This window comes from Mustela erminea, chromosome 21 (genome assembly GCF_009829155.1).
Source record: "Mustela erminea isolate mMusErm1 chromosome 21, mMusErm1.Pri, whole genome shotgun sequence".
In the NCBI taxonomy this organism is placed as follows: Eukaryota; Metazoa; Chordata; class Mammalia; order Carnivora; family Mustelidae; genus Mustela; species Mustela erminea.
Window position 1 is genome coordinate 32,473,019 of NC_045634.1, and position 119,272 is coordinate 32,592,290.

Here is a 119,272-nt window from a genome sequence, read left to right on the forward strand (position 1 = left end):
GCAACTTATTTCAAGATATGTCTCCAAAGGCAAAGGAAACAAAAGCAAAAATGAACTTTTGGGAGTTCATGAAGACAAAAAGCTTCTGCACAGCAAAGGAAACAGTCAACAAAACAAAGAGGAAACCCACGGAATGGGAGAAGATACTCAAAGTGACAGTTCAGACAAAGGGCTGATATCCAATATCTATAAAAAAAACTCCTTAAACTCAACATCCAAAAATCAGATAATCATGTCAAAAAATGGGCAGAGGATTGAACAGATACTTCTCCAAAGAATATATACAAATAGCTAACAGACACAAGAATATCCATTCTTTTCAAGTGCACATTGAATATTTAGCGAGTCAGATCATATTCCTAGCAAGGAAAAAAGACTTAATAAATTTTAAAAGATTCAAGCTATATAAACTACATTCTCTGATCACAATAAAATGAGAAATAACAGAAAAATCTCTGAGAGACCTGAAAGTATTTAGAACTTACATGACACAATTATAAATAACCTATAAGTCAAAGAACAAAATCGAAAGGCAAGTTAGAAAATATTTTTCCTTGAATGAAAATAAAAGTACATGTATCAAAATTTATGGCATACTGTTGAAAAAGTACTTAGAAATTTGTAACACTAAAGTTAATCATAAAAGACAAAAAAAGTCTTTTAGCTCAGAAACTCTGAAAAAATACATTAATCTCAATTTAAGCATAAGAAAATAATAAAGAGTAAAATGAATGAAATAGAAAACAAAAATTGAGAGAGATCAATGAAATAAAAAGTTGGTTCTTTGAGGACATCAATGAAATTGGTTAGCTTTTATCCAGACTGATCAGGAAAGAGAGGGAGACAGAGAGAGAAAGAGGATATAAACCACGAATATCGAGAACAAGAGAAGTAACATCGTGACAGATACTATACATAATACATACTCAAAGGAAAATGGAAATGTGAAAAATTTTATACAACTTAAGTAAAATGAAAAAAATCCTTGAAAGGTAAAACTACCAAAGCTCTTCCAAGAATAAGTCAATAATCTAAATAGATATATATCTATGGAAGAAACTGAATTCACAGTTAAAAATCTACCATAAAGAACACTCAAGGTCTAGATGGCTTCAACTATGAATTCTACCAAACATTTAAAAAGTAAATAATATCTTTTCTCATTTGTTTTGTTTCTTAAATTCCACATATATATTGTACACCTGAAACTAATAGAATATTCTATGTTAACTATACTGGCATTAAAATTTAAAAAGTAATAATAAATAAATAAGAAAAAATACCAACTCTATACAAACTCTTGGAATTATTCCAGCAAAAAAAAAAAAAAAAGTTGGTTTATATACTTGAAAAGCAATCAGTGTAATTCACCATATTAAGCAGCTAAAAATGATAAAACATTATGATCACCTCATGAAAGCTTTTATCCTTTTGTCACATACACTTTGTTGTAAGAATATTCATACAAACTTTGTTCATAATGACCAAAACCTGGAACAATGTAAATGCTCATCAACAGATGAATGGATAAACAAATTATGGTATTTCATCTATACAATGGGATACTAATCAGCAACAAAAAGGAATGAACCTGTCATGTAGTTGACAACATGGGTGAATTTAAAAATAATAATACTGTGGGGCGCCTGGGTGGCTCAGTGGGTTAAGCCCTCTGTCTTTGGCTCGGGTCATGATCTCAGGGTCCTGGGATGGAGCCCCGTATCAGGCTCCCTGCTCAGCAGGGAGCCTGCTTCCTCCCCTCTGCCTGCCTCTCTGCCTACTTGTGATCTCTGTCGCCAAATAAATAAATAAAATCTTTTAAAAAATAAAATAAAATAAATTTAAAAAATAAAAAAATAATAATAATGGATAATAGAGATCAGACTCAGAAAAGTACGTATCATATGGTTTCAGTTTTACAAAATAACAGAAAATGTAAACTTATCTGTATGACAGAAAACAGTTCATTGGCTGCCTGGACATGGGGGAGCAGAAGTTGGTGGCTTGAGAAAACCTTTGAGAGTGATAGATACAGTCGCAATCTTGATCATGGTGATTATTTTATGGATGTACACTTAAGTCAAAATTCATCAAATTCCATATTTTAGGCATGTGCAGTTTACTGTATGTCAGTTACATCTTTTAAAAGCAGTTATAATAAAAAATGAGTAAGTTTTTGTCTCAAATTCCTCGCTCACTTTTAATTACATTCAACAAACTCTTGTACTAGATGCCACAATAGACACTGATGAGTGAGATCCAGTCCCTACAAAGAAGCTGGTTACCGTTAAACATGGGAGCTAAGACAGCGGCAAATATGATTTTTATGGATTGTGATTTGGAGAAGGTTGGGAAGGAAGAATGGGAAGGAGGAAGAGAAGAAGGAAAGAAGAATGAGCAGGAGAAGAAGAAAGATCTGTGCTTTGGTCAACCCAAGAAACAAGAGATTCCCTCACTGTTCAAGCATAAACTAGGTATTTATAAGATTCCAGGCACCATGATCATCACTGAGAAAATACTTTTAGTAAGTAAGCATATGATGAGATAAAACATACATTTAGATCATGAAATACACAAAAATAATAAAGCATGAGGGAGGAAAGAATTCATTCTGATGGATTAAAAAGGAATGTTTGACCATGACCATGACAGTAAGGAAATAAATAAAAATAAAAATATTTCGAACATCAAGACTGGAAAGAATTGCTCCTCCTAAGGGGTGGTATGAAAAATGTGCATCAGTGTGGCTGAGGAACAAAAACTCCTCTGTCAGGGTCAGCAAATAGGACATATAATGGAAAAGTAATGGGGAATTAAGCGAGAAAGGTGGGTCTGTCATAATATTGTGAAAGAAACCACACCCCATAGTAAGCAGTGTGGAATCAATTCTGTAAACACATGGATGTTTTAAATTTTTTTAAGATTCATTTATTTATTTATTTGACAGAGAGAAACAAGGAGGAGGAGGGGGAGGGGCAGGCAGAGGGAGAAGCCAATTCCCCACTGAGGAGGGAGTCAGATGCAGGACTTGATCCCAGGACCCTGGGACCATGACCTGAGCCCAGGGTAGACGCTTAACCGAGTGAGCCACCCACATGTCCCAGCACATGGATTTTTTAAAACAACAGTATGATTACCGGTTGTGTGATTAGTTGAGATGGCTCACAAATTATGTTAATTATAATGATGATACCACTCATGTTTGTAAATTATGCAGTTTAAAAACTTGATTTTTCCTTTTAATACATCATACTTGGTAACTGGCTTTCCAATATTCTTTTTTTTTTTTTTTTTTACGATTTTATTTTTAAGTAATCTCTATATCCAACATGGGGCTCGAACTCAAAACCCTGAGATCAAGAGTTGCATTCTCTACAGACTGAGCCTGTCAGGTTCCCCTCCGACATTCTTTCTTAAGCTTGAGGGCTGGATGTGCAATCAAAATTGGTGAGCAGTAGAATTTCATGAATCCCTGTAATAATCACAGGAAAGTGTCAAAATAGTGAATTATGTGAACATGTACATTATGGCAGAAAAGTTACATATGTAAATATACATAGGGAGAAAGAAGAATCATCGATATCAACAAGGGGGATAAGATCCAAATCAAGGAAAAAATTTTAGGATCCATTAAAAAAGGATAAGCAGACGGAATGGAAAACAATAAAAGTTAACACATGAAAATAAAGGTTAAATGTCAACATCTGTATATAAGACATGCTAGAAAAATATAAAGGGCAAACAGCTTTTATAAAATAGGACCCATTATTTTACAGAAATTACACACACAAACACACACATACGCACAAACATGAACTCAGATAGAAAAAATCCAAAGCATGCCAAAGAAGTTACAAATAAACCACTATGGATATTTACAGGAAAATTCAGTAACAGCAAAGACAAAGGGAACATTCTAAAATTTTCTAGCAAGAATTGGCAGATCACATATGAGTGAAACTGTATGATAATTGTCTATCTCTGTTTGACTTACTTCACTTAACATAATCCCCTCCAGTTCCATCCATGTGGATGCAAGTGGTAGGTATTCATCCTTTCTGATGGCTGAGTAATATTCCTTTGTGTATATGGACCACATCTTCTTTAGCCAATCGACTGTTGAAGGGCTTCTTGGCTCCTTCTCCAGTTTGGCTAATGTGGACACAGCTGCTCGGAACATAAGCAGCAGCATGGAGGACCACAGGGGAAGGGAGGGTAAGCCAAAGGGGGAGAAATCAGAGAGAGAGATGAACCACGAGAGACTACAGCCTCCGAGAAACAATCTGGGAGTTTCAGAGAGGAAGAGGGTTGGGGGAGGGAGTAGCGGGGTGATGGGTATTGAGGAGGGCACGTGTTGTGATGAGCACTGGGTGTTATACTTAACCAACAAATCACTGAACACGGCATCAGTGACTAATTATGTACTATAGAGTGGCTAACTGAACATAATAAAAACAATTTACAGAAAAAAAAGAATTGGCAGATCATCTAATGAGGGAAAGCATTACAGCGATATTTGAAATGAAGCAGTAAAGAGGGCCAATACCCACACTCCCGGGCTGGAGCCCACCAGCTTTGCATCCAGGGGCTGCCAAACACGAGCACTAGCTAACATTAAACAGGATAGTTAACTTCTCTGTCGCTCAGTTTTCTCATTTATACAATACAGATCGTAATAATTTCCATGTCATAAGATTGTTGGGGGTTCTAAACACATTACAATAGAAAAAACCCATAAATATATAGCCAAATACATAATAGACATTATACGGCTATAAACTGTTATTGTTTTCAGATTTCTCGGTAGCAGTATTTGATGGAGGAATTCAAAGAAATAACATTTTCAAAATGCTCAAGAAAAGACAGTGTGAGAATTTTATATTTGCTTGAACAAATATTCGATTATAAGGGTGAATAACAGAAAAATTATAATAAATGTAAGGAAGGAATAAAAATTAATATATTGACATATTAATAGCATATAATTAAAAATTAATTCATAATTATTAGTCATTCTTTATCCAAAATTCATTCAGAGTGTTAAATGTCAAGTATTATTTTCAGTTTTTACATATATTAACTAATTTAATATTCACATAAACCTCATGATGGGGCACCTGGGTGGCTCAGTGGGTTAAGCCTCTGCCTTCAGCCCAGGTCATGATCTCAGGGTCCTGGGATGACGCCCCACATCGGGCTCTCTGCTCAGCAGGGAGCCTGCTTCCGCCCCCCACAACCCCGCCCCGCTCTCTCTGCCTGCCTCTCTGCCTCCTTGTAATCTCTTTCTCTCTGTCAAGTAAATAAATAAAATCTTTAAAAAAAAAATAAAATCTTTTAAAAAAGAAACATAAACCTCATGAGGTGAAGAGAGGTTCACCAAAGGTCAGTCGGGGTAGGACTGATAGGCAATCAAGAGTATCTCCATACTAAGCCTTCTTTGTAAGGTCTGCAAATGTGAGACAGATCTTAAATACAAACCATCTGTTCTTTGTTCCCTTTCTGAGTCTTTCCTCCATGAAAGCTTGTTTACAGACGTTATCTCTCAGAAATGGTCCTTGAGTGTGGTTTCTGTGGAGGCAGAAACCTCTCTTTTGAAGGAGTTTGGATTTTGGTTACCTGTCCTGTTGTGTTCTCTTCCACATAAAAGGCCAATTTGTGGTTGAGTCCAATTGTGGATGAAACCAAATATTTCAGAACAAAGGATTGGCACTAGCCAGTTGGCACTCATATGCAAATGTGTACCAAACACAGAGCTCTATTGCTTTTTTTGGATAAATCATGCACACATTTCTCCCAGTTTTTGAGTCACAGCAAGGAATGACTAAGGACAGAGAAAGCAGTATTAAAGTTAGAGACCTTGACTTTTCTATGGTTAAGAAATATGTCCTGGGATAGTTACTAGAGAACTTTCTACTAGAGAAATTTCTATGGTTAAGAAATTGTTGGTTACCTACCCAGCACCTTAAGCCTACAATCATGACAGAAAATTGCTAAGAGGGAAAAGAAAAAAAAAAAAATTCAGATTCAAGCATGGTCCCAGGCATCTAAATCTGGTTCTTTAGGTCTCTGGCCGTGTCCTGCGGTTGCCATCTTGCCGTGTTGGCACAAAGTTCTGTTGTGTAAGTTCTCTCCACTCAAAGACCAAATGCTTCTAAAGAATTCTTAAGAATTCCTAATTTTAAGTTTTCTAAAGGAAAATCAATCCTGTTGTCAGTGGGTTAAATCCTTTTTTTTTTTTTTTTTTTTAAGCTGGGACACATGAATCTCAGTATTTACTTTCTCAAGTTTAACCGCCGTCTAGTGATCAATAATTACTGAAGAGTTCCCACCCATTGTGGATCCTCCGCACTTTTTATGGTGTCTTCCAGCTGACAAAGTCTGTGCTTTTTAGGTCATGTAGAGGCCACTTGAGAGAAGATGAAGGAAATGTAACTCATCCTGTTAGTACTAAGACTGATTAGATTGCCGAGTCTCTTGTTTAAGTGTTTTGCCACATCTGCCCAAAGCAAAGTGGAGCCAGAATTGGGGTAGAAATGTGAACCCTGAAAGGGCACTTGTGATGTGTTCTTATGGTAAGCGTTAGTGAGTGCTCATGTGAGTTTAAAAATACCACTTACCTTCTCTGTTTTTTGTGAGGATTGAGAATAATATGAACAATAAAATTTCTGAGGGAACATTAAGGCTTTGGAAAGTTCTCTAGTAACTATCCCAGGACATCGAGTGCCTCAGTTACTGGAAAAAGAAGTTGGAATTCCTCAGATTGAAAACACAAGGTCAAGTAATTTTTTTTGCTTCTATAAGAACCTTTCCACCAATTGAAAGTTTCGTTCCCCCTTGAAAATCAGCAAATATTAACTAGGGAATTCAAACTCCATCACAAGCTGCAATTGTATGAACTCATTTGTGAGTGTTCAAGGGTGCCCTAAAATTTGAGTTCTTGCACATTCCATCTTTATAGTTTTACCAAGACTAATGTGATGCAGATGAGACACGAAACCAGAGACATCCTCAGCAACCTTAATAACATTTTCTCACCACTGCTGATAAAAGGTCAGTGATCAATTTGTCCTCCTTGGAGTGGGTAATTTCTTTTAAATGTTTGCAAGTTTCCAGTGGAAGGTTTCTGAAGATACCCAGCGGCCAAAGTGACAGAGATTATCCCCATGTGTTTGTCCCCGCCCCCCCGGGCCAAAATATCGTCGTACTCTAAAACAGGTATTATGTCACAAAAAATATTCCTCAGTAAAAATCTTTGGGAGTTTAAGGGAAAATGAGAAATTGAGTGCATGACCGTCCTTTGTGGCAGCCTCACTGATTTCATACTTCCTTTTTTCCCTTTGGTTTCACTCAGCAAGGGCTTAGAGATCCAGCAAAAGGACCATTCTTCCATTCCAGTTTTTGGTTGCATATGAAAGCCCCTAGTTCTGACTTAAGGCCACTCAGTGAGGAAACAGCTGTAGTCCTATCTGCTCCAAGAGCTACACCTAAATGTTTTCCAAAGGGGTTTAAGGGCCTATTCCTAAGGTCTCCAGTGTATTCATCTGTTTGTGGGCCTGGTCTCCAAAATCTTTGTCTAATATTTATAGTTTTTCTAAGTTCCTTTGATTTTATTGTGGGATTTGAGGTCTTTTAAGCCACAATCAAAAAATTCACAGTAACTTTTCTATTGAATTTTATCACCTATGAGGTTCCTAATAATATATAAATCAATAGATAGTGAATTAAGCATTCTTATAACCACTGCAAATTGCTCTGTAAATTTCCGCCTGTCCTGCACAGGCTTTGGAAAGCCTTTGAAAATCACTCTCAGCTCAAACCACAATCAGGGCTTAAGTTCCACCGTGAGGGGCTTGTTCTGATCTGGTTAACTTTAAGGGACAATTCAGCTTTCGGAGTGGCTAGCTGGCCAGCGGGAGAGGAGAGCTGGTCAGAGTGGTAGAGGAACAGGGTAACTGAGGGCCACAGGACCGAACAAGAGTACGATCAAAACTTTTAGGTTCAAGTTGTGGTTTGAGCAGATCTAGAAAAGAGATAGTCTTTCACATTTTTCATTGGTTTCCTTCACCAGAATATTTAGAGAGGCAACAGTGGAAGCTGAATTCTCTTGCAAGCTTTTGCATACCAATAAAAAAAAATACAGGTCACTGAACGTTCGCCGTTTTACTCTTACAATTCTAAACCACTTCTCAAAAAGGAGGAATTTTGTTCCAATGAAAGGTTTCCCAAAATGGCTACCGAAGTTAAACTACTGTTGGTAAATTTATGCCATTTAGGAAGCAACTCACATGTATTAGTTACAATATAAATACGTGCAAAACACCTTCAGAAGACACACACTCGCATTCAGGCTGAGAGGAACACATGACAGTCTGGCAATGGTCAGTCAAATCAGTGATTTGTTGACCTTATGTCCTGGGCACACAAACTAATGGCTAGGCAGCTTCCAGTAGCCAACCTGACAGGTCTGGGAGACATAATGTTCGGAAATGAACTTCCTACTAACCATGAACAACAGAAAATAAAGAAAAGAGTAGTGACAAAAAGTAACGTTGCTAGTAATGAGGCAGCTTTCTCCCAGGGATGTACATCTACAAATCTCATGAAATAATCAAAGAATTCCTGAAAGGCGATCTTCCAGGACAAAATACACTTACCATTTGATAGTTTGATGACGAGAAGCTGGAATTGAGATCTAATGCAAGACTTACCTCATCACTGGCCTCAGTGGCCCCCCATTTCTGAGAGGGACTAGGCTTTGGCACAAAGGAGGTTTTCAGTAGGATCTTGGTGGCACTTCCAGGTAGTTGAACTCCTCAAAACATCACCAGATAACCCTTCAATAAACAAAAGTCACATTTAGTAGAACTTACTGCAATAAGGGACACAGCAATGTCTCAGAAGAGATAAGTCAGAAGTAGAATAATTATAGGACTTTGGGGACTAGACTCAAGTAAGTTAAGGGGGTCTTTCAAAGTGGAGAGTTGAGTAGGATTGAGCAAAGCTGTGATGTCACAGTTTAGGACTGGTTGACACATCTAGGTGAGGGTCCCGAGTAAACTGTTACAATAAGAAGGCTACTTGCCAGTGTGCAGTTATTGTCTTGACTCTACTGATTTGTGGGCATTTCTGGAAGCAAACAGTGGATTTAATTACTAGTTTGTAATCATCTTTCCTAGGTTAAAGTTTCCTAGAAGGAATAACTAAATCACTTTGCTATAAGTGGGTTTATGGTTGCCTACAAGTCATGTTCACAGACGGTCTCAGTTCTCGAAGACTCTGATTTTAATACCTATAAAAGTAGAATTTCAAGTAAAAACATCAGATGTTACAAAAATGGGTATATATCAGTAAACGAAAATTTTGATTAACAAAATAAGAAGAAGAAAACATGATGGGGTTGCCTGGGTGGCTCAGCAGGTTAAGCATCTGCCTTCAGGTCAGGTCAGGATCCAGGAGTCCTGGGATCCAGCCAGGCCCAGCATCAGGCTTCCTGCTTAGCAGGGAGCCTGCTTCTCCCTCTCCCGCTGCCCCTCCCCCACTCCTCCTCTCTCTAGTTCATTTTGCTCTCAAATAAATACACTCTTAAAAAAAGTAAAAATAAATTTTAAAAGATCAAGAACACTTCATTGTAAAATTCACTGTCAAGGGGCACCTGGGTGGCTCAGCCAGTTAAGTATCTGCCTTTGGCTCAGGTCACAATCCCACGATCCTGGGATCAAGTCCCACACCAGGCTCCCCGCTCTGTGGGGAGACTACATCTCCCTCCACCTCTGCCTAGCTGTCTCTCTGTCTCTCATGAATAAATAAACAAAATCAAATTAATTCATTAATTAACTTAAAAATTCATTCTCAAGACTTAAATATTACAGTAAGCTCAAACTTGGAACTATCCAACAGAAAGAGCACATACAGAAGTGGTTCCAAAACTAACCGTGTACAAAGTCACCAAGAAAGTCTCAGCGCAGCTCTAAACCCAACATCGTCTATAGCACAACTAAGTCTAATAAAATTAAAAACTATTAGAAAAAAAAAAACATAATCTTTTCCAACAGCAACAAAAAAAAATTGTCTCAAAGAAAAAAAGTCCTAAGTAAATTAAGATAAATTTACAACTGCTCTTCAAGAAAGGCACAATAACCAAAAGTGGCAGATAAAGGTAGAGCAGAGAAAGTGGCCCTTTTTACAGCGAACACACTCCAACAGCCAAACCAGGCCGGTCTTCTGAGACCGCCGTCTTTTTTTTTTTTTTTTTCTCTCAAGTATACTTTTTGCCAGCATTTCCTTTACTTAAAATAATAAGTGGTAAAATGATAACATTTTTGAGAGGAAAAAAAAAAAAAGCCTGTATGTGCTTACAGCTAAACAAAATCAGTTAACATGACGCCTTTTGATACATTTTGATTGATACATTTGATTGACAGTCTTCACTCTATGCCAGGCCCTAGGAGTGCTGCAAGTGCCTGAGATTCCCAGTGTGGCTGCCTATGGGGGTCCAAAGCACACATGTCACCCTGGGGCCAATTGAAGGAGTCTCTGATGGTGCACTTGAGCACGTGTTTTTTTGAAATTTCCCTTCGGTATTCTACGTGCAAAGCTGAGAATAGCTACAATAGCGAACAGTTCAAAAGAAGCTCCGACTTCGACTTCAGCCCTACTAGTCTGGCTTCGGCTCTTCCCTTCTCACAGCTCTATTGGTATCTGAGGACAAATATGGCAAACTGATGAAATACGAGTAGAAGGACAGCAAGAAGCATGACAGACCCAGAGGGCTAGTATCCCCCCAAACATCTCAGTATGCTGTGATCTTGGGCCGACTCACTGAGTGGACAGAACTTAATAAAGAAAAAAATTACAGAGCTCAAATCTTGGGCACAGTAAGCCAACTTGACAAACGCAGGGCAACGTACATGGGACTGAACAGCAATACACACGAAAAATTCTTGAGGCATTTAGCTGATTTTAAGCATTGCGTGAGTCAACACTCATTTGGCTGCCAGACAAGAAACTCCATTCGAGGCTGTATCAACACATGCGCAACGGCTGGACGAGAAGACCCTTTCTACGCTTGTAGAGCGCTTTCAGCTCTGAAGCTCGTCCTGAGCGGTATCCTTTACCAAGAACATGGAAAATTAGATTACATTTGATGAGGGAATGTGGAGCTGTCGTTTTCCTAAAAAAGGATATTTATCTGGAAGGAAAGCTAGCATAGGGAGAACATGACAGATGTTTTCAAAATAGTCGAAGAACTCACATGTGGAAGTTAGATTAGATTTATTGTGTAAAGTCCAGAAGTCGAAAGCAATGGATACGTGGAAGGAAATGCTTTTTGGCAATGTTGATTTTCAAAAGGCAGAGGACTCCCTGTCCTGAAGATATTTGAGCCTTCTAGTATGTAATGGGGTGGGGGGTGCGGGTTCAGAACTTGGAGAGTTGAATCAGGTAACGAAGTCTCTTCTCTGTCCAAGACTTTTTGATCAGTGTATTTAAAAGTAGCTCGGGAAACCCAGCATCTGGGTCACCGGCGACTCGTCCAGACAGCCCCAAAGAGGGAGACAGCCCATGGGATCGGCGCCACATCGTGACTTTCCAATGGGGGAAATGCAGTGACTTTTCTGCAGATGTCACTTTCCACGCTGTGAACAGCACACGTGTCTCTTAATCACTCCCTTTCTCCCTGAAACCCAACTTCCCTGCAGAAACTGACAGTGCGTGTCTTTCCTCTCCTTGAAGACTGAGGCTCTACGTTCCCCACCCGCCAAAAGTCCGGGATCCGAGGGGCTCCTCAGCACTCACCCCGATAGCCCGCCCTGCCCTCTGAGCTCTCCCGGGGTGCACGGCGGCACACGAAGCGACCCAGAGGCAGGGAAAGAGGGGCCCGCGGCGGGGTCCCCGCCATTGTGAGGACTTGCCCTCGGACCTCCTGAAACTCCGGGACGGCTGGCGAACCTCGAGCGGGGGCGCCGGGGGCGCCGGGGGCGAGGCGCGCCGGGCGCGGGGCAGGAGCCGGGCGGCGGCCGAGGACAAAGGGTCGGCCGGCCTTCCCCGGGACGCCGACCCAGGCGCGCTCCGCCCGGCCCCGCGCCGCCCGCCGGCCCCCGCCGAACTTGCCCCCCGGGCCGCGCTCCCGGGAGGGGGAGGGGAGAGGGGAGGGGACGCGGGGCGCCGGGGCGGAGGCGCGGGCCGCGGGGCGCGCGAGGAGCGCTTCCGAGGGAAAGTGAGAGGGGAGGGCGGCCGGGCTCGGCACGCTCCCTCCCTCGGCCGCTTTCTCTCACATAAGCGCAGGCAGAGGGCGCGTCAGCCATGCCCTGCCCCTGCGCCCGCCGCCGCCGCCGCTCGCCCCGCGCTCCGGAGCCGCCCGCGCCGCCGAGCTCCCCGGCCTGGCCGCGCGGCGCCCCGCCGCCCTCCTCCCGGCCGCCGCTCGCTGCACCGGGGAAGGGGAGGGGAGGGAGGAGGGGGCCGCGGGCTCGGGGGGGTCGGAGGGGCCGAGCAGCGCCGAGGGGGTCGGCTTTGCCCCCCTCGTGCCAGAAAGCGAAAACAGAAAGGCGAACCGAGGAGCCGTCCCCGCTCGCCCTCGCCCTCGCCTCACCTCGCCGGCCCCGAATGCGGGGAGCTCGGACGTCCGGTTTCCTGTGAGGCTTTTACCTGACCGCGCGCCCCTCCCCGGCACTGGCCGGGACCGCGCCGCGCCGCGTGGGGAGCGCCGAGCCGCGGACCGCTGCCGCCGCCTCCGGCCGCCCTCGGGGGTCGCCGGCGGCTCCGCGCGGAGGGAGCGCAGCGTCGCGGGGGCGCCGCGCGCCCCCCCCGCCCCCACCGCGGCCCGGCCGCCGCGCTCCGGGTCCTTCCACCATGCACTTGCTGGGCTTCTTCTCTCTGGCGTGTTCCCTGCTCGCCGCTGCGCTGCTCCCGGGTCCGCGCGACGCGCCCGCCGCCGCCGCCGCCGCCGCCTTCGAATCGGGACTCGGCTACTCCGACGCGGAGCCGGACGCGGACGAGGCCCAGGTAGGTGCGGGGCCGCGCGCGCCGGGGCCGGCCTGGGGGCGAGTGCGGGGGGCGCTGCGGTGTTGGGGGTCCCGGGACCCGGGAGCCGCGCCGAGCGTGGGGCGCTGTTCCACCTTCTGGGCGTTGCATCCAGATTTAACCGAGCTGCCCGCACGCTTCCTCGGAGAAAAGTTTTCTTCTCCTGGTTTTTTTGCAGTGGAGTTGTTGCTAAGTCGGGAAGCAAAGTCCGGAGAAAGCGGCGGCCGCAGAGGCGGCGGCTGGTGCAGATCGCAACCTGCTGGGAGCGGTCCCCGCGGTGCACCCGGCGGGCTGGAGCCCTCGCGGGGCGCGCGGCTCGGGGGAGCCCGGGTTCGTCCGGTCCGGACGGCTCGTCTCTTCCCGCATCAGATCAGTGGGCGCCCACGCAGCTCCGGGGGCTGGGGCGACGGGTCGGCCGAGGTTTGTTTTCCCGGAGCGTTGCTCTTACTCGGAGCACCGGGCGTTTTTAGGGAAAGTGTAAAAGGAATGTAGTCACCGGCTTGGGATCAAGACTTGAGATTCCCCTGGAGAAGCTGGGCAAAGGTGGGCTGCAGCACGATCGCTTGTAGACCACAGTCAGGCAAGACTTTACAGCTTCATAAACTCTGCGTTTCTGAAATGCGCTAAAGTACTGAAAAGTAAGGTGGATAGTTTTATTAAGTAAAAGAGGGTTTAACCCTTTGCCAGAAAATGTTGCCACGGTACTTTTGAGATATTCTGATTTTCAAACAGGAGTGACTGTATTTGTTCTTGCTTGTGCTCTTCCAAAATGTGTATGTAAAACGTTCAGCTCTGACATAAGGATGGATAGTGCGCTGAACGGAGTTTGGGAACTCCTGGAGAAGTTTTGTATTCCACATACTGTGGAACGCCTCCTTTCAAAGGCCTGCAGAGCCCCTGACTGGGTCGTGCAGAGCCCCTGGCTGGGTCCAGAATGCAGTGCTTTATTTCACCCCTTGGCCAGGGGTGTGTGACTGTCAGCTGGGAGGTGACTTGATGAACATATGTTGAATGTGTAGGAATTGAATTGCCTCCACAGTTATATTTTGAAATAACGTTTTACGATGCAGAAGACTAATTTAAAAAAAAATCAAACTACCTTTAAACTTTAAATTTGGGGGACAAATTATTTAAAAAAAACAACAACACAATTTGTAATTATATATGGGTCCAGGGAAAGAAAACCTTGGGAGGAAAAAAAAATGTCAAATTACAGAAGAGTGTATTATGTGATTTGTAAAATAATTTTCAACACAGATACTTAAGGTTGGTAGAACTATTATCATGAGAATGTCTCCCTGTGTTTAAATGCCACGAAAAACGTAACATTAGACCCACTTACACTTCCTGTAATTTGAATGCCTTGGGTTTCATGTTATCTGTTCAATTTCTGTCTCTGCAAAGTCAAATTAAAAGTATGACTTAGTAAGGCAACACTTCAAGAGAGGTGGCTGGTGAAAGAGATCAGGGAACCTCTTGAGAGCAGGTTATTACCTGTGGTAACTTACTTGAGTTTGCAGGAGGAAAGGGTGAAGAAGGAAGTAAAATGAGAAGTCTTTCCTGATAAGCCAAAAGCCTGTGTGGGAGTCACTCACTGCTGGGTCAGTCTTGAAGGACTGGGCCCATGTGTGCACATGCATGTTTGTTTTGTGTGGGTGTGCGTTTGGAGGTGAAAGTTATTTTTCATCTTCAAAATCATCTTCTTTGGTGATGTAATCAAATCTTTCTTTGGCTGTAAAAATCTTCACGTGCTTTTATTTGCTGTTCGTATTTAGCCGTCTTTTATATGCCGTATGGTGAATGTGAGTTGATATTCTGTATGTGACAGGGACTCTCTTCCACTCGAAACATCATTTTAAGTCTCTGAGTTCTGCAGCCCCTAAGACAGTATATTATTTCTGCACCAAAATGTTCCTCATTGGTTGAGTCGAAGCTTGACGGGGCAGCGTCATTAATGCCTTTCGTGAAGTTGCTGGTTCCTTGCCATGAGATTCCCAAGAGACATGGTCCAGAGACTCCATGTCTCTCCCTAGTGGCCTAAACAAGTGGCTCATGAGGAGGTAAAGCTGGGAGAGGAACTGATTGTTAACATCCTATGTGGTACAGAAACCCGACCCCAAGAAGAGATTTCAGAAGGTAGATAAGAGACACTAAATATACAAAATCTTCGATAAATGCAGAGTTTGGGTAATTGACACTTAGGAAGTATTTTTATAGTGCTTTAAAAAAAATACAAAACAGCTCACAAACTATAAACCGAGCTTAGCCATCAAGTCTTTCACCACACTTCCCCCAAACCCATACAAAAAATGGGAGGTAAAATCGCAGACGTGAACAAGCGTGTACAAACATATATATCATATACATCCAAGCGCATATGAACAAGACTCCCTTGTCCCTTGACTTATATTTATATTTATCAGGTTCCTCTTTTCCTGGTTATGTGACTTACTAACAGATCCCAGAATGTTTCCCCGAAGGATATTAGTACAAGCAAGCCAACATGAGAAAAGTATGGCAGGCAAAGTACTGCCTATTATATAATTAAAATTATATAATTAAAGTATTATAACATTATAATATTATATATTATATGATTAAAATTAAGAGGAACTATTTAAAATTATCGTCTAACTCAAAAACCTGCAAAACCTGGCAAGACCACTAGATTGCTAAATACAATTGCTAGATTTGCCAACATGAGATTGTGTAGCATTCACTCTGATTGGTTGGAGTTGAGGAGTTTTTATTTTAAAAGAAAAAAAATTATTTATCATGAAAAAAGAATTACAAGTACTATACTTTTATTCCAAAAAGGGGTTAGCAGGGAGTATAAATACTTAGGTCTTTATATATTTTAGAGCAATGAATTCAAGGAGAACATGTCTTATGTTGCACATGCCTGTGTTAAAGATCAAAATCCACAAAAGAAGCCTTAAAGGTTTATAATGTCTCAATTAAGGGAATAATCTAGATCAAGTATGATTGAATAAGCAAATATAACTTATTTTGTTTTATATAAATAACTTTAAATAACCCTACTTTACAATTTAAATGCAAAAAAAGATTATTTTAATCTTAACACTAATTGCTTTAATGAGAATAGCTGTTTTAAATTAAAATAGTAAAAGAACTTATGGTTTATGCTTACTATCACAAAAAACTTCCTAATAATGGTAACCAGTTTACAACATGCCAGATTTTCTTTCTCCACTGTTTATAATTCTCCATACTTTTGTACTTGTTTTATTTGTGTTTACTGTTTCAAATTAATCAGTGATGATGTTTTTCAACAAAACATGTGTGGGTTAACTATATTAGAATTCCCTAGAGGTCTTTAAATTTTTTCCCCTTGCCTGAGACCAACCAAATCTCTAGGTTTGGCCCTTGGAATATACATTTATACTAACATCCTAAGTCATTCTCATGCATAATGACAGTTTTAGAATCACTGAACTACGGTATGTAACAATGACTAATTTCATGGGTTTTGCCATCTTCGTTATGTAACTGTTGAGTTTGCAGGGTAATCTGTTAGGCAGGGGGTATCTTAAAAGACGTAAGCCATTTTTCCTCTTTTCGGGGAGCATACAGCTCAGATAGAAAAAATAAAGACTTAAGCACAAAAAATACTGTGAGGTATTGAAGGAATAGTCCCAGAGCATCGTCTGTGTCCTGAAGTTTGCACAAGAGAGTCATCCATGTGGCCTGGAGTGCCTTGGCAAGAGGCAGAACTTGGGCTGTAACTTGGGTGAGAATTTCCAGCACATGACTAGACTATGTCAAGCATGGGGATCCCATTTGGGTCGTGGATGGGGTGAGAAGGTGAGAAGTCAAGGGGTTATATAGAATAACAGTGAAGAATCTTAACTATGAGTAAGTTTTTAGAAATGGTTGTGGTCACGTCACGTATGACCTAAGACACTTAAAGGTGAGTTATGGAGGGTGATTCATGCTCTGAGCACCTGAAAGACACAGGTAATAAGAGAAGTTTTGAAATCATTCTGGGACTGATTACAAGTCATAAAGACTTGCTGGGGACATGGTCTAGTGAAGAAGCAACAACAGTATTCTAGAAGGGAAGTGATATGTAGAGCAGAATTGAGGCAGCAGGAGCAGAGTCAAAGCTGTCACAGAGAAAGAACCCAGAGATTTGTGGACTCATTCACAAGAAAGATGAGGGAGTAGAAGAAACGAACCTTGGCATCAATACTTTAATCGTAGGGCAGCGTGGGTCCTTGCAGGTTTAGGGCACTGCGGAGAAGAGCAGAGACCGGTTTTTAGGAATCCATGATGGCTGATGACAGCATGATTCTGTAAATCGCTTAAGATTTTACTAGTCTAAAAACTCTTCGGAGAAGCAAAATAAGCTTTACAAATTAACATCCCATTGGAGGAAAATCATTGCCTTGGATCAACAGGACTTAAACTGTGTAATATCCTTAAAGTATGTGAGCATTTGACAAGTACTATTACAATCCTGAAAGGAAAATGAACAGTCTGCATATCCTACCGCTCTGCATTGAAAATGGAGGGGTAAATTTTACTCCACTGAATTATTAGGCTGTAAGCGCGACTATAATACATAGTCACTGACTTGCGGCCTTCTCTGTGCTTCATGTCGCAGGACCCGTGACATTTCTCGGATGTTCTGCAGATGTCCGTACTCTCTGGCAGCAGTCTTTAGAAAGGGGATCAATAGTAGGGAAATATGAAATGTCTGTGAAAGCGGAAACCCATGAACTTTCTTGTCTTCACTTCACTCCACATCGATTTATGTCGGAGGCCCAGAGTTTCACTCCCTAAGAGCAGCCCCTTTCTGAGGAGGGCAAAGGATTACATAATGGAAGGACTGGGGTTTTGTCCCCTTTTCCCAAGCATCTACGCTTCAATGGCACGTCTACAGTTTTTACGATTATGAATTGCCTTAGAGTGTACGATTAAGTGTTTTGTCTGAGGCTCTGAGTGATGCTGGTTATCTATGGTTTGGGACATAAAAGAGCTCAGTTCCTCTTTGATTTGGGTTTCACTTCTTGGAATTTGTTCTTCTGAATTCAGGACACCTGATGAACAGTCATTTGTTCAAGAATTGATTATCATCAACTTTGCTTTGTAGGAAGCACTTCTTGGTATGAGTCGCACAGCTTTAGGGCTGGTGGGTCTCTTTTCTGGTCTGTCCAAGTTGACCTGAGACAGTGGAGGGTGGTAGACTGGGGAGACTGCTTTCTGCCCTTTCGGGTCAGCGGCTCTTGAGGTGAAGGTCTTGGCCTCCTGACCAACATGGCACCAACCAGGAGTTCTGTCTCACAGCTCTTTCTAGGATGTTTTGGGACTCAGAGGCTGGTGGGAGAGTACGGAAGGTTGCTGTGCCCCTGGCCCTGCTGTTTTTGGCAGCTATCGGGGTATTCACAGGTTCAGATCACTCCCCGGGGACCGTGCAGACGTCTGTATATTGAGTAGGCATTCACATGATCATTAGGTCTTCTCTGTAACATCCTCAGTATCTCTCTGTGCCCTGCACTATGCCAAGAGCTGTTCAAGTTCAGTTTGTTTTTCATTACGTCTTTCTGAGATGGATGTTATTTTATTTCATTAAAGATAATAAGCCCAAGACTCGAATGACTTAGCCGGGAGCGAGGATAGGGCTTTCTTTCTTTAGTTTCTCTTTTTAAAAAAAGCTTTTGCAGCACTTATTTTAGAAAAGTGTGACCATGGGTTTGGGCCTTCTGGATCTGTGAAAGGCCCATGACCATAGATAGTCTTTTCTTCCTGCAAGTAGTAGCTGTGCACAAGAAGGCAGAGAGAAGAGGGACTCTGCGCATGGGGCCTAATCTGGTTCCATTTATTTGAGTCCCAGTTCCCTTACAATTGGACAACTCTGAAATAAACTTGTACTTTCCTCCAAGCCTTACCATATGGTGCCCCCTCCAATGAAAAGGTGGTCATACATGACCTGAGTCCCTAGTAGCCTTGCAAGAATGCGTGCATAACAAGAATTCTAACCAGAATTCCTATCACACAGTTTTTCTAAGTTGCACTAATACAACTTCGGTGGAAAGATTATGGTTTTACCTATGCCCAGTGACCTTTCAGGAATAACTGGGTTTGGAAAGAACGAACTGTGGTTGGTAGAAGCATTCAGGTCCTTGGGCTCCCAGGCATGCGTTGTTGCATCTTGTGCCAGCTACATTATTTCCGGTCGGTGTTCATTCTGTAAATACTCCCTAGTCCTACAGTTATTGCAGAAGGCACATTTGTGAGTTCAGCTCTGTATAAATTGTGAATTAAGGTATCATTGATTTTTCACGTTAGAAAAAGACATGATTGGGGCGCCTGGGTGGCTCAGTGGTTTAAGCCTCTGCCTTCAGCTCAGGTCATGATCTCAGGGTCCTGGGATCGAGCCCCACATCGGGCTCTCCGCTTGGCGGGGAGCCTGCTTCCCCCTCTCTCTCTGCCTGCCTCTCTGCCTACTTGTGATCTCTGTCTATCAAATAAATAAATAAAAATCTTAACAAAAAAAAAAAAAAGAAAAAGACATGATAGTTCATTGAATGATGATAGTTCATTGAACTTACAATGTCATTCAAAAATTTACAGTAAATATTATAAATTAGTCAGTTTAATTGTTTCTTCTGAAATTCCCTCATGTAAATTATTCAGATCATTAGTCGACTCACGCTTTTTCAGAGTTTGTAGTTTAACTGTAAGAGAAAGAAGACTTTGTCTTTATTACTGGGCATCCATCATGAAGTCAATCAAATGGATGCCTTGAGATGCCTATCACTGGTACATTCTTGCTGTGTCCTGGTACTGATCGTGCACCAGTGGCTTTCAAATGTGAGGGGGCATTGGTGCAGTTCTGAAATCCAAAAGCTCATTTTCATAAATTACTTGGTGCTGTAACCCTGATCTGCTCTAACAAAAAGTTCTTTATAGTATTTATCGTCTAAATTTGCATATTTCTAATTTCATTAAAGACATAGTAATGTATTTACTGATGAGATCAGCCTTGCCAGGAGTTGGTTGTATGTTGGTTACGTATAAAATGTATACGCGGGCACTGAGTTTCCTGAAGGATTCTGTGATCTGAAGTCAGCGCGGCCCCCAGGCGGGGGTACGGGTTTGGATAGAAGAGCAGTTCTTTCTCAAAGGCTTCCCCCACTCCCCTGATCATGTCAGTGACCACCCGGAGGGGAAACTGAGGGACTCGGGAAGGATGCCATGGTGATAGGCTAGCTCCACATGAGATTTGTGGATTTCTGACTCCAAATTCTCCTACTCGAATCTACGACAGTTCAGGAGCATTTTAATGAATTCTCACCCACAGCAGCTTTGACCCTAAGCAGGAAATGACAATGCGGTGAGTGAGGCATACAGTGCGGGACGATTCCTGTCTGTAACAAGCATGTGATCCTTCGTGAGGAACGAGAAGCTTACTCACTTAAAATACCAAAAATGGGCTACACCGTAAATGCAGACAGTGTCAGAGCTGTTGTAAGCAAGTCTCCTGATTTACCAGAAATTGTTGGGGAAGCCCCTGGCGGCTGCATGGACAAGCATGGAAAGGTTGGACTGGCATTCTGTCAGCGGCAGAAAACAAGTGGATGCGGGTTACAGAAACAAAGGAGGGGGGCATCTGGGGTATCGAGAGCAAAGCAGAGAGGCAGGAAGGCCAGTGCAGTCAAGAGGGGTTTGGGGAGGTGAGCGGGGAGTGGACCGCTTTGGCTGAGGAGTCCAGAGCTATAAGGGAAACCAAGGGGAATCTTGTAGAAGGTGTAAGAAACCAAGGAGCAGGACCTAACTTTGGAACTTGGCTGAAAGCAGTAGGACCACTGCCGATTCTTGTGTGATAGGCTGAAATGGTGTCTTAAGGAGCTTATTTGGGTATCATTGTGCAGAAGTGTCTAAAAAAGAGAAGTAGAAGCTGGCCACAAGCTTCCCCGGAGCCATTTTCCACTGCAGCCTTCCTTGAAGCCTCTGTCCCTGCCTAGCTCTTTTCACTCCATGGCCACCCGTATACGGCATCTGAGCGCCAGTATATGCTCCTGCTTATGTCTCATGGAGAGTGAAGACCACTGCGGACTTATGTAAGCACCATCGCTGCACTATCTGGAAACATTTGTAAAATATATTAATAGCAGACACTTTTTCTATTATGGCTCACATTCCAAACAGAGCAAGCAGTGTAAACAGTGGTCATGATTAGTTACACACACATACACACACACACACACATTCTGCCCCCCTTTCTCCGCTCCCCCCCCAAACTTAGTCACACTTCAGACTGCCAGCCGTGGCTTATGTATTCTTTCTCACCTAGCTAATTATTTTTGGACATCCACTGAAAGAGAATAAAAAAATAAGTCAGAATATATGATATTATATTCCCTATAGCCTATACACTGATTTGGAGTTCAGCTAGCAATTAAAGAACTAGAAAGTGAGGGTGGGAGAGAGATTGATAACCTTGAGATGTCCTAGCAGTCTAGCAGTTCCCCTTTTTTTTTTTTTTAAAGAAGCCTCTATCCCCAGTGTGGGGCTTGAACTCAAGACCCTGAGATCAAGAATCATGCTCCATCAACTGAGCCAGCCAGGCACCCCAGCAATTCTTTTTAAAAAATCTGCTTGCAAATATTCCTACCAACAGTAAGACTAGGCAGGGGAGAAGCAGAAATGAGGTATCAAATTCTGTAAATTTTTGTTAAATAGATAGGTTTCATCATCAAAAAAAATCACAGACCTAAGTACTGTGGTCCTAGACATTTGAAGTAACTGTGATAGTCTTCAGAGTGATTCTCCAGCACCTTCCACCTAATTTATTACATTTGTACTATAAGCTTACTGACAATTTTCCTGATTTCCTAAATATGGAAAGGGGAGGTAATATTGATATTTGGTTTGGAGAAAGTTGGGGAAAATCCACGGTGTTAAATCCCTCAGTGTATGGAGGCTACGTGTTGTAGATTGGCTTAGAATGTGTTTCCACATCTCCCGTGTGCCTGGGTTTGTGTCTTTCCGTGAGTGTGACAGCTCTGGTAGGTGGTGATGGTCATCCCCTGAAGTGCCCTGTACTTAAGTCATAGCTGAAAAGGATTCTGGTCCACACAGGAGTGTTATAATACCATATAATTTCATATCACCTCATCCTGAATACTTCAAAGCTTTAATGCTTTATGTTTTTTTTAAGGTTTTCTTTATGTACTTAAGAGAGAAAGATCGAGAGAGAGAGCGTGAGCGAGCATGAGCCTGGGGAGAGGGAGAAGCAGACCCCCTGCTGAGCAGGGGACCCAGAGTCCCCGATGCAGGGCTCCATTCCAGGACCGCAGGATCATGAGCTGAGCTGAAGGCAGACGCTTGACAGACTGAGCCACCCAGGCGCCCCAAAGCTTACATACTCTAAAATTTACATCTCTATTAAAGAAACAGACTGATGTTGCTACTTCAGTGTGTAAACCTCTCAAGTCTGTATATTATTAATTGGCATAAGAGAAATAAAAATATACATTCTAAATTTACAGGGAAACCATTCCAGAAGATCTAAAATATTAAAAATACCATTTCAACAAAGAAAATATAATGGTAGGATGTTAAACACAAGAGGTAAACTTGTGTAGATTTGTTTAGAAAAACGTAATTGTCCTGCTTCTTTGGGGCATTCTTCCAGAATGGGAACCAGCAAAGTCTGTGCCATCGTTGAGATGAATCATGGAGTAGATACTTTACTTCTTGGGCATGTTTGATTTACTTGAGTGCCCTCGTGTGTCATAGGAGTTGATTTTGTTTGACGGTTCTGTTTACTGGTTCACCAGACGGTCAGTAAACACTGTGACTTTCTTGTGCAGAAACTGGATGGTGACGGGAGTGGGCAGTGTAGGAGGTGGCGAGCAGCCAAGGAAGAGGAAATTCAAAATGAGTCGTATAGACAGATTCTGGCGCTTCAAGAGCTAACGATATGTTATTTCTTCAATAACATCTTGAAAGTTTACTTCCTTAGCTTCAAATACAGATGTTAGTCAAAGTATTTTAGGAACTTTTGGTCAGAAACCATAGTTCTAAACTGAAAATGCATTTCTGACTCAATCTAGACCAAAAGATAAGGCAGACACTAGATTTTCAGCCTATTTGTAAATGAATAAAGAATTAGATAATACATCATCTATACAAATCCATACATATCCATGTGGATTATCTATACAAATCTATCTGCAGATATTGCTGTCATCTTGTTTTAAACTAATTTTCCGTATCTTTATTATAGGACTAGAACTGTATGCCGTGATATAAAATGCACTTTATATTTTAAGTTCCACTCTATTTTCAAATTTAAAGTGTAATGTAATTTTCTCTTCACAGTCATTTTTATTCTCATGCTAGGTTTTTTTTTTTTTCTGTTAAAAGTACCATACTTGTGTTTTTTGGTCAGAAACAAGATTAAAATAACATCGCATATTTAATATTCCTTTCTGTGTTGAGGAAACATTCGTGAAATTAATAAGACTTCCAACGTGAAGTACTTGAAATAGATGAAAAGTTTCTAAAAGGAAAGAACACGTTTGACATTGTGGTTGTTCTGGAAGCTTCTCACATATATGAATGGGTGCCCCTGGGAAAAGGGCCACACTCCTGGGAACTGGCCGGGAGTTATCCGGACTGCTTATCCCTTTCTCAGCCAACTAGTGTTCAAAGGTTTAATGCCTTTTTTTTTTTCTGATGGCACAAATAGTTATCTTACTAAGAGATGTGTTGGTAAGAGCACCCTATAAGCTTTCCTCAAGATAATAGTTCATTTTCTTCTCTTTACGTTTTTGCACGGCGTCTTTTCTTCTGATGCCCCCTTCCCTCCCCTCAAAACCAATTGGGGATAAACTTGACAAATAGGAAAATGGCCGCGATTCCCTTTAACCCGAGCGACCACACAGCTGCCTTTAATCTTTGGGTGGAATTCCTATAATCTGGAAAGGGCGACTGTTACTTCCTCTCACTCAGATTCCTTGGAAGTAGCCGGTTAATCTCCAATACCAGACGTGAGGCCATCCCAAACCACCGTGGTTTACTTTACTACAGTATCCTTGCCTGCGTGGAATATTTTTAATTCTTTCTTTTTGTTTGCATCTGTTGTGTGTATTTAGTTATTTTGCCCATCTTAATGCCCTCTTCTGAGTCTATGTTTTGAAACATGGAATACTGATTTAGATCCGTGTTTGCTTATGCGTCATGACACTTACGACTTCCCTAAAAAACAAACTAATCCTTTTGTCTCAGAGCCACATTTAAATTTGGGGACAATCGTGAATCATTGTTTGTTCTCTTTGAATCCTAGGGCTTTAAAAAAAAAAAAAAAATTGGTGGCCATCCATGCCGAATTAGAGTTTTACTAAGGCCAGAATTACTCATGAGTCATGACCATCACACTTAAAATTGGGTAATTTGAAGCTGCTTTAGATACACAGATTAAGCAAATAATGATGTTATACCATTTTGTGCAAATTATTTTTTTCCTCCTAGACATTCATAGCAGCAGAGCGTGGTCTTTTGGAGACCCATTCTGTTTTACTTTAGAAAAACGCACCCTTGTGTCATGGCCCCGGGAGCACAACATAATTCTATTACCGTACTGTAGCATATGGAGACACCTACCCTAGTGAAGGAGAGATGAAAATATTTAAAATCAGTGTTAACTTTCTCTGCCATGCTTATTTGACCATGCAAGCCCTTCTGCATTCTTAAACTGGGGGTGATGTTAGTGTGACTGCCTCAAGCTTTCTCTAGCAGAAAATATCTAAACTTTTGCCTTCATATGCCAAGTTTTTTCTTTTTTTAACTTGATTTTAACTTTATTACACCTCTGTAAAGTGTCTGCAGTATGGCAGGAAGGAGAGCAAGCATGCCTGATTTGCCTTCACTAATAGCTCTGCCCCTCTCAGGGCTAACTGTGGGTTTTCTCCCCACCAGGGCTGTTGCAGACCAATATAAATTTGACTTTCTGCCCCGAAATTAAAGTGGTTAACTTAAACACTAAGATATTTATGTATGAGATTAAATCTGTGATATTCAGACGAACTGTAGGCTATGCCATATGCACTGTGTGTGGCACGTTAAGTATTAAATGCTTGCTTTGGGTGCCTGGGTGGCTCAGCTGGTTAAGCCTCTGCCTTCAACTCAGGTCATGGTCCCGGAGTCCTGGGATCAAGTCCAGCATCAGGCTCCCTGCTCAGCAGGGAGTCCGCTTCACCCTCTGACCCTCCCCCGCTTGTGCACACGTGCTCTCTCTCTCAAATAAATAAATATTAAAAAAAGAAAGTAAATGCTTGAGTAGCAAATGGGTTATAAATGAGTTTTAACAGATATGTCTGTGAAGTGCCAAACAGTTGCTATTCATCTGAACTTTAAGAGTTCCAGTTAAACATTTATGTTTAAAACCTTTCAATTTTTCACAAAATGTCACAACCTAGCATAAACATGGATTTCAATATCTGTTACTATAGGTGTCATTTAGACTGACCGGTACATGACTCTCCTATGTTGCATGATTTCAGGAGCAGTACAGTGAACATTGTTTTCCATACTTATGTGTAGTCTTTTCCAGACAATTTCTAGTTTTCTAAGTCTAAGCTGAAACTCTTACCATTTTAGTTAGTTAAATGCGTTTTTTTTTTTTCCCGTCTGGGTGCTTTGCTTTCCCCCTGACATGAGTAGGTCTGTCCTACGTGCAGTAATTCCAGGATCATGGTCTCTTTTGAAAGTTACCGAAACTCCCGGTTAAGGATTAATATTTCAGTCCAGTGCAAATTACCTCCCTTGATAATGTGCTCTTGGGTGCCGATAGATACGGTAACATTCTTTTATGAACCAAAATTTCAGAAACGTGACACATACTCTTTCTGATAAATTATACAATCTTTCCCTATAGTCCATCTTTCTACTCTAGTGGAATATTTTGCAGTTAAATATTTTTAAACACTTTAGATAACTTTTTGCTCATTACAAAATAACTACATCTGCCACTTGCCAAGAGTTTTTCATTGTTTACACCACCTCGTACTACAGTATATAAATGGTATAAAAATGGCATTCTGTGACGATTGTTAACATTTTTAGTGACAGTAGATTTTCTTAGAGTAAATTTAAATTTGAACTTCAGTGTTTTGGAAGAGCAGGTTCCAGGTTCCGCTGTCTTTGCCCCTCTGTACATCTTCCCGCTATTTTGATGCAGAAGTGATGCTGTTACATCGCAGTCACTTCAATTTTCATGTACCATTAACTGTTTGTGGCTTGGAAAACTTAGTACCTATTCTGCGTCCATAAATACACATGTATAAACAGCATGTCAATGGTATGTGCATTTAGAGTGAAGAACCAGAATTTTTTCCAGACTTTCGGTGCCTTTTTTTTTTTTTTTTTTTGGTGGCAACGTGTATATATTTATCATAGTTTTGTTAAGCCGATTTATGCTCTTGCTGCAATTTGAAATCAGAAAATTTTCGAGGCTCTGTCTACGATTTATAACGACAACAAGAATATTTGAAATTGAGACACTCGGGAAATTGAGGAGGTAAGTTCCTACACATGTGGAATGCGGGTGTTTTGGATCAGACCAGATGTTTTGCAGCAGGAGTTGGAGCTGAAATATAACTGGGTCATGTTTGGTTATCAAAAGTTGGCTTAAATGAGACTGGTAATTAAAGAGGAGTATAGTTTACATTAGCCTTTGTAACGCTTTAGTTGTCAGCAAAATAACTTGCTGTTAGGGCCAGGTGCTTTCGTCAAAATTATTTAATTGGGTAGTTCCTACTTGAATCAACATCTGATTATAATAGATGTCATAGCACTAAATACTGGCTTAATGATTGCTGGAGGAAAAATGCTTGTTTCCTTTGATTTAGGTCATCTTAAGGAATAGTTTTCCCTCTGGTAGCATTCCTTTCTAGAAGAAGTTCCTGTTCACTTGCTTTCTTCGTGTCTGTCTGCGTGTGTGTAGGTATGTGGCATTTTCTTTGTCACTTCCAATTATAATTGTAAACAAATATCAATAGAAATTCTTTGTAACCCAGCATGGTTTGGTCATCAGACTCACCAGCAAATATGTCTAGTGTGAGAAAACAGCATCGGCCACAGCTAAATCACCAGCATGTAAAGTCATACTGTCCTCTGCTCCCCACTTTTTTTTTTTTTTGTATGTACTATTCTGGTTAAAGTTCAATATTTCAATAATTTTGGGCAGAATAAAAATGTATGTCATTTTGAACTGCACACAGAAAAGACATCAAGTTCTTAGATTTGAAGAATTATTTAGAATTACTGCTTCAAGCAGAGTTAACTCAAAGAACTAGATGTCTAGGCACATTCTGCCTATAAATGGACACCTTATGTATACCGAGAGTAACTTTTAGATCTGTATCTGTCTCTTTATGAAATTGATTAATTGGTTCACCAAGTAGTTAATCACCTTCCATGCATCAGTATTTAAGGTATTAAGTAATATCTGAGGGAAACAATGCTAAAAAATTCTAAGACGTAAGCTTTTATATGCTCAAAGTTGTTGTATATAATAGTGACTCATTTTTTTATGGGACAGTTTTCTTGTACTCAGTTAAGATTTATAAACTTACTTCGTAGCTTTCTTTGGAGATAGCATTGCCATAGGATAGTTCTGGCCAATGAAATATAAGACAGACTCTAGTAAAGATTTATGGAGAAACTTTTATGGTAAGTTTTCTGATAAGACACTTTTCTGATAAGACACTGCTTTTCTTCCTGCTTTGCTTTCTTCCCTGGGAATATGAAAATATCGCTTATAATTAAAAAAATACTTTATACTTATCAAAAGAACACTTTTAGACTTCTGTGGACTAAAATTTTTATAATTATTAATGTAAGCATGTGGCCATGGAGTGACTTTCTAAATTTGCACGATGTCTTCCATCTGTTGCCCCTAGAGTTAAAATAATTTGTATCTTTATTTCCAACATTTTTTGCATGGCTGATGGATTCTCTTAAAATGTTATTTATGTTCATATTTTGTAAATACTTTAAGAAACCACATTGAAAATAAATAAAAATTTTGTCTATGGAGAAAGTCTATATGTGTTGTCCCTTCTCACCATTAGAAGTGTTACTAGCTTGGGAGTGACTCCTAACCAACTCTCAGTGTTTGGAAGGTGTTAGCTAGGGAGAAGAGAGAGAGAAAATTCTCCCGGGACTTAGAGAGAGAGAGAGAGTGTGTGTTTTGAATGTGAAGTCTCACAAGTGACAGGGAAAAAATGTGCAAACAAGAAAATATTTTCATATCTTCATTCAGATTAATGAATAATTAAATACCTGGACTGTGCAAAAATTGTGTTTGATTCCAGGCCTTTACAAGCCTGAATTTGTTATCATTGCATCAAGATGGGAAATTAGGAAAGCATGCTAATTTAAATTTAAAGCAGCTGGAAATATAATACATGGCATTGAGGCCCATCTTCTCATCTGTCAACAAGTGCTTACAGATGCCACATGGACGGTTTTAACCGCAATTATAAAACTCAGTGGAATGTTTAGAGGTGATTCCAAGAATGTGATTGGCCAGCACACAGGGCACTCATTCTTAAGGAAAGCTCTGTCCAACACAAATTTTAAATGTATACAGTCCCTTCTAGATGGATGAAGAGTTTCAGCTTAACATTTGCGAGGGAGAATACCATCAAATAATATTAGTTGTAGAACCTCAGTTTACTTTTTCTTATAATGGTGTATTTTTAAACACAATACATGTCTCTTTCAGTTAGAGTTGTGGGTTTTCTTGTTTGTTTTGTTTTTTTGTTTTTCCCTTAGCTATAAAATTATGGAGCTGGAGCCCCCAGGCCAAACTGTAGTAATCTGAAATGATTAAAGATTTTATACTTGACAGGCCTTCTCCCTGAAGGTTACTGGCTTCCCCTTGAAGCTGTGGATTTATTATCCTCCACTCCAGGGTGGGTAAATGTCTTAAATTCACTCTACCACGTTATGGGCCATCTGGGGGATTGCTGGGCATTGAGTTAGCCGCATTCATACAGTGGACTGCCTATCTATGCTCAAGGCACTCTGACCATATCTGGTCATTAAATTGTGGCTCTACTCTGAGGCTGAACCGACTGATATCTAAGATATTCTTACCTGACAGTCTAGAGGCTACGAATCAAGACCTGTCATTTGCAGGAAGCAACATTAAATAAAGTATGTGTTGTAATGTATTCCTTCAAGACTTCATTTGGACCATGAAGTGTATTTTTACTTACCAAGCTTCTATTGGGATTATTTTAATTTCTAGAATTGGTCATATTTTCCATTTCTTGCTTCTTTGATATTTAAATTTTCAGTTTCATATTCTTTTATTTTACATGGTGTAGCCATTTTATATCAGGATAATTGTTTGCCAGAAGAATAGTTTGACATGCCTCACATATGTAGACTACTGGCATAACTAGATATAGTTACTGAGTCTCAAGCAAAAGTGATTCTTCAATTTTAGTTTCTGAAGTTATTAACTACGTATTACCTGCTGGCATATTTAAAACCTAACACTTATAAAGTTTATTTTCACAATTATTAGTGAATTCAAATAATTCATAATATCAACCAAAATTCACATTTAACATTCAGCTTCATCCTATTAAACATCATTTGATTAATTATATATTAAGTAGTCCTATGCTATAAATTATTCAAGAATTACAACTATTTGCATGTCATAAATCAACTGTATATTATGCATGTACTGGCTTTATTTTTATTTTCTTTTTTCCTAGCAACGTGCTGGGAGCAAGTAAATTCCACAAGCAGAGTGTACATACTTATCAGTTACCCAGTATTGTAAAGAAATGAGGTTGTCTTTGTTTTAAGTGAATTTTCTGCACTCCTGTAAATAGCCCTTTTGAGTATAATACCTCATATTTACATCTGCTGAGTAAAGCAGATTAAACATAACCTCATTTTAATAATTTGGCTACAAAATAAGAATTAAGGTTACTTCCCATTCGTCCATTGCTTACCACTTCTATTTGCAGTGGCCTGTGCACTTTTTTAAAAAATTTGCTTTTATACTTGTCTTTTGTTTCCTTCTCCTAATGCTTCTGTACTTTTGGTCTTTGCTAAGGAGGTATTTTTTGTTTTTCAAATTTCTATATTTTTTTTATTGCTATGGCCACACCTTAAAAGAATTTTATTTCGGCCTCTGGTGATCTCAGCAGCTACTTTAAGAGTATCTGTTAAAGTAGGATTTGGCTGTATGTAACAACAACAACAAAAAAAATCTGTTTAGGCTGCAGTGGCTTAAAGAAACTAGAGTTTATTTTTCCCCCAATGGGCTGTTAAGGACTCCTGCAGCATGGAGCTCCATTATGCTGTCAAAGCGACCAACTCCTCTATTTTTCTTCACTCATATATGCAACCAAGCTGCTTCCTCTCCAGCACCCTGTCTGACGTCAGGAAAGGAAGAATAAGGAGGCAGGAAGTGGGTGCCTTAACAGAAAAGCAGTAGCTTTCTCAGAAATCCCTAGTACATTTGCACTCACACTTACTAGAACTCCTTTGGCCATGTCCAGCTTCAGGAGAGGCTGAGAAATAAGGCACATGCGACTTCAAACAACAGTAGAACTCTTGAAGGAAGAAAAGTATGGATTTTGAGTAGCGGTGTTTGTGACACCGTGTCAATATGATTTTCAGTACCCCTCCCCAAATTTCTCACTCTTCCCTTCATGCCCGCAGTGTTGCTGTGTCCTTTACATACTTATCCGAAAGGTTAACGTTATCTGAAGTGCTGATTTTTAAGTAATATGAATGTATCATGTAAGAACTTCGACTCTTCCAAAGGTTTAAAAATCTAGTTTGGAGAGATGGTGCTTATAGGAAACATTTATAGAACGTGAGCACTTAAAGTTGCTAATTGCATTGGGTCAAAAGTAGGTGCAGTAGCAGAGAAGGGGAAAACTTGGAGAAGCTAATGTTCTTGAAAGATACCCAAGTAAGGTCGATTTCAGCGACGACAATAATGGATTCATCTCCCCTGCTTGATGCAAAGACTTACTGTGCTCTTGTTTCCTCTCCGTGCGGCTGTATTTGTGAGGCAGTTTGGTATTGATGGAGATTTCCAGTCTTCCTTTCCCTCACAGAGATCTGTCTGAAGAGTGGAGAACAGCTGTTGCCAGATGACAGGCCGCTCTGATAAGAGAGAATACCATAATCCCGATTAGACTGTGTTGATTTGCAGATAGCACACAACGAGATAAGGATAAAAAACTAACCCTAGGACAGAGATGGGTGATTCAGATGGCTTCCCGCCACGGGTAAAACAAGTGGTACAGACCCAGCTGCATGGTCCTCACAGAAGACAGATGGAGGGGGCAGAGCCTCACTACCAGATACGAGCATCTTCTCATATGTTCTACAGTGCTGCTCTGTGGATGGCAGAGGAGCAGTGGGAAGGTGCTCATCATATGGGGCAAAAAACAAAAACAAAAAACAAAAAAAACCCAAGATTATGTAACAGGCCTCCATGTGTACCACCTTCAGTGGAATGCCCATAGCTTTTAGTTGAACTCTGTATCCTACTCAACGAACTCAAGAATGTTGCTAAAGTAGGAGCCCAGTGATTTTTCAGGGGCAGTGGTCCAGAGGACACTACGTGAGGATTAGATCATTTCAAAGCTGACAACATATTAGATGCATTCTTATTCTCTGTTTGGAAAGTCTGCACTGAAACTTGATGCCATTCTGCTTTCTCAGGGAAATACCCTATTCAGGTCAGTGGAAATAACAAGTCAAGTTTGAAAAGAGACTTCATATGTAGCCAAACAAACCTGCTAAATATATTTAGAAAATCATCCTAGTGACTAATATATTAAACATTTTCCACAATAATAATGTTGGTAATATTAGGATTTACCCTTTTTCATTGGAAATGACTTGTCATGTTTGGAAAGAGACTTTGTTGGTAGCTGAATATACTCGCTAAATGTGTTTAGAAAAGATTTTTACAAACAAAGCTTAACAAAAACAGCCTGTGGATTTTAAGCAATAATACTCATTGAAGTCTTTAGGTAGCTGGTTTTTTCTTAGTTTAACTTCTCTAAATATTTTCAATGTAACAGGAAAAGAGGAATAAAATCAGTTGTAATTGGAATTTTGAATGTTAAAGTTAGTTGAATTTTGTACTTCAGAATTACTTTTCAAGATCATGTATAATTATCAGCTTTTTTAAAGTTGCCTGAAAACTTCTAATTAAGTAGATTTCTTCCCAAGCCTTGTAGGAATATGTTTTATGGAAATTTTTTTTTTTTTTTTTAAGCATAGGTTGCCAGGAAATAGTATTTTGGGGAAGTACAGGGACCCAGATTTGATTCTCAGATAATTTAAGTGTGCATTCTGTAATCATTTTATTTTGTTATTTTGTTGGAGGGCATAGTGGAGTATAACAGTTTGGACTTTCAGATCAGAATTGAATTTGAATTTAGCACTGCCCTAGTAGCTGTAGGATCTTAACACGTCTGGGTCAGGTTCTCCACTAAAAATTGGGGAAACGGTGTGCACCTTACGCACTGGAGGAGAGCTCATTTAAAGCACTGTGCTGCGTTAACTGCAAATACTGGTTCCCTCTCTAGGGCCTGTGAAAGTCTTTACCTGCAGCACTGTAATTCACACTCTTGCCTTCAGGGCCCTTAACTAAGGTTTTGTCACCAAAGGCCCACAAATAGAATAAAGTTCATCTAAATATCTGTTTATTGGGCCACCTGGGTGGCTCAGTGGGTTAAAGCCTCTGCCTTTGGCTCAGGTCATGATCCCAGGGTCCTGGGATCGAGCCCCGCATTGGGCTCTCTGCTCAGCGGGGAGCCTGCTTCCTCCTCTCTCTCTGCCTACCTCTCTACCTACTTGTGATCTTTGTCTGTCAAATAAATAAAATCTTTTAAAAAATCTGTTTATTGATGTAGTATCTACTGGCTAAATACATACTAATTAAATATAAACAATGCATTGCTGTTTTCAAGGTAGCAGTGACCTCCATGCTGCTAATGCACAGTTATTAGATGCACAATGCACAATTATTAGAACTTTTTGTTCTGTGTGCCTTTCTGTGGTAGTCAGTCAGATACGGCAACAAGAGGAGTCACAAGGGAAACACAATCAAACAAAGTCTGTTCCACTGAGAGGAGGAGGTCGTGGCATGCCATGCTTGGCCTTACGGGAAGATTTTGGTGAGAAGCCCGGAAGCAGGAGTGAGGGGAAAGCAGGACTAAGACCCTTTATTGGAATTTCCAAAGGAAAGCCATGACGGGGCAGGGGAGACAGGATGGGATTGGCTGGTCTTAAAAATCTCAGGGGGTCTAAACTGGAAGGCTGGTGCCTGGCTGCCTGGTAACCAGCCTTGGGATGTTAAGACAAAGGAGCAGTGCCTGGGGAGTGAAAGTGCCAGATAGAGGAGGTTTGGGTCTGGACTTGTTAGTTTGCATATCAAAACGGTGCTCCTCACTGTGCTCTTTGAAGCTCTAAGAAATGGCCAGTGGCGAGGGACACTCCTTCCCACCAGCCTGTGAGCAAGTGCAGAGCAGAGAACTGGTAACTTCCAGCCATGCTTCTTCCTGCATTTTTTTTTCATCTTCTTCCAGAACTTTTTATACTGACGTGCCCACGGCTCCACCTCATGCCCTGTGTTCTGCTCTCTACTCACTCTCTCGGTGACCCAGTCCGGTCCCATGGTCCCAGATACCCCAAGTTACGTCTTTAGTCCAGTTCGCTCTTTTGAACTTCAGAACATAACGGACTCTCTTTTCAGCTCCCTCTCTGACATTTCCGTTCAGATGGGTGAGAGCCGGTCCACATTTCGCATATTCCAAGACTGAACTAATGCTCTCCCTCAACTCACGTCCCAGTGCTCTATCCGCAGCTTTCCCGTACTCCGTCAGTGGCAACAAAGTGCTTTAAGTGGGACAAGTCAAAATCCAGTGGGTCCGCCCTGACTTCTTTCCCAAGTATATTTGGGAATGGCATCTGCTTGGCTGAGCCTTCAAACTATATCCAGAATCTAACCACCGTGTCCTTCCTGTCCTGATCGGAGCCACCACCGGGTCTCACAGGGATTACAGGAGGGATCTGTTCACTGGTCTCTCGGATCCCGCCCTTCACGCCCTCATAAGAGTGTTTTCAACAGAGAAGTAAAAATAATCCTTTTAGAAAGCAAGTCCCACCACAGCCCCCTTCTACTGAAGGCCCAACAGACTTGTTCCCTATGTTGCGCAGAGTAGAAACCAAATTCTCTGCAGAGGAATAGCAATGAGATTCTGGAGATGTTCTCATCTCAAAGAGTTTAGTGACTGGTCCCTTTTAAGGAGGTGTGGAAATTCATGAAACACGCAGGGACTTCGCGATGGTGGGGAAGGCCTGACCCCCTCAGTGCCGCAGGGGCAGGGTGAGGGAATGGTGTTATCAGTCCTGGAGGCTGCTGGCACCCTGACAGAGGGGCTGCCCGGCAGGATGTGGAGTGTGGAAGGGGCACACTTACCTCTCTGTGCTGAGGCAATGAAGGGAGTGAAGAGAATAAATGTCCCGCCCCTTTTTTTGTTCATATCCCAGTCAAATACTTGATATTATCAGCCTTTTCCATTTTAGCCATTCTGGTCGTTATGTAATGGTATTTCACTGTGGTTTTATTTTGCCTTTCCATGGTGACTATAATGAAGTTGGACTCATTTTTATAAGTTTTTTGCCCATTTGGATAACCTCTTTGTAAAATGCCTGCTCAAATATTTTGCTCGTTTTTCTTTTTGGCTGTATATCTTTTCTTTAATTGATTTTTAGAATCTCTTTATATGATTTGGATACCAGACTTTTATAAGATATAAATTGCAAGTATTTCCTTCCACCTACGGCTGGCCTTTTTTCTTTTATTTAATGGCTACGGTTTCTAAATGTTAATGTAGAATGACTTTTCTTTTTTTCTTCTTTTATGGTTAATGCTTTTGTCCTGAGCACACTGTGAAGGCGCACACATGGCTTGTGTCTTTCCACGGTGGCAGCTCTAGTCGGCCATGAAGCCAAGTTAATCACCATTCTACGCAGGTTCAGGACAACAAACTCAAGGACATGTCACCACGTGACTGAAGCTGGCTTCTTACCCAGCACGCAGAGCAGGACAGAAGACAACCCACACAACACACAAGCAGACAGGAGGGTGTAGGGAGTTCAGGAACCAAACATGCCGTCGGTCTGCGGGCACACAGCTGAGACACGGCCTGGGTCTGGTCTGGTCCGGATCTGGTCTCAGCACCTGCTGCTTGTTTTGTCGGAGCGGATCTGCTCGGAGATCCACCGGCAGAGCCTTCCCAGGCTGCCACCCTTTCTAAGTGGTCAGACAAGAAGGTCCTGTCTGAGGAGTCTGACAGCTGGCTGCCCAAATACTCACCCTTTTAAAGGGATTTAATCGGTCGCGGACCCCTGTGGACCTCCTCTGTTCCTGCTTGTTACCAGTTCTGGGGTGTCCGCGGATGCTGGACCCCGGAATACGTCCTAGCTGCCGCACCTTTAAGTGCTTGGTCATTGCTTGTCACGGGCTCCTGGGGGCAGGAGGGACTCCATGATGCTCTCTGCAGCTTTTTATATCTCGTTTAAGAAATCTTTGCCCGGTGTCATAAAAGTAGTCTTCAAGAAGCTTTATTGTTTTACCTTTCACAGATTTATAATCAACCTGAAATCGATATTGTATAGCAAGAGGGGTATGCATCAGGATAAATATTTTCTATTTAGATATCTAATTTTGTATTATGTTTTATCACTGCTCCTGGGTGTTAAACCTTGCTGTAAATGTTCTCTCTATGCATACGCAGTTCCTTCCTGAGTTGTCTGTTTTATTATTTTACTCTGTCCAGTGCCAGTGTTAACATTTTCCTAAATTGTGTAGTTTCATGGAAAGACTTGATACATGGCTCAAATACTTCTGGTTTGTTTTCTAATATTGTCCGGGCTACATATGCTGGGATTGCATTGAATCCGAAGATTGACATAAGGAAAACTGGCATATACAGCCTTCTATTTTGGTCTTTTAAACTTTATTTCAGTTATTTAAAAACTTTTTTTTTTTTTTTTTTTTTTTTTTGTGGAGAGCTCTTGCACATCTTCCTTATTGGTGCCCAGATAGTTGACAAGGTTGATGCCATCGCAAAGGATGTTTGCCTTGCATTTCATCGTCTTTTTTCTGGGAACAGTACTCTAGGTTGGCATTTATTTTCTTTCCATATTTTAAAGATTTTTTTTCCCCCACCTTGTCCTGATTTTCATCATTTCCAATGTCAATCTTATTCCTTCAAACAAGAAATGATTTTCCTTGTTGGCTTTTCAGGTTTTCTGTCTTTGGATTTCAGTAGTCCTATTACACTCTTAGGGTAGCTTCCTTTGGGTTTAATATGCTTCAAGTTCATGGCAGTTCTTCAATCTATAGCTTGATTTCTTTTTTAATTATTTCAGAAAATTCTAGATTCTCCCTTCAGATATTCCTTTGGCCAGTAGTCTCCCTTCTCCAGCTGAACGTATGTTAGACCTCCTCACTGTCTCCTCTGTCTCCACATCACATCTCTGTATTGTCTGTGTCTGTTACGCTTTTCTTCTCATTTCCTCTGGATGGATGTTGTCTACTGATGTTTTCCAGTGTACCAGTCCTCGCTTTGTCCTAATACCATTAATCCAGTCTACTGAGATCTCTGTTTTCAGTTACTATGTTTTGCAGTTCTCCAATTTCTGCGTGGTTTTCTTTTAATAAATTCCATTTCCCTGATAACATTCTTCACCTTGTCTTCTGTTTTCTTAAACATACTAGTCGCAGCACATTACAATACCCATTTCAATATCTGGCTTATCTGTGGTTTATCTCTATCGTCTACTTTGTCTGTGTTTTTGTTTTGTTAGTTTCATTTGTAAGTATGGTTGAAGATTGTTGACGAAGTGCTTGACATGATATATGAGGAATTATAACTGAATCAGGCTCGTTCTTTCAGAGAGGGTTTACTTTGTCCTCTGGTAGTCCGCTAAAATGGGGACAGGTCACTGCAGTGCAGGGACAGTGTGTCATGCCAAGTGGCTTGTCTGCAGTCTGGGTGTGGCCCAGGCTGCTCTGGTTCACCCGTGTTCCAGTGGAGTTGACTAAGGAGAGTCATTGGAGCGTGGTCCTACCTCCTTGGTAGATCCTCACCTCCAACAGTGCTTTGCTACTGCTGAAAACATCCTGTTCTTTTCATATTTTTCGCTTGGCTGCTTTGCTTCTTGCCCTGGACCAGTTTGAAAATTTAGCAAGTACAAGAGGAAAGCTGTAAATGTCAGACCGCTTCCCTTATCTTACCTTCTTTCAGGATCTGGGTCCCTCAAACCCTGACTTCCCCCACAGTGCCAAACCTCAGGGTTTCATCTTTCCAACCCAACAGAACAGGTTGGAAAGACCTAGAACTCTCCACTTTTAATCTCTTTTTGGCCTGGACACCAGTCAAGGACTGGTATATACGTCCAAGAGTAGCATCAGCCCACCTCTTGGAGTTTTTTCTATCCAAGATCTTGGCACCCAAAGCCTTGGCTGCCTCTACAGTTAGATATTCAAATAGGTGTTTGCTGTTTTATGTTTTATCTCATGTGTTTTAGTTCTGGGCAGAAGCACTGTTTTGTCACAGTTGCTCCAACATGGTTGGAAGTGCCATTCACTAAATAAACCATCTTAATAATTATCTGGTTAGGATGGCTTAGGGATTAAGGGAACAAAGTTTTGGATAGGCTTGTGATTTGAATTCCACTTACTCTATTTGAAACACTTCTCTGTTGAAAGCTCAGTTTTATCATCTGTAATTAGAAAATCAGACCCTTTTCTTAATTCCCTTTCTGTCAAGTCTCTCTAGGTCATGTTAATATTCTGTAGGTCATGTTAATATTTTGTAACTGTGTACCTGTAGTTCCTTGATCCCCCCTCATTTTTCAGTGTAATGAGATTGTGTTACCAAAATATGCCCCAAATATGTATTTTCCCATGGATGGAAATATGTTTTCTGATCTTTCACTTAGGGCTCTTTTCTTCTTCTTCTTTTTTTTTTTTTTGGAGACTTATTGAAGTGAGTTGAGGTTCTTTAGAGCAGATTTTTGTTAGGAACCTCCAGACACCATAAATACAGACCACGTTCAAAGGTAGTTTTGGTTAAAAGCTCCTTGAACTGCACAGGTGTATTATTTTTGAACACAGACCAGGATGAGGACTTTTTTGTGACTATCTCACAAGAAAGAGATTTCTTCCCCTCTTACACACAGAACAAATGGTGAGGTGGCAATTCCTGCTGTCTCTGTGGACATAAACTTTTTTCCCAGTTTGTCCTTGTATTGAAAGGACAATGTAGACTTTGGGGCTTCTAGCTTAATATGGATTTTCTCTTAGATTCCCAACACTGGAAGAATTCTGGGCTCTGTCTCCTGTCACACAGTCAATTTCAAAGCCCAAGTTCATCAGCCAAACCTGTTCCCAAAGTAAATAAATATGACTTGAGTGCTTGCTTAGTCTGTGGATTTCCCTCTTTCATTTTTGGCTTCCTAGAAATCTTTACTTTCTTACTTGATTATCACTCTATATGGAGATGCTCACACATACACACACACATACACACACGTCCACACACATGTGCAGTTTTATATGTGTGGAGGTAGGTAGGTAGGTAGTGAATAAATTTACTATTCTAAATAAAACTAATTGCATAGGTAAGAGACAGTTGGACTTTCCTTTTTTCTCATTTTCTTACCTTTCTCTCTCTGACCAGATTTTCTTCTTGGGCTGATGATTTCTTCCAGCTCTGCATTCTTATACTTCCTGTCATCCCATTTATACTCTCTGTGTTTCTCCCTTTGATCCTTCCATCTGCATATGATGAGCCCACACGCACTTCCTCTCTGTCATTTCTGTGTGCCATTAGATATAGTTAACATACGTGCTAAGTATATGTTTCTTTCTCTAGTGTTACATAGGCATGTATATAATGTGCACGGGGAAGCTGTCTGACAAAGGCAGAGGCCATACACACACACACACACACACACACACTAATCTATTGTTGTCCCTGATGCAGTATTCAACATTACACATTCCTATAATCTTACTATGTGACACAGTTGTTTACGGTCTAAGGATCACCTATAAAAACTATTTGTTCCCCCATATATGTTCACATATACATGTGTATATAGGCACCACAAATGATATCAGCTGTCTTTACATTCACTGATACGAGGTTAAAGATACTTATATTAGAATGTTCATGAATATTTGAGGGAAAATATATAGCAAGAGGAGGTAAATACATTTCCTTCTCATTTGTGTTATTTAATTTCATAGCAATTTTAGGACAATTCCATAAAATATCTGTTATTATACACTAGTTTTTTGTGGGTTTTTGTTTTTGTTATCAGAAATTGTCACTTGCTTTTATTAGTTTGATAGCGGGAAAATACAAGACTTTCATCTTAGGGAACAGATAACTTCCTGGAAGCTGTAGTCTTGCTAACTGGGCCAGACCTGCAGTGTGCCAGTCTTGTTTATGCTGACTTTGAGTGATTTTACCGTCGGTGAAACAACAATTGCAGGTACTGTGAGTTGTAATAAGCTTAGACAACATCCTAACCGAGATTGATGCCATTTGGAGCTGCCTCAATGTGGTGTTTGTTCAATTCTTTAAAAAATAATTCTTTGTTTTGGAATCAGTAGATCATTAATGAATGGCAAATTTCTGGGGAATAAATAGAATTTTTCAAACCCTAGGCATGGGAAAAAAATTGGCCAGAGAAAACTGGCCAGAGAAAATGAAATTCTTTCATGCCTTGTTTCTCAGAGGACTTGAGGTTGTATGGGAAAAGTGCTGGAGTAGACTTCTGAGGGGGAGTGTGGGCTAAGAAAAGGAAACAGTAAAAGCTTGTTACAGAGTAGAATGCTTATATCATTTCCTCTTTACCTGCTGCTCTGGAAAGTCTTAAGTCAGTAGGCTGATAAATATTTATTACAAGTATGTAGAGAGTAGTGCCTAAAAACATCTGAAGACATTTTAGCCTGTTGTAATTGAATCTGCTTAAACCCACCAACCACTAAAATAGTTTTGCTTGGAGAATTTTTTTTTTAATTCCTTGGGAACCATTATAAAAGGAAAGACTATTGCTTAGTGAGCTACTTGAAATGTATGCATAAAATTAAATTAAAAATAATCTTATATTTTGAATTGTTTCTATAAATATATATTAGATCTTTGTAGGTAATTTTTATAAATCAGAAATATATTAAAATGACTATCTGTAATAGTGCTTACCGTACTTCACTTTATATTTTCCCAAGCTGTATTTGGAAAAAATAAAACCATGCTTCAAATATGATTTCATAACTTAATTTTAAAACATAATCTCTATTTTTCCTATCAGAAGCTATTCCATAAGAATATGATTTTAATGACTGCATTACATCATTTTTTGTTTTGGTCCCTCCTTGCTGTTAACTGTTTCCACTTTCTGTGTGATAAATAAACAAATACACAAGTACCTTTTCACCCTACTCTCCTAAATGAATTGGCTTCCCCCAAGAAATACCACATCTCAGACGTGTTTTCAAAGGGGGAAGCCTATTAGATTTAATTTCTAAATATAAATGAAGAAAATTTTATCCTGCCAATTCTAAATTTCAGGATTTAGTTTCACAGTTACTGAGTTTTTACGTTGTTCAGATGCTATTTTAGCTTCTCGTTTATTTATGAATTTTTACAATTCATTTGTGACATTCTACTGATTCTCTTTTTGAAAGGTAGCTCATTTTCATGATAGTGAAAATTGTCCTCCTAGAAAGTTTCTTATCAAGAGTCTCCTGGTTCTCTCAATAGGAAGCTCGTCTAGTATATTTAAAATGTAATTCAAGAGCAATGAACTGGAAGACCAGTGATCGTGGCTCTGCTCTCCCAGGGTGTGGATGCAGAGTCATGATCTCAGGAAGGTTGGGATAGCACCGAGCAAGTGCCAGTCAGGACCAAATACATGAAGAAACCACGGGTCTGTTCTAGGAATGGCCATGTGAGACTGTAAGTGCAGAAGAGTTAGAACCTGAGCACCTAAGGAGAAAAGAGACTGGCAGCTTGGGTATAACTAAAGTCTGGTATTTGAGCACGGTATGGGGCATGAGGCGGATGTCATTGAAAGCTTTCAGATTTTGGATACGAGAATTCAGATACACTGTACTACTGATAACCAGGGTTTGAGGGCGTCCATTTTCTGGGGACAAGTTACACAGAGCAAGAAAAAGCAGAAAGTCCAGAATGGTGTCCATTTGGGAAGCTACTTAGTGATGTGCCATATATCCTCCCTGACATGGATCAAGTCCACGTGTAATTCAACTTCAGTCAGCAAGAAGGAGGTTTTCCCAGCGATCAAACAGATGTGCATGTGTTAGCGCTACGAAGTGTCTGGTATGACTGATGCTTGATACTTTCCATCTCAATATGAAAGTCCTACTGGGAAATAGATTTAACTTCAGGATACTCCATCAGTATTTCAGATCAGCATGGTAACTAAAGTGTGGCATCTCAGAATGATGAGGAATAAACCTTAGTGAGAAAAATGGAAGCAACTACACTTATCTGTCCTCTAAAAATGTGACCCCAGCTATATAATGGGTTTTATTTGCTGCTGGTAACCAGTCTTTCCTTCCTTCTTCTAATGGCTGTTATATGAGAATATTTTTATTTCTCACCCTAAGAGGACCATGCCTAAATCACCTGTTTCCCTCTTAGAGTTTAAAAACAAAGACTTTTTGCACATAATCGAGTGGTCAACAAATGTATATTATTGAATAAATGAGTAAGAAACTTACAAGAGATAGCACTAAGACATAGAACACATAATACAGAAAATGTCCAGTGAAATTATGCTTTCACTTTTATGGAAATCTAGGAAAATGCAATATATTGAATATAATAAGTTAATATTTCCTAAAATGATACTGAACCTATAATTAGGTTAATTTTCAGAGAACTCAAAGAGGCTTGTTGCTCTTTATACACAGGAGTAATTATACAAGAATAAGATGTATGAGAAAAGAATTGAAACCTGCTGAAAATACTGAAGAGCTGGTGGGATGTATGTTCAACTAGAAGAAAGAAATTAAAAATTGAACTCACGTGATGACTAATCATAAGAAATATTAATAAAGAGCATAAAATATGAAGTAGTACATGAGAAATTTTTTGTTTGCTTGATATTCCATCAAGTCCTTTGGTCTTGGTAATACATACCTTAGAATTTACATTAGACTGTAATTATCTGTGATTTATTAAAAGTGATATTAAATAAAAATTTAATCATGTTCTCATAAAAAAAGAATGTAATTCTCTGTGATTTAATTCAGAGAACAGTGTGAGTCTTACTTTCTATTATCGTCTATTTAAAGTAGTTGTTAACACAGGGTACCTGGGTAGCCTGGTCAGTGAAGCATCTCACTTTTTTATTTTGGCTCAAGTCATGATTTTAGGGTCCCAGGATCGAGCTCTGCACTGCACTCCATGCTCCTGCATGAGGTTTTCTCTCTCTCTCCTTCTGCCCCTCCCTCAGTTTGCTCTTTCTCTCTCTCTCTAAAATAAATAAATAAAAAATCTTAAAAGAAATTAATAAGTTGTTAACAGATCAAGCTGACCATTAATTACAGTCGAATTTCTTGTGCATGGCATTGAAGGACTTAGATTAGAAGTAGATAATGTTATTTCTCTATTGAAATTCTGAATTTATGTCACAGATCCAGAAATCCTCTGTCTTCTGAACGCCTCTGTGGCCATCACTGCCTATTCCGTTCATCCAGCATTTAATATATATTAACATTAAGACTGGTACCATATGCATGTCTGTTTACAACTCGTAACACTCAGTATCCAGTTATGTATGGGTGGATTATAAGTGGTGCCCATAAAAAAATGTTTATTGTTAATGAATAATTATTCTATACATATACTTATTTCTGCTGCGTGTTAACATATTCTTTCCATTTATATTCCTCATTTTACTGGTCTACATTTAAATTATCTTGTCTATCCATCAAGCCTTATCGTGTAGCCACCATTTACTGAGGGCTCAGTATGTTCTAGGCATCTAGCAAAGCTCTTTATGCCTAGCTGACATAATGAATCTGGGAAACATCCCAGATGTTTCATTTTACCTCATCGCCTAACCCTGCAGCCATCCAGCGGCAGCTCAAGGCTTCTCTTCCCCTAATGTCCGTCCCCAGTCCATTGATTGCTCTGTGCTTCAGCCTCCATCCTGCAACGTACGCCGTCATTATCCCTTGCTTAGATGATTGCAATAGAACCCAATTGTCCTGTGTCCACTCTTTACGCTCTTTAAATCCAATCCACCCTTGGCTGCTAGGGAGTTTTTAAAATTGTAAATGGGATAATATCACTCCTACATCTCAACCCACCAGTGGCTTCTTTGCATCACATCCAGACTAAAATCTAAACTCCCTACCTTGGACTGTAAGTAAGATATGACCCCTGACTACCGGTTCACCTTCACCCTTGCTACATCCCTTTTCAAAAGACTATATCCCCACCCCCCACCCTTTTTTTTATCTACCATGTAAACACATTCTTTCCAGAGAGCCTGGAAGATTCTTCTCTGAAGAAGTATGGCTGGCTCTTTTGTTGTGGTTGAGGTTTCAGCTTCAATACCAATTCTTTAGGAGCCTTCCGTCCTGGTTTTTATCATGACCCTCAGTTTACTGTCATCACCATTCACTCTCCTTTGTATTTATTGCTTCATTTCTTGATTGATTCTCTCTCCCTACTGGAAACTCTAAGGGCTTTGGAGTGTTTTGTTTACAGTCAAATGCCTGGAACCCAGAATAATGTCTGGCATTCAAAAAGTGTTTATAAGCATCGAGTACATTCTATTAAATAAGAAAATATAATCTCACACAACTCTGAGATCCTTATAAGTTTAATGCTATGACTGTCTTTAAAGTTTTTTAAAAAAACAAAGATTTAAGAGGTAAGTGTCTTGCCCCCAACCATCCAGTAGGTTCAGTGGCAGAGGCAGAATTTGAACTTGGCTCTGTCAGACATTAGAACTTTACTGGTGTTCTTCAATCTCTGTGCCATGTTACACCCTTGTGCCAAGTTATTTTATTATGTTACAATATCAAAGGATGTATCTACAAAATAATCTTTGGCATAGGGATATAGGCCTTATACAACAAATCATGCATGAATTAACTAGATACCTATCAAGTAAACCTATCTGTTTACTTGAATTACCAAACTAAAAATAGCAGACTGGCCTTACAATGATGCAGTAATATGTTCATGATAAAGATAGCAACTCACGGACTGGGAATTCACAGTTATAGGACTATGAATATGTGTGTAATCAATGAGATCATTAATTGGGTTTCCCTGGAAGCAGACATTGAGATGGGGGATTTGAGGCAAGGAGTTTAATTAGCAGATGATTCCAGGGTACACTTACAAGGAAGTGATAAGATGAGACAGGATGGGAGAGGCGCCAATGAATAATACTTTCTCAAGCATGCTACAGCTATGGGCATCTGGAGTTTCATTCCACTGTGGCACTCTGGGAATCAGTGTCGAACATGAACCTCAGCATTAGCCCTGCCAAGGAGCAAGGGAACTGGGGTATTTATATTTGTACACAACTTCTTGTTAATCTTTGGTTGAGGACTTCTCTGCGGAGCACACTTCCCAGTATATCCTAACTGCCCTCCGTGGGCAGAATGAGTTCTGGCAGTAGAAACAAGCACGGAGCAGTAAAATGCAGATGCAGATGAAGTAGGACAGGGATTTTTTGAAATAGTGAGGGCATGGACCTATAGGCAAGGTATTAACAGGGTCTTCTGAACTACCCATATGCATATGGCGATTTCTGTGCATCGTGCATGTATGTGTCGGTATGAATTGGGACCAACAGAAGAAGAGTGAATGAAAACTAAAATATCAGAGAGACTTAGATGTAATTGCAAAGATAGAATATACAGATAATACTTTTATAAACTGGTTTCTCTCAATGAATATGCTGATGCAAACCATGTAACAGTCTGTGTTTTAGGAATTGTTGGTTTATTTCAGAAAGTTACATATTTATTTAATATAGAGCAGTCCTCTTTAGAATAAGGTATCAGCAGGTGACCTAACAAACTTGTCAGTACTTCTCCCTATAGTTATCCACCCCCAAGCCCACTGGTATAAATACATAGTTTTTTGATGACTCAGACCTAGCTGTGACCAGCAGAATAATGGCTTCCAAAGATGCCCACAGGCTAATCCCTGGAATTTTGCTTTCCATGGCAGAGGGGACTTTGCAGATTTGGTGAAATTAAGGAACCTGAGATGGGAAGATTATTATACTGGGTTATCTCAGTGGGTCCAATGTAATCTTAAGAGTCCTCGTAAGTAAAAGGAGCATCAGGAGAGTCAGGTTCAGAGTGAGGGGGTATGAAAGACTCTGCTGAGCACTGCTGTCTTTGAAGGAGGAATGGGGACATAAGCCAAGGGATGTGGGCAGCTTCTAGAAGCTGGAAAAGGCAACACAATGAGTTCCCTTTTAGAGCCTCTTAAAAATAACCACAGCCCTTGATTGTAGCTCAGTGAGAGCCACTTTGGACTTCCTATCTCCAAAACTGTAAAATAATGCAGTTGCACTGTGTCACGTGATTTACTCCAGCAGCTGTGGGAAACTAATAGGCTACCTAATCAAACATAAACATAGGGTCACCTAGAGTAAGGAAAAATGTTGACCAAATGTGTTTTGTAAATCATAGCAATATTCATTCAGGTAGATAGATAGATGAATACGGTCAACAATGCTGGGCTTTCAGTAAAGAAGATCAGGTATGAGTTGAAATAGGAGCAAGATGGGTCTTCCATACATTTTAGTGTATATTTCAGTAAAAGTATGAAAAGACAAAATCTACCTAATAACTTTTTTCTGTTGTATTAAAAATTGTGATCTCCCTCTCCCTTTGCCACTGCCCCCTGCTCATGCTCTCTCTCAAATAAGTAAATAAATACATCTTCTAAAAAAAAGTTTTAAAAAATAAGTAAAAAGTATTTTATTCTTTTTTTCAGCTGTAAGAGCAAATAGTATTTCAATCAGCAATTGCTTTGGGGTGGTAGGTTGGTGTTTTGTGTAGTGAGGATGTCTCCCCTTTTGGGGTCTCCTCTCCTGTCAACTCTAGCTTCCATCGCATAAATCTTGCTTCTAGGACTCAGAATACCACACTCATTTCACCCCTCGCTGTAGAGGTGAGAGTGGCTTCCTGCTCTCGCCAACACTGGAGTTAAACATTCCGTTTGTCTTCATGACTGTTCCATAGTTTTTGTCATCAAGGGCCACAGATTTAATCCCTTCCATGGAAACCATCTAGAATAGATTCTGTTTTTGTGACAGGATCCTGACTCATATGGTGACTTTTTGCATCTTAAGGCTGGCTCAGTCAGTAGAGCATATGACTCTTGATCTCGGGTTTATGAGTTCAAGCCCCATGTTGGGTGTGGAGCTTACTTAAAAAAATAAATAAATGAATGAGTAAAATTAAAGGCAAAAAAGAAAAAAAAGAATGCTGTGCTTTGAACACTGGAAAGAATTTGGAATTTGAAAAAAAAGAATTGTCTTGGAATTCTGCCTCATTATTGTCTGTTTCAGTTAACATTTCATTTCTCTTAGCTTTAAGTTTGTCCTCTGGAATGTAGGGACAGTATTAACATTCTTGCTTCTTTCAGGAGTTTACTGAAAGTTCAGTGTAGATAATCCATGTAAAAGTACTTTCTAGACTCCGAGATGGTATAGGCAGTCTCACTTGGCTTTGTTAGGAAGTGCTAGTGCAAAAGATTTAATCTCAGAAATCAAGAACTCAAAAGGTACAAATTAAGCCACATATTTCTGGTCCAATGAGAGATTCTTTAGTGTTTCTGAATCAAATGAAGAAGTATTGTAATAGATTTACAATCAACAAGTCCTAAGTCTGTATTACATGATTGGATGTTTACTGAGAGTGACAACGTCATTGTTACTTTTCTGTCCTACATTTTAAGTTGCATTTTTCTGTCCCTCAATTAGACGTGTTTTTAAACAGCTCACTTATATGGGAATAAAACATTTAGATGGGCTCTTAGGTACTGAACTCTGCCTCATCTGCTTCAGCATGGCTTATAAAACTGTGTTCTTGTTCGAGCTTTTCCGAAACATTGGCAAAAGAGCATTCTGAGTCTTCCTTTGCCTCTGTCTTAATATTAGCAAAGATTCCTTGGGGGCACAAGGACGAACCGGCTCTGATGAAAGGGTCATCCTCACTGTAGCCAGACCAGCCGCCTGCCAAGCAGGACGCCAGGCTGCCCTGGGCTGGCGGGGGAGGAACACTCACAGCTAATGAATTCCGTAAGGCGGGTCGCAGGCTTCTCTCTTCTTAAGCCCTAGAGGTGAGGCACTGGTGTGCGGATTTTTTAATTCTGTGGCCCATACATCATTCTTTGACACGCCCTGCCTTTTCATGCCCCTACCAAAAATAAGCTCAGAGCAAAACAATAATAAACAATTTGCTGTTTGATTACAGATGGCACAGCCATCAAACAACCCTTAAGAATGTCACAGCTGCAGCCTGTCAGTGCTTCAGCAGGATCAGCCCGGCGATGGAGAAGAGAGGCAGGGGGCCCCCCCGAGTATGTCGGAGTGTCTCTTAGGGATTTCAGGTCTTTGCTGTCCCTGCCAGCTTCTTTTGGACCTGATTCCCTGCACTTAGTTCCTGCCGTCCATCAGTAAATCGTAATGTGCCCCATTCGTTGAATAAGCCATATGCTGTCAACTGTCGTTCTGGTCGTTAAATTCACATCAGACCATCGGTATTCATGTCTTCACTTTACAAATGAGGAAGCTGAGAGGCCCAAGCCACCCATCCAGCTGGTGAGGAGCCCAGCCCACGGGCTTGGAGGCCCAAGTTCCCTGGCCACACGGCCTCGCTTCTTACTGGCCACGTTCCAGCTCTCCTGTGGGAAAGTCGTGCTTCCGAGTTTTGTGTGAGAAGCACCGTTCCTGGTGAAATTGTTTGTGCACAGTCCATGTTACCTGGAAAACGTTCATGAGAGGATGTGCCCGTCTCTGTGAAACAACTGAACTGCCAAAAGACGAAATTTCCATTTTAGTAGGGAGTAGAAGGAATGATTCTTTCTGCATTTCATCCCTTCGTATCTAAGTGCCTCTGTGCTGTCCTAAAGTGGCAGAGTGGAGGGGAAGGTGATTTTGGTGGTGGTGGTGGTGCTGGTGGGTGGTGTCGTTTAGTGTCTTCACAGCCGGAAGATCTCTCTTTCGCACTCAGGTTATGGAAAGTCAGGAGGTCATTCCAGGGGCCGGAATGAGTGACATAGAAACCACACCAGCACCAGAAGAGGACTTACTCTTCACGCCTCGTTTCTCCATATAAATTGTGCCCCGTATTTTCCTGGCAACTTACAGCAAAGATCCAGTTCAAAAGTTTTAACACAATTTAATGAAAGTTTTCAAAAAATAACATTTTTATATTTAATAATCACTTCTGTATCAAACGTTATAGAGGGTAATAGGGCTTATCTTGTTAGTCTATTTTATAGATAAGGAAACTAAAACAGACAGAATTAACATGAAATGTGCAGGTGTTCATCTAATTGCTCTTTCTTTCAGTCTATACTCATACCACTTATCTCATACCTACACGTCCAGTCACTGTACTCATTTTTACATTTGATTCACAAAACAGCCAAATATGTGGAAAATACTGTTCTTATTTTGTAACTGAAGAAATGGAGACTTAATGAAGTTAGTAAACGTCAAATATAGATTTTATAGCCCTAACCTCATAAAGCTCAGACTTGGGTTCGGATATGTGTTTGTTCCAGAACCATGCTCTAACTTCTATGTTGATTTGCCTTGTGTGTTTTTTTATACTAAAGTAATAATTCATCACCTCAACAATTATCTATGAGCTGTTACTAAGACACACAAAAAATTTCTCTTAGTTTAAAATGAATTTTACCTATGGAATCATAAGGTAACCCATCACATCATAAAGGGATCCAGGGGCTCCTGGGTGGCTCAGTGGGTTAAAACCTCTGTCTTCGGCTCAGGGCATGATCTCAGGGTCCTGGGATCGAGCCCCTCATTGGGCTCTCTGCTCAGTGGAGAGCCTGCTTCTTCCTCTCACTCTGCCTGCCTCTCTGCCTACTTGTGATCTCTGTCAAATAAATAAATAAATTCTTAAAAAAAAAAAATAAAGGGATCCAATTCAAAATCAATCTGGTGTATTCCTACTATAATTTAAAATTCCAGGATTTTTGGTTCACATATTAAATGCCCCAATACATATTTAAAAAGCCTTTGGCAATCCCAAAGGAATTGTTTTTAATATTTTTATAGAAATGAAGTTAAATTCATGGCAGATCAAAGCCAAGTAAATAATGCTTGGCCTAAGCCACCTTCTCCCGTCCTCCTGGCCCTCGTGTCGTCTTCCTGTGTCCTAAGCTGTTTCATAAAGCTTTACTGTAAGCTTTGCATGGTGTGCTTGTCCAGTTTCTGCTTCTGCCCCAGACTTTGCAATCACATTCACTATAGTTCTGAATGACTACTGACTGTGATATTCCCCTTAAAAATAGTGGAGCTTTTTTATGTACTCTAGCTCTGCCTTTATTTTTACTATTCAGAAAAAAGACTGGCATCATCATTTGTGTATACATAATTCAAATCAGTGTATTTTAATACAGCACCCTAAAAGAAGAACATAATCAGTTCGTAACTTCAATTGGTTTCCATCTTGATTGGTTTTTAAGTGCATCTCATTTGCCTTTGCTTCCGTTTTCGAAGCTTATAGAACTGCGCTGTTAGGTTTTATACGCAAAGTCACAGGATACAATCCCATCACATATTTTCATGATATCAGATCTTTGGATTATGGAATGGGACCAGAAGGGTGCCGCTCGTTGTTTATGTACGGTCACACGCCATGCTGTACAGAGGAAGCTTTTTGTCTCCCTGTCTGCATATTCCTAAAGTGCATGTCTCGAGTCCCAAGCACTCGAGCAATAAGTAAATTTCTGCATCTGGTTAATAAATTAACCAAACAAGAGTTTATCAACATCTGGCATCTGCCTTACTTTAGTGGTTTTCTATGAATAACTGATGCCTGGTGACCTTTGATCATTTTTGCGCTTGGAATTTCAATAGTGGCTTAATGTTGTGTGTGTTATTGTGAATGTTCCTATCGTAACCAACTTCCTCTTGGTTGCTTTACACTTCCCAGACATCACAGAATCGACCAACCAATGTCTCTGTAGCCTTCAGTGTTATCCCCTGTACCTTAACTTGAAGAATCTTACAAAATACAGCATCAAGAGAAAAAAACAACAAACATAATATTTAGGAATTCTATTTTATGAGGGAGGGCGAGATGTTCAAAAGTGGGCTTTTAGCAAGTAAGACACTGACTCCTACCAACTGCTGATTTAAAAGGGATTTCTTTTTCCTTAAAAAAAAGATACAGTTTTAGTGCAGAGTACCAAGACTGCATAGCCAAGACTTTGGAAGTTTCCTGACCGGTCCTGGATCTCAGCAATAAAATCTCACACCTTTCTCTCAGACATATTTACATTCACATGTCCGGCTCCAAAGGCCATCTCTCTCTGTATTTGTTGACTTTGGAACAGAAGAGTGAACACTGTTGGCCTAGCATGGGTTACTGTTCTCTAGGCACAGAGCAGAAGAGTAGCACAGACTTTAGTGAGGGACACTAATTCTGGGAGTTAGAGACACACTACTTGTCTGTTCATATAGATGGTGGGGGGGGGTGCAGGGGGGCCAGTGACTGCTGAATCGAAAATACCCTCCAGTCTCTCCTGGTATAAGTTCTCCAGCGCACTCTGGCCAAGAACCATCCCTCACAAGTTTCTTTGCTTCTGCTGGGTGTTGACCTCTGTACTTTACACTACGGGAAAGCTCTAGATCTTAGAAAATTATTTCTTAAGATGAACCATAAATTTGCCTTTGCACACTGGTTCTAGCTCTGTTCCCTGGGTAAAGAAAATGTCTTCCAAATCTGAACACATAAGTTGGTGGTAAAAGAGCTATTTTCCTTTGAATTTATATTTTCTCACCCAGTTCATCTCTAGTGCTCCTAACAGTCCCTTCATTGGCCTGGCTTTCAGAGTGCTAACTGTCCCCACCGTCCCCATCTGGATCATCATCCTGCATCTTGGAACGAGGGGCGCAGGTGGAAACAGTGCTCCAGCTGCCATCTGTGACCAAGCAGGCTTCCGTGCCACTTGAGTGCGACATCATAGTTCTAATGTTGGATGAACTTAGGAATACCTGAAACACTCAGACTTTCCCACATGAGCTATTAGGCCAGGCCGTTTGCAATATTATTTGAGAGGTGGTCTAGCAGCATAGCTCCTGGGACCAGATCTGGCTTCCGTGGGCAGTGGAGAAGTCAGACAGCCCCAGGGTTCCTGGCTGGGTCAGACTAGCCACACTGCAGGGCCGGCTGTGGGAAGAGTAGGCCAGAGATCTGACCCACACACAGTGAGGCCCAGTGATAAAGAACAAATCAGTTGGTATCTATAGGAAACAGGCTGAGGAACTTATATTTTTAACACAAAGAAATATATATATTTGTAGAGTTGCACATTCATTAGCAAAAGCTTTGGAATCACTGGTAGACTGAGGGGGTGGGCAGTGGGCGTTTGAGCTACGGTACCCAAGCAACGGGCTGACGGCGGGGAATCGAGAAGCTGCCCAGAGCACTCAAGGAAAAGGCGGCATTCAGAAGTCTGCATGAAAAGTGGCTGGTGTCCGACGCAGGACTGTCTGTCTTTAAAACCTTGGTCCTTGTTACTGACGCTTACCAAGTCAGTTATGTCTTTCACCAGCAGGACTGGAGAAAAGTTGGTTGTCAGGGGAAGGATTGAAACAGAAAGGGTAAGACACACGCCCAGTTCCCAATGTGCGCTGCTACTGGCGAGTATAAAATTATACAGTTTACAGATTTATGGAATGACATAGAAATACTGAACTACAGTGCAAATAGTACAGGCTGTGACATCATGGGAATATGGATTTGAATCTTATCTCCCTGCTTCCTGGCAGCATACCCTGGGCAAGTTATTTACCTTCTCTGAACTTCAGTTCACAGCTATAAAATAAGGTTAATATTCTCTACCTTGTAGAGAAGTACCGATATGGGAGAAGCAATAATGTATCTTTTAAACAACTAGCACCGATTCTAGTCATTAACAATAAGAATTTTTAATAATTACTGCTATTATAATAATCTTATACAAGTTGATTGTCCTTCTTCCCATCAACACCTCTATATCATGACACGAGGATTGCCAAAATATTGGGGCAGACATGCTGAAATCATTCCTGCTGAACATCGTACTTAATCCTAAGGCCTTAAAGAAAGAGGTAACATCTTCCTGAGCTCTGTCCCTGTGGGCCTCTCACATACAGACCTTATGCTGTGAAGGGAATGGAAAGCTACCTTTTCATTTAGAAAAGGACCTTGATAATTCAGAAGGAAATGTTTGCCATGGCCCTTCTGGCGTTCTGAGAAAATAAAGTATTTCTGTCTGCTTCCATTGTGTATGCTGCCCTGAATTCTCTTGATGTTCTGAGCATTCTCTTTATTCCGGTTCAGAACCTCACTCATCTCAGATTCCATTCACACCAATCGTATTTATAAAATAAAGGCTGGTATCATACACCTTAGCTCACTGCAATAATTACGTAACCAATGACTTGATGGCAAGACAATGTCCCTGAATCCATAGGAATGAGGATCCAGGATTAATCGCTGACAAACATTTTCAACCTAAAGTGATTTTTCTTTCTTAGGATGGGGATTCCTACTACATTCAAGTTTCATTAATGCTGTAAGCAGGAAAAGTTTTGAGTTACATAATGGCTTTAAGAAAAGATAGCTCAAGTTAAAATGGAAGGACAAAGGTTTCTTGAAACTGTGGCAAATTTTTCCTTTTAGGATGGTGACGGCATTTTCGGAAATGAAAATTTTGTTAAGTTTATGTGGCCTGAAGCCCAGGGTGGAGATGTGGAGTCGTTGGTCAGAAACAGTACTTGTTGTACGCTTACACTGTTGCTATGTTATGTTTAGAAAGTTGCTGTTACTTAGCTTGCCGAGTAAATGTTTTAAATTCACTGAGTAATATATACTATTAAATGCCTACATGCATTTGTCATTCATATGACTAAAACAGAAGAAAGAGAATAAGGGGGCACCTGGGTGGCTCAGTGAGTTAAGCATCTACCTTCAGCTCAGGTTATGATACCAGGGTCCTGGAGTCAAGTCCCACACTGGGCACCCTGCTCAGTGCGGAGCCTCCTTCTCCCTCTGTGCTCTCCCTCTCAAATAAATAAAATCTTAAAAAAAAAAAAGAAATATAAAATAATATTCCATTGCTACTGGAAAGCCCTTACTAAGTATCCTCAACCCTGGAGAAATATATATATATATATAATATATATAATATATATTATATATATATAATATATATATACGATAACTATATTAAATATTATTTGTATGTCATTGTAATATATTTTACCTTATATATTATACATATTATATACTTATACATATGTGATGACTACATAATTGTGCATGCTACATACTATTTCTAGTCTCTTTCAGAGAAGGCTTTTAATCATTTATCCTCACTTTATGATTCTGTTGTGTGATTTTTTTTAATTGGGTATCATTTTCATTTATTTATTTTTTAAAAATATTTTATTTATTTATTTGACAGAGACACTGCAAAAGAGGGAACACAAGCAGGGGGGAGTGGGAGAGGGAGAAGCAGGCTTCCTGCCAAGCAGGGAGCCCAATGTGGGGCTCTATCCCAGGACCCTGGGATCATGACCTGAGCTGAAGGCAGACTCTGAATGACCAAGCCACCCAGCTGCACTTCATTTATTTAAATAAGCAGAGCATATCAAGTAGCTACATACAAAATTTATTAGATTTTCTTGTCCCAAATATTTTCAACATTTATATTCTGTATGAATATAAATAAAAATAAATAAATGAATAATAATGAGATAAGATAAATGGAAATAAATACTTTGAAAACAAGCTCTGTCTGCTCTGTCCAGAGGACTTGGAGTTCACAGGACCTTTCCAGGGCCAGGAAGGGAGAGACTGTATGACCAGAATGGGAGGCAGTGCTCAACAAGGGGGTTTGCCCCATGGCTCATGTCTACCTTTTGACTTCCTTCTTGAGTTCCCTCTTAATCTTCTCATTCCCCTGGTTGCTAGCCCTTCCTTGAATATATCTGGCCTTCAGTGTCTGATTCTTCCTCTTTCCTCAATCCAACACCCAAATGGGCTCTCTTGTGTGGCTAGCTGACTGTGGATGCTTTGATGGGAGCATCACTGCCATCTCAAGTTAGGAGACATTTTCCACCTGCCCTCCTAGCACCTGGCCCATTTCTTGCCAAGTAAATATTTTTGGGGGGATAAATTTTAATTGCTGATCTTTCACATCATTATGGGCAAGACTAAACCACCAATCACAGAAGAATTTGAACAGAATTCATTAAGAATAGAGTTGCTTTCAGAATTTTACAGCTTAAAAATTAGTGCCCCCCCCAAAAAATGCATGAAGATGAACACATTGAGTATTTTAATCTTCAGGATGACCGAAAGATAGTTATTATGAAATACAGCTAAATGTAATAAAATTGAGACTCAGAATTATTACAAATAATTATTTGAAGGTAAGTGAAAAAGTTAATAGAAGAACTAGGATTGGAACCAAGGTCTCTCTGGTCCCAAACTCATGACCTTCCCCTAAACCATGAGCTTGAACTGTATGAAGAAAGAGAAGAACAACATTCAACTAAATAAGGGAATTAATTAAATACTATATCAGTTATGGTTTTTCTTCTTAAATGTGGTAACTGCCAAGAAAAAGCATAATAACTCTCATGCCCCTTTCCTTTCCCTACTGTAGATCTTGGGTGTAGTCCAGAATATTTTTTCTTAATGAACAGTACAATCAATAACAGCTGTATGGAACAGCTCAATTTTAAAATACCCATTAAATGGTTTTTCAACTGAAGGTTACACTTTATCTTTTTTTATCATTCACAGCAGAGTGTTTTAGGATGTATGGGACACTATGTACTCTCTTAGCTTAAAATTAGGAACTAGAGGTCCAAGACATCACATACACAGCATAATTCAGTAGCAATCTGGCAGTTTCCCAACTGCTGTGATCCTAAAGATAAAGAACCGTACCAGATAAATCAGGCCCCAAAGTAGATGCTGGACTGGATTTCTCACATTTTAAAGAGCCTGCAGGACGTCCCACTGTAATCTCCATCAATGTTGATTGTCCAGCTGGCACAGCCCTGAGTACACACATGACTTACATAAAACAAGTCATTATTCCAACAATTAAACCAGCTGGAATGAACATATTCTCTTTTCTGTGTGTGTTTCTTCTATTAAGAATGCTTTCATGCTACAAAGTTAGGATTCAAGTGAAACAACCACAAAACTTCCTGTTCTTTAACTTCCCGATTTACTCTAAGATGATGATTTTCCATAAAGACAAACTCATCAGAATGGAGCTTTCGCTTTAAAACTGAGCTCCACGTGGCACACACACAAAGAGATCCAATCCCTGAGTGACGCTGGACAGTGACATGGGCAAATTAAGAATGTAAAACGAAATAGTTATTGCTTGGGTTTCTTTGTTGTTTTATCTCTGATTCAGGGAGTTCTCGTTGGCCTCATTAATTAATGGATTACCAACTTTACGCAACAAACATTTGTTGAGTACTTGCTGTCTGTTTCAATCAGTAAGTATTACCTGAGGTCATACTCTATGTAAAGAACTGTTTGAGGTGCAATGGAAAAAAAAAATTACCTGAACTTGGGACAGAGGAGAACTTTGCTTAAGACATTTTTGAAATACTGACTTTTGAAAATGTCTCCATATCCTTCAAAATGATCTAAATAATTCCAAATATAATAACAGCCCAAATCGTTTGAGGCCAAGTTCTATAAATAATGTGAATTATTCCAATTGTTAGGGAAGGCTGGTTGTGATCAGACTATCTGTGTACTTTAAAAAGGTGACGGGAGTGTGTGTGTGTGTGTGTGTGTGTTCTGAAAACCATTTCAAATCTGAAACCTATGGTTTTGGCACATTCCTAACCCTTTTTAACAGCCTCTAAACACAAAAGCAGCTAACAAGCAGAGAAACACAGATCCCAGCTGAAGACCCCCTTAAATTTTCCTGCACTTGCTTAATTAGCCTTGAGGTTGATTTCTTTGAGGGCCAGCACTACATCATCAAACTGCAAAAATTTGGTTAATACCAACAATCAGTATGGAAATTACCAAGTCACCAAGACATTTAAATGTGGTATTTACCAAAAGTCTCGTGTCTGATTTGTTTTTATAAGGCAGTCCACAAAGTGACATTAACCTCCTGAAGTCTGATTTCAGCGGCGTGCTAGGACTGTCTGGCCCACACTCAGACTTCACGCACAATCTCCCCTGGGTTACCTGTCCCTCTAAAGTTACTGAAATTCCACAACATAACCTCACTTTGGCCTGGCATCTCAATTTAAAAGCTTCAATCCGTGACTTACCTTGTTTTATTTCCTAAAAAAATGTCAAGCCCTTTCTCTCTGAATTTCCAGCTGCAGTTTCTTTCCATGTTTTGCCCAGATCAAGCATTTTATTCCGTCAAGTTGATAGTAGAAAGATTTTCTTCACTTTATTGTCATACCACAAATCAATACATTTTTATTCATCAACTGAAAATATGAAGAAAAGTATCTCTCAGAATTTCCAAAACATATTCTGCTCATTTTGTGCTTTCTGTCTCTGCAGCTTATAGATCTGAAATAATTTATTATGGGAATTATGTATTGTATTTAAGTAGCCACTAAGGAATAAAATATCATAAATTATGAAGAGTTGATGTAATTTTTCCAAGGAGAATTTAATGGGAAAAAAGCAAAGTTATGCTGTAAAAGTTTTATAACTGGACTATATGATATGATTATTCTGTTTAGAACACTATATCGTTATTTGGGGCATTTTTTATAAAGTGAAGGAAAGTATTTCTCCTTTTCAAATAATTTTTAGCTATGTGCATTACATGAACTATATGAACACTGAAAGACAAAATTTTTTTAGAAACATTGAATAAATTCTGCATTAACCTTTTTTAGAATATTTTCAAACAAACATAATAATTCCTTCCTTCCTCCTTTAATTAATGAGTTTTTATGGTAGTTTACATTTCTTTTTCAGTGTTGGTTTACATTTTATTTTAGGGTGTTTATTAGTTAATACAACAAAGTGGGTGGTTTCTTAATTAATATTACCACTCTGGTTTACAAATAGTGCATGTTTTATATGACCATTTGAAATTTATACACTGATACATAAGATATTTTGTTTAAGAGTGGTTTTTAAAAAAACAGTTATCATTTGTTGAACTAGAAAGATCACATTTTTAAATGCATCCTTAAAAATAAAATTAGGAGCGCCTGGGTGGCTCCGTGAGTTAAGGCCTCTGCTTTCGGCTCAGGTCATGATCCCAGGGTCCTGGGATCGAGCCCCACATTGGACTCTCTGCTCAGCAGGGAGCCTGCTTCCTCCTCTCAGTCTCTGCCTGCCTCTCTGCCTACTTGTAATCTCTGTCTGTCAAATAAATAAATAAATAAATAAATAAAATATTTTAAAAATAGAACTAAATTAATTATGTTCCTTGTGTAGCTCATTGATAAATATTTACTCTGTAGTTTTCCTCTATCTGTACATGTTTAGCTAAGAATTGTTTTTAATTTGGTTTATAGAAATATGAAAAATGTTGAAACAATTGGGAGTTACTTAACAAGTCCATAAAAGAAGAAACATTTTAAAAATCACTACAAGAGATGTTCTCATTGAAATGAATGTATAGATCCAAGATGGAGTCTTTCATTCCTTACATGTTATTAAATTTAACTTTAACAGGCACATTTTCTTGGAGCCTCAGAGAAAATAGTTTCACACTATGTGGTGTTCATTATGTATACCAAGAATTAAACTGAATTCTATACACATATCATCTCTTATTTTTTATTTGAGTATGGGTAGCACAATGTTACATTAGTTTCAGATGTAAGGCATAGTAATCAGACAAGTTTATGCATTATGCTGTGTTCACCGCAAGTGTAACCACCTTCTGTCCTAACACATTGTTTTTACAACATCATAAACTATATTCCTTATTCTGCGCCTCTAATTCCCATGACTTACTCATCTTAGAATGGAAGCCTGTTTTCCCTCTCCCCTTCATTCATTTTGCCCAACTCTGTAGCTCCCTTCCCCTCTGGCAACCATCAGTTTGGTTTCTGTATTTGTAAGTTTAGTTCTGCTTTTTATTTGTTCCTTGATTTGTTTTTAGATCCCACTTATGAATGAAATCCTAGGGTCCTGGGATCGAGCCCCACATCAGGCTCCTAGCGGGGAATCTGCTTCTCCTTCTCCCTTTGCCTGCTGCTCTGCCTACTTGTGCACATGCTCTCTCTCTCTCTCTGCCAAATAATAAATAAAATCTTTAAAAAAAGAAAAGAAAAGAAAATGATCCAAATGGGAGGCACCCCTCTGAAGCTTTGTGATGCTATTTGGTCAAGTGTTTCCTTGCACTTAAAGGTCAATGTTAGGTCCTCCAAGATTAAATTTTGCATCGTTCTGTTCAAAGTGTCACCATTCAGAAACGTGCATTTGCAAGCTCTTGAATATGATTTTTTACAATCTCTTACTCCATCGAATTCTTCCTACACAAACAAACAGGCAAAGATAAGAATTTCATCTCTGGGAAGACGTCCTCTAAGAGCCTCTGTCCAAAACATCCAGTGCTGAAAAAAGAAAAAGCAGTGGTGGTGTATAGCTCCTAATAATTTGCTTCTTTCCCTTTTCACTCCTGCTTTATAATGTGTAAGTATTAGAACTGGGCCAAAGACCTATAAGTCAGAATTTTGTCTTTCTAGATCCAAAAGGTGGACAGATTTGTGCTATTCTGAATAATAAGTTATTCTATACTGTCAAATTTAAAATTATGAAAATAAAAACACATAATCACTAATTTTACCATGGTAAAGTACTTCATAATCTTGTATTCGATCCTAAAAATATAGGTAAAAGTGCTGGAAAAAAAAGAGAATAATGTTTGAAAAATACCTGAAGATAAAGAAGACAAGTTTTCATTTGTACCTGAAAGACTATTTTGGGAAATGTTAATAGAATGTGAGGATTTAAAAGATTTTTTTAAAGATTTTATGTATTTATTTGTCAGAGAGAGAAAAAGAGAGATAGAGAGAACACAAGGAGGAGAGCAGCAGAGGCAGAGGGAGAAGCAGGCTCCCCGCCGAGCAAGGAGCCTAATACGGTACTCAATCCCAGGACCCTTGGATCATGACCTGAGCCAAAGGCAGACACTTAACCAACTAAGCTATGTAGACATCCCTAAAAAGGTGTTTTTTAATGTATTTACAGTCAGAAAGTCATGTAGAAAGGAGCTCCAAGGGAAGAGAGAACTGTATGCTACAAGAAAAAAAGATTGCCAGCAGATTGAGAATAAACAAAACTACATTACAGAGAAATCCACTAGAAATACTTTCTTTCCAACCAGGGAGTGACTCCTTCAACAGCAGGAGATCACATCTTTAGCAAAATCAGAAATAGTTGCCTTGCTAGTCATTTACATTAAAAGGAAAATATTGGAACCGTGATCAAGTGGAATTTATTCCAGGGATGCAAGGGTATATTAATGTTTGCAAATCAGTCAGTGTGCTGCATCGCACTAACAAGGGAAAGGATAAAAACAAAGCAATCATCTCAATAGATGCAGAAAAAGCATTTGACAAAGGACAACACCCATTCATGTTAAAAATTCTTAACAAAGTAGGTTTAGAGAGAACATACTTTAACATAATAAAGCACATATATGAAAAACCCACAGCTAATATCATTCTCAAATGTGAAAAACTGGGAGCTTTTCCTCTAAATCAGGATAAGACAAAGATGTCCACTCTCACCACTTTTATTTAGCATATTACTGGAAGTCCTAGCCAGTGCAATCAGACAAAAAAGAAATAAAAGGCATTCCTGTTGGCAAGGAAGAAGTAAAACTCACTATTCGTGGGTGACATGATACTATATATAGAAAATCTGAAAGACTTCACCAAAAATCTACTAGAACTGATAAATGAATTCAATAAAGTCACCAGATACAAAATATACAGAAATATGTCACATGTCTTTACAATAATAACGAAGTAGCATAAAAAGAAATTAAGAAAACAATTCCATTTCCAACTGCACCAAAAAACAAAATACCAAGGGATAAACTTAACCAAGGAGGTAAAAAGATCTGCACTCTGAAAACTATAAAACATCCAGGAAAAAACAAAAATCAATGAAAAATATTAAAGATGACACAAACAAATGGAAAGATACTCTATGCTAACTTTATGGGTTAGAAAAATCAATATTGTTAAAATGTTCATATTACCCAAAACAGTGGACAGATTTAATGCAGTCCCTATCAAAATACGGACAATACTTTTTTCAGAGAACTAGAACAAATAATCCTAAAATTGGTATGGAACCACAAAAGACCCCAAATAGCCAAAGCACTCTTGAGAAAGAACGATTTCAAGATACAATACACAGCTGAAGTAATCAAAACAGTATGGGACCAGCACAAAAAATAGATTAGTGGAATAGCATAGAGAGCTCAGAAATAAGCCAACACCTACATGGTCAGTCTACAACAAAGGAGACAATAATACGCAATGGGAAAAAACAGACTCTTAAGCAAATGATTTGGGGGAACTAGACAGCGGCATGCAAAAGAACGAACTGGGCCTCTTTCTTATACCACACACAAAAAGAAATCCGAAGTAGGCTAGAGGCCTGAATTTGAAACCTGAAATCAAAAAACGCCCAGAAGGAAACAGAGAGTAATTTCTTTGACATTGTCATAGAAATTTTTTTTTTTCGTTTTCTAGAAGCTCTTTATTCTTTATTAAGAAGATTGGCACTATACATCTTTTTTTTTTAATTTTCAGCGTAACAGTATTCATTATTTTTGCACCATACCCAGTGCTCCATGCAATCCGTGCCCTCTATAATACCCACCATAGAAATATTTTTGAAGCTATGTATTCTCTGGCAAGGGAAACAAAAGCAAAATTAAATTATTAGGACTATACCAAAATAAAAACCTTTTACGCAGCTAAAGAAACTATCAGGAAAAAAACAAGGTAACCAACTGTATAAGAGAAGATATTTGCTAATGATATATCTACTAAAGGGTTAATATCCAAAATATATTAAGAACTTCTGCAGCTCAGTGCCAAAGAAATATATAATCCAATTTTTAAAATGGGCAGAGGACTTGAATAGGTATTTTTCCAAAGAAGACATACAAATGGCCAACAGACACATGAAATGATGCTCAACATCACTAATCATCATGGAAATTCAAATCAAAACCACAATGAGATATCACCTTACACCAGTTAGAATGGCTAAAATCACGAGATCAGGAGCACAGGGGAAGAGTAGAGGGAGAAGCAGACTCCCCGCTAAGCAGGGAGCCCAATGTGGGACTTGATCCCTGACCCTGGAATCATGACCTGAGCCAAAGGCAGATGCTTAACCCACTGAGCTACCCAGGCGCCCATATTATAATTATTATAATAATATTATCCCTTATTAGCATGTAGTATTATATTTTGAATTTTATCCATTCTAACTGATGTGAAGTAGCATCTCATTAAGTCCATAGTGAGCATTTCCCTAATAATCAATAATGCTGAACATTGTTTCATGTGCTTATTTGCCAACTGTTTTCTCTTCTTTGGTGAAATATCTGATAGATCTTTTGCGCATTTTTGTATCTTTCATCATTCAGTTTTTAGAGTTCCTTTCTATTTTGGAAACAAGTGCTTATCAGATTCGTGCTTTGGTAGTATCTTTTCTCAGTGTGCGCCTTCTGTGTCTTTCCAGAATATACATTCCAGTTTTCTTCAAATATACAATTTGTATTTTATTTTACTTTATTTTAGGTGTCCTGTTATTGGTATTAAATTTAAAAAAACTTTGCTTCCCTCAAGAGCACAAAGATTTTCTTCTAGAAATTTTCGTGAGGTTTACACCTTTAAGTCTCTGAGACTTTTTTTTTTTTAATATATATGTTTTGTGTTTATTCTGTCTGCGCTTCACTTCCTGGCGCTCTGAGCAATTTGGAAGCTATTTATGCATACCTTTTCCTTCCACTTTCATAAATTCTATGAAAACATGAGGTGGTTATTGAAATCTATTCTTGAAAACTGGCGAGTCACACATTTTGTGAATGATATTTTCTGGCTTCCCTAAGAACCTAGTCAGGGTTCCTCAAACCAACCCAAGCTTCCAAACTGCAGTGTATTCTCTTAGCAAAGTAGTAAGAACCAGTTAGGAGAATTCCCATTCTCTTGGGTAATTCATCCATCAGTGAATAATCAGCTTTTTATTTTTCTGCCCGTTTTCTGCCCTGTACTCGGCTAGGGATCACTGCCCATGCTCTGGGCCTTTTGATGGCTTGGGTTGTCATCTTACAAGGTATGCAGAAGAATTTAAGTTTCATTTTAAGCCATTCCCTCCTTTCAGAAACACTCCCTTACCTTAAATTAAATTTCATGACCCCAGCTCCTCCAAACTGTCCTTTTGCCATTTCACTGGTTCATGCTCTGGAATTTCAGTGTCAGCTCTGGGAGCTCCCAGGCCAGGTTCTCCATGGCTGTGTGCTCACTCTGTACTTTCTTAGCAGCTAGATCTGGTCCTCCCATAGTATTCTGCCTTCACCTTTTGTCACTCATGCCAGAAACTCTGTATTCACGCAGACACGTCCCTCTCTCACTTTGTTAATATAAACCAAGTATTCTACATTTTAGCACTCCACAGCCCTCCAGTCTCTTTACCAATCTCCATGTCTACAAACAGAATAGTTTTTCATACACAAAGAGAATTCAGCAAGTATGAGGACTACAGTTGCCGCACACTGAAAGAGTGAATAATCAAGAGCCAACATGTTCATGGAAGTTTGTTTAAATGGCTAAAGAAAAATTCAGGGTGAAATTAACAGGTAAACCTGGTCTTGAACTATAGGTATCATTTTCATGGATGAAAAGAGGAAAGAAATAATTTGAGGAGACACAGAGCGACTGCATAATGAGGCCAGTTACACCTGGGCACAAGGAGAACCATTTGGTACAGATTCATGTTGGGGAACATCGGGGATGGGATAGAAGTTGGGCGAGAAGTTGGATGGGTATGATGGAGGATTTTTAAACTCCGTAACCGTTGTGGGATTCATATGCTAAGAGATTGGGTTGTGCCTTTCAACCAAATTCTTGAATGATGGCAAGTTTAACTTTTTATTAAATGATACATGGGAAGAGTTAACAGTAAAATGGTATCACAGCTCTGCTAATGAAAAAAGTATCCTCTGCCACAGCCTTTCATATCCCTAAGTCCTATTCTCCAGATACAACCTCTTTCAGGTCTTTTGATGGTTGTTATTGATAGTTACCTCCATATTTCAGTGCTCTCTCTGGATATTTTGCCTTTAGATTTTATTTATTGTCTTGTTATTATAGAAGATAAGGATCTGATCCGCATCCCTCCTTTGATCGACTCATCCTCTGCATCTCATACACACACTTCTTATCCACTCATCTTCATAAAGGAACTACATGTGAGGGTAGATGTACCTTGTTTATTTTATCATGCACTGTACTATTTATCGTTGAGTAACTTTTCTTCTTGTACAAGTTTTGGGGGGTTTTTAGAACTAATAATTATTTCTTTCTGTTTGCTTGGCCCTGCCACAAATGTTCTACAGTCCTTCCAAAATAAGTAAAAGAGGCCACTGAAAATTGGTAACAAAACATAGCAGTTAATTTAGAAATTGCATATTTTTTTCTTTTTTCTCTCCTGCAGGCCTCTGCCACTAGTTAAGTTTCAAGTCCTAGGTACATCTCTTCATGTCTTTCCAGTATGAGAATGCTAATTTCCTGGGTTGTAGGTCTTTTTTTGTGGCTTATTCCCTCATTTTGGAGAAGAATCTCATTTTTTAAAGTTCTTCTTTAAATTTCAGTTAGTTAATGCACAGTGTAATATTGGTTTCAGTTGTAGTGATTAAACACTTCCAGATAACATCCAGTGCTCATCACAAGTGGGGGTATTGAGAAGAATCTCCATTCTTAAGAGCTTTATTAAAGTATAATTCATATACCATGAAATTTGCTCACTGTAAATAGATAATGATTTATAGATAACAACCATCACAGTCCAGTTTTATAGTATCTTTACTACCCCAAAAAGCATCCTTGTGCTCAATCCCTGCTCCCACCCTCAAGCGTCACCAATCTGTGTTTCCTTTCTATAGTTTTGCAATTTCCAGAAATTCTTTATAAATGGGATTATATCATGCATAGTCTTTTGTGTCTGGCTCTTTTCACTTAGCATGTTTATTTTTGAGGTTCATTCATCTATCAGTAGTTTATTCCTTTTAATTGCTGAGTAGTGTTCCATTATGTAATATAACACATTTTACTCGTGTTTAGCCAGTTGTTAGGTTTGTAAAATCTTTTCCAGTTTTGGGCTTTTATGGATAATGTGACTGTCAACACTGACATACAAATCTTTGTGTGGACGTATCACTAGCAGTGGAATTATTAGGCCATATAAATATATGTTTAATTATTTAAGAGACTCTCAGACTAGCTCCCAAAGTATGTATTTTACATTCATGTGAAAAAAATGGGGGGTTATAGCTTTTCCTCCTCCTCACCAATACTTGGTATGTTATTCTTTTGAATTATAGTCATTCTGGTGGGTGTGTGTAGTGAAAACTTGGGGCTTAATTTGCATAATTTACCTTAATAACTAGTGATGTTGAACATTTTTTCAACTACCTATCAGCCATCTGAATATCTTTTTTGGACCAACATCTGTTCAAGTCTTCTGTCTCCCACCTTTTTAAAACTTGGGTTGTCTTTCTTTTTTTATTTGGAAGACCTTGGTATATTTTGGATACAAGTTCTTTATCAGAAATATGATGTTCAAACATCTTACCACCATGTTTGGCTTGTCTTTTAATTTTCTTACTGATGTCTTTAATTTTTAAAATATTTTTTAAAGATTTTATTTATTTATATGACAGAGAGAGATCACAAGTAGGCAGAGAGGCAGGCAGAGAGAAAGAAAGGGAAGTAGACTCCCTGCTGAGCAGAGAGCCTGATGCAAGCCTCGATCCCAGGACCCTGAGATCATGACCTGAACCAAAGGCAAAGGCTTAACCCCCGGAACCACCCTGGTGCCACTACTGATGTCTTTAGAAGAACAAAAGTTTCCATTTTGATGAGTCTGGCCTACAGTTTTTCTTTCATAAATCATGTTTTTGATATCACATCTAAGATACTGTGACCTAATCCAACTTCACAAAGGTAAAACTACATTTTGTCTTAATATGCTTATAGTTTTAATGCTTACCTTAAGGTATATGATCTATTTTGTATTGATTTATAAGTCTGTGAGAAAAAAGGGTCTAAGTTGTTTTGTTTTCTGGTTTGGTTCTTGTTTTTTGTTTTTGGGTTTTTTTGTGGGTTTTTTGGTTGTTTTTTACTGTTTCTGTTTTGGCATTTAACTAACTGATTGTTCCAGCACCTTCTATTGAATAGACTACCCCTTCTGCATTTATTTGCCTTGGAAACTTTGTCAAAAATCTATTGATCATCAGTCTAGATGTTTTTTATTTGTTTTTTTTCTGCATTCTGTATTCTAATCTATCAGTCTAGTCTTAAGCTGGTATCAGACTGTCTTGATTATTGTAAAAAGTTTGAGACCTGATAAAATGTGAGTCCTCCAAGGTTGTTGTTCTTTTTCTAAATAAAATTAGTTATTCTAGATTCTTTACACACATTTTAGGATCAGCTTGAAATTTCTGTAAGAAATTCTACTGGAACTGCATTGAATTTATAGATCAAAATGTGGAGGATTATCAACTTAATAACACAATGTTCCAGTCTGTGAACATGACAAGTCTCTTCATTTATGTGGATTTTCTTTAATTTCTCTTAGCAAATACCACTGAGAGAGAATATGAGTTTCATACCAGAAGAAGATACTTACAATCCACATATTTGATAAACGGCTTATTTCTGGAGTCCATTAAAAACTCTTACCAATCAATGACAAGACAGCCAACAGGGATGAATAAATAGCTTTTAAGTGGCAGTTTTTAGAAGAGGATAACCCAATGTCCACATAACATGAGAGTGCTCAGTATCATCGGTCATTGAGGCGTACTACACATTAAAACCGCACGAGTGTTCTCACAACCCCATCAGAATGGCTAAAATGGAAAACCAAAAACTGCTAGTTGTTGGCAAAGATAAGGAGCTAGGGATTCTTGTCCACAGCCCTCAGGAGTATAAATTGGCACAATTACTTTAGAAAACGTTTGGCCCTATCTATAAGCTCTCCATATTTGCATACCTGATGAACCACCAAACCTATTTCTAGTCTATTTCTAGAGACCACCCCTGCATTCATATTATGTCTATCAGAAGACACGCTGAGCATAGATTAGATTAATAAATTACAGTAAATCATACAATGAGAAGCAAGAGAGCAGGAAAATCAGCTGCTTCAGATGACAGACACGGGTGACACAAACGAAAGCATGAGAAAAGGACCCAACAGAAAATACTGTATGTTCTTGGATACCATTTATGTAAAATTTGAAAAGACTGAAAACTATGTTGGCAGAAAACAGAAATGCAGAAATATAACAAAGTGGCAATATTTGGTAGAGAATAATCACTGAGGAGAAAAAAAAAGTTTCTGGAATGTGGTTGATACTCTGTATCATTGATCTGGGTACAATTACAGGGGTGTGTTCAATTTGTACAATTTATGAAACTGTGTCCGATATTATATGTATAATATTATATATATTATATTATATTATATATATAATACATATTATATTATATTATATTCACTTTCTTGTGTGAATATTTTTAAGGACTTTTAAAAGTATTATTAATATTACTTCCAGAATTAAGCAGCAGTAATATAAATTAGCCTTTAAAATATCAAAGAAAAACTTTTACTGAAAAGAAATCTTATAATAACCCACTACATTCTGTAATTTCAAAATAACCTCCTAAAAGAGCATCATTGAAAAAAATGTATAAATTGATTTTGAAATTAATCTTCAAAAGAAAACATGAAAGCAATCAAAGGAAAATAATTATGAAATGTTTTGAATTTACTCACCTAGGAAAACTGTGTCTAAACTACTCCATTCTCTTCTTAGGAAACAGGGCTTTGAGAAATGCCTGTGTAAAAAGAAAAGATGTTACCCTGGAAGATAAAAAAGTATCTCTGAGAATGTTACTAAGTCCACCTGCAGGGGATATTTTAAAACCATACATTCATTCATTTAGTCGTTCTGACTGGGGATTTTAAAAAGTAAAATGCATGCAAATTTTAACCTTCTGACACATTTTTAAGAGGCTAATATATGGCAAAGCCCACTCTAACTCAGCTGCAGTTTCCCAACAAACAGCACCAGTGAGTGTTGGCCTGGATAATTTTTTTTTTTTCCTTTAGGAAGCTGTCTTGTGCATTTTAGAATGGTTGCCAGGGTTCTTGGCCTTCACTTAACTAGGGTCAGTAGCATCACCCCATAGTTCTGAAAAGTCAAAATGTCTGTGGATGTTGCCAAATGACCCAAGGGGACAATCATCCCTGGTTTAAAGCCATTGCTCTACAATATGTAAATATTGGAATATTAGAGTAATGTGTTTTAGTTCCTTGCTGGTCAGTCATTCTTGAGTGAATGGTTTTAGTCCCTTGGTCCCTTGATGTCAGTAAAAACATTCCTGATTTCTAGCTTCATCTGTCTGGTGCTTTTTTTTGCCATTGTACATGGACAAAGGTTGGAATTAATAGTTCTGAGATCAGTTTGTCATTCTATATGGAAAACCCATTCCGTTCAAAAATAAGAAGCGAGTGGTTTTCAGTGTTGGGTGCAAGTAGTCAGTGTATATAGAGCTATCTTGTCCATTGTGTGGATTATGCAAATATATTACCTACTTTGGCATTAAATTAGAAAGTTGTTTCCACAATAACAATTGAAAGTGAATATTTAAAATATCTTCTACGAGTCTACTTAAATAATGAGATAAATATTTGATTTTTTTTAATATTTGATTTTTTAATTTAATTCATATATGTGATAAACTAAAAAAGTGACTTTTCTTTTTTTGGAAAAAAAAAGAGTGATCCATGCTATTAATAATAGACATAAAAAGATACCATTCTTTATTATGGCCTTATTTTCAAAATTTACAATAAAATATTTCAGGGGATTAAGAAAAAAATTGAAACTTAAAACTTCCAATAAAAAACTTCCAGTGTTAAACTGAAATGTAAATGTCTGCTTTCAGGGTATACTTATCTGTGGCATATCAGGTTGGTGTAGACATGGGTGATGGTTAATCTGTGGGGGGAAATACCTGACTCTGAAACCCTCCCTGAAACATTAGGTAGAATGACTTGCTAAGTTTATATAAAATGTTTACAAGTTCCTATTCCTTAGAAGGATAACGTTTCATCTTACATATTTATTTATGACTCTACTAAAGGGTGATTTTTTAAAATGAATTTTACAGCTATGTATTGGATGATTTTTCAAATCCAAAGCTCTCTACATTCTGCCACCTTTTCCAGATTTTGGTTTTTAAAAGGTGTTTTTCATTAATCAAAATATACTGTAAAATTTACAAATTTGCCTAGTGTGGGTAGTTGTCTGAAGGAAACAGAACACCCCACAGTTCACCTGTCATACAACTGCCTCTGTTAAGGAAGAAGGACTGAATAAGCATTTCCTCTGCTGTATTAGGGAAACAATAATTTCAGCAACTACTTATTCTAATGATTGGATCTGACCCTATTTTCAAAGAAGAAAGAAAGAAAACCCAATGGTAATACAGAGTTATTGATCTTGATAATTTCCTTAAATGGATCTTTACAGATAATTTGGTTTCTTAGGACAAAGGAATGATGTATATGATGGGAATAATATGAAAAATATTTTCTTTTCAACTTTTTTAGTAAATTTCTTGTTTTATTAAACTGATAATTTGACCAAATAATTTTTTTGCTTTGTCTTGTGAAATTGTTCATGAAAATATACACTTTTCAAATATAAAGTATAATTTGAGCCAGACTTTTAAAGACAAAATATACACAGTTTATGAAAAAAATGCAAACACCCCTTATTTTCCAGTTTGAACAATAAGTTTTTTACCTCCTCTCCCTCAAAATATAGATATATGGGACAACCAAAGAGATTTGCCTATGACATTTTTGGCCATTTCATGAAAATACAGTAGTGTGATCAAATCTGTCTTGGATGGACTCTTGCCCACTCTTTCAATTCTGATTATTACTCTCTGGTAACAATTTATGCTTCTAAGTGAAAGAAAATTTCCCATAATTAAAGTATATGCATTTCCTCATGCATTTTCAGCTTCATAATATTATCAAATGAGTGTCAAGTCTAGATACAACATAGCAATTAATTTAAGATTGTTGTTTGAAGAGATTATTGACATTGGATTTGGAGGGTTTTCTAAAAACCAATTTTCCATTCATTGGCTATTACTAACATGAATCCTAAGTGACTTACTTGCTACTTATCATTGACTCTCTGGGTTGTCACAGTTTGGGGGAGGAAGGACAACCTACATGGACTCTTGATTTGTCCCTAGCAGGTCTCTGAACAACCGCTAATCAACAAAGAGAAGGAGGAGGAAACCTAGGTTTTGCAGGCTAGGTGTGTAAAATGTAAAGGTGATTAGGATCCACAGTCAATGCCACTTCAGGTGTTCAGTTTATGCTATGATTCTTCATAATTAGGGGAATTACAGATTGAAGGTGAATCCCCAAAACTCTTTCTCATCATGTAACTTCTGGAATCATCATTCTTCTGTTAGGGTAAAAAGGGAATGTATTTCAGGTACACGAATTATCAACGGTTTGGTTCCTGATGGTAGCTCCCCGTCTTTGATGTTGCACACTCAGCTTGACTTCCATAGCACCCAAAATCCTCCATGGAATGTCACATAGGTGGTTGTTTGCAAATGCACACAGACTGAACATTACATAAGAGTCATCACTGAGCCCTTGTAATTGATGCCTCCAAGGATAGAGTACAAAATTACAGTCATTTTTAGATTACTTGAAGGTTTTTATTACAGTTGAATATCCATTTTTAAGATCCTTCCTATTGTAAGATGTACTAAATTCTTTTGGAAAAATAAAAAGAATATATGACATTCAAGCAAAGGCCCTCAATGTGCTGGAAAACATTGATGTACATGAAGACTCAAGAAAGCATTTAGATATAGCGATGCACTCCTACCTCAAGAAGTAAGAATCTTCTCAAACAACCTAACCTTACACCTAAAGGAGCTAGAAAAAGAACACACAAAGCTCAAAGCTAGTAGAAGGAAGGAAGCACTAAATATTAGAATGGAAATAAATGAAAGAAAAAGACAAAAGAAAACAATACTACAGTTAATGAAACTAAGAGCTGTATCTTGAAAGGATAAACAAAATCGAAAACAGCCAGACTCATCAAGAGAAAAAGAGAAAGGACTCAAATAAAATCAGAAATGAAGAAGGAGAAATAAAAACTGATACCAGAGAAATACAAAGAATTATAAGGATATTATGAAAAAATATTTCCCACAAATTGGACAACCCAGAAGAAATGGATAAATTACTAGAAATATGCATCTTCCAGAATTGAATATGAAGTAAGAAATTTGAACATAGAGATTACTAGTAATGAAATTAAATTAGTAATCAAAAGACTCCAACAAACAAAAGCCCGGGGCCAGATGGCTTCATAAATAAATTCTACCAAAACTTTGAAGAGTTAATACCTATTCTCAAACTACTCCAAAAAAATAGAAAAGGAAGGAGAACTTCCAGATTTGTTCTACAAGGTCAGTAGCACCCTGAATACAGAGATACTACAAAAAAAAGAAAATGACAGATCAGTACCTCTGACTTAGATGCCAAGCACAGATGCAAAATTCCTTAACAAAACATTAGCAAACTAAATTCAACAACACAATAAAAGGATGATTCACCATAATCAGGTGGGATTTATTCCAAGGATTCAAGAGTCTTTCAATATTCACAAATCTGTTGATGTGATATGCCACATTAACAAGAGGAAGGATTAAAACTGCATGATCACCTCAATAGATACAGGAAAAGCATGTGGCATAATACAACATCCATTCATGATAAAAAAAAAAAAAAGAAAAGAAAAGAAGAAAGAAAGAAAAGAAACTCTCAACAAAATGGGTTTAGAGGGAACATACCTCAACATAACAAAGGCTATCTATGTAAAACCCACAGCTAACATACTCAGTGGTGAAAAACTGAGAGCTCTTATCTAAGATCAAGGACAAGGATGTCCACTCCCAACACCTGTATTCTACATAGTAATGGAAGTCCTAACCAGTGCAATCAGACAAGAGAAAGAAACAAGGGTATCCAAATTGGTAAGGAAGAAATATCATAATTTGCAGATGACATATTATATATAGAACCCCCCCAAAGTAAACTCTAAAGACTCCACACAAAAAAAACTACTAGAACTGATGACAAAATTCAGTAAAACCACAGTATATAAAATTAATATACAGAAATCTGATGCATTTCTGTACACTAATAACAAAATAGCAGAAAGAGAAATTAAGAAAATAATCCCATTTACAGTTGCACCAAAAAGAAATAAAATACCTAGGAATAAACTTAACTAAGGAGAAGACCTGTATTCCATAAACTATGATACTGACGAAAGAAAGTGAAGATGACACAAACAAATGGAAAGACACTCCATGCTCATGGGGTAGAAGCATTAATATTGTTAAAATATCTATACTACCTAGCAATCTACAGATTTGGTTCAATCCCTATCAAAATACTGATAGCATTTTTCACAGAACTACAACAAATAATCCTAAAATTTATATGGAACCACAGAAGACCTAAAATAGCTTAAGCTATTTTATGTTCTTGAGAAACAAGAACAAACCTGGAGGTACCATAATCCCAGGTTTCAAGATGTACTATAAAGCAGTAGTGACCAAAACAGTACGGTGCTGGCACAAAAGGAGATAATGGACCAATGGAACAGAATAGAGTCCAGAAATAAACCCACACCTATATGGTCAATTAACCTATTACAAAAGAGGCAAAAATATACAATGGTGAAAAAAATCTCTTTAACAAATGGTGTTGGGAAAACTGGACATGCAAAGAATGAAGCTGGACCACTTTCTTACACCAGACACAAATATAGACTCAAAATGGATTCGAGACTTAGGTATGAAATATAAAACCATAAAACTGCAAAAAGCAAAGTAAGCAGTAATCTCTTAGATGTCAGCCATAGCAACATATTTATGGACATGTTTCCTCAAGCAAGAGAAAAAAAAGCAAAAGTAAACTGTTGGGACTACAACAAAATAAAAAGCCATGGCGCAGCAAAGAAAGTCATCAACAAAATGAAAATGCAACTTACTGAGTGGGAGAAGATACTTGCAAATGATATATTTGATAAAGAATTAATATTCAATTATATAAACAACTTATGCAATACCAGAAAAGAGCAGACAATCCAATTAATAAATAGGCAGAGGATCTGAAGAGACATTTTTCTAAAGATGTACAAATGGCCATCAGACACATGAAAAGATATTCAACATCACTAATCATCAAATGATGATCAAATGTAAAGTAAAACCACAATGAGATACCACCCCATACCAGTCAGAATAGCTAGTATCAAAAAGACAAATAACAAGTGTTGGTGAGGTTCGGAGAAAAGGAACCCTCGTGCACTGTTGGTGGGAGTGTAGTCTGGTGCAGCCACTCTGGAAAACAGTATGGAGATTCCTCAAATCATTAAAAATGGAAATACTGTATGGTCCAGTAATTTTACTATTTTACCCAAAGAAAATGAAAACACTAGTTTGAGAAGATATGTGCACCCCTATGTTTATTGTAGCATTATTTATAATAGCCAAGATATGGAAGTTACCCATGTGTTGCGCACGTGCACACACACACACACACACACACACACACACATCCATATAACTACACACAATGAAATATTCCCAAACCATAAAAGAGTGAGATCTTGTCATTTGCAACAACATGGTTAGACCTGGAGGGCATTATGCTGAACACCATAAGTCAGAGAAAGGTAAATACCATACAGTTTCACTTACATGGAACTGTGGAATCTAAAAAAACCAAAACAGAACAAAGAGACTCTTAAATACAAGAACAAGCTGGTAGTTCCCAGGGGTGAGGTGCACATGCAGATGGTTGAAATAGAAATAGGGATTAAGAGTTACAGACCTCTAGTTTTGAAATAAGTAAGTCATGGAGATAGAAACCTTAGCATGGGGCCTGTAGACAATAATACTAGAATAAAGTTGTACAGTGACAGGTGGTGACTACATTTACCATGGTGACTGCTGAGAAGCATATAGAATTTTTGAATCCGTATGTTGTACACCTAAAACTAATAGAACATTGGGAGTTAAGGATATCGTACCAAGAAAAAAGATAAAGCTTTGAGAAGGAACCTTTCACACAGATACACTTCTAATTCAAAGATCTGAGGGTGTTCCTGGTTCAGAACTCCTTCTAGGTTTACTGGGACCCCTTCTAATTCCTTAAAAGTAGAATGTGAACGTGAATGTGCCGTGGTAAACTGGCACCGTTTTATTTTAAGATTGGGGTCTTCTCCAGAGTCACACATTGGCCATATCACTTAGCTGACGATGCTGAATTCCCAGGTTGCTACTCATTTAGAACAAAAATGCAGAAGACACACTGAAAGAAATATGATGCCAGAACTGGTACAATACTGAGAGTTACAGTTCAAAATCGAGTAAAAATTTCGGTTTACCTAAAAAACAATCTGTACTGTGCGTTTGCCGTCTAAAGATGTTATAATGACAAGTTATTCACCCTTACCTATAAGATGTGTAACATACTTCTGTATCAAATGTCTATTTGGATCATCACAAAAATTCTATGAGAAAGATACTGTGATTTCCATTTTATAGAGGAAGACTTGAAAAAACAAAATCTAATTTTCCTTAGTTAAATAGGTCTTTTTGCCAAGGTGGAAATCTGGTCTTTTGATATTAAGGATTCTTTTTCTTCTACAGATATAATAATTAAAGTCTAATGGGAATAAATAAATTAATTACTCAGTATCAAGCTATTCTAATACCATTTTGTCTATGACAGCTTCTGCTTTTGCCAGTGTTTGCTATAAATTAATATGTCAAACGCATGCTCTATAGAAACAGAAGGGAAAAAAAGCAAATGAAGGCCGAAATAAGAGCCAGTACATTTAGAGACAATTACTTTCAAACTGCCATTCTGTTGTTCAAAATTATATACGTACACTATTTAAAATTTGAAATACAGGGGTGCCTGGGTGGCTCAGTGGGTTAAGCGTCTGCCTTTGGCTCGGGTCATGATCTCAGGGTCCTGAGATTGAGCCTGAGTTGGGCTTCCTACTCAGCGGGGAGTCTGCTTCTCCCTCTCCCTCTGCTCCTTTCCCCACTCATACCTTCTCTTTCAAATAAATAAAACCCTTTAAAAAAATAAAATTTAGGGCGCCTGAGTGGCTCAGTGGGTTAAAGCCTCTGCCTTCAGCTCAGGTCAGGATCCCAGGGTCCTGGGATCAAGTCCCGTATCGGGCTCTGTGCTCAGCAGGGAGCCTGCTTCCTCCTCTCTCTCTCTCTCTCTCTCTCTTTGCCTGCCTCTCTGCCTCCTTGTGATCTCTGTCAAATAAATAAATAAAATCCTTAAAAAAATAAAATAAAATAAAAAATTAAAAAAATAAAATTTAAAGTATAAAAATTTATAAAGAAGGACATAATAATTACCTTAATTCTGCAATTTGGAGAATATATATATAGATAGGTATATCTATATATATATGTGCAGCTGCATATGTTTTACTCTTGTCTATATATGCAAATATATGCATACAATCTATATGTGAATTTGGTTTTATAAAAATATTTACTACATATATAAACATCTGTGTACTCTGTCTAAATTGTATACTTCTTCATAAAGCACTTATGAACCTCTTTACATATCTCAGTTATTGTATTATTACATTTATGTTTGTACTATGTACTATTTAATCAGTTTTTTTAATTGTCTCTACAGATTGTTTTTAAGTTCATATATGATAGATAGCCCCATGATGAGTTTGTACTTATATCTGGCATAATGATAGTCTCACTTCTGTTGGATGGAAAATTTAATTCCAAAGTGAATTTGCTGTCTAAAACAGATCTTGTTTTTAACTCAACCCTCTCCAATTTGAAATAATACATTTGCCTTAAATTGCTTTACAAATTTATATTCCCACCAGGATTGAAAGAAATTAGGGCTTCCTTCACTTTAACCATCGCCAAATACATACTAACATATTTATTCTCAGTGAATCTTCAGTTTAAGATCTTTGCCCATTTTTCTATTGAAGCACCTGTTTATTGTCATTATCATGTTCATGAGATATTTTAAGAATATTAGTCCATTTCCATCTGTCATGTATATTCCAAATAGTTTCCCTACTTTATTGTTTCCAGTATTTTCTACCATATGGATAGTTTACATAAAAGGCCTTTTTTTCAGCCAAAGAATATAAATAAAACCTTATTTTCTATTCCTATGTTGTAGGTTGGCTTTGGCACTTTTTTCCCACTTTTTTATATTGCGTTTTTTCTGTTGTGAATTGTATGCTTATATTTTTCTATTTATCTAACAAGTAATGGCATTATCTGTCCTAGATACAATTATTGTTACTTTCCCTTTCTAAGTTTCAAAGTACAAAACGTGAATCACAATTTTGATTTGTCTTAAAATTTTTGAATAATATTTCACTGAAAGCCCCACTTCCCCACTGTCTCTCTGTGCCGTATGGCTTGGCATGTTCCTCTCCTTCTGTCATGTAACACTGGTGGGTGTGGTCCTGAAGCTCTTCCTGGCGGAGCGAACACTCATGCCTGTTCCTGTGAGTTTCGTGTGATCAGCTGAGGTCACGACTTGACTTTAATTCCAGCCGAATTGTGGGGAAAAGATTCCCAGGGACCCACCAGTCGCACAGTCCCATGGTGTTCCTGCTGTTCGAGGGCTATTCAAGCTAGCAGAGACAGACAGAAACCCCATTTGTGACGTTGCGTTTTAGGTAGTGATGACCAAAAATTTACCCATGTACTTTTGCAGCCTTTCTCTCCACTTGAAATCCTCTTAAGATTCCAAGACGTTTTTGATTCTTGAATGTTGTGTCATTGATGAGATTTTCCCGAGACAAATATTTCATAAACAACGGGACAACAGTGTGAGATGTTGTCACTTTCATTTACTGCGATTTCTCCATCCCCACCCTCCATCTATTCAAGGGAATTATATTTGTATAGCCAGATGGCATATCAGGAATTCCAGAAGGTTATGGATTAATATCCCTATTTTCAGAACACAGACCTAAAGAGATTAAGTGTATACTTCACTGACACAATAAATAAAGGAAGGGGAAATCCTAAAATTAACACTTGTATTATCCAATTTTATTGCCCAACTCTAAGTTGTTAGAATATAGACTTTTTTTTTTAATTTATTTGATAGGCAGAGATCACAAGTAGGCAGAGAGGCAGGCAGAGAGAGAGAGAGAGGAGGAAGCAGGCTCCCTGCTAAGCAGAGAGCCCGATGCGGGACTCCATCCCAGGACCCTGGGATCGTGACCTGAGCCGAAGGCAGAGCTTAACCCACTGAACCACCCAGACGCCCCAGAATGTAGACTATTGATCTCCATCCAAGACCCCCCAGTGGGGGTGGTCACTTCTCTAGCTAATTCCTGCACACGCTAAACTGTAAGAACCAGTGTCCGAAGCATTTCCTCCCACATTTAGACTTAAAATCTGGGAAAAGCAAGGCAGTATAAAATAAACATTTCATGTTGTATTTCACTTTGTAGATGAAGTTAAACAATGTCCCATTTTCCCTTAATTTCAAAGAATAGTTTAGAAAAACTGAGGTTTTTTTGTATCTATGGTAACTACCTGAATATAACATGGGATGATCTACTTAATTGGACACAGTAATGTGGACAGTTATTTATGAGCAGAATTAATGTTCTCCAAACTGTTTCATGTCTTTTTCACAGCAAAATTAATCTTGACAATCAGGCTTTTTGGAAATACTTGGAGGTTCTGCCAGAACATAACCTGGGGTGCTGTTGCTGAAATCCCATCGTTCGTGGGATTATTCATTCTAAAGCCGCTTCTGTAAAGCAGACTTTCCTCATTTCAAGCATCCTGCTCCATTATATTTTACTGATGCTGATAACTAAAAGCGAAGCAAAGCGATCGAGCGGACTTCAGGATATATGTATTGGAGGATAATACAGGCTTGAATACATTCTCAGACTTAAAAATTTGCCAGTTATGTAGAACTATAAATCCAACAAGCTACTTCGGAAATTATTTTTAAAATTATGTCTCAAAACCATAAGAGACTCTTAATCTCACAAAACAAACAGGGTTGCCGGGGGTAAGCGGATAGGGAGAGGGTGGCTGGGTGATGGACTTGGGGAAGGTATGTGCTATGGTGAGTGCTATGAAGTGTGTAAGCCTGACGATTCGCAGACCTGTACCCCTAGGACAAATAATACATTATATGTTAATAAAAATAATTTAAAAAATAAAAATAAATAAAATTATGTCTCACAAAATTCTTAAAAATCAAATATATACTTTACAAATTTGGTTGTGCGTACTTCATTTTTAATCATGGTATTGATTCAAATTAAAATATGAATATAATTTTACCAAGTAAATGAAGTAATTCAAGGATAATTAATAACATTTTTAAAATTAATAACATTTTTAATAAGGATCTGGCATATATAACATTAAACCTAGAGGGTTTTTTAGTGCATTTGTTTTCAAATCTCTTAATCTGATAACTGATCGTGCACGTTTCTTTGATAGGCGTATGCAGGCAAAGATTTGGAGGAACAGTTGCGGTCAGTGTCTAGTGTGGACGAGCTCATGACCGTACTCTACCCAGAATACTGGAAAATGTACAAGTGTCAATTAAGGAAGGGCGGCTGGCAGCGTTACAAAGAACAGCCCAACATCAATGCGAGAACAGAAGAGACTGTAAAATTTGCCGCAGCACATTATAATGCAGAGATCTTGAAAAGTAAGTATGGGAAAGAAAATATATGATTAGCTTTATATATCAGCTCAGTGAAATCTGCCAGCCTGTTGTTTTGTTTTTGTTTTTAAATTTCAGCATTTGTAACACTAAATGCCTTAGGGCTGAAAGGAAAAAAAAATAGGAATGAAGATTTTCAAAATACAGCATTTTATAATTTCACTGTGAGTGGTAAAGAGGAATTCTCGAAATATAAAAATAGAAAGATACACGCCTACCAACACATTTTTTCTTATTAAGGTGATATTCCATTGCAAAATGTTAAAAACCTGAAGAAGTATTTTCCACAATGTGTCAGTTTCCCCATTTAAATATTCTGTATCTTACAAAATAATTGCACATACATTTTCTGACTCAGATTCAGAAGTGCTTAATTTCTAAATCACCCCCAAATCAACTTTTCCAAGACTTCTTATTGCCTTGTTTCACAGGTAACTGGCTTGGGAGCTAGACTTTTGGAAAGCTACTGAAAGATCTCACAAGAAATTTTGCTGCATAAAAAGGCAATAGCATAACTTGGTGGGCTACTTTAAAAAAAAAAAAAACTAACTCCTTCAGTTGGGAGAGAGTCATCGCCATCACTGTTTGCGATGGCAAATTATTTTGAAAAGACATGCAAGCAAAATGGCTTGAAGGTTGAATAGCCCATAGTCTATATCCTTTCTTCTAAAAGCTTTACTTGAGGGAGAAGTTGGGGAAAAGAAGCCAGAACATTTGAGAAGTATGTCATCTCTAATGCAATATTTAAAGAGTCCACAGTGTTAGAGCTAAGCCTGTAGGTCACTGGAAACAGAATTCCAAGAGAGAGCATCTGACTTTCCTGAAGACACTTGGTTCAGGATACATGTCCCAGTTGATGGAAAACACCCTTGCATTTCAAGTGAGTTACCCAAAGCTGCCAGATAGCCTGCCTGAAAACGATCTTTGAATTCAGCCCAAACCCAGAGCAATTTCCTCATTTACATCTCAGTTTAGAAAGAAAAATTCAATCATGTTGTTTATCTTTGCCTTGAAACTGCAAAAATAGTACATGCTATAGCAAATGAGCGTGACTGTCTCTCCACAGGTCCTGCAAACATCTGTATTATTAAATTTTCATTTTCAGAAGCAAAGAAAACCAAACCTAAGTGCTACAGAAAAAATTGGTGTTGTTTTAAGAAAGCATAATCCTAATTTAGCTTGTTACCGGAATACAGAAATTCGTTTTTTAAGAAAATAGTCTTCGCTTCTCTGTTCAGTATTAAATAAATATTATATTGCATTCCAATCCTCAGGGCAATTTAGAATCCTGTCAACTATTTCTTTTTTTAACCTCATGTAGTATACTTCAGTCTGAATATCTGAGATCAAATGTGACTTCCAACTCGCTGCGGGCTTGCCGCCCTCACTGGCTTCTGTGTAACTTACGGCCTTCCCTGTGACCCGACAGGTATTGATAATGAGTGGAGAAAAACTCAGTGCGTACCCCGTGAGGTGTGTATAGATGTGGGGAAGGAGTTTGGAGCTGCCACAAACACCTTCTTTAAACCTCCATGTGTGTCCGTCTACAGATGTGGGGGCTGCTGTAACAGCGAGGGCCTACAGTGTATGAACACCAGCACAAGCCACCTCAGCAAGACGGTAGGTGCCCTGGCCCCACGGGCCGCCCGCTCAGTCCCTGACCGTGGCGCGGGTCCCCCTGCCCTTCTGAGCGGTTTATATTGTCTTTGAGGAGTGAAGGGAACTTCTCAGTACTCTGTGGTGTTGAGGCTTTAATCTCGCCGAGAAACTTACTCTTGCTTTATGAGCTCTGATGACCCAGCCAAGGGAAACAAATCAATATACGTATGAATGTGTGCGTGTGTGTGTGTGTGTGTGTGTGTGTGATCTAAATGTTGTCATTTGGCCATCGATTACTTTTAAACAGTTAAGTCTTCTGATTCTAGAGCTACGGCACGATCACAAATTCAGAGCGTGTGAGGAAACATCTGTGTTTTGTGCAGCCTGGGGACGGTACTGAAGTAAGCCAGGCCTCGGGGTGTATTCACTGTGTCCAGTTAGAAAGCCAAGAAAATATTCTGACGCTGAATCTCAAATATTTCAAGTTACCCGTAAAGTCCCATCACATTAGATGTGAAGCTTTTAGTATAATAACCAAGAAACTTATCTCGAGATTCGGTCTGGGTCTGGATTTTGGGCTCAGCTGCACTACCCTGCACTGAGGTCACCTGTGGGCGAGGAAGCTGCTATCAGAAGGCACATTAGGAGCTGTGATAACCACCAGGACAACCACCAAGTGTGGCTTAAAGCGCTGTGTGCCACTGGCCTCTGCACAGGGATGTTAGGAGAAGCCCAGGCTATGGGCTGAGCTGATGCAAACTTCCCCAAAGTCAAACCTGTGTTTGCCTGAAAGGCTTTTCCAATCACTTTTGAGAGTTGAAATAACACAGGCAATCTGGCTTCATTCAGAACTATACTTTGACCTTCAAAATAATTTTAAAAATGTGATGGTGAGGTTTGCTTGACACAATGTGGAATGACCAAAAATTAACATTTTTAGTCAAATAGTGTCTATGCTTGGAATACATATCATTAAAGCTTCTCACAGAGACTGGAGCTGAGTGAAAGTTTGGATCCCATTAATAAAATCTACTCCTATTTTAATACAACTAAGTGAAAATGAAAATTAAGTTAACCTGAGTTTCTTCAACTGTGCTTTCTCATCTGGTTAGAAATGTCTAAGATTTTTGCTCTGATGATCATTCGGGCTCTGGGTTTGGAGACACTGTCCTAATATACAATCCAGACTGCTTTTTTTGAGAAAAATATATTGTATTTCTTTGTATTGTACATACGTTTGATGACGGAATAAGCCATTTCAGATACTAAGACTTGCAAGAGGAAACAAAAAATAAACTATAAAACTGAATTTTCTCTTCAACTTACCTGTACCTAAACTTTAAAGATTTAAAAAAATAAAACGAAACTGAGGAGTAATACTGTTATCATCAGAGTTAAGCACAGCCAGGAGTTTCTTTAGTCCTGATTACCTTCTACAGGCCAGCACAATGACACAGCATTCCTTCCGACAAGCATTAGCAAGAGATGCAGCATAATTCTAAATATATTTGTGCATGTAGAAACAATCAGTAGAATATATGTTTGTAGGTCATGGGATAACATTTATGTGCTTGATAAAATTCTAATATTTTAATAGGATAACATATAATTGTAGAAATTGAGCATAGTGAAACTCCTTTGTTGTGTCGCCCCACCCCGCCCTGACCCCTCCATCTTATTTAAACAGTAATTAGGAATTTGTTAGCTAAGAAACTGTAGATTTAGTGTACGCTCTTCTGAATAAAATACTACAAATTTGACGGGTTTTACTGGATAATTTGTGTTTATCTTAACGCTGAAGTAAAACGTGATTTTAAAAATCCTTTAATAAATGTTGGAACTTAATCCTTTTTTAAAATCAAAATAAATATTTATTCCAGTAGGATAGCCTCCAAAAAACTAACATTCATTTTTTTAAAAGATGTTAATATTAAAAATGTTGCTGCTTTTATATTTAAGCCAAATTCCATAAAAGGATTTTTGGCCTTCTGAGTTTCTTGAAATGTCATTTTTTTTAAAGTTAGAGAAAATAAAAGTGAGTGTTTGAGGAAATTACATTTTCGGAATGCCTTTACTAGCATGTTTTTAAATATTTCGATTAAGCAATGTGATATGTATCCTATAAATCATTATTATGGGGTTTGACTTAAATCAGTATCAATTTGGTTGATACTGATTTAAGGTTCAAAGGCCTAGATATACCAGTTACATTTTCCAAAGACTGAAAGGCTATATCTCTTTTAAAAGTGGGATAACAGGGGTGCCTGGGTGGCTCAGTGGGTTAAGCGACTGCCTTCGGCTCAGGTCATGATCCTGGAGTCCCGGGATCGAGTTCCACATCATGCCCCCTGCTCGGCAAGGAGTCTGCTTCTCCCTCTAAGCCTCCCCTTTGTCATGCTCTCTCTCTAATATATAAAATCTTTAACAAAAATAAAAATGGGATGACATAGAATAGCCTCAAAAGACAGATCCTGAAGAATTATTTCACCAAATAAGATGTATCTACTAAAAGCTCGTTACTTATCATTTCAAAAATGCCTTACTGGATTTGGTTGTTAGATAAAACTTTATTTTCAAAGTGCTCATATTGTGAAAGTATAAAGCTGAGCAGTAAGTGTTTTAGCAGGATTTTGGAATTTTGTTCTGTAGAAGTTAGTTTATTTTCTTGGTGAAAATCAGTTGCTAGTTGATAATATGTAAAGCTATTTATTGCTCTTTACTAATTTCTTCTGCAGATTCTTCTATTATGGCTTGTTGATAGAAAAAATGTTTTAAAATAAATTTTCTTCAAAAAATAGGTCTTATTTTAACCTTAACATCTCATGCGTTAAGGTGTGTTCCTTATTTTAATACTGAAATTACGTATTTCAAAGTACATCTTCTTTAGATACGGATGCTCAGATGTTTTGTGCCGTAGCTGCCTAGACGAGCTTCCCGTTCCCAGCACCGCACTCAGCCCAGACAACACCCTGGCCTTGTGGTTTCCCCTCCTGATGTGTGACTTCATCGCTAGTCAGAAACACAGGGGTCTTCCCTGCTGACTCCCTTCTCTTGTCACACATCCAGCCTGTCCCCACATCAGAAGTCCGTCTTGTCCCCTAAGTATCTTGACTCCCCATGTCAACCACCATCACTATAGCCCAACAGGCTTCTCATGCTTTCCAGCTAAAGAAAAACCATGCCCCTCGGTGTGCCCACTTCCATTTCTCCTCATCCCCATGCGCTCCCTTAATGACCCCTAAATGTGATATTTTTAAAACACAAATCTGGTGGTGTCAGTCTCCAGCATAAAACCCTTCAGGGATTGCCCGCTGCTGTTGAGTAAGACCTAAATCTCTATCACAACGTTCAGTGCCTGCCTTCCTCCACAGCACCATGGGACCTAACTGCCCCTTGTTCTTAACTTACGGTCCTCCTGACTGCTGTCGACTTCCCGAGTCCCTGGGGACCAGTGTCCCCTCTAGCCTGGGAACCAGTGTCGCCTCTAGCCTGGGAACCAGTGTCCCCTCTAGCCTGGGAACCAGTGTCCCCTCTAGCCTGGGAACCAGTGTCCCCTCTAGCCTGGGAACCAGTGTCCCCTCTAGCCTGGGAACCAGTGTCCCCTCTAGCCTGGGAACCAGTGTCGCCTCTAGCCTGCCGTCCTCGCTCACACTTGTCAGTCTCCCTCACTGCCCGTCTCCTCCTTGCTGAAGTACCAGTCCTTCCGATCTGTCACATGGCTCAAGGAGTCCTTGGGGGAGACTTTTCTGACCTCCTTGACTGTATCATGTATTTCTTTTAAAGGCATTATAGTTTCCCATACTTTTCTCTCCTAGCGCTTCCTTCATCTTAGAATCCTAGTTTATAACAATATAGCCATTATTATTTGATGAATGTCCACCTCCTCCATAAAGCCAAAAACACATCTGTGTTGCTCATCAGTTCCCTGAGTGTCGGGCACAGAATTGGCACACATCCCCTTTTGGAAGCACATTAAAACTGACCATCTCACCAGAGAAAAAGAAATGAAGATATGGACACATCCGTAGTCTTATCCCACAGTTCCCAGGAAGGGCGGTATCCTTATCTGTCGAAACAGATTTTAAAACTACTGCCTTAAAGGCCAACAGTAATATAGTTGGTTAACTCATGTGTGTCATTTTTAAACAAACTGATCCTATTGCCTAATCAAAGTATGGGCTATAAATTTCAGAACAGTATTTTTTAAATGTCTGTTTTTGAACAAACGGAGGAGAAAATGCTCCTCTTTTTTTTCCTATTCACAGCTGATATGAGAAGTCACCATTCTATTCCTCTTACTATTGTCTTAGTAAATACACATTTTACACATGTGCCAAATGACACCAGGACTGCCTTAGGTAAAAACCTAAACTTAGAAAACAGAAAAACCATTGTTAGTAAACAAAATGAGTGAACGTAGTCTTCTGTTCACCACTGGTTTCTATGGGACGACTGCATATTTATCACCTCCAGTGCCTGGATGAGGTCCCATGTGGACTTACTGGGTGCCAGAGTGAAGGCATTTATTCTAGGATAGGTGTGTATGCACAACAGCACACGAGCTTCTGTCAAGTTGGAGGTGTCAGTCAGAAGGCTTAGGCTTCAGAAAGTAGAAGCCTTCCAGGCTAAGAAGAGCTTTTAGTGCTAAATTTAAGGTATGTGTAGGTAAAAAGGAATTAGGTCTGGTATCCCCAAGTAGGATATTTTTTCTAAGAGAAAACTAAGTCCATGTTGATCATATAGAATCAGTTCTCACTGAATTTCATCCTTTCAGGCTCCTCCAGGCTTCCTAGAATTTAGGACGCCTTTTATAGCAGATTTAGGATGTTGAAATCATTCATTTTGCCTGCTGCCTCCTGGTCATCTGCTCATAGGAAAGATAAGAATTTACTTATACAACTTTTGAGGTCTGGCTTCTCGTGGTTGGTTTGTGTTGTACATCTCTCCTGATTCCCATACTCCAACCTGGGACTTGGCTTCCCCTCTGGTGGGTCCTGCTTCATGTGCACCATGCTGAAGTTATGACCCGTTCCCCCAAGCCCACTGCACCCACACAGATGGACAAGCAAGTAAATAACCCTCTGCCTCTTCTGGTATTCTCTTTGTACATGACACCACCATCTTTTTGGTTAATCGCAGTTATTCTCCATTTCACTAAAAGCCCAGTCAATAATTCCAGTGAAATCTCCCTTCCAAACATGGCTAGAATCTACCCAGGGTTATCATCCTGCTGATCTCATCTGATGTCGGCCACATTCATTAGTCACGTGGGCGAACCTCATGACCATCCTGTATCTCCCTATCTCCCTCCTAGTCATGGGCCACATGACAGGAGTGAGTTTTTGTCTTCTAAATGAGAAGTCAGTCTCTGCCCAGGCTAGCATGTGTTCTGACCGATCTATGCAAACGCTCTAAGCTGTGTCATACTTAGAACGACACTCTCCTTAATTAAGGGGGCCTTCTTTAGGTCAGTCCTTACAGCGTGTTCTATGAGGCCCGCTATGATCTGGCTGCTGCCTAAATCTGAAGTCCCAGTTGTCACTGCTTTCTCCCAAATACTACTTTCCACAAGGACCTAAATTCACCTACTCCTTAAATGTTGTCAGTACCTCCTTCCATAGGGTCACTACAATACTCTGTGTTGGAACCATCTCCTCAAACAGCTTCCGATACCCACCTCATTGAGAATTTCTGCTGCTCTTTAGGCCTAGATGTGAAGGTCACCCTCTAAGACAGCCTGCTGTGTGGTCTGCAGCATCCTTTAATGCCCATATGTCAGCATCATTACCTCATCTGTCCAACATCTTTAGTCCCTAAGCTCCAAACTCCATGACAGTGGAGACTGATCATTACCCTTGATCACAGCACAATTGCTGGCACATAGTAAGCATTAGGCACTAAATTCCATGAATAAAGAAAAAAGAACAGATTTAGGGTCAAGGGGTAGAGCCATGAATGTGTTTGTTTTGAAAAACTGGAGTGATATTTGGGTAGAGATACCCGAAGAAGATTGGGCATGTGATTCTAGAGTTCTGCCACGGCGATTGGATCCACAGCTGTAGACATGAGAGGAAGCAGCATATTTGTAAATGCTGTTCGAAGCCCTGGCGTCCTTGTTACTACCTAGAGAGTTCACGTATCAGGAGAGAAAGAACAAAAGCCAATGCCGAGGGAAAGCCAACATTCAGTCACTGAGAGTCCCATCCATTTCTCCTTTTGATTTCTTAATATCATGCTCTTCTCCTACCTGAAGAATCCACTTTTAATGATAAAAGCGATTATTTTAATTTAAATTGAATTAAGCAAGTGGGGTGAAGCACCTGTTCGTACTCTGCCATATAAAGGGTTAATGTGATGAACAGATCCTGCACTCAGCACAAAGGTTAGCAGGGAAAGGCAGTCAACATTTGTCAAGTAAATAAAAGTTGTCTAAATGTGTGAAAGAGAAATGCAGGGCTTTATGGACATGCACATCAAGGACAGTGAGACATGAAACTCCTGAAGGCAAGGTTTTCATGTGTGTTTAACATTTTTGCTTATATTTCAACTCATAAAAGGTTACACCTAAGTAGTACCTTTCCTATGTATATTTTTTATTTTATTTTCATATACTATATTTTCAATATACTATAAAAGGGAGCATAGGAGGATCTCTTTCAAACATAAAGGGGAAGTTCCTTATTGCTGTATTTTCTGTAGGGGAAAAAAAAGAATTTCTGCCTTGTTAAAGGAGTTCCAGACATATCCTTTAGCAACAAAATTTACCAACTAGAATCATATAAATTTTAAGGACAATGTACCTTAAGTATTTTAAAACCCAAGTTTTTTATAAAAACTTCCTAGAATTTGTTTTATGGGGCTCAGTGAAGGGCAGGTTAGCAGAACGTGTGAGGAAGCCACAGCCATTAGTCAAAACGTGAAACCAGATGCACAAAGCATTCCAGAACGAACTAGTAGGTCACAACTGCTTCAAAGTCCCCCAGCTATCTGCTTCTGAGAAGTACATTGGGCCTCTTTTTGACCTCTTTCATAAGCATGTGCTTTCAGTATATTTTCTTATGAGAAGTTGTATATTTAAGAGATATAACCGAAAAGGAGAAAGTGAATTTTGCAGAAGATAAATTATTTGATGACTCAAATAGAGAAGCAGAAGAAAGTCATCTGCTTTTGAGCCAAACATTTGGATTAAAACATTATTTTTAATGTTAGTATTTACCTTACATAGTTTTTTGGGAGATAGGAATGAGAAAGAAAAACTACCAAACCCAATGGGGCTTCCTTGGAAATCTTGGAGTTAGAGCTAAAGAAACCTCGGCCTCTTTGCTGGGTTCACGAGTGCCGGTGGAAGGAGCCAGCACAGTGTGGGAGCTGGGTCTTCCCTAGTTCCTTCTCAGGGACCTGCACAACAGGATTTAAAATTCTGTGTTGCCATTCTAAAAAAAAACCAGCAAGTTAATCTATTTTGTATTGTTTTATAAAGAAATAATACAAGCATATATATTAGCAAAAACATCCCAGATTATATCTGAGTTGAGCTGAGTGCTTCACGAAAAAAATTTTTTTTACCAACACATATTTAAACCTAAGTAAAATGTGCAACTATGGAACGCAACCCAGAGATACTGTTTTGCAGAGCAGCAGTCTGAAAGATTGCATTCAGATGTATTCAACAAGTGGAATGTGATTTGTGTGGAATCTTTAGCTAATTAATATCTGGCAGGCACAGTTGTTGCAATCAGGTTTTATCCAGATGTGGGAGAGAAGTTCTACACCAATACAAGTTATCGGGAGTTTAAGAGTAACATTTGCCTTAAGAGAAAAAGATGCGTCCATTAAAAATACCCTTTTCTCCCAACTTAAGGTATTTATCCTGTGTACAGATTTTATCCAGAATTTCTAAAACTCCTGAATGGGGGTTTTTAATTGCAGCACTGTATCTGCATTTTATGTGTAATAATACATAAAAAGTAACTCAGTAGAAACATGAATCCATTAGCATCTGCTGTCCTACATTCTTCCCAGACCCACTTTCAGTTCTGTAGGTCCTAGAAGGTGGGCCATGTGGTTCAGATGCTCCCTTGAAAAGCTGGTAGTGGACCCTCAGTTTTCACCTTTGCCCATTTTTAGGGATTATTTCTTTAAATGCCATGTAGTCTCTCTCTCATTTTACAGTTATTACCACACTGTCCAGGAGCTACACATTGATACTTCATTAATGGACTCAGGGCTGGAATATTTAAATTAAAAATAGCAATGAGATATGCTATAAAGAGAAACTGGCTATGTTGGGGGGTATTAAAAACTGGCTATGTTGGGGGGTGGGGTTTTTTTGTTGGGTTTTTTTTTTTTTTCCTTTTTTTGGTTTGGTATTTGTTCCCACATACACATTCCAAAGGAATAATCCAGGATCTTGTCAGTAAGGAAGTTCTACACCTTTCTCTTGAATAGCCTGCAAGATAAGTAGAAGCAGGGGTTGTTGCTTTGCCTTTGCGACTGTTGCTATGCTGGCGTGAACAATTCTATTGTTTCCAAATGTGGCTTTATTGAAGTCCATTTTTGTTGGTGAGAATCGGCTATCAGATATTCTTATGAAGGAACTCCACTAGATAACGAACAACTGGGAACCTCTCATTTGGAAATGTTTGGTGTTTTCTCCTGTTTATGGAGGTTTTACAGAATACACAGATTTTGTCCCCTCAATTTCCAGGCTTATTTAAATGCCATCTTTATATAAACCTTTTGCTCTTCAAAACCAGCAACTGCTCTAACAGGCATAAGCAAAACATACACCATCAGTCTCCATAATGAATTTTATTACTACTTAGATCCTAAATTAGGTACAAGCTATTATCATGTATTCAAGAACAGTTCACTTTATAGCCTGAAACTGTCTTGGGAAAATCATCATGTTCAAAATATCAAAGTATAAATGTCATCATCCTCAATTAATATTGGCTGAGTACACATATAGACAAGGAATGATTAGCTCACGCTGAATATAATACATAAACTTCGCACTCTATGAGCTTAAATCCAAAATAGAAAATACTAGTGTGCACCCATTAAGGCACAAAACAGTCTAGTATAAGCATTCTTGTTTTATAAAAATTTAAAGAATTTATTGATTGTTTCAACAGTGGTGTGCATGGGTAGACCTTGACTCTTTTGAGAGAAAATTACAGTTATTTACTGTGTTGGTTTAGATCTTTCTATAATGGCAAGCATGGATTTCATGAGGGTTAAAATGCAGGTTCTTGCTAATAGCATTTGTGATAAAACTATTTGATAGTTCAAAATCCTAACCTAGTAAATTTATATATGTATATGTATATTATGTGGATATATACGTATATGTAGTATATACATGTGTGCATATATGAGAGAGAAGGGGGACAGAGAGAGCTGAATGTGGCAAGGGTTATGCATTGATGGCTCTTGAGAAGCTAGCAGGGCGCTTGGCTAGTTAGTGAATCAATAGTTACTGAAAACTAAAGAAGGGAAAATTCTAAACAAAAACACTGTAATTCCTCAAAGATTCAACTCAGTTTTGAAGGGGAATCATCATCCAAAGAAGACCACTATGAAATCACACCATTACTATCCCTCTTTTATAGGTAACAGAACTGAGACAAAGGGAATTTAGAGAATTCTTCCCAGTCACAGAAGCTGGAAGGGGCAGGTGCAGACTCACGTGCCCAGACTCTGCTCTTGGTTCTTCCTCTCTCTCTAGTAAAGGAGCAAAGTCTCTGGATATTTGGAAAGTATATTTACTTACTTGCAGGTGGCACCTTGTGAGTTTATATGGTGATTCAAATTATTACTAGTTTTTAGTTCAAAAAAGGTTACATTTTCTAAGTATACACTATCTGATTAGCAAAAGGGCCTGCAGACATTTTTAGTAATTTAGGGATTCAATATAGCTATTCAAAATTCACAAACTGATCTGTAAGGGGGAAGACGGAATTTATCATACTTATTGAAAAGGAAGTAGAAACCTTATAATCCTTTTAAGTGAGAGAAGTCCATCAATATACTCACTTAAGACCAGTGCAGACAGAATTTGGAAAATGAAAGATACCCCTTCAGTATATGACAAGGCACGATACATACAATTGTGCCTTGATGCACACACACATGGCGTGCTCTCGTCCTGAAGGTCGTAGAGGAGGAAAGGTTAATTATCAAGAACCTTTCTACTTTTAATATTGGCTAAGGCATCTTTCTCTGGACTCTTGAATTTTGTCCACACTGATAGTTAAGTAGAGAATTAAAGAAACTAGGTAGAACATTCAAGTAAAAATTTGGAGGTGGAAGATATGTATTTCAAGAGAAGGAAAGTCTTGGATTGATTTTTTTTTTTACTTTAAATTTTCAGAAGATTTATTCCTTTTGATGAAATTAACTGAATTTAACTGGTCAGTTGTTTACTTAGACTCAAAGAAGAGAAAACATCAGTAGTTAAAATTTGGGGTTTATATTTATTTAACTGTAAGTAAATTTTTCTCTCATATTGTACTGTAGTTTATTTTTTTAAGATTTTATTTCTTTGAGACAGGGAGAGAGCACAAGTAGGGTGAGGGGCACAGAGGGAGGGAGTAGCAGGCTCCCCACTGGGCAGGGAACCAGTTGTGGGGCTAGATCCCAGGACCCCAGGATCATGACCTGAGTTAGAGGCAGACAGTTAACCCACTGAGCCACCCAGACTCCCCTGTACTGTAGTTCTAATGCTTATGAATGTGGTCAAATTAGTTGACTGTGATTGTGACTGTGCAGACTGATCGAGCGATGTATTTTTTTAGCCCCTCTTTACCTGCCCCTTTATGCCGTTAGTCCGTGTGTTCACAGACCACAACTCTCCTCCGCCCCTTGAAAGTTTAGTACCAGGCTTATTTTCAGGAAGATGCTTTCCTGATGTGCATTGAAGTGTTCTGATCTCACTAGAACATTCTTTGAAGCCCCAGTTCCTGAGTCTGCACTTGGTACTCACAGGCAGGTCGTGGTTGCGGACACTATCCCCCAGCGCCCCCACCCCCACCCCCAGAGGGGGCTGAAGGCTGTCCGTGCTTGCTGTGATCTCTATGCCCTTAGGAGAAAGTGCCAGAATGGAGTCTGGGATGCAGCAGTCCGGGAGGAAAGGTGCAGGGGAGGTGCTGTGAGGCACAGGGCTGGGGAATACCAGACATGCTTCCACACCAGAAGCCCCTTACCCCTCACGCTCTGGCTCTCTTCTGCCTCCTGTCACTTCAGACGGTGCCAAACCCTGCAGTGATAACTGGCCTCCCATCCTCCAGGCAAAACCCCCCCTATCTGACCCGAGCTATCTAAGAGCGTTCCCTCTGGTCACTGGAGGGCTCTCTCCTCTCCATCCCCACCCTGCCCGCTGCTCCTGTCCCATAGCCCGGCCCACCAGAGCCCTTAGAGCTGCTTTTGGTACCGTTTGTTTTCACGCCATCCCTACACGTACTTCCACTGCCCCAGACCTCCGACCCTGTGGCCACAGACACCTTTGTGAAGCGCTCCTCTCTGCCTTCGGCGTCCCGTGGCTTAGCAGTAACCCCCTCCTGGCTCTCTATCTGCATGGCTTCCTTCTTCCCCGACATACTTACTACTTCATTTGCCTTTTTTCATCCTTCAAGTGCACCTGTTCCCCGGGTTTCCATTATTAGACATTTCCACCTTCCAGTCATGGTCTCACCAAGTAATCTCATCAGGGTCTAGGACTTCCACTATGACTTTAACGTTGTTGCCTTTTAAATGGCTCTCCTAAGCTCTGACACAAATCTAATGGCCTAGTAGACATAAATTCCTAAGATTTTATGAGCAGACCTGTACATCTTCCTACTATTTCTACTATTACGGGGTTTAAATAATTTATAAACTTTAGACATATAAAAGTTAAATAAGCCATTTATTAAACACTGCTTATTTTTGGAATAACTTTATGTTTCTTCTGTTGCACTGGTTCTTAACATAGGGTCCAGAAATGTTCTAAGAAACAGAGAAACTGTAGTGTATTTAGACACTGCACAATTCTCTCTCTTAAAATAGTTTTACCTAGTGCAAAGGACTTCTGTCAGTGACAGCTCATCTAATAAAAGGTTTCTCCCAAACTGCATAAACAAATGTCCTTTTAGGGAAGAAACTGGTCAGCGTCATAATACTAGGATATGTTGAGGTTATATGCTGGGATTATCTGCGTAGCACGGACAGTATTCTGGAGAACATCTAGAATCTTGAGACAATATTCAAATAATAACACGTCTATATGGCAATCAGGATGCATATCACATTCATATACATTAGTTTATGTAATTTTTCTAACAGTCCCATGAACAATGGGTCAAATGTTTCCCCAGTTTACTGGTTTTTAAAGAAATACACAGCTTAGATAAGTTAAATGAGTTTTCCAAGTTCACACAACTTACAAGTGGGTTTACTCTTAAAAAATGCCCTGTCGGGGCATAACCCTGGGCTCGTTCCGCCTAAAGCACCGGTGCTTAGAAAGTAGCTGAATTAGAGAAAAAAAAAAATAGCTGAATTTTTCAGTGACTATAGAATGAATACATTTCAAATGAAGAAAATGTGCAGTTTATAATTTAGCTATCTCTGTGTTTCATTCTTTAAAATTCATTTCCATGAATCTCCCTGTAGGACTAAGTTGGCAACTAATACAATTCCCTAAAGATTGTCAGTGATCTTTAAGCGTTGGCCTGAAATTATATGGACTGGCCAAATCACAAAGCTCTGAAGTTTGTCACCATTTTTAGCATGGCTCGTATTGCTGAAAAGGCACCGAATAATACCAAAGCAGTTTAGCTACAGTTACAGGACTACAGACTGATCTTACCAAGCAAGTAATGGCCAAGATTTCACTTTCACCATCATTACTAGTAATTCAGACTTTAAGAAACCTGGGAATTTAAATCCACTTAATTTTACTTAATCACTAACTTGTTTATATATTCCATTAATTTTGGAGAAGGAACAAGAGAATTAGAGCTCCCCATAGACAAGGCATTCAGAATGAGACTTGAAATTTTGAGACTCTAGCCCACAATTGTGTATCATGTCCCACCTTATTTTAAGCTTATTACTTTCATAACACCTTTGCCAAAATAGCAGGAACAAACCTTTAAGTGATGAATGTGTTTATTTTTCTTTTGAACATAATGATTTGATAAGATATAGTGGGCAAATGTAAAACTACTTTGAGGTAGAAATTTAATTCGGAATGAAAACTGATTTCACATCTCTGTATTTTGTGTCTCTGTATTCAGTTTACATAGAACAGGACATCACCAAACATCTCTAGGTTGTATGGCCAATAGCTTTGTACTCTTCTATCACAAAGATACTTATATCTGTGCCACTTTTTAACAACCCCTGGAACAATCTGGGACTCTGGAAAGATTCTTTTTCCCTGAACACGGTGGTTTGTTGCATCTCTGCTCCGTGATTGTTAGCTGGTTATCAAAATTCTAATATGCTTTATCATAGTGACATGAGATAAGTAAACGGACTGTTTATTATTCTGATAAAGGATACTGATCAGAAGCAAAACAGTTTGTACAGTGTGATCGTGAAAGCCTTCTGCATCCTGCATGCAGAAGGAGCACTATGTTATCAGAAAGAGATAATCTCACTCTTGGGGGACTCCAACATCGACCATAAAGGTATTTTTTAGCATCTATATAATTTTTTCTTCTTTTTGTCCCTTCTTTGTAGTTGTTTGAAATCACAGTGCCTCTCTCTCAAGGCCCCAAACCAGTAACAATCAGTTTTGCCAATCATACTTCCTGCCGCTGCATGTCTAAACTGGATGTTTACAGACAAGTCCATTCCATTATTAGACGTTCCCTGCCAGCAACACTACCGCAGTGAGTATGAATTAAAGCTTTTCCTTTCGGCGTCCTCTGCTAAAACTGTTTCCAAGTAAATACAGTTTATTATGAGAATTCTTGTGAAATTTGCTCTAATATACTTTGCATCAGATACAAAAGAAGATGAATTTGGTACTGCAGCACAAAAGTAAAATTAAACTGAGACAGGCAGGTCCTTCTAATAGAGTAGTTCGCAACACAAAACAAGTATCTCTATGAGATGACAGACGTGCTCCACTCTTCGTCCTCCATGCAACCAAGTGTGCAAACTCACACTTGATGTGAAAGGTAAAGCCATTTAAGCCTCGGTAAGATTTCTGATCCAAAACAAAAAATGTTTTTAAAAAATTATTTTACATCTATTAGCATCCAGTTGCCTTTCTTCAATCTCAGTGGTTTTTTTTTTCCTCTATTCATATTTTTTATTTCAGCAAGCATTGAATACTGAAACACTAAAGTACTTGAAAGAATTTTCTCTTACTATTACTTCAAATTAACATTCAAAGTAGCATTTGCTATTCAAATTCCTTTCTCAGCATATTTTTTTAGCCTGGTAAAGGGCAACAGATGCTGTGCTTGCTCACACAGAAGGACCTGCCTAGAGCATTGAGTGTTGACTCTGTGAAGAGTTTATAATGACTCGTTATACATTGTCATTAAAAATCTAGGAACCTTCTGCTTTCTGCCCCAACATGAAGCTGCAGCTCTTTGGTTTTCAGGATGTCCAATGCGTGTGCATAAAACTTACCAAACTTTGACATTTGTAACAAAATTTTAAATAAATTGGTGTGCAAACATATATATTACCAAAACAAACCAACCAACCTCTTTAAACCTTGCATTTAGGGGACTTGACAATAAATGTGATAATGCTAGTAGTTTTCCCCAGGGCTTCTTTATACTTAGTGTGGCAGATTGGAGCCTCATCTTTCCAGAGACACACAAAAAACTCTGGCTAGCCTAACTGGAGTGAAGTCTGTCCTTCACATGGGAACACAGAGGCCTTACCAGCATCTATGCATAAACTGAGGCCACTCCTTGGGGCACAGTACCGACAGCACCCCAAAGTTGTATGTGCAGGTTTACTCACTCAGCTCAGACATGTGTCCCCAGCTCCCGTGGCCACGCATCCCTTCTGAGAGCTTCAGCCATTATCCCCATGCTGTTCCCAAAGTTAGGTTTCAGATGGACCTGAAATCTCTTATATTGCTGTGTGTTTAACTATATTGGATAGAACAGGCACAAACATCAAAGCTTTATTCTGTTTACATCTACATTATTCATAGCACTTTTCTCTCATATCCTTGGAGACCTCTAAATCACACGGTTGTCATTAATTGCTTTTTTTCCTGCTGTCACACACCAGCACTGTTGATTTGGGAGGTGGTGTGGGGGCCGAGAGAGATGGGCTCCAGCCTAGGCCTGTATCTTGTTTCCACCCCTGGCATGCTCGTCCGCTCTGTTCTGCATGTGTGCCTGGTCTCATGCTGGGTTGTCCAGACCCATTCCCTTGGGTCGGATCTCTCCCCAGCCCTTGCATAATGTCACCCCTGAGCTTTCAAAGCCACCACGCCATTCATCTGACCAGAAACTGCCCGTGGCTTTCAGCGACCCAAAGGAATTGAGCACAAAGGTCTCACCTCCTTGTCCCATGAGCAGCCTTCCTTTCTTGTTTTACATCTCATTTCTCACCAAATCTGGGTTCACAAAGTCTCATTCCCTGAACACCAAGCTCATTTCCCGCAGCGCATCGCCTTTCTCTTCGCCCTGGCATAAAATAAGTGCGCTTTGTCATCTGCCTTCCCAAAGGAAGTTCCAGCTCTCGGAGTTCAGGTGAAGGTCTCTGTCTTGCACTGTCGTGTCCAAATACCACTGCCGTTTCCGCTGCCTGAATGCCCAGAGCGATCCCTGTGTGTGCTTTCTCCTTGCGCGGGTTTGTGGGGGTGTGCAGACGGGCCTGTGCGCCTGGACTGCGAGCCCCTGAGGTACGAGCAGGCTCTCAGCCACCACAGCTAATCACGCTATGAAGTGCCTGAGCCATTTCTCTGCTTTCAGCCCTTTTCCTCCACGTTTCAGCTCACCCTGCCCCAAGGCCCCTGGGCAGCTGCTCACAGGATTCCCTTATTTTACACCTGACAAGTCATCAGGCTTCAGAGCCGGGGGCTAAACAGTAACTCTGCTGACCACCCGTGCTCGCTGCATGAAGTGACTCGGTCATCTGCAGTGTTGTGTAGCAGTTGCGTGTTTGCCCAGATTTTTATCCTTACTCACCCCTGTAGCTGCTACACCGTCCACGGCAAGAACAGACAAAACGAGCAAAAAGAGCCTGTGCCTTCCAGCGAGCCGGCTCTGAGCACGAATTCCGGTTGGCTACTAAGTTCACTTTTTAAGGCGGGGGTTTTATGTGTGTGAACCGCAGTTTGCTTGCATGTAAAAGCACAAAGACGTGCAAAAGAACGAATGGAGTACGGCACTCGCGTGTGGTGGGTAGCTCAGAGCCTGGCGTGTGAGAGAGAGCATGAAGGGCGGATTTATTATTACCATTAGGGTTCATATCTGATGCACGCATCTGTGTTTTTCAGTGTTTCTTTTTTTTACCACCATCTACAATGAGAAATGCAATATCTATGTTTTTTTTTAATTTTTTTAAACATTTTATTTATTTGACAGAGAGAGATCACAAGTAGGCAGAGAGGCAGGCAGAGAGAGAAAGAGAGGAAAGCAGGCTCTCCGCTCAGCAAAGAGCTGGATGCGGGACTCGATCCCAGGACCCTGGGATCAAGACCCGAGCCGAAGGCAGCGGCTCAACCCACTGAGCCTGATATGCATATAGCATACATAATGCATAGATTTAAAGGAAATAACTGTGTAACTTTACATGTAGTTATAATTATATAGAATTGTAAAAGTAAAACAGAATATCATTTTAAAACACTTTGCTTGATTGTAGTGCTACCCAACCCTTTTTTCATTATCACCTCCGAACTATTCTTTTATAGACCTTTTCTCTAATCGCCTCACTCATAAAATTGTAATACCATAGACCTATTCATATCTCTGTAAGTGTCATGTGTATATTTGGGCTTTATACATAAAAAAGGTAATGTAACATAGGCTTAAAAGTGACAAAAAAAATTTATAGTTAAAAGTTAAACTGAAAATGTAAAAGCTGTGGGGCACCTGGTTGTTATGCATCTGCCTTCGGCTCAGGTCATGATCCTGAGTCTGGGGATCTAGTCCCATGTCAGGTTCCCTGCTCAGCTGGGAGTCTGCTTCTCCCGCTAACCCTCCCCCTTCTTGTGCTCACTCTCAAATATCTTTTTAAAAAAAGAAATTGAAAAGCTGTTAACATTGAACATAATTTTAGAACTACAATTTCTGCTGAGAAACATTTAAGCTAACTTATTTAGTAGTAATGTATGAAATTCCTTGGGAAAGTACCAATTGATATAAATAACAAATAGTACAAACATTTTTTAAGGAAAACATAACAGTTATTTTTCCAAGAAAAGGAAGATAAGTTTTTAAATAATTTCTTTTAAATAGTTTCAGATTTTCTAGAGAATGTAATTTTGCTTCCTATGCGAAAACAACTTGTCACTTCTGTAGCTGCTGACACCCAGTGTCACCCCTTCTTTCTTCTCAGCCTGTGATATACTACGACTTGAATAAATTCTGTGGAATTAAGTAATAAAATGTAAATTCTTTCTACTAAATTTCCAAAGCTCACGTCACTACCAAAACATCAGAGACAGAGTACAAGCAGCAGCTGCCGGGCAGCCACCAGGCACACACAAGCACCTGTCACTCTGTGATTTTATTATTATTATGGGCAGAAGACATAAACAAACACTTCTCCAAAGAAGACATACAGATGGCTAACAGACTCATGAAACAGTGTCACTCAATGATTTTGATACTGAGCACTTGGTCCAGAGAAAGTACTTCAGTGACAGCCCTCTCTTCACTATAATTTTATTTGTTCAAAATATTTTATTTATTTATTTAAGAGAGAAAGGGAATGAGAAGGGGGCGGGACCCAGGAAGAAACAGACTCCCCACTGAGCACTCCCCGCTGAGCAGGAACCCCCCCCTCACCCCCCCCCATGCAAGGCTCCATCCTAGAACCCTGGAATCAGACCTGAGCTGAAGGCAGAAGCTTAAGTGACTGAGCCACTCAGGCGCCCCTTCAGGATAATTTTAAAGCCCTTATCTTGCATACTCTTTGCATATCTTCAGGGCCAGTGCTGCTCACATGACAGCCCATAAAACCCAATAAAAATTAAATACTGATTCAGAAGTTTTTATTGGGTTTTGGAGAGCCAAAAATCAATGCAAGATTCCAGATTCCTCCTCCTCAATACCCAGTTTTTACTCCCTTACAGTGACATTGCCTCCATTGTGAATGTCTGCCTTACTGTGATGCACTTAGATAATTTCTCTTCTCTTCTATTTCTCTTTCTTTGAATGTTGGTCTCTACTCAATATGAATTTTGACCCACAATTTAATTAAAACTACTATAATGGCAATTTATATAAAATGAATATATAACTATGTTATAAAACCATTTGTTAAAAATTAATAGGAATGGCTGCCACAATGGCCAAAATTAAGAAATGACAAAACCAAGTGCTGGAGAGGATGTCGGATGCTCACGTATCACTGAATGACATGTGAAATGGTATAACCACTTTGCAAAAACATCTTGGTAGAGTCTTATGAACTTGAAGATACACTTACAAATATAATCCATAAATTGCCTTCTAGGTATTTGCCCAAGATAAATAAAAACATATTTCCACACAATAACTTGCACACCAATGTTCACATAAGCTTCGTTAGCCAACAAATCAGCAACCCAAATGGCCGTCAAAGAGGAGTGTGTAAGCAAACTGCACTGTGTCCGTACAGTGGAGCATTACTGAGTGATATAAGCAGAACGAACTGTTAATATGCACGACATGAACGGATCTCAGAACATTAAGCTGAGTAACACAAGCTGAACTAAAAAACACGTTATATGACTCAATTTATAAGAACTCTAGAAAAGACAAATATAATCTAGATGGAGAGAAAGCATTTCAGTAGTCGCCTGAAGATACAGGTGGTAGGGATTGACTGGAAGGGACAAAGGGAACATGTGCGGTAGTAGAAAATGTTCTGTATGTTGATTGTGATAATAGTTACATGGGTGCATAAATTTGGGGGGGTGAATTTAAAATAGCATTTTATCCTATGCAAATTATTTGTAAAAAAATTTGATTTTTGACAAGGCAAGAGAAACAGATCCTTTTACTAACTATAGATTTCAAATTCATTTAGGTTTAAAATGGTAGCTTGCTTAAAATCTTTAAGGTAATTAAGTCAAACCTCTTAAGATTCTCATGATTCCTCAGCGGAGAGAGCCTCCCCACCCTCCTTCATATGGAGTTTGAAATTTCCCAGCCGTGGCCACAGCTCTTCCCCAACCACGTGCTCTCAGGAGCCACCAGCACGATGAAAACGAGGCATTCCTTTCTCATGGCGTCATATGCCCATTATTAGGGGATTAAATAAGTAGTGCACCATTTTGTTTCACATTATTTGTGAAGGAATATAATTCAATCACTAAATGAATCATTCATAAAATAAGTGATTCATAAAATAATTGAGTCTCTAAAATGGGCCAAGAACGCTGCAAGGTAGTAGAGAGAGGACAAGCATGAGCCTGCCTGCTCCTGGCCTCATAGCACTGACAGTCAAGGAGGTAGGACCCGTGTTCTAGCTGGATTAGTAGTAGCAGTAGTAGCTCACTAGACATCACTCTGCACAAGCATCTGCCCACATCATATTCATACAAGCCCCACAAGGAGGCCACACCAGTGATTCACGCCCCAGAGCACGGGGACGAAGGGTGTGCACCCTGCCCACAGCTTCCTGGTTAGGAAATTCATTTTCTGCTTGGGGTTTCACTAACTTCTAGAAACCTTTTGCTACTCATTTCCCTCAGCTACAAAACAAAACGTAAATCAAAGTGTTATTAATAATGCAGTGTAAACTTCATAACCTAATCCTCGTGACCAACCTATCCAATGACACTATGCTCTATTACATACCCATCTGGTACTGTGTGATGATGTAACAGAATAAGAGCAATAATGAGAATGAGGAGGACAACACCTCACACACTGGGACGCAGCGATGTTCATCATCAGTAATCCCTGCTCAGCGTTAGCACAGGGCCTAATGCCTGACAGTGAGCATTCAGTAAATGTTGGCTGCTATTTTTACAGACATTTTACAGATGAGAAAATTGAGCACTGGAAATGTTAATCAGCATATACAAACCTAACAGCTAAGAAAAGTGCTAGAAAAAAAATAAAAATTCAAGTCTTATAGCTCTTAAACCCATGTTCTCCCCAATATCTTATAGAATTTCTATATTTATCAAAAAAAAAGAAAGAAAGAAGAAAACTTTTCAAGGCTCAATGTCAGCAGAGCCAAAATAATCAAATTCCAGAGGTGGAAGAGATTATATTGAGAAGAGGTTAGATAGCAATACTCATATTGACGTACTCACAGATTATTCTCTTCCCTTCCAATTGTTTCCTCTTATATTTTCCATCAGCTTGAACACCGTGGAGTCCCATGACCCCTTACATGGAAGGTTTCTTTCTATGGAGGGAGTCATTTGTGATTAAGAAGGGATGCCCTAGATTTTGTTCGTTGGTAAAAGTAGTATTCATTCATTCATGAGACATTTATGTTGAGTCTGACATGTGTGCCACACCATCCTAAGAGATGTGGGATATTAAAACAATGGATAGTATACTTCCTTAGCTAAAACAGCTCATGTGCCAGAATATAAACACAACTGCATCTAGTATAGTAAGTACATGAAACACAATGCTGTGCTTTATTGAGTTATTCATCAAACAGTCACTGTGTGTCTGTGTGGTGCAGCTACTATGCCAGGCTGTAGAGAACAGTAGACAGGATTGCTCCTCTAGAGAAATCCCATAAGCGAGTCAGATGTGCAAACAAGGGACTGTAGTTAGTGTGGCAGAGGAAGTGTGTATGTAGGACGCATGCCTGCCATCACGCTGGAGATGGAGAGGACCAGCCTGGGTCTGCAGAAGTCCACAGGATTGCACCCGCCATGCCAAGGATGGACTTTTTCTTCAAGTCTCTCAAGAGCCATTAGAAGATACATGTCGGACCTGTCATGTTTACATTGTATATTCTAGAAAGAACATCCTGAAACCTGTGTAGGTGGGTTGGAAGAGCAAAACAGGAGATGGAAAAATGGAAGCAGCTCATGAAATAATCTGATACAGAAATAATAAGGGTGAGACCCACGGTGGTAGAAATGGGGATGGAGAAAAAAGAGGTGGAAAGACATTTTTCAGAAAGCCCAGCACTTGGGGGCCGCGTGTGTGGGAGAACACGGAGGCAGAAGTTAAGGATGAAAGTGCACGGATGATACAAAGACGGAACGCGTGTTCACGGGGAGAATGGAATGGAAACAGGGAATTTGGTTTGAATATACATATTGGTGTCTGTGGTGTCTGTAAGAAATCAAAGTGAAATATTCCATAGGCATTGGGATCTGGAGCTGCCCCAAGGTGGGCACACTTCTTCGGTAGCTACCGGCATGAAGCTGGTCGCACACTGGAAGAGATGAACCCACAAGGTAAATAGAGACCATTAAAAGAGAAGCAGCAGTGGACACTGGGGATGATCGCTACTTAAGAAACTGGGAGAAACAGTGCTCTGCGCCGGAGACTTAAGAACAGCCAGAAAAATTAAGACTAGTAATGGTTTATTATGAAATCCAAAGGAGATTGCAAAAACCAGTAATTCAAAGAAAAAAGTGGTGGGATGATCAAGAATTAGGTCGAAGTCAAGAATGACCAGGACTGACTCCATTATCCGAAGGACAAAAAGTGGAGATAATGTGTTTATTTATTGATATCCCACGTTGCACAACAGTCTTGAGAAAGAGGCAGAGGAAACAAGAGGGTGAATTCTGAAGGTGAAATTCTCAATTATTATATGAGAAACCGAATCAGAGGGATTAAGTCATTTTCCCCACCATCACCCGACTGAGAGGAGCAAACCAGAGATTCAGACTAAATTTGGAGCCAATCCATTCCTCTGGGAATCCAGTCATTACTGCATTTTTAACTTTTTTAAATTTCAAAAGAAATCTCCAAATAAATACTAAAGGACAAGAAAAAAAAAAACTCACAAAATGATCTATCCTTCCATGTTGTTGCATATGGATATATTCTTCCATATGTTGACTTGAAATTCAACAAGCATTTTGTCATATTCACTTAAGATACAACCCAAAGCCCCAGTCACCATTCTGCATCCTCTGTTCCCAGAGGTAACCACTGCCTGGAAATTGTATTCTCATTCATGCTCTTCCATTTTTATGGCATATGGATGTATTAACGTAGGAAAAAATAATGTATAGTACAGCTTTGTTTAAAATATTTATGTTAAAATGGTGACATTACTTTTTTCTCTCAATGGTATGTGTTAGACATGTAATCATCATTTTGAGGTCTATAGGCCTGGCTTGTTCATTCCATACATGTATGATATTCCATTGTATGAATGAATGAGTGAGTGAATGTTCATGCTTATTCTGTGATACCTACTATAGGGGAGGCACTATGCTACTTATTAGGAAGAGATATGTCACATTTGATATCCAAGTGCCTTGAAGTGAGTTTTACCCAGGGGCAAATATATTAGTCAGTTGGTTCTCACTGACAATGTCCCATAGGGTTCCTCAAGGAAATAGCACCTTCTGGGGACAATGGATAGAGAATAATTTATTTGGGTGTTAATCGGTGAAGGCCAGAGGAGACTAAATTAAAAAGGCAGCGCTAAGCCTGTGCTCCGGAAGCATCAGCCTGAGGAGTTTCACCTTTTCTGTAGAGGGATTGGCGTAGCGTGGGGAGTTTTTTGGTAGAGGAATGACAAGACTGTGCTCAGCAGAGCCAGGGTACCTTGAATTTTTTTTAATGATAATAAATAAAAACCATGGGTGATTTCAACCTGATAAAGAGGTTACATCAGTCTCTGGGGGAGAGGCCTGGTGTGGTGAGAGAGGAAAAGAAGGGGTGAAAAAAGATGAGAACATGGAAAAACCTAGCCTGAAGGCTCCTTTGTTTTTATTTGTTTACTGGTTTTCATTTCTTTTACGAAAATGTCAACATTGCTTACCAAGACACCAACTAAAACATATTTGCTTCTAAGAAGTTTGAGTTATTCGGGCTTATTAAGGAAAATTTCATTTGTGTGAGAAGTCTTCTCTCCTCCAAGGAACACAGTAGATTTATGTCCCTGGCAACCTTTGAAGTAGAACTTGAGTGCTCAGTGTCTTTGTTAATCTGTAACAGATCCTCAGTCCGAATGCTTAGAAGCTTGAATATCCATGAGGGTTTCTTCTTATTTTAATGTTCTTCTTTTCTTTTAAGATATGTTGTTGCTTCACCAAAAATAGAGATAGAATAGCGTGATACATTTAATAAACTGCATCAGAGCAAAAATGCAAAGGTAACATATCTGCCAGTTAAACTGCAACATAGTCTTGTGCTGATTGATCAGAAATAAATACTTTTCCAGTACTTTAAAACATGCATCTGTATTCTGCCCTGAAAATACCCCCTTTCTAGGTTGAAAACCCCTGTGATACTATAAAATTATTTTTGAACTTTTATTTTCATGTCTGTTCATCCTTTTTTTCTTTTTAACAAAGTTCATTATTATCTAAATATTATCTAATGCCTTCAAATGAGCACCTATTGATATGAATTCACCCATGGAGCTCAAGTAAGAGTCTCCAGACCCTGGAGGGTATTTTTTTCTAAAAGCAATCTAACTGTGCTGTCCAGTATTCCTTCCCTTGGACCCTCTAGTTTCTGCCTTCTAAGAGAGAACAGTTGGAAGCGCAGCATTCCTGTGACTTGCCGACTGGTAGAAATTAAGCAAAAGGTCTGTGGCTGAGAATATTCCAGCAGTGTATCCTCTGCTCTGAGGCTGTGACTGCACTGTCACCCAGAGGTGGGAACTATTAGATCAAAGAGTTTGTCAACATAATGTCAAGTTCAACTAAAATGCACTGATAATGATTTTTAAGAAATGTCTACGTTAGACCAAATCTACCAGTCATTTCCTAAGTATTTTTGATAGAACTTTTAAAGCAGTTTTCAGCTTATAGAAAAAAAATCAGCAAAAAGTACAAAGAATTCCCATATACCTCTTACCCTCCTTCCCCAGATTCCCCTAACACCTTGCCTTAGAGAGTCAAGTGTATTCAAGGGCCATACATGAGGAACTCAAGATGAACACAGCAATTCAAAGTCCTTGGGAAAAAAAACTGTTGAAGTATTTTACCTAGGGCTCTGTGGCTCTAATAATGAAAGAAAACATTGCCCTTCCAGCTGCTGTTCTGACAAGTGTCTTGGGCCAGAGGGTCTGGATGGATATTCTTTCAAAATATAATTACAGGTTTGAGTGATTGTTAATCACAGTGGGTGAAAGTTCAGATGACATCAACAGTCGGCACTTAGGGAATCAAAAATGCACTCGGATATTTATCGACATTATTAACATGGTCAGAGTCTGCCTCCCCCATCCTGCCCCTGTATAGGTTTTCTTAATGCAATATAGATCATCTTACTGGATAGATCATTGAATGATATGAAGATGCTTAGAAGGGATGTATGAGCGCTCACGGTACAGGCTTTCAGACTCGTATCACTGATCACATTCCACATTTAGGGAGACTTAAGGCAGGCTAGCTATTTGAGGAACAGGACTGTGTACTACAGATACCAATGATCAGCAGAATTTTAATCAGCTGGGTGACTGTGGAGACACCTTATGAAAAGAGATGCCAATGAGAGCATTCGATTAATAGCACTGTTCATGTCCACAGGAAGAATTTGCATTTTTAAAAAGCCATTGAGTGCTATGAGTTGAATTTGTATTCAGTTAATGTTGACATTCATTTTGAATGATCTATGAAATATTTTAAGAGATATTTAGTAAAGTGGATCAAAAGTAGTTAAACAAATCCAGATGAAGAGGGTTTTTTCCACTGAGAAATACATTACAAACTATATTACATTCAACTCACTGCTTACTAATGCCAAACAAAATGTAGGAGTGTGTCTGCGTTCCTTAAATATGGATTAGGGGAGTCAGAGAATTTCCAAGCATGTAAAAACTCTAGTGCCAAAGTATAGAGATGATGAAAGAACCCAAACAGCACGATGGACAAAACAGCCTGCTACAGTGTCCAGAGCACAGAAGCTAACAACTCTTACCCAGTGTGTAGTGTTTAATCACACGGAACATACTAGTCTTTCAAAATTTCAAAAGGTAAATGGTGAGATAAGAATCATTTTAATCATTAAACCCATCGTTCTTGAACCATATGCCCTTACATTTTTATCCTCTAGTTCTAACTAGCGACAGTTACCTAACCAGTTGAATGAGGTAATGAAATAATTCTTAGAAAAGCATATTTTTCCTTCGTAAGTATTATAAACAGGATTGTGGTTGTGTTTCCTGGGGAGGGATGGGAAAGGCAAAGTAGGAAACTTTATTTACATGTGATTCTCAACACAGATCTACTTTACAAATAATTGCATAGGCAATGGCTTTGCAGACAAAATGCGTCTTTGGATCAGTATTTTATAAAGACGGTATACAAAAATAATTTCTTTGAAAGTCTTAATATGTTCACACTAATATTTGGAACTTGAAGAAAAATTTCAATAGGATAAAAATGCTTTGGAGATGAAAATATGGAGGAGATAAAGTAAATTGTGCTACCTTCTATCCACATTAGAAACATTTTCTTTCATTCTAAGATACTGTTCTGGAAATGTCTTTTTTTTTGCATGAGAAGATTTATGCTAAGAACTTGCCTTTCACTTTTAGAGTAGGGAAGCTTATTTAGTAATTATGAAAATGCATCCTATGTAAATATCTGTATCCTTCATTAAATGGCATCTAGCTAGCAAGACTTCAAATTTCAGCATTAAAATGTTAACGTTGATAAGTAATAGTTTCTTTTGGCAAAGCTTTTACAGTGATGTTTTTCTAGAAATTTAAGTTTTAAGAATCTTAGAAATTAAAATATTTGGTTCACCTTGAACAAAGCATAATTAGTCCATAATATAAAGTTCATGTTGACAAAAACATGTCAGGTATAACAACTGAAATTGTTATTCTGAAGGCCATATTTTTATTCAGCGTGCATGTGCAAAACCAAAAGAGCTAGTGTAGCCAGATCCTAGGGGATTACTGAATGCTGTAAAACTAGGCACTAGATACCTTGTTATTTTGTAGGACATTTTCAGAAATGCATTCGTTCATCTGTTTCTACACAAAGTCCATATTTTTGGATTTATCTTTTTAAGGATGTGAGATGTTACAGAACTCTTTCTTTTCCCTCACAACATGAGAAAAAGGACATGATTTTCCTACCCCTTTAGGCTGAACAATTTTGTAAACCGACTTTCACTTGAGTACAGAGACATTAGCATGTTCTCCTGCAGTTAAAGACCTCAGGATGGACCAGTCTCACTTAGGCTAGAGATTGAGATCATTCTTAACACTTTTTCCCATGAAAATAAGTAGCTTAGATATGCTTATCAACTTCAACAACTGTAACTAAGAAGCAGACACACTGGACATTGCTACCATACACACAGACAGACATACACCACATGTGGGACGGGGAGGTTATATGTGTGAGGACATATACATGCCTGTTTATATGTGCGTATAACAAAAACATATGCACAAAGAGAACTGAACTGTCACTGCAGAAAGCGTTCCATATCACATGCATTCTAGCAGTTTTTATTACATGTCATCCTTTGAGTTTATGAATGCATTTCCCAACCCTTATCGTTGATTTCGTGATCCACTGATGGGTTACAAGTAACAACTGGAAGAACACTGGCTGAGGTTATGGCAGAAGAAATCACATATTGGCAAAATGATCTCGCCCTTCTGCAGCCACCATAGGCCCGTGCCCTCCTGATTACAGCAAGGGAGTGTGTCACTTAAATCATGTGTGTGTCAACCTTGCAACACAGCCCAAACAGATCTACCTTCATTTACAAAGAGTGGTCTGAGTTGCATTGGGCCGGGATTGAGTGCATTACTATTATATAACTAAACCTAACAGCATCTTATCTGATGGAAGGGACTAAAGCTTTGGATAGGAGGTAAATGAAAAAAAATGATAACTGGTTTTGGAGAATTGATAAGTACTGTCTAAATTTTTTGTGGAACTATGCACATTAATGATTCACCAAGAAAACAGTAATGACCAAAATATGTGGTAAGTAAAGACTTGCTCTTGGGAATACATAAAATTATTAGGGAGGTATAATGTTCCCCAAGGCACACAGCTAACTGGAAAAACAAGGTTTAGAAGAGCATGTAAGGGAGGCTATCTTTGGGATAACAGAATGGGAAAGATATATACATATATACATATTTTCTTTTATTTATAAAAAGAAACACTGAAAACATAAACAAAAAAATGCAAAAAGGATCAGCCTGCTGAGGACATGGATCAGAATGAACTCCTCTGAATGTATATTTTCTCATAATTTTAACTGAAATCACATAAATTTTCAAAAAATAAAATTATAAAGAAAAAAGCATATGATATATGCAGGAGGCAAATATCTTACTATTATATATAGGCATACCTAATATATACTTAAGCAAATATAAAGATTGTTAGGAACAAAAATTTTAATGGAAGTTATTAGTATGACATCAAGAAGTAAGTTTAAAACCCAGTAATGTTAAATTACATTTGGAAATCGCCCTATGACTGGGGTTTTTTTTTTTTCCTCCTTAACTATGTACAGTTCAATAGCCTATTTTCAAAAATATACATTCCAAACAAATTTGTATTGTCTTAAATGGGAAGAATTAAACCCCAAACATAACTCATTTCCTATAAGGAGCTTAAACACAATACCTGTAGAAAAGTAACATACTACCGTGATAGGATCTAAAAAGCTCAAACACTGTTTCTTTGATCATCCAACAATTTCTATGCTTGTTAACACATGGCTACTTTATGTGTGACTACTTGGATTATTTGCATGCTCAGTGAGAAATTATTAGCTTATGATATGGGACAGCAAATAACACACAGCATTCAAAAACTTGTTATAAAATCAAGAAAACTTTCCATAATAGATGGTCTTCATCAGACTGAAGACATGGTCCTTGAAGAATGTTACAAGGGAAGAGGGATAAGGGGGAGACAGTCATTGCGACTCATGGTTGTGTGGAGAGGTGTGCGTTTTAGGCAAATTCTCCCACTGAGCGGGATAAGTAGAGACTCTCTGGGTCTGAGAGCTGCTGTAGAGACTGCCGAGTGGGAGAAAGTCCATAAATCCTCAGGGGCAGTTGTCAAGGGAAAAGTGGTTACCAACTGTAGATGTGCTTACACGGTTCAAAAAGCCCTTCGGGGTGCTATGCAAGGCATCACGTGGGCTTCTAAAGGCATGGCATGGCGTCATCACACAGTAACTCTGGAACTTTTCTCAAGAGGTCTACACGTGACTGTTCTGTTCTACCAACCTGACGCTTAACTCAGCACTCTTCCCTCACATACTGTTCACGATACTGAGTGTGAAAGATACAATTATTTCCCCTGCAGCAACATCAGTTGAAAAATAAGGTAGTAAGAGGTGTATAGATACTCTGTAAGGATATTAAGAGCCCAGAATTCTAGTGGGCAAACATCAACTAGGAAGACCTTCTGTGGGATATACGTGCGTTTTGTAGCTCTGCGCCCTGGAAAGGTTAAGTAGTCATGTAAGCTGTTGGCACTGAGCAAACCTAATCCCAAGTGGCATTTCCCGACAAGGAACAAGGGCTTCTTGGAGGAACGGCTGATTCTAGGTGTAGAGGAGACAATGGGCAAGATGAGGCTTGCGACAGCTGCTCATCCCAGGGGACAGAGAAGGCTGTCCTCCACAAGGCTCGTTTCATACCAGCGCCAGCAGTCGGATGGCTGGAGCAGAGGAATACTTGGTGTATTGGATGGAAGCCCATATGTTCATAACTTTTACTAAAACAGATAAAGAGAATGTAAGAGGAGAGAGGAAGGGAGAGAAAACTAGAGCAGCAGTAACATCAAGCATGGGCTTTGATGCCCTTCTGGTACAGTGTCGAGTGGAAATTTTGGATCAGTAGACCCTTCATAGTCATAGATATCTCTGGTTCAGAAATAAGTCAGGAAAGGTAAAGTACAAAGAGGTTTCCTGTAGACTTGTTTAGAAGAGCCACAGACTGGAAGCAGTTTCAACAGTGACCAACGGGACATTACTCCTCATTCATTTCATGGAGGGCTATGTACCACTAACAAGAAGGACATCCTGCAAAGAACTACGAAGATATCCACAATATATTGTTTAGTGGAAGAAGGAAACTTCGGAGTAATAGAAGAGGCTTATCCCGGTTTTTTGCACCAACTAAACCACCATGTGATTATACAAATAAATGTACCTGCCTTAACAAGATCAAAGTGTGTAGTGATCTAGACCATACCACTAAGTGGTCACCTCTGGGATTAGAACTTGGCCACATATGTGGGGGAGGGAGACACTCGGGAGAGGGAACTTCCACATTTCATTTCAGATATCCTTGCATCCCTTTAAAGCTTTTTCACAGGCGTGTACCGGCTTTGTAATACACAGGGAAGAAAAGAGAGGAGGCCTTCCGTGCACCAGTTAGACTGCTAACTCCTCTGTCTCTCCCCAAGGTGCCAAGCTGCAAACAAGACTTGCCCCACAAACTACTTCTGGAATAATCACCTCTGCAGATGCCTGGCTCAGCAAGATTTTATTTTTTCCTCAAATTCTGGAGATGGTAAGCAGAATCATATTTTTTTATTTATTTATTTTAAGCAGAATGATACTTTAAAGACAAAATGCCAAGTGCCTCTATTTTGGTTAACATTTTAGTATTAAAACCACATGTACAATATTCTGATGATTATGCTCTGGAATAAGAGACTACCAGAGAGGATGCTGTCTACTAGACATTGCTATTGTTTTGAACTTCCTTGTAAAGGGACAGACTCATGTTTGTGCACACCCTTTAATGAAAAACATAGAGACGCTTTTCAGTGCTTTTAATTGTTTCACACCAGTAAGGTGTACTGAAGATGTCTGACTGTCTTTGTCTAGACTCTGCAGATGGATTCCATGACATCTGTGGACCCAACAAGGAGCTCGACGAAGAAACATGTCAGTGTGTCTGCAAAGGGGGGCTCCAGCCTTCCAGCTGTGGACCCCACAAAGAACTAGACAGAAACTCGTGCCAGTGTGTCTGTAAAAACAAACTTTTACCCAGCTCCTGTGGGGCCAACAGGGAATTTGACGAAACCACATGCCAGTGCGTATGCAGAAGAACCTGCCCAAGACATCAACCCCTAAACCCCGGAAAATGTGCCTGTGAATGTACAGAAAATTCACAGAAATGCCTCTTGAAAGGAAAGAAATTTCAACATCAAACATGCAGGTAAGAAATCTTCATAAAGTATGTTCCTTTCTCTTACTGAGGACAGTTTCCTCAACCAAAATGGCGGAGGCTTTTTAGAATGAGACCCATCAGTTCTGGAAGATGACTTCTGTTATTTTCTCACCGAAATTTCCTTGAGACTGTGTTTGCTCCTGAAAGGAGCCCTGGGAACCAAAACCAGATCCAAGCCCAGAATGCACTCCTACTGCTCATCCCAGAGGCTGAGTTTGAGGCAGTGGTGCTCACATGGGCTGGGAGACAGATGCACAAGACAGTCGCTTGAGGAGGATTTCCAGAATATCCAAACATGGCATCCCTGCCTCCACCAAAACTTATGATGCCATCGTAATATAGGACAGCTGTTCCAAGTGCAGAAAATTTTATGAAAATTTACAGAGGATAGAAGAGTGCCACTAAATGTAGAATTGTATTTAGAAAAACATTTAAGTATTTAGTGGAATTAGAGAAATAAATTGTAATTGTAAAGATTACTCAAGACACATTCCTGAAATGTCGATTCTGCCCCCTTCTTCACCAACAAAATGAGACTGCTGGCCTCAAACACTTCCAGTGTTACTCCCTGAACGACTTCCTCTTTAATCGGACTGCGAGGTGGGCTGTTTGGGCGGGCTCTGTGATTTGGGCATTTCCTTCAGCACAGCTCCACCAGCCAGGCCTTCTCTCTCCCATACGTTTGACATCTTTAACTACTTCTCTTTCTCCTTACTTGATGAGAGTTCCTATACTTCTGTTTTATTAGCATCTTACCATGGTGCTGAACACACTTTGGCAGTGAAGCTTTGTCCTCTTCAGAGTCGCTCCAGGACCCGGGCACTCAGCCTTTGCATTCCCCCCTTTCTTCTCTCGTTTGTCCAACCAGCTGTGACCGAGATTAGGCCCTAGAATGCCAGGCTAACGTGCTAGTCAAGGGTTAGTAGACTCCACAGCCAAATCCGGTGGGCAAGTTGGTCTTTGTGTAACCTGTCTTTTCTGTTCCTTTTCTTGAAGCCCCCCTCTTTGTTTTGGCAGACATAGGTTTTCCTTCTCTGGCTGTCCTCCCAGTTTTCAGACGGTCTGTGGCTCATCACCTCCACCGGGCTCTCTTCTTCCAAGCTCAGTCTTTAGAGATGCCACTCACAGGACCACTCACAGGACTTGAGACTTTATTTACAGTTTGGTACCTTCATTAATGTTCACAATGTTCATCATGTTCATCTTTTTAGCCCTCATGAGTTTTGTGCTCCTATTTCAATTTCTATCTCTAATGACCCATCCATACTAACATGTTAGCCATTGCATAAGGGAACTTCCCTGAATCTAGGTTCACTCAGAAGGGTTCAGTATACAAATTGATTTAATAATCTTTGGTAAGATTTAGTATCGATATAGTACTCTGCATTTTCGAAATATCCTTCTGGTAGTTACAGTAGGGATATGCAAGAAAAATTGGAATACAGTTGTTGCTCAAAATACTCCAAAAAGGAGGGGCACCTGAGTGGCTCAGTTGGTTAAGCCTCTGCCTTTGGCTCAGGTCGTGACCCCAGGGTCCTGGGATCGAGCCCTGCATCAGGCTCTCTGCACAGCAGAAAGCCTGCTTCTCTCTCTACCACTCCCCTTGTTTGTGTTCCCTCGTTTACTGTGTCTTCTCTCTCTGTCAAATAAATAAGTAAAATCCATATATATATATATATATATATTTATATATATTTTCTAAAAAAGGAAACAAAAGGATCTCTATAAGGTACTCTGAAGCAATAATGAAAGAAAAAGCCGTCATCCATGAGATACCTGATTTTTTGCTTACATAAGACTAACCAGCCATCATATTTTTCTATAGAATTCTTATATTAAGAGAAAAGATTTTGATCTTTGTATTTCTCCTAATAGTATACATTGCTTCATGAAGACTTTCTATTTACTGAAACTCTTCCTGTGTTCATTTTTCTAAGGATATACTTGCAGGTTTACATATTGAAACAAAAAAGGTAATTTAATATTTTAAAAATATGTACACTCATTTTCTCTTAATATTCCAGAAGTGGGGCAGGGAGCAGATTATGTATTTTTTTGTCCACTGCCTTAAATCAGCAACTTTCACTGATGATTAAGAATTGCATCTTTTTAGTAAAAGAATACCAGAAGCCTTCTAATAATGCATCTGTACTTAGAAGTTAAAAAAAAACAAAACAACTCAGTAACATTTTAACTAGATACACCTTCTTTTCTACTAGAGCACAAGAAATGAAACTTCAGACTCACATCGGCAGTTTGTCTGCCGTGCACTTTTGATCTCCCTGCCGGGTCACCCTGCGTGGCTCCCTGGACACCCAGCCCTTCTCGCACCAGACACGCCCACGCTCCCACAGCTGCTTCAAAGACAGCTCCTGCTTGCGGAAGCGACGGGGCTGTTTGATCATGTCCTTTCACCACTGCTGGAAGCTGGAAGTCTAGGGTACAAAGAGAGGGGTTCCCAGAGCCCGCACTCTCTCTCCCACCGCCCCCCAGCCCACCTTCTTCTCACCTGCAGCCCAGGTGGAGAGGAAGAGGGGACCACCCAGGCTCAGCCACCTGCCTGCCCAGCAGAGGGACGGGGTGGGGGCGGGGCCCCCCGCGGAGGACCGCATCCTGCCAGCATGGCTGGACTTCCATGCAGGTCTGGGTTCCATGCAGGTCTGGGTTCCATGCAAGTCCCAGACGCTTGCGGACTCTGCCATGCTGCTACGCTCACACCACATCGGCAGACCTTGATGCTATGCTTACACCACATCGGTAGACCTTGCACACTCACTTTCACATTTTCTGTTTTATGTTCCTTTCATCCTCGAAGCAGAGAGCACTTCAAAAGAACTAAAGCTCACGTCATCTCAAGTCTCCCATCTGTTCTATCAGCAAGACTGCTTTTAGGCTTTTCCATTCCTCCTAAATTTTGTAATTCTCAGCACTAACTTCAATAAGACATAAACCTAAGAATAATTTTATGATAAAATGAGTAACTTTGTTCTTGTTTTAAATTTAGGGAAACAACTGCATTTGTAGTGTAATGAACTCATTGCTTTGGCCTTTAACAAAAACGTGTTCCTCATTTTCCTAGTTGTTACAGAAGACCGTGTGCAAATCGACCGAAGCATTGTGACCAAGGACTTCTATTTAGTGAAGAAGTATGTCGCTGTGTCCCTTCATACTGGAAAAGACCACATATGAACTAAGACTGTACTATTTTCCAGTTTGTCAGTTTTCTCTCTTGGAAAACTGTGTTGCCACATTAGAACTGTCTGTGAACAGAGAGACCTTTGTGGGGCCATGGAGACGAAGACAGAAGTCAGCGTTTGCTGACCCGTGTGGATAACTTTACAGAAACGGACTGGAGCTCGTCTGCAAAAGACCTCTTTTAATGACTGGTTTTTCTGCCAATGACCAGAGCTGAGGTTTTTCTCTTGTGATTAAAAAAAAAAAAAAAATGACTATATAATTTATTTCCACTAAAAATATTGTTTCTGCATTCATTTTTATAGCAATAACAATTGGTAAAGCTCACTGTGATCAATATTTTTATATCATGCAAAATGTTTAAAATAAAATGAAAATTGTATTATAAACTGGTAAGATCAGTCCCTTACTATCTTCCACAATCAGCAAAACTTGATGATATGAAAACATTCATCTCCTCCTGCCCTTCCTCCTTTCCTCCAACCAGATGTCAGCTTTTGACTATTAGGAAAAAGTGTGATCCTAGGAGAGAAAGTTCCAGAGGGACAACAGTTGCTATTACATTTTATTGAAATTCATCTCTGAATAAATATAAGGATTATAAATGTTTTAGCACATGACACTTTGGAATTTATAACCAAGGGAGTCAATATGGAACATAACTTATAAGTTCCTCTGCTTAGCATGACCACGTGATGGAAATTATTCAGTGCCCTGGGATCATTCAGACTCATCACTTGATTTAATATCCCTCAGTATAAATTAAGATGGTTTAAGGTATTTTACTCAAAAAGAATCCTTCCCAGTATTTAAATCCCTCTGGCCACCTGAAATACTTCTTTGAGCTGAATACTTTTCGTGAGCTACTAGCCAGCACATGTAAAATAAACTGGAAATCATGTTTAATTGCTCTTACAGGTTAAAAAGGAAACATTTCAGTAACTCAATTGAAGTGCTTGTCTCATGTTTAAAAGGGCATCACGCTGAAATACTTTCCTCTGGGAACAAATATTTTGCCTGCATAAATATAACCATATGAGTGGTTTGCTTACTGATAGAAGATTACTTGCTGGTACGATCCAGCTGCTAGCAAAAAAGAATGCATAAGTACCAGCAAGACATACAAAGACACAGCTACAGCAACACATACACACAGTAAGTCCTGAAAGGAGAAGAAAATTCTAGAGAGCTATATAAAGATGAGCTTCTTAAAGCTTGCAAATATAGCAAAAGCATTTTTACATGGTATCAGTGACTACTTAGAATATTAGTATCCATTTTTTGCCATAAGATAGTTTTCTTTACAAATATTTTAAAAGACCAATGGCTTAAATATGCCCTGAGTGTTTTCAGTATTGACTTTCTTTTTTTACATTTTAAAAAATCAATTTTAGGGGCGCCTGGGTGGCTCAGTGGGTTAAGCCTCTGCCTTCAGCTCAGGTCATGGTCTCAGGGTCCTGGGATCGATTGAGCCCCGCATTGGGCTTTCCGCTCAGTGGGGAGCCTGCTTCCCTCTTCCCCTCTGCCTGCCTCTCTGCCTACTTGTGATCTCTCCAGTAAATAAATAATTTTATTGAGGTATAATTTACATGGAGTAATTATGCATACATTCTGCATATAGAGTTTGGTATGTTTTGACAGATATATGCCCTCTGTGTAACCACCACTGAATCAAGGTACAGACATTGTTATCACCCTAGGAAATTTCCTTGTACTTCTTTGCAGTCAGTCCCTCGCTCCTTGAGGCAAGCTCTAATTCAATTTCTATCACCCAAGATTAGTTTTGCCAGTGGGAGAACCTCACAGAAATGGAATCATATATGTCCTCTCAAGTACTTGTATTCTTTGACACAGAAGCCACTTTGACTCAGTGTTTTCGATATTCATTCCTACGGTTGCATGTACCAGTATGTTTTCCTTTTTAAGTGTTGTTCTTCTTTTTTCCCCATTTCTTATTTTATTTATTTTTTTTCTTTTTTAAATTAACGTATAATGTATTATTTGTTTCCGGGGTACAGGTCTGTGAGTCATCAGTCTTACACAATTCACAGCGCTCAGCATAGCACAGACCCTCCCCAGGGTCCATCACCCAGCCACCCCAGCCCTCCCACTCCCCTCCACTCCAGCATCCCTCAGTTTGTTTCCTGAGATTAAGAGTCTTTTATAGTTTGTCTCCCTCTCTGGTTTCATCCATTTCATTTTTCCTCTTTTCCCCCATGATCTTCTGCCCTGTTTCTCAAATTCCACATATCAGCAAGATCATATGATAATTGTCTTTCTCTCGTTGTCTTATTTCACTTAGCATAATACCCTCTAGTTCCATCCATGTCATCACAAATGGCACAATTTCCATTTTTGATGGCTACATAACATTCTATTGTATATAGACCCCACATCTTCTTTATCCATTCATCTGTCAATGGACATCTGGGCTCTTTCCATAGTTTGACTATTGTGAGCATTGCTGCTATAAACATTGGGGTGCACATGCCCCTTCAGATCACTACATTTGTATCTTTGGGATAAATACCCAGTAGTGCAATTGCTGGTCATAGAGTAGCTCTATTTTCAACTTTTTGAGGAAGCTCCATACTGTTGTAGCTGCACCAGCTTGCATTCCCACCAACGGTGTAGGAGGGTTCCCCTTTCTCCGCATCCTCGCCAGCATCTGTCGTTTCCTGCCTTGTTCATTTTAGCCATTCTGACTGGTGTGAGGTGGTATCTCACTGTGATTTTGATTTGTATTTCCCTGATCCCGAGTGATGTAGAGCACTTTCATGTGTCTGTTGGCCATTTGGATGTCTTCTTTGCAGAAATGTCTGTTCAAGTCCTCTGCCCATTTCTTGATTGGATTATTTGTTCTTTGGGTATTGAGTTTAATAATTCTTTATAGATTTTGGATACTAGGCCTTTATCTGATATTGACTTTTAAAATAATGTTACATGTAATGTTACATGTAAATAATGTTACATGTAATATTACTGGACTTCTCTAATGTTTAGAGAAGTCCAGTAATATGCTCTGTATAACTAAACTTCTCTAAACATTAGAGAAGTCCAGTAATATGCTCTGTATAACTTCAACATTGAGTTTTAAAAGTCATATTTTTCAAATATTGGGGGGAAAATGATTTTCTGAAATTCTCTCATTAAACATTTACAGACCATCTTCCTATTTTTTAGTAAGAATGGCTGAAGCCTCTAGGCAGAAAATTTATGTACTGTAAATCCTATGTTCAAGCCATAGTCTAGGTCATTTTCAAACACAAGCACAGTAGAAAATAATAATAATAATAATAATAATAGTAAGAACACAAAAGAAAAAAGATAACTAAATTTGACCAAAGTTACGGCTTTATCAATATGTGTCTATAAGAACTAACTCAGGGATGATTACCAAAAGAAAAGTGGAATCAAAATAATATCTTTCTACCTGGTGGGGAGGCATAGTCCCTAGGGCATAAACTGGTCACCATCTATGAAATTCAGTTGAGATTCAATTCAACCATTTTTCATCACATTTGAGCCAAGAATGTAAGCAAACAAACATCATATAATCTGTTATAGCAATCTGGTTAATCACTTTCAGTTTTGGTACTGGGGAATATATTGATTTTTTAATCAAATTTAGGGGAAAAATGTATTCTAAGTTTCAAATCAGGCCCCTGAGGCCATGTAAGGAATATAAAACCTGGCACAATGACTACTATCAGCTTTTAAAAAAATCTAAAGTATGTGTTGACAATTAGTTTCTTAGAATATATGGGTAAGCCAAAAAAAAAAAAAAAAAAAAAATCACTCAACCAAAAATTAGATCACGAAGCATGCCAGAAAAATAGCACTTAATTTGTCCCTGGAGATATAATTTTGGCCAAAATCAAAAGTAACATGAACAAAAACAATACATTGCCAGACATACTTATAAACAATTTTATGTGAACCATAAAAAATTCTCACTTCACTAAATTATAATATTTGAGATTCTGTGGTGCTAGTTTAGACTAGAGATAAGACTAAGTAAGTATTTAGAATGTTAGCAAGCATGATTCAGCAAAAAGCTGAAAAAAAAAAAAGAATAAGAAAAATGCTGTGAGAATGTAAACTCTCCATTAGTCTTGACATACCAACCCAGCCAAATCTCAAGGATAAAGATGAGAAAACACGGGATGTCTCCAGGGACAGTTAATACATATATGGAAATCTTAAAAGTTTGTACACAGAATGTTAGGTCTAGAATACCAAAGACTGTCCATTCAGTTTAAAATGGGAAGGGGCGCCTGCCTGGTTCAGTCAGTAGAGCATGTGACTCTTGATCTTGGGGCTGTAAGTATGACCCCCATATTGGCTACAAAGATTACTTACAAATAAAATTTTTTTTTAAAAAAAGGCAATTGTATAACATTTAGCTTCCAGATTTTGTTTCGTTTTGTTTTGGAAGGGAGTTTTAATTTGCTAAGGGCTTGAGAGAAATAGATTCCATTATTAGATTTTCTAAAAATAGCTTTTGTCCTCATATAACTCATCCCAGAAGTCTGAGTGGTGACCTTGAGAGGCATTCTCACTGGCCTGCCCAGAAAGCACTTCTCTAAGGCAAGGACAAAGGGTCACAGGCTTCTGCTTACCCCTTTCCCAGGTCCCTGCTCTGCTCACAGTGGGGGAGAAGAAGCAGACAGAGCAGGTCGGGGAGCTCATGCACAGCCTTCTTTAGCACCTTGCCAAAGCCCAGGAAACTCCTTGCTCCGGTGACTTCCATGTTCACTGAGTAGGTGCTGGGCAGAGAGCTGAGTAAGGACCTCTTGCCCTCACTTCACCTTCCTGACTGCACTCTCCCCCCAGATCTGGGCTTTCTCTGGCAGACTTTTCAAAGGCTGCTTTTTTGGGGACTTTACCTTTTGCACTACAAATGAAAAGGACATTTTAGAAAAGTCATTTCACTCTGCTACAGTGAAAGAACAGGAACAGGTCTCATTTTTATAGAGACGAATTCTAGAAAGTTCTGAATAAATCTAGTAGTGTCCCCTAAAAGGCAGAGCATGTAACCAGAGAACAATCTAAGGAAGTCAGTGACATGTTTCATAAAGTAATTCTGACATTTTCTGTTCACATTTGAAGTTTTAGTATATATTAAGGATATTTTTTAAGTGGGGAATGACTACCTGGTAGCTTGTGGAAGTGCAAATGGGTGTGATGGTTTGAAAAACAAAAATTAAACCTACGTTTCACGGCTTTCTTTTTTTCGCTTTGTTCCATAGTTTACAACTCACTGCCCTAAAAATCATGCTGTAGCAGAAGGAGCACTGGATTAGGAATTAGGTGCCAGGTTTTTAGTCTTGCCTTTTCTGCTGTGCCCCTAAGCCAATCACCAACACCTTCTGGGTCTCAATTTCTTGCCCTATGAAAGAAGGGCCTGAATAAAATTGTGTATGCAGTCCCACCTCTGAAGTTGCAAAGTTTATAGTAAACTACATAAGAGGGGGCAAAACA

The 119,272-nt window shown here is 39.3% G+C and overlaps 1 protein-coding gene across 1 annotated transcript; it reads left to right on the forward strand.

The window, feature by feature from the left end:
- The first annotated feature begins 12,755 nt into the window (after nt 1-12,755).
- VEGFC (vascular endothelial growth factor C) lies at nt 12,756-114,177 on the forward strand. The gene is made up of 7 exons (XM_032329416.1): nt 12,756-12,999; nt 78,301-78,514; nt 79,959-80,149; nt 93,854-94,005; nt 109,821-109,927; nt 110,248-110,581; nt 113,673-114,177. The coding sequence occupies exons 1-7, from the start codon at nt 12,847-12,849 to the stop codon at nt 113,785-113,787; spliced, it is 1,266 nt and encodes a 421-aa protein (XP_032185307.1). The 5' UTR covers nt 12,756-12,846; the 3' UTR covers nt 113,788-114,177.
- Nucleotides 114,178-119,272: the final 5,095 nt, after the last annotated feature.

Bases quoted from the DNA above. Each gene is read 5' to 3' on its own strand.
- VEGFC (XM_032329416.1), top strand. From the start codon at position 12,847: ATGCACTTGCTGGGCTTCTTCTCTCTGGCGTGTTCCCTGCTCGCCGCT. The intron at 13,000-78,300 runs GTAGGTGCGGGG...TTTCTTTGATAG, and splicing joins CGGACGCGGACGAGGCCCAG to GCGTATGCAGGCAAAGATTT. The intron at 78,515-79,958 runs GTAAGTATGGGA...GTGACCCGACAG, and splicing joins TAATGCAGAGATCTTGAAAA to GTATTGATAATGAGTGGAGA.